This window comes from Lonchura striata, chromosome 2 (assembly GCF_046129695.1).
Source record: "Lonchura striata isolate bLonStr1 chromosome 2, bLonStr1.mat, whole genome shotgun sequence".
Classification (NCBI taxonomy): Eukaryota; Metazoa; Chordata; class Aves; order Passeriformes; family Estrildidae; genus Lonchura; species Lonchura striata.
The window spans coordinates 72,537,159-72,681,337 of record NC_134604.1 but is presented as its reverse complement, the minus strand read 5'-3'; the positions used below and the strand labels follow the sequence as shown (position 1 = coordinate 72,681,337).

Genomic DNA, 144,179 nt, shown 5'->3' with positions numbered 1-144,179 from the left:
TCCTAGTCTGTGGCAAATTGGACACGAGTCAGCAGTGGCCTGGCAGCCAAGAGGGCCAGTGTTGTCCTGAGGGGCATCAGGCACAGCACGGCCAGCCTGGAGGGGATTGTCCCACTCTACTCTGCACTGAGGCAGCCTCACCTCCAGAGCTGGGGGCACTTCTGGGTGCCACATCACTGGTCACTCATCGTCACTCCTTTGGTTTCTTCCCTTGCCTACATGTAAACATGGTAATTCTTTGCTCTTAACTTGCAGGTACTTGCTTACAGGCACTTACAGACCATTAGAGATCCAGGACTTCCAGCTGTGGAATGCTGAGTTCAACTACACAGATGCTGTTCCTCCTATGAGGAAAATGAGAAGTGCACCTGGGAGCTGGCTTGTCTGAAACCCACCAGCAAGAATCAAATCCCTCTAAGGCAGATAATTAATTATGGCTCATTCCCAAAGGCAGGGCATCTTTGTCATATTCTAGAGTTACAGTTGTAGCTTAATCACCTTTTCTGCTGAAGATGTGGGGAATCTGTGTGCAATAACCACTTTCAGAAACTATTTGTTTCAGGTTAAAGCAATGAATGCTCAAAACACTGGTACTGAGCTGTTTATGAACAGACAGAAAGGCACAAGAGACATTATAATAAATATTCAGCAGTTGTCTGTAGAATAGAAGTGTAAGTACACAGAAATGCTCCATTTTATGGTTCTATTAGAAGGCACAAGCAAGTGCAAATCCTTTTTTTTTAATATTGCTTCTGAGGGGCTTTCTTCTTTAAAATTCAGTTATTTTGTTTCTTCTCCAGTTTTCAGTTTGGTATTTCACAGGGGAAGCAGGACTATGGCCCACGTGGCAACAGGTCCAGCTCTGCCATTGGCACTGGGAACCAGGCACCAGTCTCACACCAGCTCCTTCCCGACCCCCTTTGCAGGGCTGCTCTGCCCTGGGGGGCACACAGGGGCATATGACACTCCAGAGAAAATCCAGCCACTGGAGATCGGGTAGAGCCAGCAGGGCTAGAAGTCTGCTGTGGTTCTGCCTTGATACTTGGTGTGGCTTCAGATCTGGGCACCTGCCATGCCCCACATCACACAGATCTCTGCAGAGCTCACCTATTTCTTCCTAAGCATTAATCATGTGGAAACTACTGAAGGGCAAACGAGCTTTTAGTGAGTAGGGAGTGCCATGGCTGTGTAATGCTGCAGACAGCTCCAGACGTGGATTTCCTTTCCCTCTCCCAGCCTCTTATGCCTTGGTTATGCAGAATAATCACAACAGTTTATTTTCCTGATGCCCCTATGAACTTAAGCATAGGCATCTATTCCAAGTTCTGCTGTGAAATGGGGGGGAAGTGGTAAATCCCATACCCACTGTGTGCACAGGGGAGGAGAGTGGGACTGGGCAGGGCACAGGTGCAACACGACCCAGCCCTGTTGCAATTCACTCTCGTGTCCCTGCACTGCTCACCCCGAACCCCAGGGAGCAAAATGTCTGGCAGGACCACTTTTTCAGCAGGCTGGGGGCACAAACGATGCCACCTGCACTTTGGTCATTCAAGTTCACTGATCTAAAAAATTAACTAAGCCTTTCCTCTACCTGTTGCTTGTGCTAACATAAGGCACTAACTGACCTTGCGACTTTTTTTCCTCTCCTCTCCCTCTCCTCTCCCCTCCCTGAGCTAGGCACAGTCTCAGGCTGCTCTCAGCACTGCTCTCACGCCCCGCTAGACGGTGCCGTCCTAAAGGCAAAAATCCCCTCTCTGTTGGAATCCAGCTCAGCATTTCTCTGCATGTCCTCCGTGTGCCCAGGGGACCGGCGCTGTGCTGCGGGAGCAGCGCCCGGGGCCGCAGGAAGATCCCCTTTGCCGGCCCTCATCCCGGAGATGCCCGAATCCCGAATCCCACCCTGAGACCTGTCCATCACAGGCAGCGCTACAGGAATGCCCCAGCAGGCCCGGGGATCCCGGGGTGCCCCAGTCAGTCCCGAATGGATGCAGCCAGGCACGTGTCCTTGCAGAGTGGCAAATCACGACAGAAAAAAAAAAAGCCCACACCAGAGTGGCAAGTCACACCAGATGAGCAAAACTTCCGAGGAAGTGCTGGTGTATTTCCTCACCCATGTGCACCTGCATGCCGTGGCCAGGAGCCACGGAGCCACAATCACTCCCAAAGCTGGCAGAGGACAAACCCCTTGGGGCGCGCAGAGCTCAGCCCTTTGTGCAGTACAGCCCTCGACCCAGGAAATACCCAGCATTTCCACCTGTTATGCACCTCTTGGTGTCTTATCCCATCTTCCCTTGACTGGTGAAATGAAGGGCTCTCCTTCCTCACAGAGTGCCAGGCTCCAGGGTAAGGAGAGAGTTTCACATCATCCCGACAGCATCTCAGAGCTGCAAGCACATGAAACTTTGTTATCAAAGTGGTTATCACTTCATGCCAGGTATTTCCCACTTTGCACCAAATGAGCAAGCTGAGAGGTACCACAGCTGTGCCCAAATTAAGGCACTTTGCTCCCTTTTCCCTGTACCTGACTGTTTGGAGGGGCTGTTTCCTGGGATATCTCCTTTTCACTGGCAACTGGCTGCCACTAGAGAGGTGCTGCCCTAGAAAAGCATCACCAAGGCAGAGAGAACACCCTAGGAGGAAAACACAAAGGTTAGTCACCCAAATTGCTACTCCCACGAGGCACAGGTAATTTCTAGACCCTCAGAAGAGGCACCAGCATCACTGCCAGTGAGATCTGAAGAAGAAATTAGGGAGTAAATTCCAAGAAAATGCTGCCATTTACTCATTGGATTATCTCTTTTTGCTCATATTTGTCACTGTGAGAAAATACGTACTGTTCACAGAAAGCTTCAAGTTACATTACATTTGTATGCTTTTATGTGATGTGAAGGTACTGTCTTGCATTTCTACAACCATGCAATTCACAGAAAAAACTGTTATGCTCTATACCACCACCCCAGTTGAAGTGACTTGCTCTCTTGTCCAAATCTTCAAGGTGTTTGATTGCTTATTTTTAACATGGCACAAGCAAACAGATGAAAACACAATGAACCAATGAGTTAGAACATGGGGTTTAATCTCAACATCAGATCTTCACAGTAGTTTCAAGAGAAAATTCCTTTTATATCTCTTCCACTCCAGATGAAAATGTCACCTTGTGCCTAAGGAGGAGCCAGCACAGCCCACAGCTTTTTCTCAGACAAGGCAGTCACCCTAACATGGTTCCCAGATGGGGCACCAACAAGGCTGTGTTTCCTTACTTCAGCCAAAATGTTCCTCTTGCTTTCCCATTCTTTCTCTCTAGTTTTCCTTAGTCTAGGAGCAGCCACAACCAAGATACTCCAAGGTTCTCTGTGAACCAACCCTACAAGAAATGGCATAGCAGGACACACAGCTCTCAAGGCAGAGGAAAAAGAAGATCTTTTTGCTCAGGAACTATCAGTTCACATCCCCTTGGGCAGATGATTCAAAGTGAACTTGAGTCTTACCCAGAGGAGCTCAGAGACTGTAGAGAGACCACCTCATCATCAGCCACAAAACTGCTTTTCAGGGAAACCATTTTGCAAACTGGGTCATATTCACTAATAGCCTGGTGATGACCAACAGTGTGCTGTTGCAAATGAAGCATTCACCAGGAGCAGTTCACCCAGTGCTACTAACAGGTCCAAACGGAATATCAGGGCCTGAGGCTTTGTCTGAAATCAAAACTTTCTGTAGTTTAATGGAGTTCAATTAACAAAGCAAATTAATTAAACCGGTGCAAATGCCTGGGCAGGCTATCTAAATCCACTGTGCCTTAAGGCTTATTTACAAACAGTTTTGTGCTGCATTGACCACTCCTGTATAGCTTCTTTATATCAGTGTAACTCATCTGTGGAGAGACCTCATTATATCACACCAGGGGATGCCCTGATTTAGCTAGAGTAATTTCCAAACAGCTTTAGTGAAGACAATACAAGCATTGTGTGTGTGAATTCAAACAACTACCCAATTGATTTAAGATAAACTGAGTTTCAATAAAGTTAAGCTGTCCCTACAATATTGTGTTAGTTGTAAACCACTGCATATGCTTTCACTTTCTCCAGAGAAACAAATGGTCTCATTAGTAAGTGAGACTGTAGGACAAGACATGCTCTAAGCTGCCATGAGCAGGCTCTGAATGCAGCTGATGTGTTAGCTGAAGATGAGTGTCATCAGCACAGCATGCTCACAGCACAAATGTACTGAGAACATGGCCAGTCCTGCATGGCTCCTGACTTTAAATCATCCTCATACTCAAACCACTTGCAGTTCATTGCTGAGAGGCATTATCATCAAGCAGCAGCACCTCTTATCTTCCCTTCTCTGGGGTATTGCTCCACCATCACATGCTAATAGCCATAATCCACTTTTCATCCAGCACAACCAGTAGCAAGATTAATGCAGAATCTTCTCTGCTTTAATGTTCTCATCTTCTCCCAGTACAGCCACAAGCTAAATGTGCCTGAGTGGTTTTGGCACCAGAGATATGAGATTGTCTTCTTAACCATCACAAGACTGCAATTCCCAGGGAGAGACCTGCCTACAGTGAAGGGCTGCATAGCTGCATTGCTTCTGGAGAAATTGAGAACTACATAAAAGCAGTGTTGGTGAAACAGTTTGTTGACTTCTCTTGACTTAGCTTGGGTAGCAGAGATCAGGCCTTTGCTCCTGGCTCAGTCACCAGCCCTCTGTATGGTCCTAACCCTTTCTGTGACTTGGTTCCTCTTCTGCCTCTGTCTCTCCTGTATGTGAAAGTCACAAATGTTTTGGGGCAGGAACCAACACTCCATCCTAAAAGGCTTTCAAGGCTCAACTGGATGAATCCCTTAGCAGCCTGGGCTCATCTTAGAGCCAACCTGCTGTGAGCAGGAGGTTGCAGCAGAGACCTCCTGAACTCCCTTCCAGCATGAGCTATCCTGTGGTGCTGTGATTCACAGCAAATAGCACATAGAATTGGTGTGAGTTTGGGAGAAAGGGTATGGAAAATGCCTCCAAAATTAATATTTTTGGTTGTCACATCATCCCTACTACAAGAGGAAAGATATATTTTATCCATTCTTAAATATATGGAATTCATCAAATTAAAAGGGAAAGTCTACCTGAACATTCAACAAAGTATTTATCTCATGGAGTGCTTTGGGAAGCAATAGTAAATGAAAAATAAATTCTGTCCATCTTGGAGTCCAGGCCAAAACTTTCAGCCTTGTTTATAAGAGCTTTAACTTTTTGGTACAAAACCAGAAATATTAAACTACAGCTACTTTGGCTAAGTGTAGATTAGGCCATGGAAGTTTGAAATGAAACCAATGTAAATGAAATCATTGTGAAGGTCCAAGGTTAGCTCCTGTATACAGCCCCTTTTTAACACATCCAATTCATTTCCTCTGAAGACTCAGAAGAATAGTATCAGTAACCACAGCAACACTGAAACGTAAGTATCATTTTTAGCTCCATGATGTAGGCAGCAAAAAATAAGAGAACACATTTTGAAAGTTTTTATCACAACCTACTGTATTTTTTCAGGGATTTATATTAATAACAAAACATGTATCTGGGATTTTTTAATAATTCTTAAAATTTGCATTGGCAGATGGTTAGTTTACATTGATTGTAGTTCACAGTGAGGAAGTCAATGAAAGCTCAGCTTTTCTGCCTCCCATGGCATTCTTATCAGCACTGAGGTCACCCTCCCTCAGGCTTTCTGGACCCAAAGCAGAGTTTGAAACCCCTGTTGCAAACCACGGAAGAGACCCAAATGTTCATTTTCAGCCCAATGGATCTCAAATATCCAAATCAGTGGTTTCCCTCCTGCAGCTGGAGGACAACCTATGCTCATGCATGAGAGCTTGTCCTGTGGGCCCTGCAGCATCAGGATATGTTCAGTCAGCCCTCAGCACTGGGGGCCTCTGCACCATGTCCCCATACTGCCTGGGGCATGCCCAAGACAGCACCCACCTGACAGGAGCCTTCACAGCAGGATGCTCATCCCAGACACCTCTACACCCCAGGTGCACCAACACATTGCACACGCCAACTCTGGGAGGTCAACATGAGCCTTGAGAGGCATCATTCAGAGGGGTACAGGCCACCCGAGAAGGTTGCAGCACAAACCTCCTTCTTGAGAGGAGCTGCAGAGGTGATGGAGTGCTACAGTTCGAGAGGCACCCCTGCAGGGCACTTCTCTGTCTTGAGATGTGGGATTTATCAATATACACTTCTTATTGAGACATCTGGACAGATCACCTTTTAGAATTGCTGCATTAACCTTCAGGAGCCTAAATAGAAGCCAAATAATTTATCAGCAGTTCTGGCTAACTAGAGAGGTCCCAGGAGACTGGTGGTGAATGTGACACCCGTCAATGTGGAGGATCAAAAGGAGGATCTAGGGAACTATAAGCCTATTAGCCTGGCCTTGGTACTGTGGAAGGTCATGGAACATATTGTCCCAATTGCCATCACATGTCACATTCAGGACAACAAGAGGATCAGGACCAGAGAGCACGGGTTTGTGAAAGGCAAGTTCTCCTCTAGCAAACTTCTACTGCAAAGTGACTTCTACTGCTTAGTGGGTAAGGGAAAATCAATGGCTGTTGTCTACCCTGACTTCAGTAAAGCCTTTGAAACTGTTTCCATCAGCAGTCTCCTGGAGAAGCTGGCAGCTCATGACTTAGATGCTTGCACTTTTCACTGGGTAAAAAACTACCTGGATGTCCAAATCCAGAGAGTGGTGCTGAATGGAGTTACATCCTGCTGGGGGCTGATCACTAGTGGTATTCCCCAGGGATCAGTTTTACAGATAGCTCTGTGAAACTTCTTCATTGATGACATGAATTGAGACCCCCCCTCAGTCAGTTCACAGATGACACCAAGTTGGGTGAGAGTGTTGATTTGCTGGATGGGAGGAAGGCCCTCCAGAGGGATCTGGACATGCTGGATGTCAAGACCAATTGCAGATGTTCAGCAAGGCCAAGTGCCAGGTCCTGCCCTGGGGTCACAACAACCACAGGCAGAACTGCAGGCTGGGGGCAGTGGCTGGGAAGATGCCTGGTGGAAAAGGACCTGGGGGTGCTGGACAACAGCAGCTGAACATGAGCCAGGGTGTGCCCAGGTGGCCAAGAAGGCCGATGGCATCCTGGCCTGGGTCAGCTCTGGTGTGGCCAGCAGGAGCAGGGCAGTGACCGTCCCCCTGTGCTCAGCACTGCTGAGGCCACACCTCCAACCCTGTGTTCAGTTCTGGGCCCCTCACTGCAAGAAAGACATTGAGGGGCTGGAGCGTGTCCAGAGAGGGGCAGCGGAGCTGGGGAAGGGTCTGGAGCACCAGTGTCATTAGGAACAGCTGAGGGAGCTGGGGGTGTTCAGCCTGGAGAAAAGGAGGCTCAGGGGAGACCTCATCACTCTCTGCAACTGCCTGAAAGGAGGGTGTAGCCATGTGGGGATCAGCCTCTCCTCCCAGGCAACAAGTGATAGGAGGAGAGGAAATGCTCTCAACTTGTACCAGGGGAGATTTAGATTGGATAATAGGTAAAATTCCTTCATGAGAAGGATTGTTGAGCTCTGGAATAGGCTGCCCAGGGAACCAGTGGTATCACCATCCCTGGAGGTATTTAAAAGATACATAGATGTGGCACTTAGGGACAGGCTGGACTTGGCAGTGTTAGTTTTATGGTTGGACTTGATGATCTTAAAGGTCTTTTCAAACCTAAATAGTTATATTATTCTGTGGATTCTATGGAAAGTTTCTTTTTTTAGCCAGATACATTAAAAGGAAAAAATAGAAACACCAGTCTTCATAGTGCAGAATCACTTTCATTGAAAGAATTGACAGGAAAAGAAGATACTGAATGAAATCCTGTGAGGTCCTGACATGCTGCTGCTTTTATGCAACTAAGAGTCATTTGTTTCATTTATCACATGTCATTCTAGAAGGAAAGGCTGTTACATAAAAGCTATGAACTTCCTCAAAATACTTGTCTGATACCTTCCCACCTCCAGCAAGAGATTCAATAACTCCCACAAAGATTCAAAAGTCTTTGAATACTTCTGTATCCATGTCTTCATTTTTGCCTAGTTTTAAATGAGTTATTCATCCATGAGCAAATGTGTTCTTTGATCCTTGGCAACTTATTATGTTTGAAGAGTCTTTAGTGTTGCTTGTTGTTCCTGGAAGCCTTCTGGAAACCCAAGTATATGAACTAGATTGCCTTAGATCCCATTATATTTTTTTTTAAATGGCCTTACCTCAGTCTTGAACCACAGTAGTTTGATGGTGGGCTTTTTTGTTGGTCTTCCCACTATTGAGTGATCATGCATTTGTTAAAATCTGTGGTATTTTCAGACAATTCTTACGTCACTTGTGAACACTTCACTCTCTCATTTGTTTGCTTTCAAATCTAATATTCATATTGTTGTTTGTTGCTTTAGGGTTTTTTTTAATTGACCATTGTGCTTTGACAGTAGGATTTTAACCCCAGGCCTGTGCATAGCTCAATTTTCAGTGGAAAGCTTCTGTTCTACATGCCTTTTCTCTGACTGCCTCCTCTGTGGTACATATATATAATATATACCAATATATTGTAATATATACAAATATATTTTTATTGATGTGTATATATGTATAGATATACCTATATATATAGATATATAAAAAATTATTGTATACATATTAGTATCTATATGTAAATATATACCATAGATATATGCATGTATTATATATGTACAAATATATGTATGTATACACAATATACAATCAAACTGCACCTACTTCATTTATATACAGAAGCTTATGTATCTCATTCTTATTGGGTTTCCTGCATTTGTCATCACTGTAGTCATCCTATCTATCCATCCTGGGTAAATGTATAGTCATAAAACTGCATTTTCGGTATTTAGATCTGGAGCATTTATTCATGGCTACTGCATTTTGAGTCAATCATTTAAACTAATTACCTGATTATACTGCATGTCTTCTTTAATATACAGATGCACTGTTAGAGCTGGGCAGCCACTCTTTCCTTTTTTTAATAATAATGTTTTTTTCCCTAATTGTTACAATATCCCAATAATTATTGTTTTCCTTTCCAGTTCTGGGGTGTCTGCTATGTGAACTTCCAAATTTAAAAGCAAACAAGCCTGTTCCATAACTTCAGCTTTTGGACTTATATTATTTCAGGGAAGCACACACCCCTTGATACAGTTACCTCTGTGTCTGTGTGTGTGTCTGTGTGTGTGTGTGGTGTCACATGCACATCCTTGCATTTCTAGTGTTTCTTAATGTAGAACCCACATTTTCAAAAGCTTCCTGTGTGGGTCAACTCTGCATAATTTCTTTTTCTCATTTCCTAAATCACAACCTGAAACTGATTTTCAAGCTTTCTGTGCTGACATGTGGCACTGGGAGCATTTCAGCAAAGAAAGCCATGGGAAAAGGCAGACCACTGTGCAGCTATTCCTTAAAGTTTAGGTAGAGATCTACAAGATCTCCCACTGTTGCATCTAGCTGGGATCAAAAATACAGTTATATACATGCTGGACAACTAAAGCATCTTCCATTTTAATTTGCCTCTTTCCATCCATGAGGAGAAATTTCCCATGGCACTCCCAAACGGAATATCTCTGGTGCAGTCCTCACAGGGCAGAAGTGGTCTACCAATGGAATTTCTGCCATTAATGTGTTTTCTCTGCCAGTCTCTGTAGCTGGCCTAGAGGTAAGATTTTTTTTTATTATTTGTATCAAGGTCTTGATTATTAACTTTTTTTTTTTTAATTTCCAGCTTAATTTTCTTTTTTTTCCCTCTTGACCTCACTAGAGAGTAGTTTGTACTGAATTAAGCCAATTTTCCCAAATGGAAGACTTCTCTCCTCTGATAAACTAGAATGCTCCAGAGGCATTTAAATCTGCAATACAGTGAAAATCAAACTATATAAATTATGTGTTATCCTACAGAAGACTGTTCATGTACCTGAACAAAGGGAGTATGACAAAGCCCTAGAAGTGTTTATCAGATTTGAGAGATTGTGTAACAGCAAGAGGTGGTGAACAGTAGGTAGGTAGCATTTATACATGTCTTGTGAATCATAAGCTTCTTCAAAGTAGGGTTTGACACAGGAAAGTTATACCAAAACTACATTCTGCTTGTCTTCTGAAGCAGGGAAAGCATTTTCTTCAAACAGACAGCTACAGACCCTTTTATTTCACCAAAGAAATGTCAAGGGAAAGAAGGCAAGGGGCACAATTACTGAAAAACATTTTGAAAATTAATAACAAAAACATATTTTGAACATAACAGGCAGGCAGATGCAGTATTTTGTCAACATACTGTTAGGATGTGTTGGGTTTGGGAAGTTCACCCCCACGACCAAAGTCTCTGATAACAAAAAAGATGCAGGAGTGTCTCTGGTGTGTGCAGACTGGTGGGCACTTGTCAGCCCCATGCCATGCTGTGGCTCATGTGTCAGTGCAGGACATGAGACTCAGAGGGAGGCTTCGCTCTGACTTTGGCTCTGGCTCCTAATCAGCCTGTGCAAAGGGGATGCCTACAAACAACTTAGTCTCTCTTTGTGATACTGGCTCCTTGGTGATTAAAAAAAAAAAATTCCAGTGTTACAAATTCAAAATTATATGGGAACAGCAATTACACTCCCCTCACTGTAGCCAAAGGCAGGGAGGAAAGTTATTTCATTTTTCTCCAGGAGTTCCTGTCTGCAATTCTGGGCAAATGTTGAAGCTCTGGACTGTTTTGATCAAAGCCTTCCTACACTGTCAAACTTGCAAATAATTCATGAAGTGTAAGGGACAGAAACCTGTCATAAAGTATGCTGTAATGGTACACTTCTTAAAATATGTTGGCTATATTCTTTATAGCAGCACTTGGAAATAGTCATATCCTTTAATTGCTTAGCAGCTGCCAGTTTAACACTTAAAACATGATTTAATTCACTGAATCAATGAATCAATTCCTTGTGCTTCCAAGGGATATGCTGATTGAAATGTCTGGCAAAATATTTCTGTGACCTCTTCATTCACATCACGATGAAAATTCCACAAGTAAGCTGACACTTTAGGTTCACTTAAGTGGTGAACTGAGTAACAGCAGACAAATCCACTAAATCATCTCCTAGTCTCTTAATATTCATGTCTGTTCCACTGACTCTCAATTGTGCATACTCTGATCTCAATGTGAAACATTTGGGATTAATGTCCACATTTTAAAAAGCAAATGCTAGTTCTGGTGACCTTATTATCTGAGGATCAGCTTGAGAAATTTGACCTGAAGCTGGATAGAGGATCTGATTTGCACATGGCACAGAACCTCCTACTCTAACAATCAGACAAATTCTTCTTGACTTTTCTGATCCAAGTCTAATCCTAGAGTAGTTGTTTCTGATTGATTGCTCTGCATTGTCACTTTTATTGCTGGATGGGTTATAGGCAGTGGGAAAAGGAAAGCTCAAGAGAAGAAAGCAGCGTGTTTTTACCTACCAGCTCATAAAGTCACAAAATCTTCCAAATCACATCACCCCTCTCAATTTCTGTTCACTCGGGAGAGAGCAGTCTCTTCATATCTAAGGGTAAGGACACTACCACATCTGCCCTCTCCTCCAAGGTGTTCTGCACCAAACAGACCCATCAGCCATGACCTGAGGTATGCAAGGGAATGCCATCTCATGAGAGTGCTGCCTATCTACAGGCTTTGAGACAGGCAGCTCTCTGAGGATGACACATAATCAAAGGAGAATAAAGCTCCCCCACCAAAAGCTGATGCTGGCATTGAAAAAGGTGACATTCCCATCAGCTACTAGCAGCAACAAGGAGAGAAAAAAGATGTTTTTAAAAGTATCAGTATGTGATGGAGCTCTCAGACTTACACATCAAAATAAGGCTAAATTATATGCTATATGTCTTTCTGTGTAAGATACTTTTTGGAATCATAGGTGGTGGGTTTCTTCCTGTGCTGGTTTCAGCTGGGGCAGAGTTAATTTCCTTGACAGTGGCTGGTGTGGAGATCTGTTTTTGATTTGTGCTGAACAGAGAGCTGATAATGTCAAGATAATTTTGTTATTGCTGAGCAGGACTTACAGAGAGCCAAAGCCTTTTCTGCTTTTGTACTGCCATATTGAGGAGGGAGCTGGAGTTACTTGTCAGATTGAGTGGAGGCACAGCCAGGACAGGTGACCCCTAACAAAAGGGACATTCCAGACCATCTGACATCATGCTCTGTGTATAAGCTAGGTGCAAGAAGGAGAAAGGGATGTTTGGAGTGATGGCTTTTGTCTTCCCAAGTCACCATTACATGTGGTGGGTCCCTGCTCTCATGGGGATGGCTGAACACTGCCTGCCCATGGGAAGCAGTGAATTAATCCCTTGTTCTGCTTTGCTTGTGTGCATGGCTTTTGCTTTCTCTTTTAAACTGTCTTAACCTCAACCCACAAGTTCTTTATCTTTTACCATTCCAATTTTCTCCTCAATCTCACCAGTACGGGCATGAGCAAGAGGCTGCATGGGACTTGGCTGCTGGCTGGGGTTAAACCATAATACTTCTTCATCTCATTAAAGAAAATCTTAAGTCTTGAACATGAAATTGTATCATAGGCAGCCTTTATAATCTTAATATCACAACTCTCTTCTCTGATCTTGATAAGACATAGTTTGTAAATACAAGCCCCCTGTTTCTTTTGTTTTGAGATAATCAGATTTCTCAGCAAGACATTTGGAAAACTGAATTACTTTTGTTGTTGATCATAACTGCAAATTTATATAGTTCAAATTCAGTAGAACTGGGATATGAGGAGGAAGTGCACAAAAACATTGCAAACTTACCTATCAAAAGGGAGATAATTTTCTGCCATAGTTTGAATTTTACATATTCATTGAAAAAAAGCAAAGAAATAATTCTGTAATAAAACACTTTTTGGCACAAGATAAAGGGGACAAATATAAAAACAAACCTTGAAATTCCAAGTCTATATATTTAAATTCTGACTGGTGTTGCCGGTCAGAGCCAAATTTAATATTCAAGGTCAAAAGAAAATTTGTACAGAAAATACTTTCTAAGCCAAGATAGCTCATGAATCTGATTGATTGAAAAAATAGCTTGGAAAGTGAGATGTGCCTTTTGCTCCTAAACTTAAGATCAGTACATTTAGCAGTCAATGTTTCTGGGGTTTTAGTTTGACTGAATGAAAAGAATTGATTTTCAGAGGTTGGGACATTTTGTCAAATGCAGCAATTTTTGTCAAGGTGTTTACTTAGGAAATAAAATGTCGTAAGTGATTTGCCAGCTCTGAATGGTACTAGCCAAAATCTGCATTTTAAAATGTGTTAATTTCAATGACTCCTAAAATAATTTGTAACCATAGTGAAACTTAGGGTACAGTTGGTATCAATCGCCCATTTTTTGGTATTTCTGTTATGGTTTCTTATTTAAAACAGTAACCCTGGATTTGTAAATGTCAACTCAGGAAAATCAAGGTTCTTGGTGCTATCATAAAGAAACCATAGGTTCCTATGATAGAAAATTAACGTCCTTTTAAGAGATTCAAACCTCACTCTAAAATCAAAGCTGATGATACAAAATCCATTTCAATTTCATTGAAATGGAAAATAAGTGTTAAAATCACACTTAGAGAAAAACTAATATCAAGTAGAAGAAAGAATTGTAAGCTTTCTGTCTTTTGGCAAACATTTCACTGTCAAACAGTCTTCAGAGATGCCTTCAACCTTTCCACTAGCACCTTTAACACTAAGATAATTTTATTTAAAGTCTTGGAATGCAAGAGACAGGTACAAGTAATAAAGCACAATTAAGGCAACTGCAGAAATGAGTGGCAGTGATTGATAATATTATTTGCAGTGGTATTTGTCAGTCTCAGATTCTGGTCTGGATGAAATGAGTAAGATAATAGGCTGAGTAACCTGCTATACCATGCAGAAATTAGTAACCAAACCAGCATTAGTTACTCAGTACACAGATAGAAAGACATAGAACTTTAAATGGTCTTTCCAGGTCTCTCTATTCATTAAGACAAATTTAAATTGAGGCTTGAGTGCCGCTGGAGCACTCAAGCCTCAATTTTACTGACAAAAGACCTTTACTTAAAATCATAGCAGATGCAGCAATTTTCTAAGTACAGACCAAAAGGTTCCAGAGTAATACTCCTACAGATTTTGGACTTTGGAGGTATTCATGTCACATAACTTCAGCTGTGATCTTAATCTCAGTTAGAGATTAAGTTCCCTCTCTAGTCAAGGAGGAAGTGAATCACCTTTTGAAATGCCTTCTCTGCCTCTCTGGCCATTGATGGAGACTATTCAAACACTTAGCCTGGACCTTACTTTTGGATGACTGGAGTTAGTCTGCCATGGCTTCAGGGCTCCACTGGTATAGACCCCACACAGAGGGTCTTTGTGGTGTGAAGAAAATGTTTCAGGTGATTTGGTGTTCTTGTGACACTGGTTTCTCAAGCATGTTAGCAGTATATGAAGGGTGTCTGTCACTAATCTGTCAGCATTTTGGGGTACTTCATCTCCTGTATTTGGCATTTCATATAACACCATGTTGCCAGTTCTGACTTTTCAGCTGTTAGCAGTACATGCACAAAAAACAGATAGAAATATATGTGTAATGGAAAAACTGAATTCAGAATAACTCTTCGTTGGAAGAAACCAAGACTCAGAGTTAATAATATGGAGGGAAATCAACCTAATTAGATAGATGAGGTATATAATCAGTGAAATTGTGTTGCCCAAAACAGTGCTTTGAAAACTTCTACTTTTTAAATATTGTCACAAGCAAATCAATAGATGTTAGTCAATTTATAATTCTCTGTGGTTAGAGATTACACTGTGTGCTGGCACCCAAACAGGTGTGCCTGGCCACTGAGCAGCTCCCTCCACCCTAGGGATATCTCAGCTGGCATGCCACGACCTGTAATGTGTCCCTTGGCACAAGAGCTCTTAGTCCCCTACACTGAGGTTTTGTAATCTCAAACTGAGACCTACCGTAAATGCTGGGCAATTATGTCTTGTCTTTTACTCTCTTGCCAAAGAAGCTGGAGTGGCCTCTAGAGACTTCTAATTCTCAGGGGTTTAGCAATACTCATGTGTCCAAAAGGCCTGGAGAAATTATCTTTTCCACCCTTTTCACAGGTGCAGGGAACTCTTGAAGCAGATAGTGCCTGCAGGTCTCAAGCAGAAGACTCTTAGGTAAGCTTTCCCTTGTGCCAGCTTTTCTCCGCTGACCTACTCTCCTTTCCCATATCATATTAATCAGGTGAGTCTTCTATACCCCAACCCAGTTTGGCCTGAAAGGCATCTGTCTCTTACTCCACGTGCTGCAAAACTGAGCTGCAAAGGAGGAACAGCAAAATACAAGGAGAGAAAGGGGAGGCATGTTGAGGAGTTGAGAGATTGACGACTCCACTAAATTCACTCTTGCTGTAATCCCACACCTGTAATAAACCTTAGAGACAAACTCACTCCAAAGCCCTTGGGCTCTCATAAATTTTCTTCTATGGGTCCAAACCAAAGGCTATGGAAATGAATGAATCTCCTCTTCATGACTTTAATAATCTTCAAATGACCTTGGCATAATTTCTTCTGCTTCTCATCTTTTCTTCTCTATTTTCCTTCTGCTGCAAAATTTTACAGGCTCAAATATGCTGTGAATCATGGCAACCAGCTACAGAAATATAATTCTTCAAGTGTCTCTATTATGTTCTGCCAGATAATTTGTCTGTAAAAACCAGCCTCAAAACAGAAAGGAACTACCTCTTGAAATGTAGGTCTGCTATTGAATTTTTAAAAGATCAGGCCATTATCTTGGTTAGTCTGTTCCATCTGTGACACTCTCCTATAAATTATACTGTTCTCTCTGGGTGTGCATGTCTTCATAAATCTGCAAGTTGACGGTGTCAATTTTAGCTACAAATATTAAAATTCTTTATTCATCTATTGAACCAGCCACAAGTGCTGCTTTCTCTTATTATTTCAGACTTAGGGTGTCTGGACCAGGCTTATACCTGAGTAAAAAGCTAAGCTGCTTTCCGTGTTCCTCCTGCCTTGGGGGGACATGATAGTTGATGCATCCACAATGCATCCAGCTGATTTGTAATATCCAGGCAACCAAGAGGCATGGTAATGGCTTAGACCTAGTACAGCTGGGAACTTTGCTATGAATTAACCAAACCAAGATAAGAAGTACTGCCTTTTTTCCCAATCTCCTGTGTGGAAAAACAAAAGAAAAAAATCTTCTGTTTTTCTTTGCATAATATTTAAACTTCCATCATTCCCATTTACAGATGCTAGATGCAGGCAGAAAGACAAAGGACTGCTCAGGACAGGGTGAAGCTAGAGAGAAGCATGGGATAAAGAAAAGTTGAATTATTTCAAAGAGACATTAATCACCTCATGGGTGAACACACTGAAGGTGAACCAGCAGGAAACCTGAGGAAGATATTCACAATCAGCTCAGAGCAGGTGAGGTCTCCGCTGAGGCCTGCTCATCCCCATCATCCATAAGAACTTACTGGATAAACATGTTTCAGAGATGGTATAGTTCCAGTTCATTTCCCTTAGGTAAAAGGATAAGTAGGTGACCTGCAAGGAGCCGTCCAGCCCTGTTTTTTTTCCAGCTGTAATTCTTAGTCACATAGGAAACTGGCACAAGAAAAGGGGCCAGGGTGTCCAATATTGCACCTGGGCTCCCAAATGGTAATTGGGAGTACAGCATCCCCAGTTTTGACACTGCTAGAAAAATATCTCCTTAAAAGGGTACTGATTTTGATTCCATTTAAAACAAACAGCACCTGGTTTCCTATGCTATTTAACCTTAAAAATAATTGTTAAAGTGGCTTCTTCAATACAGTGTGAAAGATTTCTCTGGCTGAAAGCTGTTAAATACTGCAGCTGATTTACAATGAAAGGCATGAGTAGAAAGCAAGCTCTGTTGCACTGATTTCTAAGCACAGAGTAAGGCAAGGCTGAGAGTTTGTAGCCTTGAGACCTAAGGTTCGCTGCAGAAATAACCTACTGGATTTCCTGCTCTGCTATACCCAAGTAAATATTTAGAAATTGCACTGAGTACAACAGAGATTGAAGTTAACCTAAATAATCCATAATAGAACATTTTCTGCAATGGATGGAAGTTCACTTCAGTAATTTACTTGTTTTTGAAGGACCATTGGATCAGGCCTTTGTACTCTTCCAGAGTCAGGAGCTGGTCAGGAGAGTTAAACTCAGATTTTATGTTCAGGATGTTGCACACAGGAAATGTACAGCACTCCAGACATCTGGAATACAAATCTTATTCTCTTAACAGCAGAAATCTGAACTTTCACTGCCTTCTGTAAGAAAAATGGTGGCTCATTTATTAAATGATTGTTATTAGGGTTGTCAAACAGGTAACAGTAAATGACAGAGAACTGGCTTTTTTCAGCTTTGCATTCTATTTTATTCCAGCTATGCAGCATGTGCCCTTGCATACCAATTGAATGAGGAACTGTTGCATGGTGCAGCAGTGAAATGTTGATTTGTTTAAGGGACAATATACCCTCTGGAGGGACAAGATAGTGTCTTGTGCTTAATGACCTTCCTTTACTTTAAGTCCTCAGATTTTCCTGATTGGCTTGGCAAGACAGGGAACTGGCCAGTGAGTGTTTCTTTGCTTCATTTCAACAACAACCTAGGTTGATTCACTGGGAGGCTTTAATAAAGGGGTTGAGGACCTTTTGTCCTCCAAGGTAGCCCATTTATCTCAGTTCTCTCAGGCTGAAGAAATCACTAAGTTTCTGATCCTTGTTTCACTATTATGGGAATTTATCTGCACCCCTAAAGCTGCCAGCTTCAGTCAGCAGGCTGGCATGAAGGGCAAATGGGAAGCACGAGCCAAGCATCACTGCTATGCTGTTACCAGCACCTGAGAAAGCTGCCTAAAGCTAGCCCATATTTAGCCCTGTATGGTCCTTACAGCTGAGGCTGCTTGATAGAGAGTTGTTCAGACATATCAAAATCATGGCAGCCCCTCAAGAAGGGACTCTGTGAAATAAAACTTACATGCTATGCATAATCTTTTGGACTACAAATTTACACTGTTTAGGCTTTGTAAGCAAACAGAGAATATCAGCCACTTAGTTATGATTCTCCATTACCTCCTGAGCACAGTGCTTTACAGATTACCACTCAGTAGGTGATACAATATTGTTCACTAAGTTTGGTGGGAAATGATGCTACATTTTTCACAGTGCTTGCATGTGATTTGTTCACAGCACAAGTACATGGTGAACACTGCAACTGCTATTTCTTACTAATTATGTGGGAAAAGCCTTGCAATATCTTTTTAGCTAATAGGATGAGCACATTAAAGGCAAATGCATATTTCCATAAATAGAATATTTTCTCCATCCTTATAAAAGCAGAACTATTACCATAAAATAATTTTTTGCCCTCAATGTCTTTGAAGAAAGAAAAGGAAGGTTACATTCAGGGTGAAGTACAAGGTACTGAGTCAGGGCACAGAGCATGGGGAATCATTCCCAAGGCATTGCCACTGAGGCAAAGCTGCTGGTACATAAGCTTGATTAAACAGGACAACAAACAAGGGTATGCTCAGGTGCTCTGGTTCCTACAATATGGGGTACATGGGCGAAGGCTGTTATGGGTTTGTGTCCAGGAGATTACACCAGAGATGTCAGTAGTTCTGCTTCAGAAAGAAGATTAAAAATAATATTAATTAGGCTTTTAGCTATGTTATTAACTTTTTCCTGTAATTTCAAGGACAAAATGTTCAGTTCCCCTCTCTTGCTATTGTTTCTACAAATTAGTTCTGGGTATCACTACAAGTAATGACCACAGGAGCATTCAGAGGTGATAAATGCAAGTAGCGTTTGGCCCTGCTGCTGGAACTGACCCACCAGGAGAGGAGTGCAGCTAATGGGAAGTTATGTTTCATAACAGGGACAAAAATTAGTTGTATTCTGTTATTAGGGCTCACCAATTTTACATTTATTTTTTACAATCCTCTTGACCAAAGAAATCTAAACACATAATGAATGATAGCTTGATTTTTAAATATTTTATTTTATGTACTAATTTTTGGCATCTTTAAGGGATATGTTTTGCAGAAGATGCATGATGAGCACTGGTTTTATGTACTAATAGTTAATGGAAAATAAACACCCTGACATCTTTGGCTCTAACCACCAGTGTCCCTTTCAAAGCTCAGAACTCTCCTAAATTATTTTTGAGTTTATCCTAATGGTCTTTTAGGTCTAGATAGCAGGATGCAGTATAAAATGGACTCAGAGCAAGCCCATGCAGCAAACCAACTAACAGCGGATCTAATCTTGACATATCCAGGCCAAAATGTCTGCAACAGGCTGACAGCAGTCATCACCAAAGACACGAGGAAAGCCATATTTTTCTATGTATTTTAATTACTCTCAGGAAAGAAGATCTCAGTCATGGACCAATTTTAAAGTAAGGTAAGCACTTGCCATAGGCAATCCTACTAGTGAGTCGGGAAGGCAGAGATCTCACAAACACTTTGATGCTGCTCCTTAATGCCCTTTTCTTTTGCACAGAACTACAAAACTGCTCCTTGAGTCCCTCATTCTCAGCCCTGCTCCTCTGACCCTGTTAAAATACATTGTCCTGCATTTGTTTTGCCTTTTCCTTTTGCCCTTTGAATTTGCCTAAGGTCTGGGAGTGCAGTGTCCATTCTCAGCTTTGGCTGAATTCTATGGTTTCAGCTGCCAGGCTGTTACCTGAACTCCTGCCCATTTCCAGCTCAAAGCCTGTGCCAGCAGTCACATGAGGAGCTTGGCCTTTAGGACAAATTAATCCCATTTCTAACTCTTACTGTACAGGAATAAAATACGGGGACACTAGCAGGCAGTGGGAAGGGAGGGCCAGAAGAAAAAATAAGTTTTTTAAAGAAAAAAGCAGCAATTTGAGTGGGGAATAGGGAAGGAGAGGGGTGATGTCGGAATCTAAGTCACAACTTTTCAAAAACTGATGTTAGTAATGTTGTGAATATCTTTCCAATCCTTAACCCTACCCTGCCTCCCTTGGGCTGCTGCCCTTCAAAATAATCACTTTACAAGGGCTAGAAGGAGCTAGTCCCTGCTGAGTATTAGGCATGGACAACCTGCTGCTCAGGGACCAAGGAATCTGGTGGGCAGTGTCCACAAGGAACACAGAGAGCAGGAGCTCAGAACCATGATATCTTGTAGGATAGGAGAGATAAGGACTTCAGATCCCTGCTCCTCCATCCCATGCTTCACCTTGGGACAAGATGCTTCAAAGATCCAATTAGTAACATCTTGTTCTGGCTCCTGCAATTAATTCTCTGCTGGCACATCTGACCTTTAATTTGGAAAGGTAAAATTCAGCCTGGCCTTCTACCTTGGAAAGGATGCTGACACCTGCTACATATTTTCACTGGGAAGACAGAGTGATTCCTAGTCTCATTAATATGGTAGATAGCTGGGGTGACCCATGGGACAAGCTAAATGGATATTTTGGGAATGATGAGTCCTAATTAAAAGCTCAGCTTGAAAGGGGTTTCCATATTTGTGAGTCTGCAGTTAGTTTGGTATTTATTTAGTTGCTAGTATGTGTTGAGTTCCTCTGGCATTAAACAAGCTCCAGCACACTCAGGGCTGTAAATACACCTCCCTCAGAGCATGGCACTGCCTTTGGCCTTGAGGAAGCTGGAGTATACCTGGCTATGGGACAAGTCCAGAATGCCCCCCAGAAGAGAACATCATTTTCCATCACACAGCACCCCAGAACGGGTGCCCAGGAGGCGCATGCTAGGGGTGTAAGGGGCTTTCAGGGGATGTTGTCCATGGGCCAGGCACTGTACTGAGAGGGCAGGCAATACAGGATAGAGCACAGTCACAAAGCAAAGACACTGTCATTTGGCACAATCAAGTGTTGCTGTCTTTAAGCTTACTGAGACTCATATAAGGGCTCTGGTGTATGGCACATCACAGCTGGGGCTGGGCTCTGGGATCAAGGACAGCCTTGGGGACAGCAGGGATAGAGCAGCATTCTTCTAGTCAGGATCTGTGTGAAAAGTACTGCAGGAGCGACCAAAAGGACACCTTGAATGCAGAAAGAGCTGGGATTTTTTGGATGGTAGCATGTAGCACACTGCCTGCTTTTTTTTTTTTCCTTTATGTCAAAGAGAGTAACAAAGAATTACAATGGGTGAGAACAACTCACTCCTACAGAAATTGAAGCTTTCACCTGCTTTGCAATAGAGTAATATGTGCCTTTGATGACAAGGCTATTTTTCTCCTATCATTTATTTTGAGCAGGAGGGCTTATACACCATCCACTTACTTCTCCATGCTTTTTGAGTGTTACTTACACTGAGCATGGAAGAACATTAAGGTAGAAAAAGAAATGGCAGGGATTCATTAAATACTGTGCTTCACTTAATCAATAGTGCTTAAGCAGTCCTGAGCCAGGTTTTCTGAGGATCTCACAGCCTTTTCTCAATATATGCTCTATCTCAAAGCACTTCTGTAATACTTTCTAAACTCACATGACAGAGAATAATTGTAGACAATGAATAAATACAGATGATGAGGCTCACATGACTGTTACAGCACACCCGTATAGTTAAATAGAACAGCTGAGTTAAATAGAACTGCAATAAGCCTGTGATAACTTTTAGTTTAATGCAATACCCATTAGCATTTGAAGTGACCAAGGCTCTTGCCATAGCCACTAGTGTGAATCCTCTGTGATCAGTCATTTTCCCCTTAAATATTAATACCATTATTCAATGCTTTCTCTGGACAGAAAAATGCAGCAGCATTTCATAAAGCCTGGCACAAAATCACCAAGCAAGGGGAAAAAATAATCCTCTATCAATATCTCTCATGGTGAAACCATATTCTTCAAATATGAAGAAAAATATGGCAAGCTAGAACAATTTTTCAAGGTGTCTATTAAGTACTGCACTTCTTGAGAATGAAAAGTAAAAACTAGCACAATCAACAGGTGCAGAACATCACATGGTATGGGTTAGTAATACAATCCTCCCTGATACTACATAGCTCTCAGAGCACAGTGAAAAAAAAAACATTTTAAAACATACGAATTTGATCACTACAATGAATAAATTAGGAGTTCAAAGATGAATCTGCAGAAAGTATTTAATCTTTTTTTTATATGTGTAAGTATATATATATGTATATATATATAAAAAGCCTCCTGCAAGCAATAGCTGGAGGTCTTAAAAGCACACAAGCACCAGATGGAGTTATCGCAGTTTGCAATAATGGAAATAAAATTTTTTAGAAAAGACAAAACTCTGAAAAGGCTTAATTTCCTCCACATCCCCTCAACAGAGCAGTGAAGTATGAGTGCCACCAGGCCAGCAATGAGCAGTGAGAAAACCGCTACAAATCTGCTCCCTCAGCTGAACCAGGCGCCTCCAAAGTAAAGACTTTGTGACAACATCTGCTCAGTGTAAAATGTTATTTCATGTGCAATGACCAGCACAGAACTGTCAGAGGTTTTATCAGCTTTCTAGCATATATCATGGTCTCCCAGTGTTAGAAAGCCAGACCTGGGGGACCACAGGGAAAGAGAAGAGTTATTTGCCACCAGTGTTATTGTTCCCAGATTAATTTTGGTATTATCATAGGTATTTTCTATAAAGCATCAGTACTCACCTTTTCCACCTTTTTTATAAACATAAACATTCAGTCTCAGATTAAAGGCTTAAATAATATGCTCACACAAAATTTCATTTTCAGTGCCTTCAGTTAGAATTTTACAGTTATAAATTGTACTCAAAAAGTCCACAAATATATTTACAGAGGTTCACCTGAGGGCTTCCTTGAATCCTTCCCTGAAGGTTTCCAGAGAAAAGCAGTGATATAAGAATAATCAGAATCCGTATCAAGACAAACAAATGTGAGGGTGAGTCACTGAAGGACTGGATCCAGTAAGCAACCTGAGAGCTTTGTAGGTGAACAAAAAAGAAAGAACCTCACATACTTCTGTATGATTTTAGGGTAACTGGAAAAGTAGAGACTAAAATACACCAGAGTTAGGAGTGATCCTGAGGACAACAGATTCCATTTCAGACCCCGTGGAAGCCTCATAGATGGTTCAGGAGTGGGATGAGAGACACATGTTAGCCTTCTTTCAAACACATAACTCTCACTCAGGCAAACAATTACTTTAGAGAAGGAAACATTTATCTACTCTCAAATAAAAAGTGTTAACCCCGAGGTATGACATAATTTCAATCAAATTTAATTAATCCTCAAAATAAGAACTGATATGGGAAGAGTTGTTGAGACATCTAAGGCAAGGACCTGGCATTTTTCCATACAGAAGATTGTCACCTGTGCAAAAATGGCAGATGGATCATACTGATCAATTACAATGCAAATATACATGCAGTAATATAGAAAGATTTTCATACAGAAAATGAGGCAAGAACAGCAAGTTTTGTTCAGGCTCGCTGCAAGCTCTCCTTGGCTAACAGGATACAAATTTAACCTTATGCAAACTATTATTGGAGTATCATTCTCCTGCAAATGTAGCCTTCAGCAACACATTTGGAGAAACATATAAAGAGGCTTCCTTCATGCAGCAATATGTCTAGAGCCAGTCCTAGTATATATTAAGCTAATTTTTTGGCAGGACACCTATAAACTGTTACAAAAATGGCCAAGCTGAGCCTGGGCTACAAGCATCTACTCTTTAGTTAGCAATGCCTCCTGCAGGAGGAGGTAAGACTCAACTCAAGGCCTGGCTGACGTCAGGCAACTATCTCTTACTTTAAAGTCTCACTGCTACCTACTAAAAGGCAGCAAATATGAGACCAAATTATTCCCTTTTGAGTAAGACCTGGATGAGGTAAAGACCTTGTGATTTCTTTGTAGTAATTGGTTCCCTCTCACATGATGAGTTTGTTCCAAGAACAAACAGCTCTATCTATAACAGGTGATGGCTCTAAGAAGCAGTCTGGCAATTTCTTTTCTCCATGGTAGGGAGTAATTCTCCTGCTCAATAAATAGGCACAGTTTGGTTGCCAATCAAAAGCCACCCAAAGATTCAAAGTGAACAAAAATCTCATGCAGGACACCTAGGTAGCAGCTCCCTGAATAAACTGCTGATGCAGGACTGTTAGCTGAGGCAAAACCCACCAACCAACATGAGCTAAAATCCAAGCTGTTTAATGTCACCATCAAGAAACTCCTCCCAACCCCAACAAGAGGATCCTCCAGAATCATGTAAATCTGGGACACCATTTCTCCCATCTATCCCAGGAACAAAGCAGCTCTGTGCTCATCCCTTCAAAAAGTATCAAGGCAGATTTACCTCCAGTAAGACAAATGCATTGAGGATTTTGCAACAGAGGCCTGTCCCAAGCTGGGCAGCATTTCATTAAAATCAGCAATACAAGTGCTGTGGTGCCAAGGCAGATACACAGCTCAGACTCCTCCTGCCTTATCAGCTCCTGCTGCTTTAGTAATTGAACCAAGGTTGTTTCATTACCTGTGTCTCTCCCTAGGATGAAGTCTGGTGTTTCTGGTATATGATGGAACCTTCACCACTAGCTGCTGAGCTCTTTAATGTATGATCAATAAACAATTGTTGAACTCCATAACCCTTTGAAGCTGTGGACATACTTGGTAGCCAGGCCGTGTTGCGTGATACATCTAAGGTGTATTGCTCCTGGGGACATTGGCACAGTGAGCAGCATGGACTCGTAGCTCTTCCCAGAATAAAACTCCTCAGAAGTGTTCATTTTCATTTGAAGGGTTGCCACAAGCTGTGAGGCAGACGCACCTTCCCCCTGCTGTGCATGTTTATGTAAAAATGTAAATCTTTCTTACCTTTCATCTGTGAAAACTGAAACTTTACCAAATGTTCTCATTTACTGAAAATCCACATGCTGGGGGTTTTCAGAGAAGCAGCTTTCCATCCAGCATTATCTACATTCCTCTAGACCTGTGCTAAATCAATCCTGTGTTTTAATAAACAATTGCACTATTATTTTTATATGAAGCATGAAGGAAATCACAATATTTGTAGCTAATGTGTTCTATGTATAGTGAAATGCAGGAATACTTTTGGAGACTTGAAGACATTTGAAAGGTTAATCATCCTTTTTTAGGGCAGGCCTAGCATGGGGCAAGTATATTTGGGTTAAGAAAGGATTTCTGAGCAGTTTTTTTACCTCTGCCTAAGATGCCACCCTTTCAAATCATGTTTGGCATAAGTAATTTTGACAAATTGTCCACAGAGCAATCAAGCTAGCCTGCCAATTCTGCAGCAGGGCATACTGAAGCATCAAACTGGAAATGATTATGCCTCTCTAAGGTGTTCAGATTTTCATACCACTATTTTTAAATAGATGGTGAGATTTCAATCCCCAACAGTGTGCCCAAACAATAACAAATCTTCTGCTAACACAGAATCAACCCTACTAAGTGTCACTCTGCCTTAAGTTCAATAGCCTGCAGTGCTCAAATTCAGACCAACTACAGATGGGACAAACATCAAGTAAAAGCAATAGTGGTATCTAAAATTATCCTGGTATTTGACAAGAAACTAAAAGAGAACCAGGGTCAGGGCCTCTTCCACATCCTACCTCTCAAATGCTAGGCGGTGAGCCATAGTTTCAGTTTGTTTCTCATGGTGCTTCTAAAGAGATGTCCTTTAACACAGATGACCTACAGCACAGTTAATTTTAAATTCTGAGAAGTACTGTTGCCATGCTTAGTAATTGCTATTATATATTACTTGGAAGTAGTCAAAACCAGGGAGATTGACTATAAAATTGCTCAATATTGATCCAAAGATGTAGAGTTTACAGTATGCAAGCTTGTGTTTGTGAAGTCTATGCTACAAGACACAAAGAGCTTTCCCTCATCCCACTGTCCTCTGGGAAAGAAGCAAATTGCAAATGATTTTCCCACCTGAAAATAATTTTCAGGAACTGAGAAAAATTCTCCACCCCAATCAGGATAAGCAGTGTTTGTATCAATTGGGAAAAAAAAAAAAAAAAAAAAAAAAAAAAAAAAAAAAAAAAAAAAAACACCGGAGTTGAAAATATATTTCAGTTCAGTTTTGATGATCTGGGGTTTTTTCATCACCAGTTTCAGTAGAAAAGTCACTTTCAAATGAGAAAAATTGAACTGTCAATGTGTAAATCTTGAAATCTCTCATTTCATACCTCCAAAACGAATGGTTGTTCAGATCACATGCCTCTGACTGTGGCACTACCTTCTCTTGTTCTAAATTAGGTATGTTATGAAGGGGACAGAGATCCTATTTTCATTCCACATACAGCATCCAGAACAAGTCCTTGATGCACTACTGCTAACAAGTGTAGCAATAATACAAACAATAAATAATAACTGAATAACTGGAAGAAACAGGTTGTCCTTTATGTCAGCAAGTCATGATAAATGTAAAGCCTTATAAAGACAAAACCCATACCCCAAAGGCCAGGGAGAAACATAGAAGCAGTTGTACATCACAATGAGGCAGCAGTGCCCTGGCACCCAGGAGGTCCAGCCCTGTCCTGGGGGGCACCAGGCACAGCATGGCCAGCTGGGCAAGGGAGGGGATTGTCCTGCTCTGCTCTGCACTGGGACGGCCTCACCTCCAGTGCTGGGGGCAGTTCTGGGCCACACCATATAAAAAAGACATTAAAGTATTAGAGAGTGCCCAAAGGAGGGCCACAGGGATGGTGAAGGGTCTGGAGGGAAAGACCCCCTCACAGCTGAGGTAATTTGGTGTGCTCAGGCTGGAGAGGAGCAGACTGAGGAGAGAGCTCAGTGCAGTCTGCAGCTTCCTTGTGAGGGGAAGAGGAGGGGCAGGCACTGATCTCTGCTCTGTGGTGAGCAGTGCCAGGACCTGAGGGAATGGCCTGAAGTTGTGTCAGGGGAGGTTCAGGTTGGACATTAGGAGAAGGTTCTTCACCCAGAGGGTGGTTGGGCACTGGGACAGGCTCCCAGGGAAGTGGTCACAGCACCAGCCTGACAGAGTTCAAGGAACATTTGGACAGTGTGCTCAGGCACATGGTGTGAGTCTTGAGGATGATGCTGTGCAGGGCCAGGAGATGGACTCAATGATTCTTTTGGGTCCCTTCCAACTTAGAAGATTCTGTGATTCTGTGCTTCTATGAATAAAATGATTCTGATTTGCCGATAATTTAATTTTAAAATTATATCAAGTAGCAGTAACAATAGTAAGACAACACTGCAGAAGAGATTTGTTAATGAATAGCAATATGAATTCAAAGCACTATGGTACCAGTGGAAAATCTTAAATATTATTAAATAATACCACTAAGCAGAAAGTATTCTATCAAGATGTTGATTCATCTTCAATTTCAGTATCACAAAACCAAAGAATTCTCAGTTTTTTTACATAAGATCTTTCAGTCCATCTGTCAGATCCTGCAGCTGTGACCCATCCAGGGTCTGCATCAAAACAACTGATCAAAAAAACTTATTCCAGTAAGTTCTGCCCTAGGGATCTGAAGGTGCAAGGACAGTTTATATGTGAAAAATTAATTCATCTCTGTCTTCACAAAGACAAGTATGTCCTATCTTTCCTCTCAGATGACTTTGAACCCAGAATATTAAAGTAGCAGGAGCCAAATATGATGTTTCTAGATGAACAAAGACTGGAAACAGCACATTAAATAATTTTTCTATCTTCAGTCTCAGTTTCTGTCCTTGAAATGTTCATGTCAGTCCAATTTAAGAAAACCAATGATAATCCTGTGAAATTCAAAATCCCAGGTTACATATGCCTTATGTTCATTATTAGTATCATAATGCTATTAAACTTAGGGTATGATCAAAGTAGCATGGATTTATCCCAAATGCTCTTTGCAGATACCCATGCATTCTCCCACAGTCCTAACATCAGCCTGGTTATTTGTATTTCATTTTGCTTTGTATTTCCTTTGGCTTCAGACAATTCACTCTACTTGAAGTTTGTTCTGTAATTCCCACAAAGCTGTTCTGAGTTTCATATGGATTGATTGACAGATGAAAAAGTAGAAGATTCAGTAGCAATTATCCTCCATCATAGGATGTACTATAGTAATAAGGATGTTTTTTAAGGAACTATTATTTAAGCTGTTTATAAAAATAGAACTGAAAAGAGTAATATTTCTGAACACTTAACTAAATGGACCATATTTTTAAATCAACTTCCTTTTCAGATACAGGAAAAAAATCCTCTCAGTACTCCCCCCTCACATGTTAATTTAAAAATTTACTCCACAACTTCAAGAATGAAGATGATACCTTCTTAAACCTGCAATAAAGACAATAAAAAGCACTTCTGGCATCTTGCTTTTGCATGCATCTTTTTTAAAGTATTGTAGGCATAAAAAAATCAAGAAAGAGTCAGCACTCTTTTGCTGCTGTGGCACCTGCTGATTTTGATATTCTCCCACCAGGCCTTGTGGCTCACTGGGATGCAGCACTCGGCTTCACAGCAAGTACAGCCTGAAGTAAGCAATGCAGAGCTGCATGTGCTGCTTTTGCTTCAGTGGTGATGTAATGGAGAGGGCTTTTCCTCTGATCAAGTTCTCCACCTGCCCTCCTAAAAGATAAGGTGAGTTTCTTGCAGAGGACGTTTAATGTCATGCAGTCTCTCATCCAACACGTGCTTCGTTTCAAGTTCCTTATTATGAGAACTGTGTGAACCAGCTGAAAGGATCAAAAGAGGAACAAAAAGGATGAGTTGGAAGTAAACAGTGTTTAAAGAAATAGCAACTGGTTTAGACTTTAGAAGATGAGAAGCAACATGAAAAAAATAAGAAAAAAGGGCACAACAAGGAGGAAAGGAATAAATTGCACTCCATCCTTGTCCTATGGATGAGACAGAGTGGAATGGTTTTCAATACAGATTAGAGATTAGGAGTGTTCTTTCCATATCAGACAGGTCTAAAGGCCCATCTGTAGAAAAATGAAGAATAATCCATATCTCTACTTCTTCTAGCAGAAACTTAGAAGGTTACAGTATTTGTAGATATGTACCAATAGACACGTACAATGAGATAATTAATCCTATGATGATTATTTGAAAGGTATTTCCCAGGGAAACTATGAAAACAGTGCAGACCAGTCAGTACTACAGAATTTTGCCTACAGAGTATATGGTGTCTCCATCAACACACATTATCTAGAAGTAGGACAAACGCCTTCATCACTAATTTACATGGAGACGATCCTGCTGTGGAGTATAATGATGAGCCAAATAACATCTCTCCTCATACTAGTTTCTATGATTTCTATGATTCTGCTTACAATCACAAAATCATAGAATGGTTTGGGTGGGAAGGGACCTTAAACACCATTCACTTCTAATCCCTCTGCTGTGGGAGGGACACCTTCCACTAGACCAGGTTCCATCAAACCTTGCCTTGAACACTTCCAAGGATGGGGCATCCACAACATCTCTGAGCAACATGTGCCAGTCTCTTACTACTATCACAGTAAAGGACACACAAAGGCAACCAGGAATGGGGGGGGAAAGGCTTGAAGAGACTCAGAAGGTGAGTAGAGTGAAGGTAAGTGTCTAAAGTCAATATTGCCTCCCAACTAAAATACAGACACTGGAAACTGTTTTCCTGGTTCAAAAATTGTTAAAGAATTCAAAATGAAACAAAGTCTGACAACACGGATGCTCAGTCTCAGCTATCATAGCATTTCTATCTCAAATATAATTAATTAATAAATACTAAGAATTCAATTGTCTTGAATTTGCTTGCTTTCAGGTCTTCATTCAAAACAAGAGGGCAGAAAATTATATAAATGGAGGGAATAAAGAAAGTAGAGATTCTCATCTCCAAGGAGATGAGGTATAAAGAACAGCAATCATTAGGAGTAAAGATATTACTGCTTTCTCATTAATGATATGCAAAACCACTAAGAAAATGGTAGCATGTTGTTAGCAGCTTTTGGGCAAATTGCACATTTCCTGAAGAAAACGTATTTTCACTGCAATCAAAGGCCATTTTGTTCATTTATGGTAACTGTTACATTCATTTCTGAGCCATTATGAAACAGAACTCTATAGGAAATAACACTAACCCCCTTCCAGCAAGAAAAAAAAGCACAAGCACTGGTGTCTGGGGGGTGGGTTTTGCATCAGTAAGACCAGATTTCACCAGAATGAAGGAAACAAAATGGTATCACTTCACCTTAAAGAAACACCAACTTCTCACAATACTGAGGTAAAAAAACTTATAGTAAAAATACTATCTAGTGAAACAGCAGAATGTGACTAAGACTCATATTGGTTGCAGAAGAACAGAAAAGAGTTTGTTCCTCTGTAATTCTCTGTGAACTTTTGCCAGCTGAAAATAAAACATCTGAGTATGTGAAAATTGTCTCCCAAGTGCTCTTTCATTTGACTTTTCAGCATTTAAAATATTTTCAGATAAACTAACACAAATTTTAGTGTAAATTTATTCCTAATCAAGGAGTCAAAACCCCAACCAAAGATGGAAACACAAATTTTTTACTTAACAAAAATTCTGTAAAATGCATGAATGCAAAACTGCTAAATGTTTTAAGGTTTTTGTTTCAAAATTTGAAATGTTGTAGCAACTACTTTTGCTTGAATTTTCATTGCTTCCAAATACAAATAACCAATACTAAATACATGGTATGAGGTCATTTTACACTCCTATAACCTTCTCTCCTTATTACTAAAACACAGCATGACAGTCACAATAGATGAATATACGGGGTAAATAAGGACCTTCTTATACTGTTTTTTCACTGCTGGGTTACTCCACTGACCTCTACCAGTGCTCTCCACAGCCTAGAGGATTACCCTAGATGTAACCCTAACCCTAGGCAGAGCAGTAAAATCAGCCTTGGGCTAAGGCTGGTTCAAAAAAGAACGCCATAGCAAAAAATGCAGCAAACCCCAGCTCAGGGAGGAAATTATGCTGTCTGGCTCAGGATCAGGATAGCATTATTACAAGTATACTATATTACATTTATATACTATTTAAAGAGATACTATACTATTCTACATACTCACTTCTAACTAACCTAAGAACTCCTGATATTCCACTCAGAGTCTCAGACACAGCTGGATCTGATTGATCATTGAAAACAAAGAACCTTCACCAGAATCCAATCAAGCAATCAGTTCAGGTAAACAATCTCCATACCACATTCCACATGGGGAAAACAAAGGAGCAGACATAAAGGTTGTGTTCTCTTCTTCTCTCTGTGCTTCTCCTGAGAGACAGAATGATGTCTCTCTGTCCAGAGAATATGAATGTCATAGAAAGCTGTGGAGGAAGCCATGTTTTGGCAGAGAAGACACTCACTCCATGAATATGTGGAACTCTGAAAAGAAACCCTGCCTCAGGCAGAATAGACTGTATGAGAACTGCTTGGACAGGACAGTCAGTGTGAACATAGGAGACCCTATGCTGTCCTGGGCTTGGCACTGTCCTTTTGACTGTGGCTATCTTAGACCAAATCTTGGTATTGAAATAAAAATCTATTTTATTAATTATTAATTTGGCTTGATCATTTTTACCTATAACACCCTTGGCATGCCTTTTGCTGCTGCAATGTGCCTGGAGCTCTGGGTTTTGTGGTAATTCAAAACCCTAACCCTAGGTGGAACCCTAACCTTAGGTAGAGCAGTAAAAAAGCTTTGGATAAGGCTGGTTCAAAGGAGAAAGCTGTGGAGGAAGCCACGTTTTGGCAGTTCTGTGTTCCCTTTGGCATGCCTTTTGCAGCTGCAGTGTGCCTGGAGCTCTGGGCTTTGTGGTTTTCAAAACCCTAACCCTTTTCCTCCTTCATGCAATTTAATTCCATTACATCTTACCCTACCTACCGAGAATCAATGGTTCCCCTTCTCTTTGCAATGGCTTTTTAAGTATATGAAGAGTCTTAGCATGTCTGTCTTCTGCCTTCTTTTCTCTATCCTTAGCAACTCCAGCTTCCTCCGCCTTCTCAGTCCTCTGTCCACCCTGTATTGACTCCTGTTGGCTCATATAGTTATTGAGCTGTGGTGCACAAAATTAGTCCTCCCATTGATGTCCTACCAATATTGCATAGAGCCCACAGATTTCTCCCCATATCTATATCTTTCCAGAATGTTTACTGTTTTTGCCAGGAAAACACATTGCTGAATCATACTCGGCTTGTGACTTATCATAGACTCCAGATTCCTTTCCAGAAGATTACTTTTTCACCCCTTGTTCATTTCCTGAATTTGTGCAATTTTTTATACCTGTCTCAGCTCACTGCTTTTGTTCCCCCACCCTGTGTCTTATGTTTTCTAGACCAGTTTTCTGCATGTCAAGATCCTAAACCCCTCTTCCAGCATGCCTCTAATTCCTAAAAAAACTGAACAGAACTGGATTTAGATAACTACAGGATGCTAGCTGGTACGCCCATTTTGACAGTAGCTATTGATACCTACTGGATAGGCAAGGTTATCTATCTAGTTAAGACCCAGCTCCATAACAGCTGCATACAGGCTACATACCCGTAGCTTTGTATCAGATGCCAAAGTGCAATACCAAACAATGAAACACTACATTTTTGCATGACTCAGTTGCTGTGGCAACATAAATTAACAAAATGTACATTGTTGTAGCAGCTTTGTCATATAAGTACGTAGGCTTTTCCACACAAATAATGGCAGAAGCAGCACGAGATTCTCTGATGAAAAATATCTGAATAAAATGTGATGGCTAAAAAAGGTAAAAAAATGCCAGGTGAAGGCTTAACAAAGAGCTGACATCTGGATATTTCAAGGATGTCAGTTTGGAATCAGGGACCATAAATTGTGGTTACATGGAAGGAAAGCGTACGTGTCTACCTGCCAAAGGTAGACACAACCAGTGTCAAACAACCATTGCAGAAAGCCAACAAGAAATACACTTAGTTCAGGATCTTCAAGTAAAGCAGCAGTTCTTTAAGAAGACAAAATCAACAAGCACTGATACTGATGACATTATGCTGAAATCAGTTATCTGCTCTGGCATATATGATGGTCTCAAGCACAAGGTGGATCAAGAGAGTTTAGGGGGTTACCTTAGAAGCAAGTTGTTGTGGATAGAAGAACAAAACACAGGCTTCCCAAGCCAAGAGGGTGAGAAGTAGGTTCAATGAAGTAGGTTCAATTAGATGGGCTGGCCAGGGCATTGGACAACCAAAGGAATGAAAGAGCCATTCCCTGTCTGAGGCAGAAAATATTCAAGTAATGCAAAACAGCTAAAGTGCACAACATAATTGAGAAGGTACAGAAATTCTGAAAATATGAATGTGCATTTCTTACACTAAAAAGAGAGACAACTCATGTAGAGCTGTTAATGAAAGTTTGACTTGACAGAGATTGATAAAGAAGACAAGGGAAATCAGAGTTAACACATACAGGAGATCAGTTTTACAGAAAAAGTATTGTTTATAAACTTTTGCTGTTCTATATTATGTAGTTATGCCAATACAGATTCTGGAAACAAAGGATGTTCTGGTTTCTAAAGAGGGCAGCTGCTCCTGCTTTCTCTTTTTTTGCTTTTAAATACTGATCAATCCTGCAAGTACATTCTCATTTATTAACAACTTTTTCTTTCATTAGCTGACTAGGAAAGTGGTGTGAAAGTCCCAAAGAAGCAATGGAAATCCTGAGCTTCAGCAAAACCTGAAGAACAGTGATGTAGGAATGAGTGGGGACATACAATGGGGAAGAAAGAAAGAGATGCGGGAAGTTCTGAAGGCATATAAATCCCCAGCCTTTGACTGTCCTACTCCGAGAAAGTCCTTAAACACAACCCCTCCTTCGAAAGTACTATTACAATATCGTGGGTGTGTGGTTACAGAACAGAAAAATCCTGGTTTCTGACTCCCAAGTCAGAATCCTGTTTCTGTTTTAATTGAGAAATAAGTTGTTTCCTAAGGCAATAAGAGGAAATGAGGTTTTACCAACGAGCAGTGCAGTGACATCAAGAAGCTCTCTTCATTTTGAATAGCCCTCCCAATTTGAGCAAACGTAACTCATGCCTATGAGTGGCATGTTTTAATCACTCACAATGTACTGTAGGCTTATAGAATCACAAGATCTTCTAAACAGATGAGGTCAAAAAAAACCACTTTAGACAAACTCAGGATGAGCTATAGTATACTAAAAAAAAGAAGTTAATGTGAAATTCTCATGATTTTAAGTAGTTTCAAATTCAATTACATATTGCTCTGTTCTCTCTTATTCTGATAATTGAGAATCATTTTCTCCAGCATTGCAGTGCTTTTAACTGACTCATATGCTTCTCAATCACCAGCAAAGGCTTCCATAATAAGCAGCAAAGTAGCACTACAAGTGTCTCATTCTTTTGTTTTGCTTTGACCAATTTCCCCTATTAAATTAATATTCATAATCACATTTGGACACCACTCTGGCTCTGAAACAGCATCAGCATATGAGACTGAGGGAACAAGCACTTTAATTTCTTAAGTAGAGGCCTCAAATTCCTTCCATACAGCTAAGCAAGGGAGAGAGGTGGCTTTTGCATCATGAACTGAACTCTCTAAATTTATGCCTAGGATGAAGGTGAAATCTACTGAGAAATTCAACACTTTGTCATGAATGACTCAAACGAACAAAATCATTACGTCATTCTACAGGTTATGTCAGCTCTAAAAGAGGTTTGTGGAAACATAGAAGAAAGCAACAGCCCTGTGCCTTCGCAGTCTTTTGTTGAGGCAAATCTATCACATTTTATTGAAAAGCATAATCCCTTCAAAGTGGCACGTTGGGCTCACATTTCTGTGTAGAATTTGTGTAAATTGGATGCAATTTTTTTTTAAATTGGCTCATTTTCTGGTGAGTACCAAAAGGTTTTTATAAATTCCACTAGTAGAATAGCAGTGGGTGACAATTATACACACACACACAGACAGACACATTTGCAGCCTGTGAGTAGCAATGGCAGTATGTCTTATCTTGTATACGATATGCTCCATCAGCTGCAAGCTGTAATCACACCACCAGACTTTCATTCATATCTTCTAAGCAGCTTCCTGGCGCTCAGCCGCCTCGGCATAAGCACAGAAGGCTGGGTGGGATGGTGAGAGGTAGATTACTTCAACTGCATAAAAGTAACTGCGGGGTGGGAGGAAATACCTCGTAATTAGAACACGGGACGGAAATTAAGGTCTCTACCAACTCTGTCACAAAGGGAGTTCGTGATCCTCGGCGGAAAGCTTTCCGACCGCCCTCTCTCCACCTGCACAGCCGGGGCGGCGGGGCACAGGGACACTTGCACAGCGAGCGCCCGTGAGCGCCCGGCGGCTTTCTCCGATGGCGGCAGGACCCGCGCCGGGCCGGAGGATCAGCTGCCCAGGCCGCGCCGCCCGGGCCCGCCCCGCCGGCCCCAGCCGGTAACGTAGCGGCGATCAGGGAGGGGGGCACCGCGGCAACCTTCGGGAATTCACGGCGGGGGGGGTGAGCCCTGTCCCTTGTCCGCCCGCCACCCACCGAGGTCCGGCCGGGCGGTTCCCCCGCCGGGTTTCGCGGCACCGTGTGCCCCCGGTCCGTCCGCCCCGGCCGTGCCCGGCGAGGGGCGGCGAGGGGCGGCCCGCAGCACCGCGGGGATGCGGGCGAGGTGAAAGCGACCTTGCGGCCGCTCCTGCCGCCCGCAGCGGCGCCTGCCGGCGGGCCGCAGGTGGGTGGCGGCTGCGGGACCGCGGGGCTCGGCGGCCCCGGGCGGGCCCCGGCGATGGCGGCGAGGGAGCGCCGGGCCGAGGCTGCCGCGCTCCCACCCCGGCGCCGCCCATCGCCGGGGCCGGGCCGGCGTCGCGGCCCCGTGTTGACACACGCGCCGGCCCTGCCCCCGGCGCCTCCCCGAGGTCGCCCGGTGGAGGTCGCCCGGGCGGCGGAGGCCGCGGCGCGGCGGCGCTTCCCGGTGAGGGAGGAGACGGCCCCGGCCCTCTGCCCCGACGGGCCGGCGGGGTCGCCCCGCGCCTCGGCAGGCCCCGTCCCTGCGGAAAGTTTTCCCCGAGCTGTTGGCTGCCGACCCCGAGCCGTGGGCCCAGGCGGCGGGGGCGACCGTGCCCCCCGGCCAGCGCCGGGCTGGCCCGCCCGCCGCGCCGCGCCCCGCCCGCGGCCGTGCCCAGCTGCGGCCGGCCCGGGCACACGCGCACCCGCGCGCTCCGGGAGCTTGACAAGGAATTTAGAACTTGTTCCAGGTACTCTCCCTACCCTGCCGTTCCCCTGCTTCTAACTTTTGAGGTTGTTTCTGTGGCTGTTTTGTTTTTAATAATTCTGTGAGGAAAGTGTAGATTTATTCCCTCCGCTTTGTGAGAGAGGACGGGCTGCATAATTTGGCTTGCTCTATTTAACCGAACCGCAATACGTGTTGGTTTCACCGTTCTCAGATCTGGTTGTGGATTCTAAGCAGTAATTTCTCGTAAAAATTAATTTTCAATCACCTGTGTGTTTTGGGCGTAATTCTGCAGGCATGTCTGAGTAGCGCCGGGTATGTAGGGTTGTATTTGTGGAGCGGTGACGCTATTTTCTAATGCCTCGGGGGAGGAAACTCCGCCGGGCTGTGCTTGTGCAGCACCTTCTGCAGCCGGACCTGGCCCTGTCTCACGCTCCCCTGCCTGGCTCTGGTTTGGTGCGTCTGACAGGGCGAAATAGCCCTTAAGCGATGGTGTTGCCAAAAGTTGACTTAAGTAAATGTATCCCACTGAACGGCAGGCTACATTTCTTGAACAACAGATGTATTGAAATGTCGTGTTTACTGTGTCTTGTCCTCTTGATCTGTGTTTGCAAAGCGGAGACATAACTCATAGTTGCAGCCTCTTAGGGTTATGCAATTAACAGCATACTTAAGATAGCAGTAGCACAGTCTTTTGATCTGGAAGGAAAATAAACCATACAAGTATGTCTGGGTTTTCAAACTGGCAGGGTACTTCCTCTTCCACTGTCTCCTTACCATGTAGCATTTGCCTATATAGCAAGGCAGTGAGCTGACAATACACCTTCTTCAAGGATTACATTAGATATGTCTTAGTGAACTGAATTTTCTAACTGGCAATGCTCCAGGGTGATACTACACTTCAACAGAGTGTAATCTATCATTAATGAATCTGAACTCAAGCATGTTGGCATTTTAAAGAGAATCTGTTTTGTCAGTGTAAAACACATTTACAGCAATTTTAGGGAATTCAGGGTAAAATTTTGTTTTCTCTCTCCCTGCTCCCTCTTCTTTATTAATTAGACCACTTAATATTGAAAATTTGAAAACTTAATTTTTATCTTTTCCTAATGGATGTAGTTGAACCAGTTCGAAGTACTTCATCTCTCTACAAATCTTACCTTGGTTATTACACCTTTATTGCTACACCAGACTTCTGGGCAGCAGTCACCCAGTGGTGCTGCAATTACCATTACCATTTGCAGTCCTTTTTAAAAGGCAGTTATTACTTATAAGATCCTGATAGAACTCCACTAACAGTATTTTTACACATCTGCAAATCAAAACACACATTCAAAAATATTGTCTTAAAATGTGAATGCAGAGAAGTGGAGTTTATTGAAGGTATGCAATTTAAAAACAAACCTCATACTCTCAACCTGACAGAGCATGAAGAGATTATCCAGACTTGACTCATCTGTGCAGATTGTGCATTTCATGCTGACTGCTGTGCTGAACAACATTGCTGCAGTGATTTCACTGACTGCTTCTCTGGGTTGTACAAACCTTTAAAAACACTGTTGGTGTTCCAGAGCTGTTGGTACTTTTGAAGAAAACTAGGCTTGTAGTTGGTGAGACTTGAAAAGATTGGAGATGTAGTTAGATATTTGATGAAACCTATTGACTATATATTTACTGTTCCTTTTTACATGGGTAAGTCAAAAACCTTATGAAATTTTATTTTATGAGATCTTATACATGCTACGTGCAGTTGAAAGTACTCTTTAACCAAGCAAGCTGGAGAAAGAAAAAGCAGTTCAAAGTCAGTGTGAAATAAAATGAGGAACTTGTTTGGCTCGGGTCAGTTTTTGTTGTACTTGGAAATGGCTGCAGCTAGGCAACTCCATTTGGTGAAAAAGAGATGTGTGATTTAGTTTGACTTCTTTCATTACAGGAGTCATAAAATCTTGTTTAGTATTTTCTGCATCATCTCCTTAACTTCTGTCTTGAACCAGTTATTAAAAAAAAAAAATCTGCCCTTGAGAACTAAAAAGTCTGTTTCTTCCCCCCCCCCCCCCCAATTGTCCTTTATTTTTAAATTAAAACAGATCATAATCTGGATTTTTCTAGCTTCAGCCTCCAATGATCAATATCTTCATAATCTGTATTTTAAATAATTCTTAGAAACTGAAATGATTATGAGTAGTAAAAAAGGGAAAGGTTTATAGTTACTGGGAGGAAGGGTAGAAAATGTATGATGTAAAACTGCTTTTCCTCTTCTATAAATATTACTCTGCTGCTGTTGCTGTTCTCTGAAGCAATGTCTCACATGTAGCTAGGTAGTAATAGATAAGAGTTTTTCTAAGTTATTCAAGAGATATTTCACCATTCAGTCATTTCCATAGTATTTGTTGCCATGGGAGCTAACCAGTGGCCTTATTAATGATTTAGGTGATTGCACCTTGTTTTTTGACTTGGGGTACTGAAAACTGTGTCTGAGCTACTGTAAGAAACAGATATTGTACGAAGACTGCAGTGAGTTGTTTCTGTGAAGAGACTGAACTGTTTCTGTCCTAGGACTGAAGTTGTAGAACGATGCTTTATATCTCTTATCATGCATAGTTTTGTGTAAAATGCTTCATGTCTCCAAGCTTGCTAAATATTTGCAATAAATGTACTACTTCTACCATATGTTTGAATCAAGAAACCCATTAATTGAACAAGCCCATATTTTTATGCTTGAAAGAATTGACACTTCATTTTAATTGTTAAATTATATGTTAAAAGTAGACTATAAAAAAAGCAAAGGTGAGATGGTGTAATAAGAAACAGCGTAATTTTTCTCACTTCCTGGCCTCAAACTGTAGTTATTTTCAGTTAGAAAATAGATAGAAAATCAATTGTAATCTGCTCATAATTGCCTTTCTGGTAGAGTTATGAGGCATTTCACTCCCTCTTCTTTCCCCTTTGCCCCATTCCTTTTTTTTCATAATTTTTTTCCCTCACTGTGTGTATTTTTTCTTCTGTATGTCTTGTGGAGTAGGCAGATCTCCAGACCTAGAGGAGATTTTTCATTGAAAAGCTCTTAATCTTTAAATGTTTTTGTGTAACAGCCTGAGGCTCTGTCAAAAAGCATGTTCCTTACCAAGTTGTTTAGTGATGAGCAGAAATTGACGGAGGTTTTTGTAACCTTGGGGCTTTCTGCTTAGATGAACCAGGCATTTCTCTTTTACCTATCAGGATTGATTACTTCAGGTTAGATCACATGTCTTATGTAAAAAGCTTAGCTTGCACTGCCAAAAATCCAAATTGCTTTTTCCTTAGCATGAAGTGCTGGGTTTGACATTTGACACTGACTTTTCACATTCTGCTAGGGTGTTGTACTGCTCATTAAAGAATTATTTTAGGGCTTTGGTCAACTCAAGATCCATTCATTCTTGAGTTATAGCTGCAGAATGAGAATGCTTTGAGAGCATACCTGAATTTTATGAGTTGTACCTCTGCTCTCCTGACTTGAAAGGTCCAGACGAGATGTTTTCAAGGTTTCCCCTGGGGAGTAACGTAGCTTACCCTCTGCAACTGTGAGATTCATCGTTCTTCCAGGTTTATGTCACAGCAAGCACCAGACTACCTCTCCTGATGTCTTGACCATTTTAAGGTAATATGTGCTTGATTTATGATACCAGTGTAACACTTTAAAATTTGACATACGTCATCCTACTTCCTGAAAGAGTGGGTGTCTATTTATGTATTTATATGTACATATGTGTGTGTACAGATAGAGGGATACAGAATAGAATTCTAGACCATCCCAGGTTCTGCTGTCCTTTAAATATAGAAACCTTCTCTGTGCTCATAAATGTAGCTCTCAATACCTCTGTTTTAGACCAGAGTGATTTAATTCTAAATTCTTTCAGGATAAAGATGTTCTTTGCATAAAATTTCTGCAGTATTATACAAAGTATTTAAAATGTATTCTTCAGAGTGAATAATGAGGAAACTAAAGCTTTATTCAGAAGGAAGGATTTTACTTTATGAGAAGTTGGTATTTTGAGAAAAGAGTGGGTAGAGAGGAGGGAGGGGCAAGACATTCAGTGGATAGGAGTACAGAAAAGTTTAATGGATGTTATTAATCCTCCCAGTGGAAGAAATAGAGTCGCTTCTTTTGGTATGAAAGGAATGTTTTGGGAGGTGGTTGAAAGTTGCAGAAGAGTGCCAGAGAATGGAGAATCGGTGAAGCTGGAGGTGTTCAGTAAATGTGACACAGGTTATTGCAAATACCTGAAAAGCATTTTGCTTGCTCTGAGTAGGTAAAGCTCAGAGTCTGGGGAGCATCTTAAAGAGTAAAATCCTTGAGCCCTTTACTGCTTGACATGATAATTCCTAAATGTCCATTTGTATGAACCATGCTCCCGTATGAGCTGTAAAAAGTAATGTGCTAAGTTGTGAAATCAATGAATCAGTCCCATGAAGCTTTGAAGTTGTGTGATGTACTGAAAATTTCAGTGTTGCTATGACTTAGACCTTTTATTTTAGGATTAATGAAATTTGGTGGTTTGGCAGAGGTTGTCTGGAAAAGGGGCAGATTGCATTTCCTTTAGCAGAAGCTACTTTCCTAGTCTACTTTTGTTCTTTAAGCTGTTAACACAAGTAGCTGGTACCTCATTCTTCATCTCTGTGCTCTCATAGTTGCCGTTATAGTTAGTGCCTTGACTCTCAACAGGTCTCTTCAATCCTTTGTCATCTGTAAAGCTAATGTTTGAATTGCTGAGTTATCTGTCTTTCCAGATTCAATACATGGCTTCATTATTGATGAGACACAGTTCTCTTATAAGAATGCCATAAACACTTACGTGGAGATCTCAAACTTTGTCTTAGTGGAGAGCCTTAGAGCCTCATAGCTTGCAGAACATCCCCTAAGGCTTTTCCACCTTAAAACATTCAACTAATGTGGAAATCTCAGATGATTTTTCCTTCAGCAGAAACTCCAATACATGCTATTTGTAATGCCACATACACCTCTGGAAATGGCTTGTTCTGGCTAGGGAAGGACTGTGATGTGCAAGTGCCCAGGGCTGTGCACCTGGGTTCACAAGTCTCTGTAGCAGCTGCTTCTGGGGTTCGTGCTGCCATTCTTGCTGGGTTGCCAACTAGGTTTTTGCCATCCTTGCTGAGCTGTGAGTTGGACTTGTTAGTGCTGGAACTGTCACTGTTGGGATTAGTCTGGGTTTCTTGAAGTTGTTGAGCTATAGCACATGCTTTCTGGTGAAAGATTAAAATCAGAGTTTTCTACTTCAGCTGCTGTTTCCCAGCCACTTGTTCGCTTCTCTTTTAGTTTTTTATTGTAGCTGTTATTTTCTTCTGTGGAAGAAAATAACATCTGCTATCATGCATACATTGATGGGACTTTCATCTGGTTCCAGCAAAAGACTGTGGAGCTAAAGGTGTTTAGGTAATGTTTACTTCCTGGAGCTTGACCTTGCTGCCAGAACTCATTCAAAGTCACGATTTTTGTCTGAGCTCTTTGCCCGCTTCTCTGAATTGAGCATTGCTTATAAATGAAACTTGGTAAACCACCCTTGCCTGATCATTTAGGAGAAACTAAACTACATATCTCACAGGGATTTAGGGTGTGTTTGCATTGTGAAATTATGCAGGCAGTTTTTTTCAGGAGTGAGAATAATTGTTCTTTGATAAGTTTAATGGTATTGGTAGAGTGCATGGTCTCTCCCTGAGGTTTTGTTCAGTATTTGGTGATAATCTGCCATCTGATTTGTTTGTAAAACTGGCTGCTCCAAAGTTTTATAAGGCTGTGGTAGGACTCTATAATTCACATGTAACGCCTTAATAAATTTTGGACATTAGTATGTTACAAATCAGTTTGCTATTGATATATACATATGTTGCAAGAGAGACCTCAGATAAGCAAACTCATTAGTGTGAAATAAGCATCATCATCTTAAAGTTGATCTTTGTTGCTACTTCTGTGAGCAGTTTGAATTGTTCATCTACAGCTTGAATACACTCATCATTATGCCTATGAGATCTCCGATGAGAAAATGTTTGTAGTGGGCAGACTGAAAACAGATGCCTCCAGTGGGCATTGTAAATAGGGTTTAGTTCATCTGCTGACATGGAATCCTTTTGTGGACCGTAAAGCCTCATCCCTTGATGAGTGTAAGGTGATGTTGCAGAAATAGAGAATAAGGCTAAAGAGGGTATATTAGCAAGATGATTGCCATCGGGCCAAGTGGAGTGATCATTTACCTGGTTTTGGCACTGGTGAGATTGTATTTGGAGTACTGAGTTCAGTTTTGGTCTCTAAAAGATGGGAGAAGACACTGCCTTACAGGGGCCAGTCTAGTGGATGGCTACCAGGTTGATAAGGGGGATGGAGTACATTGTGTAACAAGGAGAGACACCAGGAAAACTGAATTTGTTCAGCCTTGTTTAAGAAAAGACAAAGTGGGATCTTATTGCTGTCTTCAGCTCTGTAACTTATTTGGAGAAGGCAAAGTACTCTATTTGGAGGCATATAACAAAAGGACAAGAGGCAGCAGTTGGCAAGGTATAGTGAGAAATTCTGGATGAAGATGAAGAAAAATGTCACCATGAGAATACTTACACACTGGGCCAGGTGTTTGGGGAAGTTGTGGAGTCTCCAGTTTTGGAAATGCTCAAAAGGAAAAGACACAGTAATACTAGGTCTCTTTGAGCCGGGTCTTACAAGCTCTCAGAGACAAGTATTGTACCCTTGATAGCTCAGCTACTTCAAGTGGCATAAAAGTAGCAGGATGGTTCCTGTGACAGTATTGGAAACAAAAAGTTTTAATAAAAGAAAAAATAACAAAGCTCTTTACAGAGAAAACCTGAACCAGGGCAAGAGGTTCTTGCTCCTGCTAAAACACTTCACAAAAGCAATTTACTTCTTTTGTTCTCTTCTTATTCTAGTGAATTGCTTAGGCTGGACTTTTTGGCTTCTGTCCAATTTGCTATCCTTAAGTTTGAGGTGAAGTCTCCAAGGTCCTATGGGGTGCCTTTTAACCAAACGGAGGAGAGAAACTTCTGGGCTTTTTTCCTTTTTAAGGAGACAAAGGGTAACTTTTTTACTCCATCAACAGGGGGCACATTTGTACGTCACAGAGCAACCTAGTGTAGCTGAACCTGTACTAAGTGAGGGTTGTTGGACTAGTTCACCTCCAGAGATTCTGAATGAAGTATTCCCATTTGCATGTCTTTATCAGATCTAACTTCATGACAAGGATTCTGAAGAGCAAAGTATGAGCTCTGAGGGCTCAGAAGGGCTCAAATGTTAGCCTAATTAAATACATGTGTGCATGAATTCATAGGTCTAAAATCTATCTGGCTTTTCAACTAAATACAAGAAAATTTGGTCAGCAGTATTAATTACTACTTTAAAAGCTGCAGGCTTCTGAGCCCAGAATGACTCTGAGACTGCAAATAGCTGGAAAAATTACGTTAAATAACTAACACGGTTTGTCTCTTTCTGATGTATTAGGTTATTAAACATGAGTAAGCTGTTTTATTAATGTATAAAATACTAGGATTTCAAAGCCTGTATGTAGCTGAGTGTGGAGACTTGTGTCTTTTGCTGTGTTCAGGAGTACAGTAACGGTGAAGAAAAGCTACACTTAAAAGACAGGTAGTAAGATAGACTTCTGTGCAGCTATTTTCTTTCATTCCAAGAATTCAAGTTCATTTGGAACTTTAATTTGCAGCTACAGTAACCCACTTTGAGTAAGATCTGGCTATTGTTACCACTTGTCAGATCTATTGAAAGCTTCCTCAGAAAGTAAGAAACAGTTATGTGCTAAGTGTGTCTCGACAAACTACATGATCATCTCTGTTTTCTCTGATTCTTATCTTACTAAATCTAGGTAAAAATTTGAACCTTAACATGTTCTCTGACTCTCATCCCAGTAGAGAGTAAATGGCAAGGCCGAAAGTCGTGCAGAAAATCCACTGCTGGCAGCTCTCTCGCAGAAGGCTCTAGGCCAAAAAGACAACTGTAGCCGTGTGGTACAGGCATAGGAATTGTGTCTCAAATAAGCATAACACTGTGATGCCATTTAGGGCAACAGAGAGTCCAACCAACACCTTGAACTGTGTCCAGGAACCCTGGAGATTATGGGGTTCTATTGCCAGCAACATGGCCTGAAACACAACCTGATCATGTCTCTAGACAGTTTGAGAGGCCTATTTTCCTCTGACTAACCTTTCAAACTCTTAACAATAGTCTGTGGCACAGATAAAAGATATTAAGTTGACTAGCTAAGTGTATTAAAGTGAATACTTTTTTTCCACATAACCGTGTTAGTTTTGTAAGAGGATTTTCTTCTGACAGAACAAATTTGAATAAATGTACTTTGCTAAGCATGATAGTGTACACTTTGTACAGTTGTAGGCATTGTCTGGCCACCCCGTATTGTCACAGAGAAGGTTAATTAGTTCAAATTTTCATGCTCAGAAAGTGACCAGAAAACGTGAAGTGGGAGTGAACGTCTTTCTGGAAGGGAGGAGATTGAATCTAACATATATATATTGGTGGAAACATTTTTTTTCCCTTGAATGCTTTGTAGCTCAGTGTCTCATTCAATTCATAAATAATAAAACTAAAAATAAATTAAACAGTTACAATCTTAAAGTAAACACTATTCCCCCATTTGTTGCAAAAATGGACAGTGTGTTTCACACTTAAAGTTTATGAGATGGTGTTGATGAGAGCAGTTGCCCAACAGCCACCTTAGTGCATAGAAGGGGATTTCAGTGCTTTCTTGGCTTGTAAACCCCTGAATACTTTCCCATAGAGCTTTTGTCTATTCCCCCCCAAAAAAAACAGGAATTTCTGGCATTGTGACTTACTGCCCTCAGAAGCAAGACTTCTGGGATTGTCCATCTGTGTGCATGCCCTGCTGTGCTTGTGTGGGTGTGGTTACAGTGCCTTGTATGTTTATGCTGGGGTTTAACCACATTTGAGTTGGAGCATCCACTTAAAGATTGGAAATCCTTGAGCCTGCTGTATGTCATTGTGCTGGAAGCAGTCCTGGTTGTGGCCCAGCAGTGGCCTGGCTGTGTTAGAAGGGGTTGGGTAGCAGGACAAGGGAGGTGATCCTTTGCTTGGCACTGGTGAGATAAATCTGAGCCTTCCAGTAGAAGAGAGACATGGAGTTACTGGAGTGAGTCTAATAAAGGGCCAGAAAGATGATGAAGGGACTGGAGCATTTCCTCTAGGAGGGAAGGCTGAGAAAGCTGGGGCTGTTCTGCCTGGAGAAGAGGCAGAGAAGACTTGTGGGGTTTTTATCAGTGTGTATAAATACCTGAAGGGTGTGTGCAAAGCAGACAGAGCCAGCCTCTTTTCAGTGGTGCCCATGGACAGGACCAGAAGCAGTGGGCACAGACTATTCCTTCTGAACATTAGGAAATGCACTTTTTCTGTGAGGATGACCAAGCACTGACAGCTGCCCAGAGAGGTTGTGGAGTGTCCATTCTTGGAGGTGTTCAGATGCTATCTGGACAGGGTCCATCATCTGGCCCTTGGTAGCCCTGCTGGAGCAGGGGAATTGGACCTGATGTCCTACAGAGATCTCTTCCCACTTCAGCAATTCTGTGATGCTGTGGAAGGAGCACAGCTTAAGAATCCATGCCTACAGTGAGTATCTGTAAATTACAGTACTGAGGAAATCATCATCATCTTAGGTAAACAGTGGAGGGTTTATGATCAAAACTATTTAATTTTAAAATTAAAATCTGCTTCAGAAAATGTATTTCATTTCAGGTGCTACATCTCAGTGTGGTAGTGAGGGGTTATGCCAGTGTTTTTTGGTGTCACAGAATGCTGTTTTTATGCTTTCTGTATAGTTGGCTGGTGTGGCTCAAACCTCTTGGGCTCGTGATGTAGGCAAACTGTGGAGCTGCAGGTGGGTGTCTTGTCATGTTGTGATGAGCATGGTCACTGGCATTGTCTACCAACAGAAAAGTGAAGACTGGATCTGTTTTACCCGTGCTTAGCAAAATAGTAGTCACTATTTATAATAACACTTGGGGTTTTCGCTTCTATTCAAAACCTCAGAGGACATCATGATAAATGTTGCAATGGTTTGCTCAGGTCTTGCATGCATCCAATATACTGATGATCTAATGGGATTATACCAGAAACTTAGACATTTTGACCTTCTTTTCAGATTATGCCCTGTTGGAAAATGCGTCTCTGCTTTTTTAATTTTAAGGATAACTAGAGATAGATGAGTATTTTTTCAAAGAGTGAAAGAACTCTTCACCACTTTGTTTTAATGCATTTGAGAGTGCATATTTTTCTACAGAGCAATTGCACTGCATTTGAAAATACAGTTGAACCTTATTTTAAAACATGGTGGTTTTGAAAGGTTAGTTATTCTCTAGGCAAAACATTACTAATCTTTATCATAATATCGGTTCTTTTTCTGAATTCCAGGCACTCCTTACTGATCATTTAATTCCTTTGTATGGCTGTAGAGTGGTGGTTTTTGTCTGGTTTTGACTGTGAGTAGATCCAGTCTAGAGCACCACTTAGCACTCCTCAAAACTAGGTGAACTTCTTTCAAGTATTCTACTTAAGATAGTCTATCTCTTAGTATAACTTGAAAAGAATATTTTTTTTATTGCCACCTTGTAATTTTAAAGATAAGCATCTCCCTTGCAGTTCCCAAGTCCAACAGTAAACATAAGTTTTTCACCCTTTTTTGGGCTGAGTTTTGTCTGTAGCTTATAACCTTAATTTCTATAATTTCTATTTTATAAATGCAGTGGTATGTGATTGATTTTACTTTTGCAGTGTGTTCTTGCAAAGGCATCATTTAATAATGGAGGCTTAGAACAAAATTGTAAAATAAAAGGTAATTAAACACATCAATGGGACACATTGTCTTTCTAATTGCTGTAATAATACCACTGGAGTGACAGCCAATTTTATGTATGCTTATATATTTTATGTATGCTTGCATAAAACAATTCCTTTTTAAATAAGTTTTTTTTTTTTTATTGTTTTCAATGTGTTTGAAACAACAAGATTTGTCTGGAACTAGCAGATTGTTGGGGGTTTTTTTAAGGGTTATTTTTCTGCCTTATAGTAGTGCTTCCCTAATATCTTCAGCTTCTGCTGTCTGAATTTCCCAGCTGCTCCAACTCTCCCCCCTTTGGTCTCTCTGGTCCTTCCATGCGTGCTTTTCACACCACACTGGGCAGTGGTGGGGGGAGGATAAAGGGGATGCTTCCTTTCCCACCCCTTGCCCAAACCAAGAGACACCCTGGTCTGTGTCTCTCTGCAGCATCCCATCACCTCCAGGCAATTCAGGATTTTATGCTGACCTGCTGTTTAATCAAGTGGCACTAAGGACCTGATAAGCACTGTACAAAATGTCCCATACCTAGCAGCCACAAATACAGGATTTTATAGCTTACTCATCTTGCAAGACCAAAAATTTGAAGGAGCCGTTGCATTTGCTATGTCTGGATTTAATTTACTACCTCTTTGTATTTTGAGTGTTCCAATAGGGAGCTGTTGAACTCGTTATTGGATTTGGAGGTTTTAGCACAAGAAGTAGAACTTGCTTTGTCCTTTTGTGCTGTGTGCCTTGTGCTTGCTTTGTACTTTCTGGTGATGCTCTTACAGCCTTTCACAGATGTGATGGCAGAGCCCCACTGTTTCCTACTAAGGTGTCTTTTGTGAGCTCATCATTCTCACAAAGAAGCCTCATGTGCTTGATAAACCTTAATATGAATGCTTTTCTGTCATCACAAGCATGATTTAATAGGATGATCTGACACCTTGTAAACCTTCAACAACACAACTTCTTTGAGGGAGGAGCTGAGAAGATACTTCCAGAAGAGGAAGCTGGTTTAAGTAACCAATGTTGTGCACAAGATAGAATTAGAAAATGTCTTCTTAATTCACCCAACTATAGCTTGCTAGAGTATTTTCTGTAAATATAACAATATAATGTAAGTCTTCAGATTGTATCCATTCTCATTTTGGTCATAGTGCTGCAGCATGCTTGTTTGCATGAATTTTAATCTGCAACTAAAGTTCCCTGGTTCCCTGAAGACCTACACTTGGTATGTGGAGAGTTTGGATGTACACAAAGCAGGATAATGTTGTTAACTGTAGAAGACGTAGAGCGGGCAGGTCTTTGCAAGTGAACTTCTTGCAGTGTTATTTTTAAGGCAGTTTTCTAAACTGGGTAATACACTTGCACTAGTTGTAGTTGTAGAACCGTAAGTACAGCAGTTCTCTGCCACAGAGTACTCTTTTATGGATGTATATAAAGGGTATATATGTGTATATATGTGTCTCTGCAAAGTAAGCATCTCTGTATTGCAAAGCAAATGCCTGGCTCTAATCAGAGAGATAACAAGTGACTAGCCAAGTGATCCTGCTTGCATTTAAGTGCAGTTCTTGGACATAGGTAAACTGGACTGGCTTCCAGTTTTGCCTACAGAAGTTTTAATATGCTTAACGTTATCCAATACCAGCAACTGAGGTAGTCTAAATACCACAGCAGGGACTGATTAGCTTTTTCAGATCACTGCTTTTATTTGCTGTTGGCAAAGAGGCTTAATCCAGTGCTGGGGATCAGGCATCCCACTGTGCTCGTGGGTAGCTTTCTCTCAGTCTTTGTGTTCACAGTGGCAGAAATTAGTGTGGAGTCTCCTCCTGTCTTTGACTAAAAAGGTCCAAAATTGCGGTGTTAGTAGCTGTTTTTAGGAGTGTTTAATGGACAGTGTGGAGAAACTATGGTTGGAGTTTTTTCTTTGAAGTTTAATATCTGGGCACCTGATAAGTGTGTCAGTGTAATAGCATGACAGTATGTAATTTCATTTACTGTGTTAATTACATTCATATCTGCATAAAGCTTGGAAAGTTGCTCAAAACAGTTCTAACAAAACCTATTCTCATTCTTTTCTTCTATTAAATCACAGTAGATATTTTTCAGCAGTTTGCCTGTCCTCACAAGCAGAGGAGGACAGCTGCCTCTGTGTCTCTCATTATTGCTTTTAGTCATGTAATGATGCTGAAGTTTAGTAAATATGCTTTTCTAGTAGTCATTCAGATGAACATTTGCAAATGCACAATCTCTTCCTCCTTTATTTTGACTTGTCTTCAGTTCAAGTTACCAGCAGTGGCAAATTATTATTTGAAAGTCCACAGTACACCACCTTTTTTTACCAAGCATCAAACCTTGCTACAATTATGTTGCTAAATGTCTGTGTTGGGCAGTGGAAATGTGGGCAGTGAGGGGAGATGTGGACTGGAGTTTGTGTTTCTATGTCAATTACTTCAATTGAAAATAAAAACAATAAAGATCTGGCCTAGCTCCAGACTTCTGTTCAAATATTCTGTCATCAAGAAGAGATGGAAAGATCTTGGCATCTAGAACAGATCTGTGAAAAAGTAAAAGAGGAAAGCAGTTGTGTTGCAAACAAATATGAGGGACTCCAGAACAATAGAGTGGTTTGTAATTCCTTTCTATCAAGTGCTGTAATGTTTCAACTGCTTAAAAATATCCATTATCCCATATATTAATATTATGTGTTTTTAGTTTAAACGCTTTCACCCCCTCCATTGAAATTACTCACAAGTACTCTTACAGTTGTGTGTAAATGCAAGCTTGTTGCAATTATTGACTAATGTAGAAAAGTGTCAGAAAATTCAGAAAGCAGTTTCTAAATGCATTTCAGTGTTTAGTGTGGGTTCCTTTCATACCTCCTTGTGCTTTATATCACTATGATTAATTTTGCTAACAAGAAAAGGGGACTACAATAGCTACTGATAGATTTATTTGTCTTTAATATTTTTCTTGACAAAGAACATTTTGTTTCCATAATATAGGGGTTTATATTCCTTCAGACTGATACATTTTAATAGAAACTCACAATTTTTACTACTTAAAAAATAATTCTTTTCTTTGTTTCATGAATTAGAAACAATGAGGAGAAGCTGAAGTCTGCCCAAGCCAGGTGTTTCTTGTTGGCAGCCTGCTCCCTAATGACTCTGGCTCTCATACAGCAGCTGCCTGCTAGTCTCTTTTGTATGGCCTATTGTTGCTGCACACCCCTCGTTAATACACATGCTGCCCGGGGCAGACCCTGAGAATGACATCAACTTGCTTATCTTAGAAACCTCCGAACCTGATGCAGGATGGGGAGGTTGCCTTGCATCTGCCCAGCCAACTAATTGTGAGCTCTGCCGGCCGTGATTGGCTCCACAGCCGCTCGGTAGTAGGTTAAGCAAAGACATCGCGGGTCCATCTGTTCATCCATTCATTGTTCTGCTTGCTTGCCTGAAGTCTGCAGCTGAAATCGTGTTAAGGAGTTGCTTCTGGAACAGCTAAGAGAAACCAATGTCTGTGTGTTTTCCAGCCAACGTAAGTATAGGGGCTTCTCTCTGCACAAACGGGATGGTTCACCTTTCTGGTGTTGCAGCGTTATCAGTTTGCATTTGGACAACGAGCTAGCCTGTGTGTCAGCTGAGATTTGCACACTTTGGGTGTCTCTTGGAAAAAGAGGGATAGAAAAACAGTTATGTACTAAGATTAAGTATATTAAAGAGCATTGACTCACACTGCACTCTATTAAGGAACTTTTGAAAGCATCAGTAATGGTGCATTTCCTAGAAATTGAAAATGATAGGAGTCGCCATCAGCAGAACAAATTCTGTAGCCCAGTGGGGAAAAGGAGAGGTTTCAACTTCTAAGTTACAGGTATTTACCTTCTTTTGCAAATAAGCTGTTACTTAAATTATGACTAGTAGAAAAAGCTCTTAAAGAAAAACATGAATAGACACCTTTTCCATTATACTACACCTTGGGTGAAATTTACCACATTTGTGGAAGCAGGAAGAGCTCCATTATAGGCTATCTGAAGATACTGACGTGTAAGATTGAGCATTAGGTTGGTCTCAGGTAGGAATGCGTTACAGTCAAAGGTTTTTAGTTTTTAAAACCAGTTATCAGTGTGTCAGATGTAGTCCGGCTGTTTTTATAAAGTTTCTAATCTGTTTTGTTTTATATTTTGAGTTAAGATGTTAGGCTGAAGAACAAACACTGTGTACTCCATGAGCCTATGTTTCAAGGATCCTGTAAAAAAAAAAAAGTCCAAAACAAAGACCTTCATATATCAGTTGAGAGGGAAAGAGAGCATATAAAAGGGTTAAAAAGAGGTTTGCATTTCTACCACATGCCCTATTGTGTGAACATATGCATGAGTCTATTGAAAGTTTTCAGAAGATGGGCAGGCCACCAGTTGCTGGTCTCCTGCAGTTCCAGTAGACATCTGTTGCCCCAGAGCATTAACCAATCTGTTCAATGGGACATCCCTCCTTTGTTGGATAGAATGATGCAGACAACAGCACTCGCTCAAATACAATGGTAATTAAATACATAGAAACTACAGCAGTAGGTATTTATTACATATTCATTATTTTATTTGCATTGTTGCAGTATCTTTATCATTTGGATAACGGATACATTCTTCTTTTTTCTTTTCTGATCAGATCTGCACTCCTGTTTGTGACGAGCAGTGAGTGTTTCAACAAAATTATTTCAATATTTTACATTTTGTGTTTAGGAGACTTAGAAAAGGTCTACCTCTGTGAAAACATGTTGAACTCTTTCCTTGTAGACTGTATCTTCCAAAACTTGTTGATGGTCTTTTGAAAATACACATTTTCTGTTATATTGTGCCACGTGACACTACTTTACTTTCTTATTTTCCTCTGTGAACTAAATTTGCATTAAATTATTTATTTTATGCTCAACTGTAAGTGGAAAATATTCTGAATACACAGTAAAATATTAGGTGATTAGCCCACATCCCTTTGAGAAATATGTGTGGAGGTGAATTGAGGGGCTGATTGTTGTTAATGGTTAGCTGAAAATAATGGCAACTTCTAAGAAATGGTGAAAGATTATACTTCTGTAATGAAGTGCTCATCTGGATTATTGTATTTATACCTGATAAATATATGTACAGTACTTTAAACCTTTAACAGTGAACACAGTGTGGGGTACTGTAGTTTCAAATAGGCTACAGTATAAAACTTTTGTTATCATAGGTATGTCCAAATTGGGAGTTACCCATTTTATTAACCTTTTCATAAATACAAGTCTTTTACTGAGCTGTGGTGAGCATAACCAAAAGGTGAAGATTTTCATGAATGAATTTTTTTTATGATTTTTGTTTATCTTTCATTTGACTCAGAATTCAAGTAGATGCTTTTCTTAGCTATATTGCTTTGTATCAGTCAGCATACTTTAAAACCATATGTGTGTAATAAAAGGTCCTTGTGAATAAAGGAATTCTTAGCTGCTGTTGCTCCTTAGATAAATCTGACCTTTTCTGGTTTTCATGAGCTTCATTGTCCTGTATATAGGTACACTAGTGTTTATTTGGAATACAAATTCATTCAAATTGACTGCCTGGCATGTTGCTCTTCACTAAACAAACCCAGACAAAATAATCAGCAGCATTCAACAGTGACATCTGATTTTCATGGTTCTAGTCAATGAGTCTCATAAAGGACATCATGATTGGAGCTCCAAAGTGTAATGTTTCTAAGACATGGTACTGACCACAAATAAGACATGCAAAGTTTCCAGGCATTGTAAAAATTTGTCTGAAAATAAATGCATTTTGCATGCAGGGTTTAGGCCAAATGCCAGGAATAGTGTACTGCTTATGCAAAACTATTTCAGAAATATTTAGCTTTGGGTTTACAGTACAAGTACAATTTTAACTACCCTTTTAAAGCAATAATATAATAACTATATATTATCTGTGGGATATGTTAAAGCAGCTGCTTTTATTATTCTGTTCTTTAAATAGTTTCTGAAAAACAGTGGAGTTCTTTGCAAAACAAGCAATTATATATTGAAGCATGATGTAGATTGACAGGAAAATTAAAGCAGATAGATGTGAGGTTGATTATGTATATATTCCTAACAATGGACCAAGCTCAGGCTACAGTCATTTTTCATATGCAGTTGATGTGCAAATCATCTAAAGTACGTTTCATATGATGCCTGATCTACAGACACATTCATATGCTAGTGACTTCTTTGAATCACACTGGAGGGTGTTATGATTGTAGTTGCTGTAAAGCACTTAAACTTCAAGAAAGAAGTGATTGAAGAATGACTTAAGTATTATTTCAACTAACACGAAAAAAAAATCCTCTTTCTAATCTATGCACTTCAGGCTTTTGGTATTTGATGCTGTTAATATGCAAACTCTTCTTCCCCCCCTTCTAAAAAAACCCTCCCTTCACTTTTAGTTCAATACTAAAATGACATTTCACAGTACACGGATTTAGGCAGTGACCCATTATCTCCCTGTATTCTGCAGCAGCAGTACATGAGCCAGCTCAACTTTTCAGTCCAGCTTAAAAGTATTGCCCATTAACTAGACTTCCTCGAGTCAGAGCAGATTGTGGGGTTGGTGGAACAATGATGTCGGGGCTTCCAGATTGGTTTGGCAGCTGCATTGTTCTCCGAGGGGAAACCAGACGCACTTAAGTCCCGCTCTCTTTCATGGGCTTTTGTTCATACCAAATTATTCTTTGGCTGTGCTAGTATTCATGATGGTATGTTAAAGAAGCGCATCCTAGCAACTAGAGGCTGGTTGCTAGGCAGCCTGGCTTCCAATAGGGGCTGCTTGTTTGCGATTTGTTTTAATTTTTGTGTGTGTGTGTGTGTGTCAGTTCTGTGAAGGCCACGGTGTTGGTTTTTTAACTGTATCTTTTTATTGGAATATTGTGATTTGTTACTACCTCTGTGCTATCAAAGTGTATTATCTTAGTTAATAAATCACCGTGTGAAATGGTTCATTTCCTAAATTCTTGTTGTGTTTAATCTCTGGGTTGCTTGAAATCCTAAAGATTTGCCTTCAGAGAAGGCAATATTCATTAATTCATTAATGCATGAGAATTAGAGCTCTACTGCCATGTAGTAAGATAAGATCTAAATTAAACTTTGTTTTCTTCCTTATCAGTCTTGCTGGGATTAAAGTGTTGGAGATGAAAGCACTGATGATAGATGAGATTTATTTATGTTAACTAGAACTGTTTGGGTAAAGTAAGATTTTTGTGCTCCATAACCAGAACACTCTGCCACAATGGTGATGTCTTGGCACTCCCTGCCTATAGAATCTACTTTTACTGAGCCATGGATTGGATTGTATGTTTGATTCTCTCTAATCTTAAACCTGGATTAATTTCTCTGGTTCATACTCTCAAATCTTTATCACAAGTACACTATATTTTAAAAATACTGCATCAGTCTTAAATGCTCACCTGTAAGGATATGGGAGAGTTAATGTATTTGGTGACAGAAATTTTAAGTTCAAGTGAAGTCCTTTGTCTCTATATCTTGCTTTATATTCTGCCTTACAAGATGGAAGTGTGAAAGAACTCTTTGTTTCATAGTCTTTCCTTAATTTAAATTCTTCTTTTTCATGGTAACCTTGCAGTACAATTGGTCCATATGGTCCATTTTTATTTATGAGAAATAATTTATGTTTTATTTTCTTTATTGAAGCATTTAGCAAAGATTGCTGTTTCAAAGAACAAAGTAAGGGAAGGAGGTAGCAATCTGCCTTTAAGTGCAGGTTGTTGAAGTAATGTTTGTGATGAAATGGGTAACTAACTTCTGTATATAACTAACTTCTGTAACTAACGACTATGCAAAATTCCTCAAGAAGATCTGATAATGGCGAGTATATGGTCCTGGAAATGGCAACTTTTTTCTTACATTCTTCCTAATTGGCTCATATCTATACCCGTATAGTTTTGATTTATCTAAAGGCTTGCACAAATCTAGTGCAGGAGCTGAAAGCAGCTTTTAATTTTGTTGGCTTGATGAATGGTCTGTTGGAGTTAGTGCAAGAACTTCCATTTGCTTTATTGGCCATTAGATCAATCCATGTCCCTAAATGCTGTATATGTTAGTAATACAACACTCTGTTGAGAACAATTAGTCTTTCTAGACTTAATTATCACTTTATAAGGGAATTCAGAAATAGTTTCAGTGTATTCCATTGAGCTGATAGTGTCTTTCAGGACCAATAAGTTTTTATTTAATCATGTTTTCTGTTACTAATAAGAGCACTATGCTAATTTCTTTCTGTTCAACATACTGTTAGGCATTTCATTTGAAAACCTTTTCCAGTGTATTTTATAGTCACTTTGTTTTATTGTTGCAGCACAGTCTTATGCTAGAAGAAATATCTCATTGTTTTTAAATAATTACTTTAGTCCTGTCTCTACATTACAGTAGGTAAACTTGGAGTCTTTGGTTTCATATTTTTTCATAAATCCATTTCTAGAAATGTGTAAGTAAAAACATGTGATACATTCAGAAGACAGGTAGTTATTTATCCACTTAGCTATAGATATTCCTCAGGAGGAGTCTTTTCCACAAAAAGCCTTCCATGTTTAAAAAGAGAAATAAATTCTATTTCTCGGCTGCAAGAGAATAAATGCAGTTCTGAGGAAGCAGCAAGAAAATAGAAAACAAGTAATGCGTGTAACCAGTTGCAACATTTTTGTTTTCTCTTTAGGAATACGGAACACTTTATATTCAGGAATACAAGAAAAACAGCAAAGTGGAGTCAAGTGCATGCAGCAGCTTCATGGGCTTGAAGGATCATCTGGGGCATGACTTAGGCCACCTTTATGTGGGGAGCACTGGCACAGAGATAAATGCAATTGTACCTTGGTCGATGGCGGAGAAGCCAACCATGGATAAGGTTAATTCTAGGAAAGAAGACAGAGAAAAGGAGACATCTGAAGAGACTTCTGGAAGCTCCAGCTGTGACTCTGAAGAAAGCACAAATTCTGATAATGAGTCAGAGAGACTGAATAATTCTGCATCGGAGTCACATTTATTGCCTAAGACTCATCGACAGCTGTGTCGATCTCCTTGCTTAGAGCCTCATATACTAAAAAGAAATGAAATCTTGCAAGACTTTAGGATAGAAGAGGCTCAGATAGTACCTAAGGAAGTCAAAAAGCCTCCTGATGTGGTGAAAGAATATCAAACCAAACTGGAGTTTGCACTTAAGTTGGGTTACTCTGAAGAGCAGGTTCAACTTGTACTAAATAAACTTGGTACTGATGCTTTAATAAATGATATTTTGGGAGAACTTGTCAAACTTGGGAATAAAACTGAGACTGATCAGACTGTAACTAATGCTAACACTAGTGTAATGCGTGAAGCGTCTTCCATAGAGTCTCAGAGGTCAGAGTCTCCACTGCAGGAGGATGTGACAGAGGATGGAGACAACCTGAGGCCAATAGTTATTGATGGCAGCAATGTTGCAATGAGGTATGTGACTATGAAGGTTTTGCTTTTCTATTTAAATGGAAACAGAAGGTTCTTGCCCACAGTTCAAGCACTGATGTTTGGTGTGACTGCCTTAAACTGTATGCAGGGTCTCTTTCAAGTATCTTTGTCAACCACACAGTGTGCTGATACTGGAATCAGGCTACAGGTCTATACGACTTCAGTGGTGTGCTACTCACTGTTAGAACAACCAGAAGTTAGTGCCATTGTCCCTTTATAGACAGATATTAAATCTCTCCTCACTACCACTCCAGTCCTTAAGTTTTGGTAGCCACCATTGCTACAGGCAATTGCTGGATGGAGTTATGTACAGAAAGTTACAGCAAATGTAAGATTCCTTAAGATTATAAAAGAGTGATGTAGAATTAAGCAGCTTAAGGGATACTTCTTAGTTGAGTACTCTGTGAGAACTGATCCGCCCATAGCATTGGTCTTGGTTTATCAGTCTTGGAGTTAGGTTTTATTGACATTAATTGTTGAGATTAGTGTGTGAAAGACGACTTTCACTTACATACCCATGGATAGCACATTTACCTACAGTGTTCACTGATCCTGACCCAGACATCTGGGTGCAGAACAAGAAACTTGCCTGTGAAGGCGAGAGGGTCATGCTTCATCAGTGATTAAATAGAGAAGGAAATGGCAGAGAGACGTGCTGAGAGATTAGGTTTCTATGGCAATATAAATTACTAAATTATAAATCAATTGGTAATTGTTTCAGTAAGTCATAAGGATTATCTGATTACTAACAGCAAAGTTTAGGAGGTGAGTTTTAGTTTTCTGATTATTTGATGTGGTTTTCATTACCTTAGGAATAAAAGTTAATGCAAGACTTTCCTTGGCTAAAAAAACCCCCGGCATTTCCATGGGACTTTTTTTTTTAGCTTCTAATCAAGTCAATTATCTTTAAATGAAGCTTTTTAAAATGAAACTTAAATATACCACTTATTTATGCCAATATGATGGGTTTTGTTTTTTTAAGTAGAGGAGTTAGCACATAAGGCAAAGTACTTTTTTAATATGGTATATTCCTGTGAGTTTTTTCTGCTGGATGTGTCATTCCTTATCTTTTGGTTCAACTTGAGCTGTAGAGGAGGCACGTCCAGTTGAACAAACATGATTGTGGCACTCAACCAAGAAGTTGTCCAGTGACTTCTAAAATGGTTTTTAGAAGTTTTGTTTTTTATTGTACTTCGCTTAAATCCAAAATGGTTGTGTGTTAGCTAGTTAGCATGGCTCAGACTTGGTGCGTGGACTTAGGTTCAACTTCTCCTAAAATTGTACTGAACACATTCCAGAATTACTCCAGATCTGTAATTTTTCCTTAATGTTTATTCAGCTATTAACATACATATTTAGGATCTGCCTTCCTATGTTAAATTTACTTTCTTGACCACCTGCATCAAATGAACCAACTATGATACATGCTGCAGGACCTTAATAAATAGATTAAATATATTCACAAAATGGATGTTCTGTATCCAAGAATCAAATTAACAGGTCTTTACTTGTTTTCCACCAAATGTATTCACAGAATCATTCCATTTGGAAGGGGCCTTTGGAGATCCATACACAGAACTGTGTCATTTCAAGGCCATGCCCAATTGTTTTTTAAATGTCTCTGAGGATTTGGAGACTCAATGTATTCTCTGGGCCAGTGTTTGAGTGCCCTTATTGTAAGAAAGTTTTCCTTATTTTATGTTAAAGCAACATTTCTTATATTGTATTTTGTGCCCATTGACTCTTCTTCTATCACTGAACACCAGTGAGAAATCAGTTTCTGTTCCCTTTATTTTTTCCCATCAGGTATTTAGACACATGAGTAAGATCTTTCCAAGCCTTCTCCTCTCTAGGCTACAGTCCTAGATCTCTCAGCTCCTCTTCCTCATCTGAAACATGCTCCAGTCCCTTGATTAATTTTGTTGTGCCTCACTGGCCTTTCTCCAGTGTTGTCTATGTCTTCTCGTATAGGGGAGCCCAGAAATGAGCCCAGCACTCCGTATGCATGAGTAGAGAAGGATCCCCTCCCTCAACCTGCTGGCAGTACTTTTTCTAATGCAGCCTAGGAGGCTATTGGCCTTCTGTGCTGCAAATGCACATTGGTACCTCATTATCAGCTTGGTGTTCCCAGAGCCCCAATGTCCTTCACTTCAGAGTTGCTTTCCAGGTGATCAGCTCCCAGCCTGTAGTGATGATTAGTGTTAGACTTATGCAGCTGGAGGATTGGCATTTCCCTCTGTTGGATTTGCTGAGGTACATGTTGGCCTCTGTTGCTCTACCCTGATCAGGGTCCCTCTGAATGAGAGTACACCCATCTGGTGTTCTCCTCCCAGCTCAGCATCCTCTGTAAATGTGCTGAGCATGGATTCTGTTCTATTATCTAAGTCATTATGAAGATGTTAAGAAATGCATTCCCCTGTGTCAGCCCCTGGAGTACACAGATACTGATTGACCTTCAACTGGACTTTATGCTACTAATCACCTTTGAGTGCAGCGGTTCAGTCAGATTTCAGTCCATCTCTGCTCTAGCTCTGCCCTTACTTCCCTATTTTGTCAGTGAGGCTGTGATAAGAGAAGGCTGCTACAAGAACAAAGCTGTCAGAAGCTTTGTTAAAGCCACAATAAACAGTGTGTCCACTCTGCTCTCCTCATCCACTGAACAAGTCACCTCACCATAAAAGGCTGTAAGGCTGCTCAAGCATATTTCTTCATAAATCTATGCTGACTGTCCCCAGTCATCTTCATCCAGTCTACATACAGAAATGGTTTACAGGATGATTTGCTCCATCACCTTTGCAGGGTTCAGGGCGAGGCTGACCAGCTTTATAGGTCCCTAAATTACCATTCTTTCCCCCTTTTAAAATGGAAGGGATATTTTCCCTTTTCTAGACATTAGGAATATCCCCAGTTACCACAACCTTTCAAAATTGCCAAGAGAGGCCATACAGTGTCATTAGCCAGCTCCCTTAACACCCATCTGGGCTCAGCAGCCTGGCAATATCCTGGCAATATTTCAGTGTTTCCAAAAGTCATCTGAGGGAAAGTCTTATCCTGTTACTTTTGCCCAACTTCCTGCATGTTGCTGTGGGCCAATCTTGAGCTTGGCATGGGTGATCCTTGAAAAATCCACTCTCTCCTGTTCACTCTTCTCTGCATAGGATTCTCCTCAGAGCCAAAATCTGCTCTCCAGTAATTCTGATCTCATAATTCTGCTTTTTGCCTTGCTCTTTCTTCACAGGATCTGCCTCTCATGGTCACTGAAGTGAGGGCAGCCCCTGACCTTCCCATCTCAGTCTCCTTCTCCCTTGTTTCTGAGTCCCAGCTGGTGCACTTGTTAGCTACTCAGTCACCCATGTTAAGAAGTTACTGCAAAAGCACTCCAGAAACTTCATGGATTACTGATGCCATGTTGTGTTGGTCAGAACAAAAGCATCTTTGCCAAATGGCTGGTTGGTCCAGTCCATCCTGCCTTTTTCTAGAAATCAGTCCTTGATTAGGAAAGCCAGTCCCATGTATGTAAAAGATGAGTCTCAGCTGCTGATGCCTGTTGTGCAAACAGGATCTGTTATCTCCCCTTAGAGAAAATAGGCACTAGTAACTAAGCATATTAAATACTGGAAAGATTTCAGCTTTTACATGCAGGAGAGACTTGGAGTCTCTTGAACTTTTGGAGACTAGGAGTTCACTTGCAGTTCAATCTTCTTCAGATTTCTGTATGTAAATATCCAGGGTCCTGTTATGGGTAGCTATAAATTGTCACAGTTTTGTCTTTCCTCTTTGCTCTTCCGAGTTGTGGCCAATGAGTTCACTCTGAAATTGCTAAAGGGAAATGGGCCTGTGCCCTAAACAAGAGTGTAGATAGTCTTTTGAGAGGTGTTCTTGGAAGCTTTCTCACACATTATCACAGGAATGGTTAAAAACTATAATCTGTATTCTTATTCCCATGTTGTTGTAATTCACATACTTGATGATAACATTTAGTATTAGAATTATTCTAGATAAGAGTTACTAATTTTCATTTAAAGGATGTATTTGACAGGGTGGGAAAATTTTATGGAGAATGTTGAGATGACTGATATCCAGTAATTCAAGTAGGATGAGATGGCTGTCCCCTTCTGGAAGGATCAAACACTGTGCTACTCTGTGTCTCCATTCCATGGCTAATTAAAGATGTAGTTTCACAAAACATCCAGTGAGTGACACAGAGTGATTTACTTTTAGGCTTACCTCTATCCCACTGCCAGGGATGCTTTCCTATCTGCATCTCATCTAGTGACTGGGTGGCTGTAAAATGAGTTGATTCACCTTCCTAATTCAGAGAGCAGGGGTAATCAGAAAGTATTCTTTTTCCATTAGATATGTTAACATAACCTGATATTTTTGTCATTGGGAGAACAACTTGGTCTGACACAAAGGAGGAAGGATATATCTGGTTATGTGACTGGATATTCATATTTGTGGAACTGGTAGTATCTAGTGAACTGATGGATTAATGAACTTCTTTAGAGCAGCACAGAAAAAGGCTTGGGTCGGAACAACTTACTCTGGCAAACCAGAGCCTGCGTGTATGCCAGTTGTCTGGTGACTACTCCTGTTACAGACAAGCTGTTTTAGCAAGCTGTAGATTCAGGAAAACCCAGCAGTCATTTTTTCTGCTTTTTGGTAACATTTGGAAAACTTCCCTTAAACTTTCATGTGACACTGCTTGTCATTTGTGCATTAAACTGTAAATGAGTCATCAAATGCATCTTGTGTATATCAAATTTAAACCTACAATATGGTCTAAATAATGTGAATTGGCTGAAGTTTTAAAAACAAAGAAAGCATCCTCTTTCAAACTGAATAAAGCTATGACTTGAAGAATTGCTGTTTAGCTTCCTATAGGATACTTCAAGTCTGGTCTTGTTTTGTTATTCTACCTGTCTTAGAGTTGAGTTAATCTTTATTCAGAAGAGGAAAGATGCCCACAGTTTAAGCCTTAAACATCAAGGTTTTTTGTTAGAATGCTCTTACAGATGAGTCTGATTTTTCTGTGTATATAAACTTAAAATCAGAGCTGAACAGCAAATTAGATAATCCCCTAGAGCTGTTGTGGACCTTGATAGTTTTCGCTAGGTGTCCTAGGTGCCTTCAGAATTTCTTTGCTGACTGTGAAAATAATGTTTCAAATATATATAAAACTTTATGCTGAAAATTTATTGGCAGAAGAAAAGTTTGCTTTGCTTACAGAGAGTGCAACATGAAGATAACACTGATGTAAAATTATATGATTACTTTACTTGCTTTATTATTAGTTTTAGACAACAACTTTCAGAAGTTTATGGGCAAAGGAATCAAAGTATTTTGGCAATGTTGTTTTCATTTTCAGATTGAAATCAATTGTTCTTGTTTTGGTCAATTAGATTCCTCTGAAAACTTTGCCCTTGGGATTCTCAGGCCATGGAGGTGATGCATGTCAGCTTCCCTTTCTGGAAAACCTTGGCCTCTGTATTGAAGTAGTCCTTGATTGTGCATCATTGCACAAGGGAAAACACAGCATGAGATAAATGGTGTACTAAGTTTTGTTTGGGAAGAGGAAGATGCTGATCTGGGGAGTTGGTTTTAGTTAAGCACATTCCCACTTTTAAGACAGATATTTTACAATTTTTTTCTAGCTTTCATGCCCAGGCATCCCACCAGATGTGGATGTTGTAGGGGCTTGGTGGGACCAGAAACATACACCCAGGCCTGACAGTCATGGGCAGAGTCCCCAGTGCCATTCAGGAGTGTCATCCAGCTGGAGAAAGTGTCACTGGGGTGTCTAACCAGTGTTAGACATCTCTGCTCAGACAAGTGAGCCTTGGTCCTGTGTGTTAACCCTGAGGCAGGTTGGGCTGTAGTAAAAGGTTCACTGATACCCTACTGACACAGAAGGTTCTCCACAACTGCACATTGTGTTAGCCAAAGTTGTCTTTTCTATGCCACATGGAGTTTTCATGTGACAATTTAATTGCTCATTTATTTTAACAAACTAACAATGTAGCTGCATTAGCTTCTCCTCAGATTGTGTTGCTGAGTTTGGTAGACATGGTTGTATCTTGGTACCTTGATTCAGACATTCATTTTTCAGTACCACTATCTATTTTTTTAGTTTATTTTGAGATGTCACTATAAGGAATAGATAAAAATATTTTTTCCAGCAAGTGACGATCATATGGATAAGAGCTTGTCACTGGCAGCTTTGAGTGTAGCTTCTCTTTGCCTGTTTTGACATTGAGTGCTGCGTGTATGGCTCTGACAGAGATCCACATGCAGTTCTGGCTGGAGACAGCACCTGCTGCACTTGCAGAGTGCTCCAGCATTGGAAGCCCTACAAGCAAAAGGTGTATTGAAATATGTGACAGCTTCCAAGGCTTTTTTCTTTAAAACACCTCAAAGTATTGAAGTAATTTGGGCTAATGGAAAAAAGCCCCAAACATTTGGCTCCTGTTCTATCTGCTTCATGTCAGCATCAAAATATACATATATAGAGGGGAAAAAATGCAGGACTGATAGAAGGCTGAGGTTAATGAGAAATAGTTTAGGACAAATGATTTCTGTGATTATGGAATTAGTAGAGCTTAAAAAAAGTAATTTAAAAGGGATGAGGCTAGTTACAAAACCAGGCTGCCAGGGTTACGAGTCACTGATATGATACAGGGTAGAAATTCTTCTCTGTCTGTGCTATGGAGTGAACACTCTTCCTCCCATGATATGACAGAAGAAAATTATTTGGTAACTCTGTAATAATTTGTAATAGGCAGGTATGTGTTTTAGTGTTTTCTTGCTTTTAGTCAATATGCTTTTATATGATAGGTGTGTGGATGTGTGCAGATTTCAGTTGTTAAAAAACTGTGTGCAACAGATGTTATTGTAGACCTCACCTCTTGTCATCAATACGCATGTTTTCTGTAGCTTTCAGAATCTGAGTGTTGGTTTGGATATTGTATTAGAGCACACTAGAAGTCTTGCAAGTATTCTAAATAGTCTTTTAAGTGTGTGTACCACAAGTCTTTCCAAGACGGTCACTAGGAAATCTAATTTGGGGTCTAGGAGGGTAACAGAGAAAATGAAAAGTGTTCTCATCAGAAGTTTTACACTTTTTACTAATTCTCCTAGTGTAAAAAAATGCTTGTTGATTTTTTGCTCAGGAAACGTGCTACTTTATTTTCTTTAATTTAAAAATAAAATCAGAACTATCAACAGACCATATATAAAAGTGATGGTAAAAGGAATCGTTCATACATGATATGAAAAAGAAATAGGTATTTCTAAAGGAATATAATTTATCTTGCAACTGAGAGTGGTAGATGAAACATAGTCAGCAGACAGAACCAAAGTACTATTAAGCCAGTGTCTCACCCAGGGCTACAGCTGTCAACCTGACACATCTGAGCTTTCTCATATTCCTAATAATTGGAAAGAGATTTTTAAAAGGAAGTTTCTTGACAAAGAAGTACAAACATTTCTCATCTTTTTCACAACTAAGGAGAAGGAAGTCAGAAGCAGTAGCATGATTTCAGTCTTTTCACCATATGACATCATAAAGCTGATGAAGCACAAAAATCACAAAATGAAGAGCATCAGATCTGCACAACAACAAAACAAAAGAACAAATTTTAATTACACATCTCTTTTACAGACTCTCTCACTAATGATTTCAATTCCTTGGAATTTGTATCCACTCATATCCAAGCTTAGGCATGTATCTGAAAAGGAGTGGAAAAAAGAGTGAAGATTTATACAAGTTACAAATTCACTTGCTCAGCAGTGCAGAATAGCTGGTATTGCATTTGCCACTTCTGTTTCATACAGTTTAAGTATATTTAAAATTTATATTCTGGATAAAAGAATTTTGATAGTCTGCACTGTGCAATAGAAAATGAAGGAGCTGAACTGTGTGGTCCTCCCTCTGCCTTTAAAAGCATGGCCTGAACTACAACCTGATGGAAAGCAATAGACAAGAATGTCCATTTTTTTTCCAAGAGTCCTGTATTTTTTTCATTAAATTATTTCTCAGATTTGCAGAAAGAAACATAGTGCTGCTAATATGTAGTCTAACACATCACTTTTTCATTGTCAGGAGTTCAAAGTGGGTTTATCCACTTGAAACCATGGAGATTGTTTAGAGTAATCACAGTACAGTGATTCCACTGGAATTTAATAGCTGGAACAAGAAATTCCTGACTGTTTTAAAATGGATTACAATATGTTTATGGTTGCATCCAGCTTGCTGATAGCATGAGCAGTACCCTCTTGTCTCAGGCTCTGCAAAAGAGGCCTTATGACTGCCCCCGGGCACTGAATTTGCACCAAGTGTCCCAATCATGTCTTGTCAAGGGAAGATGAAATTAGACCATAGATGAAATACTGTTGGCCATTTTTGCTGTGCATGTGCACTTCGTGTCACATCTGTGTGTGGCTTGGTTTTCTATTCCTGGTAAGTTTTGAAATACACAGAGATACCACTCTTGCAGCCAAACAAGCACAGGAGTAGTTGTGTAGTATAAAACAATGCCAAAAAAAAAAAAAATATACTGCTCTGTGTTTTATTATTACAGTGTTATTATTATGTAATACAATATTGTGTGGTATGATCATAGAAAACAGGGAATTCATTACTGCAAAGGACTATAGCTAAAGCTGAATAGGATGTTGAGGTACATAGATATTTTTTTCCTGACAGTGTTCCTAGTGTAGCCCTAAATACACAGAAGATGGGCTTAGAGTATCCTTTGAGTACCCCAGGGCAGCTAAAATCTACAAGCTTTGATCATTATGGCTGGCAACAATTGTAATATCAGAGTATATGCTTGTGTTTACAGGTACTGTCTGCAGTTTCATTACAAGAGGAAGTAGGACATTTCCTCACTTAAATCCAGTTAATGGTAGTGGGTTCTTATTTTCCTTTTTCCTTTTCTTTTTTTTTTCTTCCTTTTGTTTGTGATCTGTAATGTTCAACACAGCTTTTGCTGAGAATGATGCTTTGTAAGATGTGTTAGCCATGACTCATTATTCTCTCTTGACTGAGGTGCAAGTGTACGCCACCTCCTTCAAAGGCTTCTGAAACCAGAATATTTTTGCAAAAGTTTCCTCACTTTTTCTTTGGCACTTTGTCTAGTGCACAATTACTCAAGCTCTCACAGTGTCAAGAAAGACACAGCAGTGCTATGTTTTAGAAGGTGGGAAAAGTAGGTACATACTTTCCTATTGAGGGGGAAAAATTTTTTAAATAATTTTCTGGTGTTTTATTTACCCCAAAACATGCAAGGAGAAAGGTACTTCTAAAATCCCTGTGGCTATCTGTCATTATATTGTCCCCCTCACTAACCACAGACAAAGAATTTTCTTTTACCCTTCTGGAAAGCAGATTGTGGCATACCTGCTATACATGACAAGCCAGCCAAGTGAAAGGTGATGCCTTCTTTCCATGCCCCTGTGTTTCTTCTGCTACACAGAGCTGCAGTGCTGGAAGGGGTGTCACAAAAGTTGCTTGTCTCTTGTGCACAGAGAACCTCAGACAGGCCTCAGAGGAGCTGTTTTTCTTGTTCTGCAAAGTGTCCAGTCAGGAGATCCCAAAATCCATGGCAAGACTGTCCCACAGATCAGGGAGAAAGCTTTCACTAACATAGTGTTTAACTATGTTACTTAAGGACTTCTCTAGCTCCAGTTAAGGACTCATCCAGTGGGACTCTAGTGGGTTGGCTGTGGCTCACCTCCTCCCAGCAGAATGGGAAGGAAAACTGGAGGAGCAGAAGCAAGAAAACCCATGGCTCAAAATAATGACAGGGAGATCACTCATCATATAATTTTTTATGTCAGGCAGACTCAGCCTAGGGAATTCAATTTAATTTATACCCAGTTAATATAAATATTTAATTCCAAATCAAGTATTGGGAAACAAAAAAGACAAATATTAAAATACTTAGGGGAAAGACTGTTTCCCCTCTTCCAGGCTTGCTTCACTCCAAACATGTGTCCTCCTCACTACCTCACCACAGCATCATTCTTACACCTTGTCATAGCTGCAGGTGCAGTCAGTCCTTTCAGAGCAGCTGTGAGCAGTGCAGGGGACTGGGGTCAGAATGTCACAGTTTTTCTCCGCTGCTTCTTTCTTCTTGCACTTTTCCTGTTCTCTAGTGTCCAAGTCCCTCTGGGCATGTACCTGCTTCTCATGAAGCAGCTCCTCATCCTCATACCATGCTGTTCCCTCATTCCCATCTCCTGCACTGTGGAGCTGGCTAGATCTGGGTGTGCCCATCATGGCGCAATCCCAAATTTTTCTCACAGCAACCATGTCACAATCTATGGATACCTATTGGTTGATTGCTGTCCTCCATTTCAGTTACATTCTATACATGGGTGATTGGTTTGTTCTTCAACAAGCTGGTTTTTTTTCCAGATTAGCTAAATGTGCTTCCTTCAGCCTTTCCTCATAGGTCGTCTTTCACTTTCTTTTGTATTCTTTCCATTTCATCTCTGTCTTTTATAATGTCATGCCTGAAACTGGATGTAGAAGCAGGGCAAAGACTTGTCTGCCTTTAGAAAATTACATCATTGCGTCTCTTGCCTTACCCCAGACAGTTATTGCACAACAGACACATATTTTGTTTTGCTTTTGTCTGATCACAATTAATTGTCTCTACACAGCATTTTAAATGCACATTAATTTCTCCTTCTGAAGTACGTACTAAGCACATTCTTAGTTTTGCCATGTTGATTTTGGACAGTCTCCTCAGTTTGTCTAATTTGTCCTCTTGAATTCCTGCCATCCCCTTAAGCTTGGAGGCCTTCTCCTCCCTCATTCCCTCTTCACACAGGACCTTGAGGAGCTCCTGCAGCAGCTGGCTCTTCTGTGCCTTCCCCTGCTGCTGTGCACACCTATGCTCATCTGCTACCATTTCCTAAGCACAGTGCACTCTCATGTTGGTATTTTGGACCTCCTGCTTTCCCACACCAAGTCTTTGAGCTGCCTGTTATACCCCATATTTTGGTTAGGCTATGAAGATTTCTAAAACCCCCTACTTATATTTTTCTTTGCTTGTCAAATTTGTGTACAGGTGGTAATAAATGTGTTTGGAAGATTTAGCAGCCCTCTCCCTCACCATTTTAGAAATGATAGCTGTGTTTGGGCATGGCTCAGACAGACTCCCAGGTGCCTTTAGAAACCATGGAGCAAGTGAAGAGCATGGCTCATCTGCATTTTACTGAGCTCCATTTATGGTCATAGAGAAAGTAATCTAATAAAGAATTTTAATGTGTGTGTTTCAGCCATGGGAACAAAGAAGTATTTTCTTGTCGAGGAATCAAACTGGCAGTAGATTGGTTTTTGGAGAGAGGCCACAAGGATGTTACTGTGTTTGTGCCAGCATGGAGGAAAGAACAGTCAAGACCAGATGCACTTATAACAGGTAAGCTCCCTCTTTGCTTGTTTGTTCAGTGCTTTTCCCAGCAGGAGTGCTACTGCTCAAATGAACAAACTTTCAGCAATGAAAGGCTGTAACAGAAAGTATCTTCAGTGCAGTAATTTCATTGTAATCTATAGGCAGGAAAAAGACAAAGCAATGCCCTCTCCAAGTCCTCCTGTTCTGTTCTGATCATCTGCTTAAGTTTCCATACCATTGTTACTTACTTCCTGAAGGACGTAATGGCCTTTTTTAAAATCTGCTATGTCCATGCAGTATTTAGTAGCAAAGAGGTTTGAAGTTGCTCATTTTTTGGGTATTATTTCTTGTGGTGAACAGATTCTGCCAGGCTGGCCTGTCCCTGCCCATGCTTTGGGATATGGTAATTATCCAGACAGAAAGGGAATGAATGGCTCTCCTCTTTGTCGTTACTATTAGCAAATAGACAACTTTTGAAAATTTAAATTTTGAATGTAATGATATAGGAAAAAATGTGGTGTAAAGGTATTTATTCCTTCATCAAACTAACAGGTTCTTTGTGAAGGCTGGAGAGACATCCTCTAACTGCCCTAAAGTTGGAATAGAAAGTAGTTGGGTGTTAAAAAAACCCTAGAAGTTGGAAAGGAGGAAGGGTTGTTGGTTTTTTTGATGGGGAGGGGGGTAGCACAGCTACCATTAAATGAGGGGAAGCTTTTGAGACCAATAGCTGTAGCTTCTAAAAGAATACAGAAGCATGTTTTGATTGCCATGTGCATCTTCAAATCTCTGGAAAGATCCTCTGAACGCTTCATTCAATTTGCTTGATTGCTACTAGAATATAGCATGTTAACACAAGCAAACATTTGTAAAACTGCTGTTACCCTGTTGGCAGTGTGGAGCCTTCTTCTTGAAGCCATTCTCTTTTGTTGTACTAGTGTTTGGGGTGTGAGAAGAGCATTAGCTAAATAATAAAAATTTGGCCACTTAGAATTAAATTGTGATGTCTGCTTGAAGTGTGCATAGGGCTAAAACCCCCAAAAGGTTCTTCAAGAAAGCAGCAAGGCTGGAATTGACCTAGCAATGGTCAATTCTCTAGCAATGAGAAATCAGTTTTCCATGTGTCATCATGGACCCTGAAAATGGGAGGAAGATCAGAGCAGGTTATTGTATCTTTTGTAAAAATACTGCATCTTCTGTTTTCCTCTAAGGATGCAGGAAGCCCGTGTGCTACCAGGCATGTAAAATACCTGGTGCTGACACTTGTTTCCAGAGATATGCACCTGAAGTACATGACCAGCTGGAGTTTTGAAAAACTTCTAGATGACTAACATGGGGATGGTTCTAGACTGTCAGCATTCGTGAGAAGCCTCTTGGACAAAAGAACAGCCACATCTTTCTTACCAGTACCTGCCAGTCATCACATGGCAGATTTTTTTTATTCTTTCCTAGCAGGGAAAAAAAAATCACCCTCATCTCACTCTTACTCAACATCTAGCACATTGTGGGGGGTTGAATACAAAAAGGTTGTATTTCATTTAAAATCTTGTGCTTTTTCTACTAAGCAAATAAATGCTTGTATCAAATATATTGCTTATATGTTATATTACTGCTGTATTTCTCCCTGTTGGAATATGTTTTTTTTTTTTTTACCCAGATGGAACATGTTCCCTATCAAGTTTCTTATGCTACAAAACAGTTGAGTTATTTGAGATCTTAACCATTGCTAATAGCCATGACTCATTTTCACTATGCAAGCATCTTCTGCTGTTTTAGATGTTGCCTAGTTTTTTTGTGTATTTTTCTTTCATAGCTTGTCTGCTCCAAGGAGAGTGATAGGTAGGAGAATCAACATAAAGGGTAGGTGCTGCAGTACTAAGGTACAACTTCCTTTGTAGCTTGAGGTCTGTCTTTCAAAGCTCCTTGGGATCTTCAGGTTTTACACAGGAAAAGGGAAAATAAAATGCTTTTGGGATATGTGAGTGACAGATTCTGTAGAACAAGAAGGAACTACATAAAATGCTAAGTATGCCTATTTAGAAGAATTGAAGGGAAATCTGTCTGGCTTTCATAAGAACTTATACATAAATGGGTAAACCATTCAAGGAAAGATACACTCTAAAATATTACCAGTGTTAACAAAAAAAACCAAACCAAATCACCACCATTTTTGCTGTTGCTTGCAAAATTACGTCAGATGCCTTTCTGGGGAATACTTGTTAATATCTGTGGAGAACCTGAGTGCTTGTACAGAATATGGATTTTCTAGTCCTTGTGAGTACCCCTTCTGTTGACGGACAGAGACTTTCATGAGACAGTCCCATTAATATGAGTTACTGGAATTCTTTCAGAAGATATTTCTTGCTGGGTTCTATGAAGAGATGGAAAAGATCTGTCTTTACCAAGGACAAGTTATGAGAAAACCATGGCTATACTAGGGTATAGTCTTCATATTTAGTGGTGATAAAAATGGCCCCTTCGCCAGAGGGATGATAAAATGGTTTTTCTTTTGAGCCGCAGGAACATGAACAAGGTCCCCTGTGTCAGTCATAGAGAAATAGTGTGGAGCAGGAGGTTTATATTTGTTTTTAGGGTTTTTTGAAAGTATTGCCAGCTGACTGCTGACTATAAGTTCAGATATCATATGTGGACTATAACATATAAGACATTTTTAGTCCTAAATGCTTGGATTTTCTTCCTCAAGCCTAATTATCTTTAGAGGTTAAACAAACTTTTTTCTTTTCTTTCTTGTTTGACTTTTGATTCTTATTCCTTGTAGATCAAGAAATCTTACGAAAATTGGAAAAGGAGAAGATTCTCGTGTTCACACCATCCCGGCGCGTGCAAGGGAGAAGGGTGGTGTGCTATGATGACCGATTCATAGTGAAGTTGGCCTTCGAGTCAGATGGTATCATTGTCTCTAATGATAACTACAGGGATCTAGCTAATGAAAAGCCAGAATGGAAGAAGTTCATAGATGAACGCTTGTTGATGTATTCGTTTGTTAATGACAAGTAAGTCATTCTGTCTTTACGTGTGCCACTAAAATAATTGAGGAAAGGACAATTGGAAGATTTGTACAAGTTTTTCATCTTACATCCAAATCATTAGGTATATGTAGGAAAACAAGAGGAATAGTCAATCATAAATTTGGTCTTCTGATTAGAAGTACTTGAAACTGTTTTTGAAGCAATTTTTAGGTCTTTTTATCCTATTTTTTTCTCTTTGGTGTTTGCCAATGTATATTTTATGTATGTTATGGTATAATATTCCAGTTCCATTGATATACTGAGCAAACATTTTGGAGTGCCTGTGGTTAGACTACTAAGTCCTATAGTCATAGAAAAACCCAGACTGAAATGAACTTCAGGGAGTTCGTAGTTCAACTGTCTGATTAGATCCATCTATTGTGACTGTACCCCAGCCTACAGATCAACTGCAGTTACTGCTGGTGGTTTCTTGTAGTGGGAGGAACTCAGTGCTCCCCTAAGCAGGCACTTGTGTTGAGGTGCCTGAATGCTGATGCAAGAATCTAAGGCCATCACCACAGTTTTGCAAAGCTAGTAGTGGTCTTTTAAGAAATGGCTGCCTGTATTGCAGCCCTTACTTTTGATTTTGGGATGGGTTATTTGCAGCCCCACTTTGCCACAAAGCATCAGCTGAGCTGGACCAAAGGTGTCTGAAGCAGTCTAGAGGTGTCCACACAGTCTGTTCCTGTGACCTACCTCTAAGGCAGCAGAAAGATGGCCTTTCAAAACTGCTCTTGAGGTTCCCGGAATTAAAAACTACAGGATGGCAGTTATGGTGTAGCATAGTCATATATGTTCTTGGTCATTGCATGAGAAGTATGAAAGGGCTTGTTTGCTTCCATAATACTTTGTTCTTTCTTTGTAGATTTATGCCTCCTGATGATCCTCTTGGCCGCCATGGTCCAAGTCTGGACAATTTCCTTAGGAAGAAGCCTATTGTGCCAGAGCATAAGAAGCAACCATGTCCATATGGTAATTTGATTTAACCCATGAATCTTTATGTACTGGGACTGGGGACCAAGATCCTGCTTTATTTTAACATTGACAAAACTGTTTAAAACTCTTTAACATTGGTTTTAACGTTGTTGTTGTAGCCTGACATGGGTTGAAATGCTGAGTTGATGGTGGAAACTGAAGCAATGTTTTTATGTGCTACTTAAAAAACATTCCTGTGAAACATTTCTGCCTACTAGTTGAACTAAAGGAGCAGCTTAATTAAACATTCACTGGAATAAATCCAAATCAACACTTGCAGGTTCAGAAGCCTGTCATGAGATACTGAGGTTTTCTTTCAGAGAATTAATTGAGCTATCTGAAGTTTAGCTACTGAGCATTCTTACAAGCATCTTGGCTGAGCTGAAACCTGCTGGCCATATGGCTGTGGGACTTCTCTATTAAGTTTTCTGTCTGTATATTGCCTTGGCCCAACACAGCAGGTGTGTACAGCCTCCCTGGCAGTGCCACATCCAGCTCAAAATGTGGCTGGTAGTGTTGGTCTGCATTCCCAGAGCACCAGCTGCAGGACACTACCAGCACCTCTTTTTTCCCCACAAAACAGGAGATGTTCTTAAAGCACACCCTGTGTTGCACAAAACCAATCTTGTTTGCAAGATCTTTCAAAACAACAGTAGAACTTCATATGAGGAGCTTTTCTGTTATTTGATGTCAAACATATTTGTTTGAAGTTTTTTTAAATCTGATTCTGTTTGCATTAATAGGGAAGAAATGTACCTATGGACACAAATGCAAATACTACCATCCAGAAAGAGGAAATCAGCCTCAGCGATCTGTAGCTGATGAACTTCGTGCCATGTCTAGAAGCACAGCTGCCAAAACTACAAGTGAAGGAGGACTGGTAAAAAGCAATAGCGTTCCCTGTAGCACTAAAAGTGATGGCACTTCAGAGCTGAAGCGTGCTGCTCCAAAGAGGCAATCGGATCCTAGTATAAGGACTCAAGTCTACCAAGACTTGGAGGAAAAGCTTCCCACCAAAAACAAATTGGAAACCAGGTCTGTACCTTCTTTAGTTAGTATACCAAGTTCCTCTGCTGGAAAACCCCAAAGTACTGCACCTTTAACTAACGGCCTTCCATCCGGAGTTCACTTCCCACCTCAGGATCAAAGACCACAGGGACAGTATCCTACAGTGATGATGGCAACCAAAAATCATGGAACACCAATGCCTTATGACCAGTATCCAAAATGTGAATCTCCGGTGGATGTAGGCTATTACTCTATGCTGAGTGCATATTCAAACCTCAGCATGTCTGGACCACGTAGTCCTGAGAGGCGCTTCTCCTTGGACACAGATTATCGGATTAGCTCTGTAGCCTCCGACTGCAGCAGCGAGGGGAGCATCAGCTGTGGCAGCAGCGATTCCTACGTGGGTTACAGCGACCGCTCTTACATGAGTTCACCTGACCCACAGCTGGAGGAGAACTTGAAGTGCCAGCACATGCACCCCCACGGCCGCCTTAACGCTCAGCCCTTCCTGCAGAGCTACCACGAGCCCCTCGCTCGAGTGCAGAGCTATAGTCACGAAGAACCAAAGCATCACCACAAATCTCCCATTCCGTATATGGCTGTGCATCTGCAGCATCCAGCAGTCGGTGCTCGTTCCAGCTGTCCGAACGACTACTCTGCACCTCAGAGCTCATCTCATTCGAAGACCCTGCATCTGGGGAGAGCCCTGGTGTCCACAAGAATAGACAGCATTTCAGACTCGCGTTTGTATGAAAACTCTCCGTTAAGACACAGGAAGCCTTACTCTGGCCAGGAAGGGCTGGGAGGTTGGGATAGGCAGAGTTACGGGATGGATGCCTACGGCTACCGCCAGACGTACTCCTTGCCCAGCAACCCCACGCAGCCATGCTACGAGCAGTTTGCCTTCCAAAGCCTTCCCGAGCAGCAGGACCAGCCCTGGCGCGTACCTTACTGTGGAATCCCGCAAGACCCCCCAAGGCTCCAAGACACCCGGGAGAAGGTTTACGTTAACCTCTGCAACATCTTCCCCCCCGATCTCGTGAGGATGGTGATGAAGAAGAACCCTCACGTGACGGACGCTCAGCAGCTCGCTGCTGCCATCTTAGTGGAGAAATCTCAGCTAGGTTATTGAGAGATGACGCATCTTTGTGGTGTCTCGTAGTTTTCAGCTCAGCTCTACCGCTGAGGGAGGTTTGCTACAATAGCATTTGGGATCTCCTTCTCAGCAAGGAGGTTATATAGTAATCCGTTTATGTGAAATAGTGTATCATGGAGTCTGTATGTATAGCCCCATGCATTGAAAGTACCAGATAAGTTTTGTGTTCTAGTTTGAAAATTTTTAAATGGCTATTTTCACATCTGGAGGATGTTCCAGTTTAAATTAATATATATATATATATATTAAAAAAAAAAAAATCTGTGGTCTCTGGTTATAATCTTTGGTGCATCAGGGGTTTATATGCAGCACTTTCTTATCACTGTTACATTTTGTTGGGATTTTTGGTTTCGTTTTTTAACTTGCTGGATGCTTATCCTTGAGCTGTGAGATATTAAACTACAGAATGAGGATTTTGCTGTTTCTGGCAGGCAATTTTCAAGCCAATTTTCAAGCCAAGTTTCTGAACTTTTTAAACCACCATGAGTATGTCTGATGTATGTTTGTTTTTGTGAGCTTTTTCGTGCTGTAATCACCTGTTTGTAGAAAACAAAGATTTCCTACAGCACTGACTTCATTTTTTGAAACAAATAATTAAGTTACCAGTTAACAGTGAAATGGGTAACAATATATTGGTAATTTATAGTATGGCACTTTTTGTTGCTTTCTTTCTTTTGCTTAAATAGTTACATGTTTTTGTTAGTGCAGTCAATTAGTAAGATCAGATGCAAACAGAAGAGGAAAAAATTTTTTATTTTTTACTAATTTATGGATATGTTAAAAGCCTTATTGCCTGATTTTCAGAGGTACTGAGAATTTGCAGCCCCTTTGGAAGCTAAGAGAAACTGCAAATGCTCAGAACCACTCCAAACCAGGCCACCCTGTTTCAGTGCCCGTGTGTTTTTACCCAGCTGTGTGTATCTCTGGTCAGTAGACGGGGACCTGAAATCGTAGGGCCCTGTTTAGTTGTTTTATATGTTTTTCCTTTGTATTGCTGCACAACTGTACTGGATAAAATATGCTTTTTATAAAGTATTTACCTGTTTTTAAATGAATTTAATTATCTCAATGCAAGTTTTGTATTTAAAATACTGTTTGATTTTTCTTGCTATTTATCAAGGCTGGCCTGAAAAGGTTTTGTGTGTTCAGGATATGCAACATTTATTATCTGCACTATGGTAATGATATTGTAGCTCAAAATAATATCTTAAACTTTTTTTTTTTCTTTTTTGGCAGGGGAGGGTTGTGGGGAGAGAAGATACCATATGTGTTCCTGGAGTTAGTTTTTTTGCTTTTTGCATTGTGTAGGCCTGATTCTTGCCACAAATAGTGTAGGTTTAGAAACAGACAAGCCAAGTCTGTTTTAGCATTAGTAAGGGATATTTCTGGTTTAAAGTCATGGGTTTTACTAGCACCTCTTAAGCTTGTGTATATATATATATATATATATATATATATATATATATATATGAAAAATAGTTTTTGCAATTGATGTCAGATGTACTTCCATGACATGATCAGTTGCCGATAGTTTTAGGCTTCCATCTATTGTAATGATGTTCAGTGTTAAAAAAATGTCACTCGTTTACACTATTACAGCTGATAATTTTGGTACATTTGCTGGAGTTTTAAGTAAGGCCCTGAAGAACCAGAAAGTACCTTTTACTGTTGATACAAATTGTATCTTTTTAACTGAGAACTATTTTGATTTGTAGATTAGAAATACAAATGTAAAATTATAACTAGTCTTTTGGGCAACATTTTATCCCTTATTTAAAAATTAGAGATTTCAGACATAGAATAGATTTAGGCAAGTAAAAGTAGGTATTTATTTAGGTGTCTCTCTCAATTTCACATACTAAAACGAAGAAATAGACTATTGGCATCTTCTTACTTCTAAAATCTTTGTAGTGGAAACTCACTAAAATAAAGGTAAAATGCTGCCTGAAAATGATGTCCAAGCACCTTTGAATACGAAGACGTTTTCACTACTTGTGTGACACCATGTGTTGCAGCAAGTAGGGTTTGGGTATACAGTAAATGCTTCTAAAGAGCATTGTGCTATAGACTTATCCAATAATCTGAACCATGTTCAGCAAACCAATTCAGGACATGGTGCTCCTGCAGCTTCCACTGCCAGAGCACTGCAGGTTCTGCCATTGCCTGTTCCCGTGGCATGGCCAGAGGGGCTCTACACCATCTGTCCTGCATTGTCTGTTTAGGGAGAAGACCTCTTCACCTGTGGCAACAGTTTTTCCCTGGATTTGGTTGGTCGCCATCCGTAGAGCAGCCTTGAATGTAGAGATTGGTGCAGTGCTAACGCTGAGGTTTGGAGTGGGAAATGGGTCTCATCTTAGTTGTACGCTGAGATTTGGTTAAATTGAATTACACTGAAGTACTACACCATAGTGTAGATGCAGCTGTTTTAATAATGCAATTATTGTGTTTGTGGTTTTAATAGGTTTCTACATTTATTTTTATGTAGGTATTTACTTCTGCCAAAAGTTCAATTCCTTTAAGCATGAACTGAAATGTGTATGTTCCTTTAAGCATGAACTGAAATGTGTTATTTCCTGTGATGTGGGCACCAGGATGCTCCTGCCATGCACATGTAACAGTCTGGCCTAGAGCAGGGGCTCAGCAACTGAGATACCAGTGTGAGGAGCTGCACTGCCCAGGCCTGAGTTACCTGTGTCCATTGCCTCCACATACAGCCAGGGCAGTACTGAATCCCCAAAGGGTGGTGGTCGCTAGGGAATTCTTGTGATAGGTTCTGTGCTATGCACCCAAGCACTGAAAATGCTTTAAAAATACAAGAGCAGGAGTAATTTGGTGGATATTAATGTTGTGCAATGATGTGCTAGTTCCCCTTAGACTCACTTTTGTTCAGTAAAGGAAATTTATTGTGGACAAAATGTTTGCCTTGATACTTCCTTTTGTTTTGCTGTGGTAACAGATGGAGGAATTGTGTGTGAACATCTCCATGATGAGATCAGTCTGTATATTTAACAGCTCCTAAAGAGTACATCAATAACAAACATGGATGCAGTGCTATTACCTTTATCTATGTAATTGCATTGATGCAAATAACTGAGCTGTAACCTGCCATGATCCTTAAATAGCAGAGGTAATTCAGTGATACTGTCTTGGCCCCAGCTGAGTGCCAGAGATGCAATGAAGGATATAGTACCTTCAAATTAGAGCTGTCCCTCAACTAAGAAGAGGGCAAAACTTCCCTTTGTCTTCATTACTTGAGAGTTGTTTTGATACCTAGCAGAAACTCTGTATTTTTAGATAAAATTCCAAGCTGTTATAACTGCATCAGTAATAGTATATAGCTATACAGTATTTTTCATGCACATACATTACACATCTCCCCACAACTGTTTTCAATACATGTCACAAATACTTAAGAGTTTTTAAGTATGTCCTGTAGATAACTAACTTTGAGCTAAATATACCCAGCCTATGACAGTATTAATCACTTTGTTGTTTTTTTTTCAAATATGTGGGTTTCATATATATATATATGTACGTATATGTATATATATGTACGTATATGTATATGTATATATTTGTATATATACACACATATATTTGACAAGTGGGTTTAAGATACTGCTAATGGTCTGAGGTAAGATCATACCTTCCCAGGTGTCCCATTTTCTTTGGTATGTCTGAATTGTAGCTTGGTCCTCCATTGCAGAGTAGCTCTGGGGAGAGCCCAAAGCCTGATGTGTCGGTGTGATGCCCTGAAAAGAGAAGGCATACCAGGCTGGGGGGAAACCTCAAAGGAGACTCCTGCAGTCTCAGCGGGTGCGGACTGTAGCTGAGATGTCGATGAACTTCTGCTGTGAAAGTTGTAGCTGATGGTGGACACCTTCCCAAAAATATCAAAGCTGCCAGTGTAAACCAGAGTACCTCATGTGGAAGGGAACACTGAGGGTATTTGCCCCAGCAGGGTGAGCGCCGGAGGACTGAATGCCTTGGGTGAGAGATGCTGCACCATCTTGCCACAGTAAGAGACTACCAAAACATTCACCAGTTTTATCAGTTGATGGTTCAACCAAGGTATTTTCAATGTGTGAAGTTTGAAAAATGAGACAGAATGCTTTCCTGCTCTGTGGAGCATTTAGGAAAATACCCAACTGACTTTCCATTGCTACTGAAAATTTAAAATACTGTGCAATTAAAAAGACCATTAAAAAAAAAACCTTAGAAATTATTTATTTTTATTTACAGTGTGACTTGCTAATTTATTCCTTGCATTATAAGGCCATGGTGGAATGCTGTTTGTTGAACTTTTTTTATCATAGGAACTAAAACTGCTGAGAAGAAAAACCAGTAGACTTAAAATTCTATGGCCTTGTTTTGTTTTCTGTAAAAGGGCTGAGGTTTTATAAGTGTCAAATCACATGTTTTATATATTTTGTAAATTCTAGAGAGGCATTGTTTAAGAATTTTGTGCAAATTAAATATGTTTGGGCACATTGTTTAGACTAATCATAGACTAAACCTAGAATCACCTGTATTAAATGGTTTTTCCAGCTAACCTTTTGCTCAGTAACACGAGAGATGTTCAAATTTCATCTTTAGATGTTCTAGAATACATTTCTCAAGGTTTTGTGAGAAGCTGCTGGCCTAGGCACCCAATCACACGGGAAATGCACATTTGCAAGGGAAGCATCCTGCAGAGTGCTGGGTTTTCCTTGCCATGCAGCCCAGGGAAATGTGCTGGTGCACATCAGGTCTCTCACAGATGTTTATAGAGGCATTACCAAATACTATGTGTGGTTCATAGTTATCAGTGTTCTTGAAATAATTTTCCATCTTCCGGTCTTAAAGGGTTGTCATAACTTGTGCTTGGAGTGTTTATTACTCTGTCTACCCTTTAAGCTAAATGACTGCAATAGTTCTCATTCCCTCTCACACTCAATAGCCGTGGGAGGGCATCAACACTTACACCTGACTTCAGCAGAGGCAGAGGTGTGGGCTGGTTTAGTGGTGTGAGGGAATACCTGGGTCAGACTGGCGTGTGTGTAAGTGCAGCTGGGCTGGGACCTTGAGGAACACAGAGCCACCTCCTCCCAAGCACAGGGGAGATCTCACTGGTGCTGACAGGTCTGCAGGGTTTGGCCAGGATTGCCCTTTGCAGGCTTTGGGAACACCTACAAACCAAATTTACTTAGATATTGAAGCACATCCATCCTCTCTTTTTCAAAGTATAACAATCTACTGTTTGCCTTATAAAACAAAACCTCTCTGCTTTTTTTTTTTTTTTTTTTTCTTTGTAGAACAACCCATTTTCTTTTGGTGTCAGATAAATTAACCATGTGAGATTGGCTGGTTCGTTACTTTTTATTTATCTAAATGAAACTGAAATTCAAGAACTGCTTTCCCAGCATACAATAGAGTATCCTGCAAGGAAGCAATGCAGATACAAAAGCAATAATTGTATTTTGTAGCTCTTTTCCCAGTTGTTATCTCTGTATTTGTGTTGAGTAGGTAAGATTTTAATATTGTCCTGAAGTCCACTGTGGCAAAGCCATTAGCTAAAAATAATGTTTGGGCTACTTGATAAAGCAGTTGTCAAACTAGCTCTTCATTCCTTCATTGGTTGTTCTGTATTGTTTCTGTGATGTGACTATTCACATCTTAAAACCACCACTAAACCATATAAAAAACCATGTACATGGATACTGCTTTTAGAGAAAAAAAATAAAGATTCGTTTTCCTCATTGATGGGCTGGTTTTGTTTCATAAAAAAAAAATCTCTAGAGCAGTTACCAGTGAGTTATAGACAGCTTTGTGTTCCCACCTGCACAAAACCTGCAACAAAACTGCTCACTTTGATTAAACTGGAACAGTTTCAAAAATAGAATGATAAAAAGGTTTGGTTTAGAAGGGACCTCAGGGATCATGCAGTCCCAACCCCCTTGCCATGGGCAAAGATACCTTTCACGGGACCTGCTCAGCCTGGCCTTGGACATCACCAGGGATGGGCCATCCGTAGCTTCCCTGGGCAACCTGTTCTAGTGCCTCACCACTGTCACAGTGAAGAATTTCTTCCTAACATCTAATATAAACCTATTTTCTTTTAGTTCAAAACCATTTCCCCTTGTCCTGTCTGCCCATACAAAGAGTCCAATTCCCTCCTTTCTGTAATCCTTCTTAAGATTCCAGAAGCTGCTGTAAGGCCTCCTGGGACCCTCTCTTCTCCAGACTGAACAAACCCAAGTCTCTCAGGCTGTCTTCACAGAGAGGTGCTCCAGTCCTCTGATCATCTCTGTGACCCTCTGGACCTGCTCATACAGGTCAACACCTTTCTTGAGCTGAGGACCCCAGAGCTGGATGCAACAGCACTGCAGGTGGGTTCTCACAAGGGCAGGATCCCCTCCCTCGCCCTCCTGGCCACAGGCAGGATACAAGTGGCTTTCTGGGCCTGTGACCTCACGTTGTTGACTCGTGTCCAGCTTTTCATCCGCAAGCAAGCCCCGATCTCCACAGGGCTTCTTTCAGTAAGTTCTCCTGGTCTGTGCTCATGTCTAGGGTTGCCTTGACCCAGGTGTAGCACCTTGCACCTGGACTTGTTGAACTTCCCTCTGGATGGCATCCTCTCCTCCAGGTGTGTCAGCTGCCGCATGCAGACTTGCTGAGGGTGCTGTCAAGACGTTGAAGAGCACCAGCCCCAGGACAGAGCCATGAGGGACACCACCCATCACCAGCCTCCACCTGGACATTAAGGCATTGACCACAAACCTCTGCACCAATCCACCAATTCCTTAACCCCTGAACAGTCCAGCCATCAAACAACACCTCTCTAATTGAGAGAGAAGGGTGTCATGAGGGACCGTACATAAAAATGTATGATTATCAGTTCATTTTTAATGTAGTAATTTGTTCTTACTTGGCTCTTCCCCTTCATTTTGCTTACCAAGAAAAAAAGCCTCTGGGGTTAAGAAGACACATCAGTCACTTACAGTAGCAAATTTTGGCCAGTGGACCTAGTTTCCTATTAAGTACTCCTGCATATTTATTTGTCTTCCATTGCATAATTGTTAGTGTGACCTGGCTCTGGATGCTGCAGGGGTAAATAGAACAGAATAGAATTTAGAATAGAATAGTTGTGAACTATTATGATGCATGCAAAGATTCAACAGAAGGTGCTAAAAATTGTGATAAAATGAGTCCTCAAAATACATGGAGCTGTTGAGTTGTAATTTTTCCAAACAGCATTTTCCTGGCTAGGCCTGGCAGTCCAAACTTGCTGGGACCCTCTTACTTCCCTCTCCAGTTGTGGTCACAGGAGCATCTTGACAGTCCTGCAATGAGGAATGAAGTGGGGTGACATGAATGCAGATAAAATGAGTGGTTGTCCTAAGAAAAGAAGCAACAACGTAGTGCTGCTCTTAATTAGTTGTGACCACTCTCAGTGTCCTTAATGCAAATGTGCACAGCTGTGAAGGTGCTGTTCCACTGCATCCAGCCTGAGTGCATCATCTGGCTGTGCCTCCTCTCAGGGCAAACAGCCACTGGAGTGAGACCTAAAGGTCCCTCCCCAGTAGGTTGATGGAAAAGCTGCAGCAATGCACCTCTGGGAATGCTGATCCAGACTCATCATGGTGAGCACAAACCAGACTGATCACAACGGCAGCAGAGCAGAGGAGCAGTGGGAAGCTGTATGTGTAATGTGAGGGGTGGGAAGTGTTTCCCTGGCTCCCTGGGTGAGGTGGGCCCAGCCCAGGAGATATCACTGATATGCTGATTAGCTTGAGGTGCTGTTTCCTCTGCAAGCTCTGGTGTGAGGCTGCTTGGCCTCTGACATACCAGTCTGTGTTTGCTTTGCATTTTTCTGATCTGCTGCTGGTCACTGAGCACCTCTGTTGCCTTGTCAGAATTCAGGCTGGGGCAGTGCTGGCCCAGATGCTCCCATTGCCTCCAGGTCAGCTCAGCCCTTATATCTCCACATGGAGATACTTATTTTTTTCTGAATTACACTGTTTGAACTGTCATTGATACTTTTCATTAAATCAGTGCTTGAAGCTTCTGCAGAAGGGAATCGGAGTGGATGATCACATCTCTGGTGGTTGATGATCCAATGGATTGATGGTCCAAGGTGAGGTTTCCTTGGCTGCTGATCTGCATAACCCAAAGCTGCTGGTTTCTTTGGCCAGGTGCTTAAAGTCTCTCAAGTATTTTTGTTGTGTCTCCACATGATGGATCCAGAAACCTTCTATTTTCAGTAGATGATAAAATCAAATAACATCTCCTGTGTAATTTCCTTTATTATTTTTAAAAGTCCTATTATTCACCTGGCAAGAAAATGCAATTTCAGAGGGCAAAAATCCCTTAAAACACAAGTAAAGAAAGGGTTCAGTCTATAGGCTCAGGGCTATGAATCACTTCTACTGCATTTCCAGGCTGAACAGAGCTGTCCCAAGGCCCTACACATATCTCATGATGCTCTGTCCTGCTCCACTTGCTCTGCAGCCTCCACTCCAGCATGTTGTGTTGCTTTCCCTGCAAATCCCTATTCTCTCAAAGGCATTGCTTAGAGCAAAAGAAAAGGAAAAACCACACCATCATTTCCAGTTGCAGAAAAAACTGACAGTGCTGCTGACACTGTGCTGTTCAAAACCTGTAACTCCTGACAGCTGAGGAGCAGATGGTGGAGTTGGGTGGATGACCAACCACAGCCATCAGCTCATTGTCCCTGCAAAGAGTGAGAGCTAACAGGGCCTGGGGCACGTCCATAATTTGGACTGTAAGACCAGTACAAGACAAAATGAACAGATTATAACCTTTCTCTGTTACTTGTTTGGCACACTGAAGTTATTTTCTAAAAAATAGCAGCCACTTCCCTGCTGGCACCATTCACTTCCCTGACTCTCAGCTGTAGGATGCTCCAGCTCTTGAGCTGTGGGATGCTGGCTGACCATCACGCTCCTCTCTCCTGCAAGGGGCCAAGCACCCCAGAGCCCAGCTCCCACCCACAGGTGGTTGTAAAGATCCACCCACTCTGTTCCATACAGGGTGTTCAGCAGCAGCAGCAGTGTTAAACACTAAGGGAAGGGCAGAAGTGCTGTGGCTGATCTTGACTGATGAACTGCTTTAAACATCTGTATTCCAGCTGTAACTCTTGTTTTCAGTGAGGCCTCACAGCCACTACCACGCTTACACTCATTCCCCATTTTGGAAGAAACTGGTATGCTGGATAATTAAGAATTAAAAAGCCACAATTGTGTTTTGTCATGTCCCTGAACACGCTAGTTTCTGCATAGGTGATTTGCTGGCACAGGCTGGGTTTCAGTTTTTCAGATTGCTTCAAGAATGCCAAATACAGCTTTTTTTTTTTTTGCTTTTTTTTTTTTTTTTTTTTCCAAAACAACATCAAGCTGCTAATATTTATATAATCTGATTTGGTCTCTTTGGATGGTGTTCCCACCACCACCTGAGGCTTCTCCTCCACAGCTCTGCTTTCTCCCTTGGGCTGATCAAGTACCATGAGTTTCCCTAGTTCAGTCAATTCTCTAAATCCCATGTCTACATCACCTGCAGGACAGGCCTAGAGATCCTGTCATGAGTTTACAAATTTCTCCTGCAAAAGCTGTAACAAAATGCCCATGAGCTGTTGTGACACTGGAGATGAAAGGGCTCTGTCACTCATCCTGGAGCTGAAACCTGAACTTGACAACCTGCATGACCTTGTCTGGAGAAGCTAAGGAGAGGCTGCTGTACAAACACACAGGGATGCTCCTTGCAAGACATTTCCAAGCAGGACAAAGTGTCACTTGGGTTACTCTGGGCAGCATCCTCCAGCCTCACAGGATCTTTGAGCTCATTCTGTGCTGAAGAAATGGAAGGGACATTTAGAGATTTGGTGTCCTGGTGCATAAAGTGCCCCCTGTGCTGCAATTGGAAAGAAAAAGCTGGCACAGAACTGGGCCCGTTATAAGCACATGCATGAAACACCACCAGCATCCTGCTCCTCAGTGTCATAGCAGAGGACCTGTGTTCAGTAACCTCAGCACCTACTCCTGGCATGGCAGAGCCAGCAGCACAAGTGCTGGAAAAGGTTGAAGCTGCCTCCACCAACCAGCTTTGTCACACACCCTGTTCCACTCAGCCTTCCCAGCAGGCTCCCACAGTCCTACAACCAGCACCCTGCATTTCCCTGCCCATCCCTGGGGACATGTCCAACCCACAAGTCTGTTCAAGGAGAGGCTGGGAGAAGCTTCACGCTGAGGAAGACCTGCATAAATCCAGCTTGTAGGAGACCCAGATCAGTCCTCCCTGGGGTGCTGCAGAGCAGGACAGGGGTGGCTCAAGGAGCAGGGGTGTCCCAGTCCCAGCACAGCCACCAGTCAGGTGCTGGGACACAGCTGAGCACTCGGTGGCAGTGGTGCAGAAGATGTTCTGGTGCTGCTCCATCTGATGGTCTCTATAGCAACAGGCTTTTTCTTTCCCAGCTGAACTGCCAGGAGCAGCAGGTAGATATGACAGAAATTCAACGCTGCAATTAATTTACATGAGCTGGGTGAAGCGTAAGCAAGAGGAGTGTGGGGGATAAGGAGCTGGCAATGTTCTCCAGGCAGGTTCCTTACACCAGCCAGGCTCACCTTACAGAGATCCCCAACTGCATCCTGGAACCAGAGCTGCAGCAGAGCTTTGGGTCACCCAACATTCCAACCCTCAGGAAGTGGCCTGAAAGGGGGAAAATTGCATTGAGGTCTGGCCAGGGTGCCTGGGAGAAGGAATTTTTGGGTTTCATCCAGCTCTACAAAACTTTCAGGCGTACACAAAACCTGGATTTAAACTTATGTTTTACCAATTTCAGGAATAGAAAGTCTATGTTCCCTGGTGGGGGGAAAAAAAGTGAACTGAATTCAGTGACAGAACTGCCTGTCTCAGGCAGTGTTTTGCTACCTGCTCTCCCACTGCAGCCACCTGCAGCAGTTATTGGGGACTCTGGCACGAGTCACATGTTTGCAGAGTGCCTATAAGCACAGAGCTGCTGGGGCTCAAACCCAGTTAAACATCTTGGGTGGTGCAGACCATGGTGGTGATCCTCAATATTGGGCTGCCCCCAGTGTTCTGCCCCAATCTCATCATGGCCACGACGGCAAGGAGCAGCAGATGCTCCAGGAACTGCAGAGAGGAATGATGTTGTTTGTTTTTTCGTTTATTTAATACCTGATTAAATGAGCTTCCCTTGGTTCCTCTGCGACAAAGTGATTTAATTAATGCTGAAACTGCGCACACGGGATGCGGCAAAGCTGTTCGTGGTTGGCATGGGCTACATCTATAGAATTATTTTGGAAAAAAGAAAACGTCAGCATGATAAAAATGGAAAGTGTTAACGTGCCATGTGCTGCTAGGAAATGGGGCTGGTACCCTATTCTAAACCTGGATCACACTTTTAATGAAAGTTAACTTGTTCACCCCACCTTTTACCATTTAAAACTAATTTAATGGAAAACCCGCCCCCAGCTGAGGGCCAGCAAGTGCTGCCGTAGGAGGCAGGTAGGCTTCCACTCACTAACTCATCAGTGCACATCAACTACGGAAAGCCAAGCGGCAGCAGACCTTCAGTCAGACCATGACAAAAACTAGGAAGAAACTCTCAGATGGCTGCAGGTTTAGGACATTGCCCTGTGCAGTCACCTCTGCAGTGAGGTGGCTCAGCTGTGAGACTCAGGGTGTCTGCACTCCATCGACTGCTTACCCACCTGGCCAGGGCCATCTGCAGCCTGGCTGCTTCCAAATCTACAGCCTGCTGCAGGCACAGATGCGAAGACCACTGGTGAATTTAGAGGAAAGACCCAGGAGAAGCAAAGCTGCTGGCCAGCCATCAAGTGTGGAAATAGCACGGAGGAGAGAGGGACAAGGAAGGACACCACCGTTTCAATTGGCAATCGAGCTGCTTCCTGCCTTACAGACCAGGCACCGCTCTTTCATGCCAGCCATTCACAGGCACGATTGAATTCACTCTCTCCTGCCCTGCAGGACAGCATTTTTAACCCGTACAACTCTCCTACAACACTTCAGACAGACCTTTACCGACAGGTAAGTACCAATCTGCAATTCCAGCAACATCCTCACCAGGGCAAAATCCTGACTGCTGCGGAGGTGACTGAGAAGGCTCCTGTGTCTGACCAGAGGCAGGACCGCGCCCCATCCCCTTCCCTCGCAGGGCAGACTGTGACCATTTCCGGCCACTCAGGCTCGCCCGAAGCAGCTGCTGCAGCAGGACAAGCGCTGCTCCCAGCCTGGGTCCGCCGGCAGCTGCCACCCCTTTCCAGACCGGCTCCTGCTGGCTACTGGCGGCAGGTGAGCCTGCATGTCCAGCTAATGAGCTGCCAAACCCGACCCGCCAGAGCCAGACCAGGCCGGCTTTGAGCAACACTACAATCAACAGTGAGAGGAAGCCCAGAGCTTTCCTTGGAGCAGAAACTATTTTCATGTTTCTGTTTTTAAGCCTGGTGCTAAGGTACGCTTCATCCTGCCCGATTCCCCCTCTGCAAGGCATCCACCAGAGAACAACACTGACTATAAAAGCTAAAAAGCATCCTAGGCAGCCAGGGAATCACTAGACAAAATCCTCGGGAACATTTGGTGGTGGTACTAAGGAAATACTTGCACAAAGGGTTTTACTACCTTTAACTGTTGGTACCTGAAGTAAGCACAGTCCTAACGAAGGCTGCTCCAAGCAGCAGCTACTGCAGAAACACTTGTAGACATAAAACTCAGGGAGGCCACTGTGCCTTGGTCCCCTGAGCAGCAGGAACATCTCTAAGCCCCCACATGGGTCATGCAGGGAGAGGGAGGCTACAGAAACAATTTAAAATAATAATTCAAGTGTTGAGCAAGACAGTCCCAAGACACCAGTGCTGGCTGGCCTACGTGTGCAAATCAGACCCTGAAACTCCACAGCTTCGGATTTTATGTTCCTCTTGGCATCCTAAATCAAAACTTCATCTTCCGAGGGCTGAGCCAGGGTCTTGTTTCAGCTGGTGGTGTGCTGGTGTGCCAGTCAGAGGCAGGGGAGGTTTCCTTCTCAACAGCCCCTGTCTCTGCAAGGGTTTCAGCAGGAGCCTGGCCACGACCCACTGCCCACCCTACCCACCTGCAGCCCTGAGGTGTGGGGGATGTGGCTCCCAACCCTGCCAGGATAAAGAGTCCAGGGCAAACAGCCCCTCCTTCCTCAGCCAAGCTGGAGGCACAGCAGCAGCTCCAAGGCAAGTCCCAGGTCTGTGGGATGCTTGTAGAGCCCAGGGGCAGCTTCTTCCTTGGGCAGTTATCACCCCATGATTTTGGGCACATGCCGGAGGCTTTGGCAGCTGCTGCTTCAGATCCAAGTCCTCTGATGGATCTACTGGCACAGTTCCCAGTGCAGGAGGCCATTGTGCAAGAAGGCACTGCCAGGAACACAAAGCTCACTCTGAGGAATATACCAAGGTTTAGTATATTCCCACGGCTGCTAGCTGGATTTGAGAATAATTCGAGTATCTCCTCAGTTAGCAGCTTCCTTAATTACCAGCTGTCTTCTCCTTCAAGAGCAATCCATTCTTTGTAACTAAAGCCTCTCATTGGCTTACCTGGTCACAGCACCAGATATTCACCTGGAAACTCCACTTTGGATTGGTGCTACAAAATGAAGTAAAACTTCTCAGAGAAGTGAAAGAAAATCCCCTAACATCACTGATCATCAAATGAATAGTGATTCTTTGGATGAATGTTAAAACCCATTTATTCAGGCTTTTGTGCAGGGTGCACAGTTCAGCAATTACGTATACACAGTATGCACATCCTGACAGCATACAAAAAAGAAAGGAGCAACGGGTGTTTACACTGGGAATGTATATACAGACATATTAAACTGGGATTTTTACATTAGAAAATTATCTGACACTGTTCAGGTATCATCAAGGCTATTAGAAATTGTGTAGAAAACCAATAAAACTTGGAAAGTATCTACTGTCATTTTACTTTACCCAGGCTGGATATAAATCAGGCTTCCCACACTATATCCCTTGTGGACAAAGCCTACAGGATGCCTCAAGCACTTTGGAGGGTCACATTACTCTAGCACATCCCATTACAAGTTAAAGAATAACACATTAGCATTATTTCCTGTTTTCCTGGAAAGAACAACAGCTTAAATATTTCAAATAGCTAATTTTCTCCTGGGAAAAGACAACAAAGGAAAGATTTAGAGACCATGAGAGAATCAAACACTAATGAAATGTTGTAACAGCACTTCCTGGTCCTTCCAAAAACTCTTCACAGACCAGGAACCTAATTTAAAACACTGTACACTGTCCAGATTTACAGAAGTGCAATAGCAGGCCTTGGCAGACCCCAGGTCTTCTGCAGATCTTTACCTTGCTCCTATCCTAAGGGTTGCAAGAGATCGTACTTTTGTAACCTGCACAGAAAGACACAGAGAGATCAAATAGATTTAGCAAAAGGATACTAAACAATAGACAGAAATATGCAGCAATATCATACGAGCCATACTTCACTTCCTGTAGCTATTCCTTATTTAATTTCTGACTGAACTTTTTTCCTAAGGTGTCAGCAGAATGAGGGAGCATCAGAAACACAGTGGTTTCAGAACACATGATTCTTGTGGCCAAGGCACCCAGGGACACCCACAACCCATCTTCACAGGCTTTCAGCTTGAAGAGCAGGTCCAACTCTCTATATACTCTTCTATGCCAATTTTTTGCACATAGCAGTCCAGTTTTGGTATAAAATTCTAGCATTACAAAGAACCTAACTGAAAATCCACCCATGGGGTAGTTTTAAAGGACCAATCCACTCTTGCAGGTAACAGAAACCACATATGAGTGCAACACAGAGTGTGTTAAAACTGCTCCTAAAGATGGCTGAAATAAAATGCCTTGTGCACAAATACACCAAATATAGGACATATTTGTAGAACGTTCAATCACAGCCAGTATGATTTCAGACACATTTTCCTTTTAGCACAGCACATGTGCTATTTGCTATGTAAACTCTGGCGTTCAATTAATTCCATTTGCTGTTCTGCATGAGCCTTTTGGAGAAAAAGGTGAGGACAGCATGAAGAATCTCTCTCAAATTTATTTCTCTCCTTAAGTTTAAAGTTCTCTGGTGGAAATCGTTACAATGAGTCTAAACTTACTTGAGTGGAGACATTTCAAAAATTTATATTTTCCATGTAGAGTTTTACAAAAAAGCATTGTTGAAGTGGCTTGAAAATTGCTTTCCTTTTGCAGAATGACCCCCTTAAATATATTATGACTAGGCAAAGGATAACTAGTATTTTATACTCAACCTCCCTATGTAAACCTTCCTTTGTTGTGAACAACTCATTTTGATTGTTTAAAGAAAAAAACATTTCAGCTGTAAGTAGCAATATATCATAATACTCTTCAAAATTAATCAGGAAAAACAGTAAACAACCAAATTCTCTTTTCTCTTTGATACTAGTAAGCATGAGGAATAAGCAGCTATTCAAAACAAAGAAGCCTTCAATAGCTTTTTTTTTCTTCATTTATGACTGCAGGTACAGCATGTAACATGTAGGAACTTCAAAATTCTATACCACAGCCTGTTTCCCTCACAGATCATTTCCTGGCACAGAAAGTCAGAAAGAACTTCTAGGGCTTGACCATAAGCAAATAAGGCATGTGGTTAATAGTGATGCTTCAAAAGTCTGACAGCAATTCCTGGACATGGGTGGGGAGAAGAAACAGGTTTATGTCAGTGGGTGAAACTGTAGGCTGGGGAAGGCACTACTGAAACCAGTGAAATGTTTCCTGGTACCAAGAGATCCCCAGGAACAGCTGGCTTTCACAGGTGGCTAAAATCAAACATGCAGACAAGTAGATTTGATTTTAAGATCAAGAACAAAACTGAACCATACTCACTCTGCCTGCTGTGATTTTTTTTAAATTGTATTTTAAACACAGTTTTTAAAGGTCACATTTTTAAAACTAAGCTCTAATTCAAGATCTAAGTTCCTATAAGTGGCAACTTGTACATTTCACTTTAATGCAGCCATTACAAGGCCTGATGCCACATGCTGTGTTAGAATTTAACCATGCTATCTATATATTTTTTAAATATATGCATATATATACATACATATAAATCAGAGCTCAGTTAAACATAAAACAAACACCTTTCCCTCAGAAAATAGTTTCTTCCATTAAATTCCAGATTGCAAAGATAATTTCAGTATCATAGGCAAAACATAATTTTACAAAATTGCTGGAGATGGAAAAAAAAAAAATTTTACTCTTAAATAGGTGGAATAAGTCACAACAGAAGTAATTAAGGGAAATATGATTGAAGAATGATTCAATATTTTCTTCTCCAGTGTTCTCAAAATAATCCAGCAAGTGCAAATAAATAAAAAGTCACGTGAGTTTTACCAAAGTACTTTTCTTTCATGAATTTAGGTTGAGAAGTCCACCTTGCCATACCTAGCCGCCTGCTTCCATTTTTCACCTTGAATCTAAGGTCTCATTAGTTAACCAAGTGCACCATATTTTTTTGCTAGGACTTCAGGCTTAAACTTGCCCCCACAATGTATTTAAACTAATAACTATGCAACATCTTCCTTCCCTGTCTTAATTTACGTTCTCATATTGAAACAAAGTTATTTAATTGCATTGAAACTGTCAGTGATGTAAACTGAAATCTGTTCTTCAGATTAAATAAAAGGCATGACACATTAGCAAGAAGAAAAAAAGATAACAACAAAACAAAGACAAGCCCAAACCAAGCAGTAAAGCAGCAAAGAGAAGTGAGATGTAAGAACCAGCTCAAAGAATGGGAGAAGCACATATGATAGGACCATCCCAAAGCATACAGAAGCCACTGCTAGTAAGAAGCAGAATTCCAGAATTTATTTTCACGGCCTTCTGTTAAAATGAACAGAGACAGGTATTTTTTCCCCACACCTGCCACTGCTTTTTACAGACAAGTGTCCTGGGGTGACTTTATGATGCTCATATCCCCATTTGTCTGTTTAGCCCAGAAAAAAGCTTTGCACCTTTGAGACTGGTTCCTAGACCAAAGCAGGGGAGACAAGAAGCACACAGTTAGTTTCCTTTCCAGAAATTGCACTCACTCCTCCACATTCTTGCTCCTGGACTGGGTTGTCTGTGGATGGATGGGCAGACAGTGGGACAGAGCTCTCCTTTGCTTTTAGTTCGTTTTGGCTAGGTGAGGTAGAGAAGCTCCCTGGACTGTGGGTTTTCTTTTTCTTGGACCTGTTCAAACCTGCTCTGGACTGAACACCCAGAGGAGCACCGGCAGCTTGCACCTGTGGCCCATCAGGCTGGGCTTGGGCTGCAGCACTCCCAGCACCGGAGGGACTGGTAGAGACTGAGTGAGCTGAGCTACAGCCCATGAAGGAGACCTTTCTGAGTTTGTCATCTCTTTGGAGTGGCAAGAGGTTTTATTGTTTAATATTGTTATTTAATATTGTTATTTTTTGTGTGTTTGTGCTGGTGAATGCTCTGCCTGTTAAATAAACAGTTTTTTCCACTTTTCTCCAAGGAAATATTTTCCCAAACCAGTTGAGGAAGGGACCACTTGAATTTGCTTTCTAGAGGAACACCTTTGGAGGTTTTCTCCCAAATTTGCCCTAAACCAGGACAACAGGGCAGGCTGAAGAACCATGGGATACCTGACTCCTGTTCTCAGGTATCTGTGCTTATGCTACAGATGAGTTCAGTTTTTACACAAGTGACCTGCAGAGAAGGTTCAAGCCAGACAGGAATATAACAATAAATAAGCCTTATTTAGGACTCCATGGGAAAAGCCACCTATTTAATGGCTGCCTTTTTTTTTTTTTTTAATTTTTATTTTTACATCCAGGACACCTGTTGTGCAGGAAAGCAAAGCTGCAGCACCATGCAGTTGTGCTGACAGCTCTGCTGTTTGAGCGGGAATAACCATCCTGCTCCAGTGCTCTCTCCTGCCTAGTCCAGCCAGCCAACCTACACAATGAAAGCACAGAATTTCTCTGTCTCCCACATGCTCCCTTGTGCATGTTAGCAGAGCTAGGCTCAAAGCTGAACCCCATGGGTATAAACACCATGATTCAGATTCTACATTAACATATTTGTTTTATAACATTTTCTCCAGAAAGCTATCAGCAATTATTAACTAGTCAATACAATTATTTATGCTATAAGGTGGCATATGCCATGCATGTCTGGTAAGAGAACATGCACACAAAATTAATCCAAAGACTATTTTAAGAAGCAGCAGTAATAGTTCTAAATTTGAAGATGAGTTCACTCGCTTTGCTGAAAACAACACTAAGATCCCAAATGCAAAAGAAGAAAGAGCTGTGTTTCCAAATGGTATGGAAAAGTACAACCAGCACTGAGCAGCAAGACAGATGCCCAAAACATTCTTCACAAGAGATCCAAGAATTCAAAAGGTGAATTAAACTGAAGAAACACTATCAAGGACATGAAACAAACAGTGGAGTGCTGATTAATGGTGTGAAGACTTCTTAATTTTTTTTTAGTTTTTTCAGGTGTGTGAAAAAGGTTGCCTGAGTCTCAAACACTGAATCTGCTTACTTGGATGTAAATGAATTTGTTCCCAGCAATAAAGGCAGCATCAGGATTGACTCATCTGTCTATTCTGGATGTTATTTCTCATCTTCACTGAAGACTGAAATGGACTTGGCAGAAAAGTTTTGAGCCTCCATCTCAATGCAAATGAATCTCTTTCTGGCAACACAACTGCAATTACCATACTCACAGAGATTATTAATTAATCAAAAGTGCTATTTGAATAAAAGTGTGGCTCATTGCTATATTTTAAGAAAGCATTTGACACAGTAATCAACCATTCACCCTAAACTTAGTTTAGCAGAATGTTACTGAAGCCACAGATTAAGAAGTTAAATACTGTATCAAATTCAAAGAAGAAATCAAGGGTGAATAAAAGGTGTGAAAGCTGAGGCTGTAGGCAGCTGTGGATACAAGATCCCACTGAGCCGGGTGCAGGCAGCTGCAGGGCTGTGGAGCTATTACTGTTTCACAGGGGCACACATGGGTTTCCTGTTGCTGGAGCATGCAGTGGGGCAGCAGAACCCTGCATGTGCACAGCTCTTGGCCCTGCAGAAACATCCTGGGGCAAAATTACCACACTGCAGAGGAAGTTATAACTATAACACAGCAGCCAGGCTGGGAGCATGTGGCTGTGAGAACTTGAAGACCTTTAAGTGCTGGGCAGAAGTTTTCTAAAAGCCTTCAAATAATGGCAACTCCTCCTCTGCAAATAAGGTAGCTTAGAAGCAAATAAAGAAACAAATAAAAAAAAACAAAAACAAATAAGCAGAAAAAGCAGTGCAATTGTCCTACCTCTGAGCTTGATCTCTTTTCACCTGATCCACTTATCCAGAGCACAGGAAACATTAACTCTTATGCACACATGTATTAGGAACACTTGCACCAACCAGGTCGCCTCCTTTGATGTGCATTTCCATCACCCCTCGTTTCTTCTGCTGCCTAAAGCCTACTGCTGTGAACAGAAACACTCTTGACATATTATTTACAAAAGCCAATATAAACACCTCAGGGAATACCAGCAATTCAAAATGCTTCTGTTTCCTCCTGCTAACTTTGTCATTACCTAAACTATGAGCTATGTGAGCATAATCCGTCTCTTCCTGAGGCACTGCTGCAAGTATTGTGGTCCCTTCTGAAGAAATTTGATAGCATGGTGAAAAAGTCTTTTGGGCTTGGTGAGTCCACTTCATTCACACTGAACAAAACATATACATTTGATATGACAGCAATCTCTTGGGTGGAAGGAAGGAAAAAAAGGCAAAGCAAAGCACTTTAACAGCACTCCGAAGTGGCACTTTATCAGCTCAGACAATAAAGTGAACACAAATGACAAACTCCATGAATCAAAACAAAATCAGGCAACTGGCCTATGCTTATGGATCAAGACTCAGCTCAGTGCAATGAAAAGTGAAACTTGCTCCAGAAAATTGGCTGCTAAATTTGCTAAACAGTTTACTGGTCACACACCTGCCACAGGGTGATAATGAAAAGGAATCCTCCACACAAGTAAATAAATGAGCCAGTAAGGGAATCTAGTGCACATCTGCATTTGGGGTTTTCTCTCCTCTCTGGGCCCTCTACCATCACACCAGCCCTTCAGCTTTAAGTTGCCCCTTGCTGCTGACTGGGTCCCCGGACTGGGAAAAGGAGCAGCCAGGCAGAACTCTCCGACCTGCAAACCAATTTTGTGGGGAGGAAAGGACTGTGCTGCTTGGGAACGGAGCAGTGGGACATGGTGCTTGATGTCTTGGGCAGAACAACTTTTTAGATTATCCATATGTAGACAGACACAGAAAATGCTTGCATAAAAGTTCCTCTTCAAAAACCAAAGGTTTTAATTATTTTAATCGCTATATTTTCTTTAAAAATGTAGAGAAAATATTTGAGGTACTTTTTATTCAGAAGTTTGAAATACTTAACTCAGAGGTGCTCAAAGCAAATAATTTGAAAAACCCTAGAGAACACATTCTAAGAAAAATGCAAAAGCACTATAATGCTTTCCAAACTGGTACAAGTGACAGAGAATTGCAGGTTTGGATGTGTACAATGGACTATTTCAAGAAGACAGAATATCTTCTTGCACAATAAGGCATTCTGTTTGATTGTAATAGTCTGTAAATAGTGGCTCTATTTTGCATCTTTTTCTCTCCAACACAAGAGCATATTTTTGAAAAAACAATCTTTCAAAGCACTTGCCTCCCCTTTCAACCACACTATTGGGAAGCTACATACCTATGTAGAAGCTCTCTAACAAGTGAGAAACCTCAGAGCTAAGGCTTCAGCAGGAGGGGCTCCGACAAGAGGGAAGCATCAAGCTAGAAATATGCACATTTACAAGTACTAAGTTTTAATTCCTCGTGGCAATTCTGCCCTATGGAGCAACAGATAGGGTCACATGCTTGTACTGAGTGAAAGGCCAAACAAATTCAAGAGAGAACAGAATGGCCTGAGAGGCAGGATAATTTATGTGAGAACATTTTAGCAGGTTATTTGTACACCTATTTACATGGACTGTTCCTGTCTTTTTCAACTGTATTAGAAAATTAAAAAGCCCATTAACTTGCCATTGTTTAAAACACATGGTGGCCATGCATGTGTTTGACAGCACTGTCTACTATAAGGTACAGTATAAAAAAAAAACTATCAAGGTTTCACAATAATTAAGATATAGACCCATTAAACTAAATTTCACTTAACCTGGGACTAAGCAATATGTAGGCAGTGATTGAAAGTTCTTACATTACCCACAGAGCTCTTATATGGCCAAATTACCCTATGTTCTCAAGAGACCAAATTTGCTGGGATGATTCAAATCCTGTTTTGAATCAACAAACACCAGTGCTTCCTCCTAACTGTATGTGGTAATTTCTTAAGCAAAATACCATTCTCCAGGGATACAATTTGATTGTTTTTTAAATTTCATTCTGACCAGAGTGTGTAACAAAAAGATGATCAAGATCTCTACACTGCTCTGGAAAGAGAGTCTATTAAACTGTGCTCAATAAAGTTGTCAGAAAAAAAGGGCATTAAATAACAACAATGGACCTCAGAGAAATTAACTGTATCTCTTTATTGTTAACCAATGAATGTTATCCAAAATAGTAGATGTAATTGTAGCTTAATTGTACAACACAAAACATGATGCTAAAGGAAAAAGCATGTGGAAAATTACTTCACTGAGTAATCATTAGATGTATTCTTAGTATTTCTGCACCAGTAAGTGTTCCCAACTGCTGGTGACAGCAGCTATTACCACTTTGTTCACTGTGAAAATTTGTATTACAAAATGGTTGTTCTTGGTTGTTTGAATTAAAAAAAAAAAAAAAAATCACACAGCTTTATAAATGGATCTAATCCATCCAGCCCTACTCTATATGTTGTAGATTTAAGAACAACAATCTTTACTGGTGTTTTTTCCCAACACTGAAACTGATAGATCAGTGTTAGTGCACACTTTTCAGGGAAAAATGAAAACTCACTGGAAGCACAGCATTTCACCTGCCATGGCCAACTGCTCAAATACTTCAGAAATTTGCTTACGCTTCGGTGTATGAAGCCTGTGAAACAAAAACTGTTCTTACAATGCACTGCAAGTTGAAACACCAACTTCCACCAAGCAGCATTTTGATGCATGTGCACACTATCTGCACATCAATCTTCAAGGTCAAGCAGATATGTTTAGCCCACAAACTAAAAATATATTAATGTATCTTTATTTAATTTTCATGATGTCACCCCACATAGCCAAACTTTTACTCCGCAAAATAAAAAGAAACAAACTTAGTTGGATTGTTCATGAGAAATTTAGACCTACTGTGCATGAAAAAATGTTTAATAAAATGGCAAATTTTAATAGATAAGTGTAAATTTATGAGTGCATAATATCAAACAGAAAAAAAGCTGAACCATCCTCAGAGAAACCTAGGTTCTTCTACTGTTGATATTTATTAGGGTACTCTAACATAGGGAGTAACTGAAATCCACATTAACTGTAAAGTTATTACTTAAGTTCAATTTCTAAGCAAATTTCTCAAAAGAGCAGGTTTCCTTTTCAAGAGGGAAATAACTTAATAATCTGACATTAGATATGACAATTACAATACTGGCTTCACTGAAACACTTTTACTCCAATTCTGGGAAGTTTCATTTTGTATCTGAAACCCAAACTGACTGACAAACACATTCTACACACCCCTCCCAGAATACAGTATACCAGTGACAGTTACAGCTTTAAAACACACCAGATGCTTTCACAATTTAAACTCAACAGAAGGCAGTTAGACAGTACTTAGCACTGTAAATCCATAATAAAGTAAAATAAAATCCTAGGAGTAAGGGCTCCTAGCAATCTTTAATGTTACTGTGTAGTGACAGTCAATTTAAACAGTTTTATTCATGGTGTTTGAAGGACCAGTCATCATGTACATAGTAGTGAGGTAGGATACTGTCCCCTCCCTGGGACTGATGTTTTCATATGCTCCCTTGCCAGAAAGGTCCAGGTTTTCCTACTGCAAATAAAATAATTACAAGCAAAGAGCACATTAAGCTTTGTTTCCTTTTTTCCCCTCTTTGTTGCATTGGAACATTTTGCACATCTAAAGAATCAGCTAGGAAAAGCAATATTTACTCAAGCCTATTAGCAGCCATGTGCTGCCCACAGGTAGTGTTCCATTTAAAAACATTTCCTGGAACTACCACCTGTCATCTAGACCTTTGTGAACAGGTAGGCAAAGAAAACCATCAATGATGACAGGACATGAAACACCACAGAATTTCACTTGGGGAAAAAAAAAAGACACAGAACTCCCCAAAACAAAACAAGAAAAAAACAAGCAAAACTGAAAGTGAGCAGAGCAGTATTAAACTCTTTATAGAGTAGCTACATTGAAAGCTAATTTCAAACTTCATATTGAAATAGTACCTATCCAGTTTAGGTACCTATACAGTTTAGGTACATTCTTTCTATTTTTTAATGTTTAAGCAATATATACACTTGTCAGTCATTATATACTTCACATCTGTTTCCAAAGGGGGAAATAAACCCAAACAAACAATGAAACTGAAAACACAATGGGGAAAAACCTGCTATTAACCCCTACACCCTCCCCCCACCCAAACCCTAGTGTTAACAGACTGCCTTACTGTTGAATAGCTTCCCCTAAATTTGTCTTCTAGTCACTGTAGTCAACCTGGTATTAAGTGCTTTGGCAAAGTGGGGTGCAATCCATCAAATCTGCAAAGGCCTGCTTTTTTTCTCTGTTGGTGGTTCAGCTTTACGAGGAACATATATGCAAAATACCAGCTCTCACATTGCTTCAAACTCATCAATACGCTGCTTTGTATTGCCTTGTCGGATTTGCCGGAGAGTCTTGTACTTATCGCGGCCTGCTTTAACATTCTCAGCATGAAGGACATCGTTTTGTGTTTTCTTGGTTTCATCTCTGGCTTGAGCCAACTCTGAACTTAACGCCTGTTGAATAAAATATTTGAATTTAAGTGCTTTGACTAATCCTTTAACAGTTCTGGAGTTTCTGATAACAACTATTCTGCAATCTGGATAAGAATTTCTTGAATGCCAATCTATGGAATGCTTGTTGTGCTCCTCAGTAACTCAACAAGTTGTGAGGTCTATTAGGAGGAATGCAGAAGGAAAGATAAGGACAGCATAGGATTTCTTCCTCACATGAGTGTAAACATCAAGCTGTATTAAAAAAAGCCTCATCCACCATAAAATCCAAGCAGAAAGGGACAAGCAAGCTAAGAGGAAAACCACCTTCTTTTCCAATTTTTCTGTAACTAAAGACTTAACTCCCTCATCTGGTCAGTGACAGACAAATCAAGAATACAACACATACAGGCTAGTAAGACAATGCTGTCAGACAAAGTAGCAGCTTTCCTTTTCTTGTTTTCTTCCCAAATAAACATTTTGTAACCAGGAAAAAGGTTAGATACTATAGATTATTATGCTTAGAGGGGTAAGACATTGCCTGGGACGAATTGCTCCGTTTTAGGGAAATAAGAACAATCCAAAACGAGTGCAATTTGAATTTTTGCATTTACAACACTTATGAGTGACTACAAACTAACATAAATACTACCAAGCAAGCATCTGTTCCTACCACTTAATTAGTTTTGGTATTGAAAAAGGAAAGCATTATGTTTTAACATGCAGAGTTCTGGAAATCATATAATTATTAGAAACATTTACTGGCCAATGCAACAGCATACTTACACTTTAAAGCTATATAAAGCACAATCTTACATCTTGCAATTTTGCTATATATTCCATTTCTAGAACACTATGAACGATATTGGTTGGTAAACTGCTATTAAAACAAATAAATTATAAAGAAGCTGTTTCCTTAGCAGACCATAACATCACTGAAGTTTCTTACAAAAGAAGGATGAAAACCCAAAGCCTGAATTGTGTTGATACAACTATGAATCTTCATTACCTGGAGCTGTTTCTTAACACGTTCATTTTTCTGTGTTTCTGTTACCCGTTCTTCCTCACTCCTGTGATTCATGACACCATCAGAAGACAGTTCTGCACTGGCTTCAGCATTGTTCTCATCATGTTCATCGTGTTCATTCTCTGTTGGAGGAATAACTGGTGGGGGTGGGGGTGGAGGAGGAGCAGACATTACAGATTTCAGTTCTTCTTTGGTCTTTTCCAAGTCCTCTTGGGCTGCAAAAGCCTAAATACAGTAAACAGTACTTAGCATCTTTTTAAATGATTTATCAAGAGTCAGAAAAATAAAAATCTGAGATGTTCTCAGACACATGAAACTGCTGACATGACTAGCTTACACACTGAAAATTGTCAGAGACACAGAGTAAAAACCAGATATGGCTCAAAATAAGCTGTACTAGTGTCCAGCAACTTCCAGCAGTACACAAAAGAGTGAAGGCATAGGGCAATCATACCGACTGTTTTCCAACTTTCCTAGCCTCCTTTTAGGGAGGCCAATTTAAGGCTCAAAGATTTCCTAGATCAAAGGTGATGAGAATTCAAATTTCATACTTAACCAGAACTTACGAAAATTTGTTCAAACCCTTTTTGAACCCATGCACAGTAACTATTCACACTCCATAGCTAATTACAGATTTTATGAAGAAATACAATTTTGCTTTAAATTTTTACCCAGCTGCACTTCACGTGCCTTTGTTAACCGTTTTGGTTCAGCTTTCCATCAAATCTCTTGATTTTATACACCTTCCTCCTGAGGTGTTTTCCTCTCTGAACACAAAGTTCCAATCTACTGCACCATCACACAAAAGGAAGCAATTTCTAATCTTTGACCATACCTTTGTGATGAGAATGTCCCCCCCTCCATGACTATGTAATATCAAGAAATGAGTTAAACAGAAGCATAGGCTGGTTTCAGTAGTCTGGAGGACAAAAACCTTTAAGAAAGACTTTTCTGAAGCCTAACGGAAAGAGAGAGATTTGACCCCATGGACTTCTAGTGAGATTTCCGCACTCATTTCCCTCAGCCTCTTTGAAGTTCTGACTTCACACAGCATGGGCTCATTACTTTGTGCTGCCATTCTGAAGCTTCCTCTTCTTTCTTTTTCTTGGCCTCCTCTAGAAGTGCAATCTTGGCTGTGAATTCAGCAATTTCTGCTGCCTGAAACAAACAAAAGAACAAAGAAGTTTTAATTTGGTATCAGTCTGGCTTTGCAGTGGAAGAAAGCAGAGACTTTGCTATGATCCAGCTTGAAAAGTTAGTTACCATCGACCACCTCTCTGTGAAAAATAGAAATTTTAAGCATACATGACAGAGGGAATGAATCAGAGTACTCTTGCCTAACAGAAATAAAAAAAATCTTCTGCATTTCCAAAGCTGCCTGGGAAACAGCTAGCTGTCATTACAAACTAGTCATTACATTTCAGGCTGTTTCAGTCTAATACAATTTTGATGGTCCCACCATTAAGATTATGATTCTGGATCATAATCTCAGTACTATTAAGCCAAATTTTGCCATCAAAATTATGTGCCAAGTTTACAGAAGATCAAAAACTCATTTACAGTTGAGAAATCATCTCTTCTATTTTCATGCCTTTCTCAATTATTATGCACAAATCTTGAATTAGAAGTAGTCTAACACAATGTAAAAAGATACTGCAAATACTGGCAACAGAAGAGGTAAAGTAACAAAAATACCCCAACAAAGCCCAGTGTCACCAATTCCCCACCACCATCAAGCTTCAGAACAAACCTGCCTCAGAGAGCAGGCTTCCCGGTGGGCTGCAGAAGGAAGCTACGCTTGTTCTCAACTGGATAAGCCTGAGACTATTAGAAAGAGAATGTAATGAGTGTTGTCAGTCTGAAGGATGGTGGTTGTCTTTTAATCTCCTACAGACACATAGTTCTATTTATGCCTTGCAAAGTAGAGGCAAATCTAACGCAGTTTTCTAAAACAGTTCCCACAACACTCTGTAAAGTATTTCAAGTATTTTTGTGTTTCAATGTACTTCTTCATTTGAAGAAAAAGGAAAAAGGCTAAATTTTCAACTGTATTTTCCAATTTTAACCCTATTTTGAGGTAAAAAATAAAGTTTCTTACTAGCTGCTCCTGGTTCTTCATTTGATCAGCTGCCTGCTTGGCTAGAGCAGCTTTGGCTACTTCAGCTGCTCGACGCTCTTTTTCCAGGCGTTCTGCTTCCTCTTTTGCACGCTTCCGTTCTTGATCCAGTTCTAGAGCTCTCCGAGTCTGCTCCTCTAGCTCTGCCAAGAGGAAAGTTTTCAGACAAGGTATCACTACCTAGCTCTTCCTCATATGTATCACAGATACCAGCAGCAATATGCCCAAAATAAAGTAACATAGAACACCAACCAAGAATAACAAGACCACCTCAAGCTAAGAAAAGCTGTTTGAGTATGCTACCCAGAGCTCTGTTCCATGTCTGGTTTCCCTCCCACTTTAAGATATTCTTTGGATATACTTCATTTCACCTGACATTTCTGACAGCCTTGTGTTTCAGAAAAGTGTCACCTCACTCATAAAACTATACACCCAAATACATGTACATATACATGCACATACTCCTACCATAAGGATATTTCATGTACCTTAAATCACACTCTTAAAGAAAGCAAAAAAAAAAAAATCTTCTTACTGAAATGCCTGACAGATTCCTTAATCACAGCTGAAAATTTAGGCATATGCCTCCAATAAAATGACTTAATATCCACTGAAAGGGTCAGAAAAATTCTTTGTATGTGAGAGGAGGAAAATTTTAAATCAAGGGAGAGATAATAGCTGTTCAGCTGCCTGCATAGCAAAATATTGAAATCTAAAGGGCAGAACCCTAGTGAAACAGGAAGAAGTAATAGTCTAGGAGTAATGCAAGGTTAGGTTTACACAGACAAAATTTTACTCCTCCCCTGATGAGAAAAACTAGATGACTATGAAAAAAGTCTTTCTAAAGCTCTTCACTGGTTCTAATGATAAAATTTCTGCCATGATCTTGGCTAGGCACAGCTCTCAGACTCCTTCAAGAGAAAACCTAAACAACTACTCATTTTTTTCAACAATCCATTTGCCTTCACCACAAGCTTTAATACTATAAAAGCACCTCCCCAGATATGCTGACACACGCTTCATCTTTGTACTTTTAGTTTTAAGTAGTAATGCAACCTTTATTCTTCAGCTGGTTTCCCAGGCCTACTACTATTCCTTCAGTTATAAAATTAAATGAACAGCACCACGAGTATGTGAGGTTCTACAAATGCAGTACCTAGAAATTAAATTAAACAAAACTATTTAAAAACACTACTCAAACAAATCTTCCTATGAAGTTGGAGGACACAAAACTAACACAGACCACTTATAAAAAGACTTTTCCATGTGTGCATAGAAAGCTAAAAAGTCCAGCAACACATAACATTTCGTACTGCACTAGAAATTAGGTGACATTGCTCACAAAGTTGTGAGAAAATGTGTATTGTTAAACCTCCAGAATTACTCCGACACTGTTTTGTCCTGGGCCAAATAGCTCGTCTTAAACAATGCCACAGCATTGTTAGTGTGTTACCTGTCTGGATGTGTCCAACCTGTTCTGCATTGAAAGACAGAAAAATGCACAGGTAGAGCTGAAGAGCAGTGCCATGCATATGTAATTTATTTGCATAGAGTTAATCAGTGATTCTCTTTATGATGCTTGAAGCCAAGAGTTAGGAAAAGAAAGGAGAGACAAAACTTTTATGAATGTGAACCAAACCTGAAGTAGGGAAAAAAAAAATAGAACCCGGAGAGGAGGGGCAGGGAAGTCATGGAGGCAGAGACTCTACAGGGTGATTAAACACAAAGAACTGTGAGTGCTGAAACTACATGTTTTGTCACTCATGTCTGACAAATTCTCAAATCTTACAAGGGAACAGGAACAAAGGAAGGAACAAGGAATTTCCAAATTAAAAGCTAAATTCAACAAAATCCTAGAGAAAGTACTTTGAATCTTTCCCTCTAATTTCCCAGCTCCCTTCAACTTCAATTGTTCAGCATTTTAAGCATTTCATAATTCTGAGTTGAACTGTGTATGCATTTTCTTTTTACTAAATCAAAACTTTTGCTACATTAAAAATTGGTTTTATATTAAAAACATACAGACAAAAGTATGCACACCATCATTTAAACACTGAAAAAAAATATCTCTCATATCAAATAAAACACTACTAAATTCTTGCCACTATTAGTAAAACAAACTTACCCCCCACCCAAAGTAACAAAACACAGACATACAAAAAGAACTGTGGAACTGAACTTCCCAGCTAAACTAAACACTGTCACTAGATTTAAGAAATCTATGACCTCACCTTTCTGAGCTTTCATTGTTTGCTCCTCAATTTGTCTCAAGCGCTCCATTAATTCCTCCTTTTCACGCTCTATTCTTTCCTTTTCCTTTTCTGCTATCTCCCTTTTTTTCTTCTCATTTTCTAATTGTGCTCTGAAAAAAAATAGTGAAAAGTTTTTTTTTAAATCTCCAACATATTAAATTATATTGTTTGGATGCAGGTAGCAAATTTTTCAGTCTACTCAGCTACCAGGAAAGGATAATTTTAAATGCTTATAATCCTGTTTCTGCTTCAAAATACTGTAGAGAAGAATAATTTATGAACAGAAGTGATAATCAACTTTGGTTGTGGTTCAGCCAGGTATATCCACAATTATATCTGTATTTTAGGCATGATATTTCATCTGGGCTAAAATGGCAACAGGATTTTTTAAAGTTAAAGGTAAACCAGGACATGCTTCACTGAATTTGCTTTAAGCGTTCACCTATAGAGTATAAAATTCCCTAAGAATCAAGCAACAGAGAGGTAAGACTTGCATAAAAAATATAACAGGGAACAACAGTACTGTGTTGAAAGCTCAAAAAACATACGTTTATATATTAAGACAGGGGAGCCATGCCAATTCACAAACCTGCTTACACAGTGCAGAAAGAAAAGCAGTTCTCTCTTTTCTAGAATTCCAAGATACACGATATCATATGACTTCTTAAAAAGCTAGAATTTTTTTATGTTTCATGGCAGTTTGTTAATTACCTTTCCAATTGTTTCTGATGTTTCTCTTCTCTAGCTTGGGCCTTCATCTGTTGCACTTCAATTGTATCAGGTTTCCTCCGCCTCATGTACAATTCATGATTTCCCATACACAGTGCCAAAATTCGCTTGTTAATTCTCAGACGGGGTGCATAAAAAACAAAATCCTAGGAAAAAAGTAATTCCAGCATATCTATTAACCTAAAACAATACACTTAGGATTCAAAGCATTACTGCATGCTTGCATTGGTTAAATGAAAACTCACAAGTATTTTCATATTTTGAGCAGCTGAACACCATAATCTATATATCTAGTCACTGTCAAAGACTTGTAAAATAAATTCAAAACTGCACCTGGAATACTCCAGAAATTATCTTGCTTATATATTTTTTTTTTAATGAGACTATTCTCTACTCTATTCTGAAGTTACTTGACCTAAAAAGTCTCATGAAATGTCCTGTTGTAATAAAAAAAATGAAAAATAAAAACAGAGGAGGAAAGAGGTCAAGAATTTAGCGTCTTATGCTGTCTTTCCAACACATCACAAAGTATTGGTTGACCTAAAACCCTACAACAATTTGGGAGTATCAAAGAGAATGAAAAGAGAGAAAACAAATATACCATATTTCAAAATGAACATTTTGTTTTGATTACTGTCTATTATATCAGTAAAAGTAATAAATGTCACCAATATTTACTCATGCCTTAATGCCAGAGCAAGTCCCTGCAGGCTTAAATCTCTTCATATAGCAAGTGATACTATTGTACACACTACTTACAGGGGCCTTTTTGTCAATCGGCTTTATGACAAATTTTTTGTCATTAAAAGAGATGTTTCTTATTTCACTCCAAGGAAAACCAATCTTGGGTGTCAGCCTTCAAAGAGAGAAAGTTCTCATTAAAAGCAGCAAGGATGTGCACTTTGTATATATATGAATTCAGTAAGGCTTATGTCTGTACCGTTCTCACTATTACACTTAGCTACATATAGAATATTACATTTACAACATGTTTTAATGTAAACATTAACAACATTTTAAGCATATTTTGGTAGATTTTTCTTTTTACAAATATTCCATCAAATTAATTACATTTTTATAAATTAAATGGCATTGTAAAAATAGGAATTTTGATTTGTGACTACTATTACCTAGATGCTAAACATCACGACAATGTACTCATTCCTTATAGGGCATTGGCAACTGTATTTTCACTTCAAAGAGTAACTATTTAAATGTGAGAAATTGACATTTCAAATACTGAAATTAAAGTAACTTTCAGCCATACTGTACTTCTGTTTAGCTCAGATTTGCGTTCTTATGTTTTCAGAATTCAAGTTAAATTTCAAGTTAAGTTTCCTTGTGTCTTAAGCAAAATACATTAAATTCAGAAATTGTTACAATGTTAATGTATCAACTGCATAACAGTAAATATTTTTCTGTCAGCACAGAAGTTTCTTCAGTTCATAGTATCTTAATTATAAATAGCAGATAATATTTAAGTAATTGATTGCTTATTATCAGAAGACAGGAAATACCAAAAAATTGCATCATAGCTCAATCTGATCCAATAATTTTGAATATTTCCTGATTTCAGGAGTTATATTGCCATCTAATGGCAATTAAGGCTTACAGAATTTTGTTAGAGAGTATATACATCTAAAGTTCACTGCTCCCATTCTGTAATTTGACATATCATGTGTAACTTCAAACAACTGTGAATGGTCTGTTGACATCAGATACTACTAACAAGTGCTTGGAAAGAAAGAAAAGAGCAACTCAATTCTGTTTTCAAATTCTTCATATTTCCTACATTTCTGCTCTTCCCTCTTCAAGTAGAAGAGATTATTTGATCTCTTTATCAGGACACATGAATGAGCTATTTTCTTCGATGTCTAAAAGGTTTCACTTTTAAACATCTATGTTTATCATGCTCCAACATCTATAATCCTTGTCATAACTCTTACAAATGTTTCTCATTAAATAAATTGCTCAGCTTTAAAATGTCCTTTTCATCCTGACCCAAGGGAATGTTTTGACTGAAAGGTACAGGAAGAAACCACATAAAGATAGCCTAGCGGTAGTAATCCATATAAAGCAATGTAAATTTAAACTTCATAGAACTGCTCTCCCTTTCCCTTCTTTTGCATCCCCAATCTTTAAAATTCAAGCTTTCCAGCAGTTAACTTCTCTCTCTCTTTTTCTATCTCTTACATAGATTAGAAGGAGAACCTGTTTTGCCAGATCTTACTGAACACACAGTAAGGTGGAGGTTGTACAATCTCAGATAGCAACTCCTAGGACAGAACTGCAAAATGAGTATTTCCCACTTACTTATCATCGTGCTCATAAATATTCAGACCCAAAGCATCAACTCCTAGCCACAATTCAGTTCCTTTTTTATTCTTTATTTCAAAATAGTTGACTCCATACATTTCCAAGTCTTGTGCTATCTTAAGGTATTCCATCATAGAATCTTCCCTGATGAAGAAGAAAAATTGGTATAGTTTAGACAACAAATCATAAGTACATTGTAAGAATAAGGGAACTACAGAATAAACATCTAGGGTAAAACTAATTATTAATTAAATCTCTTTCTAAAATAGTTTGACTCGGATATTTTTAAGAGCTCTACACTCTAATATCCATTAGATATTAGAGTCCAATCATTGCACTTTGTCTTTTTGCCCCATGAGCTAAGCAAATACTGAATTTATTTTCAAGGCAGGCAACTGTGGACAAAGGTAATTGACAGCCTTACCAGAATCATGTAGGTAAACCAACAACCTAGCTGGAAACTCAACTCTCATGGAAGTCTTTCATAACTACCTACCTTGGTCAAAATATAAGAAAGCCACTTTCCAAACAAATACCTCCCAAAATACATCCTAATAATAATGAAAGGTATCATGAACATTTTTTATGTAATTACCTTAACATTCCCCTGTGCTCTTCATGCCAGTTCTGTATTCTTTCTTCCCACTGTTCTTTTGTCAGTTTGTGCTGTTCTAACACGCTGTGAATAGAAATTGTTGCTCTTAAATGACACTGACAACAAACTTAACCTCTTTTGTTGCACAGCAAAACATATGCTTTAACTGAATAAAAGATGACTTAAAAGATGACTTCCTATACACTGCCTATAGTTTCAGCACAGAAGCAGTAGCTTTGTATTTCAACAAACACCCTTCTAATTTGTATTTCCAAATTCCCACACTAACAGAGTAAAAGTCACCTCTTTTTTCTTGGTATGCTATAGTCTTTGTAATATAAAAGTCACACCATTGCATACCTCAGCTAAGTCATATAATGTAATGTTTATGACAGCTGAAAACACACATCTATAGGATCCTCTGGCAACAATGCTGCAAATTATCTCTAGGTGTGCAAAGACACTCAAGCTTTCATTCTGCTCTCATTTGAGAGAAAAGGTGAGACGTTACAACAAGTTAGGAGACAACATTGTTGAGGGCTTTTTTGTGATTTTGGGTTTATTTTTCCTTTATGAATAAAATCAATAGGGAAGCAGCTTCAGAAAGCTACTTAATGCTTAAACTATAAGAGGCTGCAATGATGGAATTATATTTTGGCCTACTAGAACTTTCAGTGTAGTACTGCACTAAGAAATCAAATGCATATGATAACTTTATTACGCTTTCATCCCATGCACCCAGCATTTCAGGCATTTCTGGAGAAGCTGTTTAAAAGAACAATTAAAAGATCATTCTGAGCATTTGTCTACTGAAAAGAACACCTTAAGTATATGAACTTGCAATATATTTTATTTGCGGTACACTTACTTTCAGGAAATTATTTTCATGTTTTTGCACACTTAAATGACAACTAAAGAAAAGGAGTGAGTATCAAATTAATTTTAGTTACTTCTGTATTGGAGTATTTTGATTTTAATTTAGCAGAAGCAGGCCTCCATTAACATTAAATTATTTCAGAGTACTTTGGAAATGTGTAAAATTAAATCTGTGCAGATGTTTATGGACAGAACAGAAAATCCATCTCAAGAAACATGTGGCTGTGATGTTTCTTCACTGAAGTCTAAATTAGGATCTCTAAATTTTACTAGCAAAAAGAGGAACTTTAAGAAAACCACCATTAAACGCATATATTGCTTAATATTTTATTTATAAAATATGTGCTATAGTTAAGTTTATGTGCAGCATTTGGTGCAAAATCCATCTCACTCACCGCTGGGGGAGAAGCCTGTCATTGGCTAGGTAGCCCAGTTTATGGATCTCCTTACTGTAATCTCCATACTTGGATTGGACAGCATAAGAAGCCAGAAGAACTGCAGTTTCTGGTGGGCAATATATTTCATCATTTAAGATCGACTCTTTGACTTGCAGAAAGAAAAGTCTCTGAGTTATTTCCTGAATTAATTCTTCAGATACATCCTCTGGAAAAAACTTGGCCCTGAACTTAAACTGCAAAGGATTTTCTTTCCGTACATCTTGCTGTGTTACCTGAGGGAGAGGAATAAAGAGAAAAATAAAAAGAGCACTAAATGGTAAATTAAATGAGATTTAAGAGTACTTAATTCTTTAGGTCCTCTACACTGAAAGCCAGAGCTTCCAGACAAGCCCACAATGGAACTCACTGAAAGGTTCACATGGCACAAACAAGTTTGTTTATTTGAATGAACCAGATAATTTTGAAATACTACTTAAAGGATGATTAAAAGATTTATTTTTTATTGTCTTGTGTAAATTTTTTATTTATCACTATTAAGACCTGGAAACAAAGAAGCTGCAAGACATTAAAAAGACCAAAACTATATCAAACGATGATTTGCAGGACGTAATAAATTAGGGTCTAACAATGGTTCTTTATCAAAAACTACAGCACATTTCTTCAATGTGAGTATGAAGTTGATTCTTTTAGAAGTCTATGAACTATTGAAATAAATATATATGCTTTCTCCCTGTGCAAATAGCTCAATTCCTTTAATCATGTTATTTTTCTATAATGGATAAGCTTTAAAACTCTAATTTCTGCAAAAAAATCAGATATAGTCTGAAAACTTCCTCTACTTCTGATTTCAACAGTTACTCATTTTTATGCAGAATTCGATTTCATTTGTGCTCAGCTTGCAGCACCAATTATGGCCAAAGTTTTGGACTCACGCGGGAGCTTCTCTAAGCTCCCCCGGGATCCAAGGAGAAGTTCCTTCCCTCTGCCCAACTGCCCAGCTGGCCGGGGTCCACAGGGGATCTGTTCCCATGGATTTGAGGGGGAGATGCACCAGGCTTGGCGCTCCGGCAAGCCTCATTTGCGTTCTGCCGCGCGATCACAGTAATTATTCCACGCCAGAGCATCTCATCTGGCACTTGTGCATCTATCACCCAATGTAGCCAATCTACAAAACTTACAAAAGATTCTAAAGGCTCCTGCTTAATAGAAAAATAGTTAACAACAGGGCCACTGGGTTTCAGTTTAAAAAATGCTGTCTCTGCTGCTTTTGCACTCAGAAGCAAAGCTTCCCTTGGTAACTTTTCTGCCGGCTTTTGACCTGAATCCCAATCCTCATTCCCGCGTAAGTGGCTTACTGATATCATTGCCTAGCTCAGTTGGTAGAGCATGAGACCCTTAATCTCAGGGTCATGGGTTCGAACCGCACATTGGGCGCCAAGCCTGCTGCGTCTCCCCCTCGAGTCCATGGGAACAGATCCCCGGTGTACCCTGGCCAGCTGGGCAAGTCGGGCAGAGGGAAGGAACTTCTCCTTGGATCCTGGGGAGCTTGGAGAAGCTCCCGCGTGAGTCCAAAGACGAGCTGGTCCCACAAGCAAAGGAAAGAGGCACCCTCCCTCAGGATTAGTTCCAAAGTTCAATGGGGGCCTGGAGAGATCCCAGGCCACATCTGACCCCAAAGGACATCCAGAGCAAGAGAGAGGGTGTCCCTGCCTGGAGCAGCCAGATATAGGGGGGCGGGGAAACCCGAGCAGGCAATGGGGGAAGGACATGGGAGCGGCTCTCGGGGGGCAAGGCCTCAGAGTGACCCCTGAGGAGGGTCGGGGAGGAGTCCCAGCCAGGGTCCAGTCACCTGGTGACCCTGGGAGAAGGACCTGGACAAAGGGGAAGGGTCACCAGGTGATGGACACATCCTCTGGGAGGAGACAGGGGGATGGGTTGGGGTTTGATGGAAATACAGGCGCTGATGGGAAAGCTGGGATGAACCAAACAGGTACAAAGAGGGGATATGGAGGGACAAACCATTATGAGGGGATATACAGTGCAAACACAACTCTACACAAAGCAAAACCAATCAAAACTAAACTAATTTTAACATAAAATAGTAATTGTTAAAATGTACATTCAGAGTAAAATAATTCTCATACATCCCAGTTCAAGTACTTTATTACACATTTAGTTTTATGTGCACTATTAGTCCCACTAAAACCTCTTTGTTTCACATGAAATTATGTATCTGTTAGCTTGACTTCTAGGAAGTCTCAAAAACTGTGACTATAAACACAGCCTTTTAAACACCAAAGATAGCCTAAGTACATATATATTCAACATTTGAGATGTCAGTTTTAAAACTGCTTTAGTCAAAGTTTAAAAAGGAGCATGCCCTCAGCTGCTTCTGAACTGTACCAGAAACTTAACTTGCTAAAGAATTTCATAGACTAATGTCTTCTGTATTTTTCACACCTGATGCAATAAATCCCATAGTCTCCGACCACTTGAGACAAGCCATTACAGTTAACAAAGTATCTGTAGCACTGCAAGACACAATGAAATTCTAGGAGACAGATTTGGTGGTTAGCAGGCTTAACTCACTGGATTTACCACAGAGGAGGAGAAGCAAAGATTACATAAGTGCAGACAGTGGGACTTGCTCCTAAAACCCTCCAGTCTGCCTCCTAATATTGAAGATAAAAAAGGCATTCTTGATTAGGTTCTAAAAAAACTAAAAAACAAGTATCTCCATTCTAAACAGTGATATTAACATATAATCTGACAGCCAGATGTGACCATTCAAATTCATAAATAGAATTTAAAGTAAAATAACTTAGTTCCCAGTAACTGGGAGATACAAGGTACTCAATGCTATTGGAAAAGAAAAATTATTATCCTACAATCTACCTATCAGATATTTAAAGTTTAGAAGTCGATTATTTAATGATTCATAGCTGTATGTGCACAAATTCCTGAAGCTCAAATACTTCCCGTACACACGCCCAAACTGTAAAACAATAAGTCTATTATGTTTTGCTACATGAAAATGGGACAATCATATGAATTCAAGTTTTCCTAATGTATGCATGCATACATTCCACAGTACTGGAAACTATCTCCTCAAATTAAATATTGATGCAGCTTTGCATATTCTTTATAACTTATCTAACTTAACACTATTTTGTTATTTAAAGCACATGAAAAGTAAGTTTTCAGCTAAATTTGAAGCCAGCTGTACCTCACTTTAAATATCTTTTGTAAGCTTTTCTTATTCAATATCTTAACTGTACACTTGGCTAAATATGAGGGAATTGTTACCTTTTTATTTAGCTTCAGCCAAGTTGAGTAGCCTTTGCTGTCCACATACTGCAGTCCAAAAAACCAGACTTCACGAAGACCAACAGTTTTCACCACCTAAAGATAAATGAGCCAAAATCATCAGTAATCACTACAATACATTTTTTAACTCGCATTGTGTAGCTTAATAACACTACATGAACAATTTCAAACTGAAATGTAATCAAGTCTTAAAAGAATGAAAGAAGATGAAATAGTGGCAAAACATCAAGTTCAGAGAACCCCAGAGTTCTAAATAAACTCAAATACTCCAAGCTATCAATTGGAGTGGACAGCCCACTGTGTAGATCAGCACCTGAGGAACAGAAGGTAGTAACAGGACCCTGAGGTTATAAAGCACATCTGGGAAGTGACCTGCAGCCCTATGGAGAACTGACTACACTTCAACAGAAGACAACTGGTAAAACGATAATAAAGAGTAATATTAGTGGATAAGTATGACATAATGAGGATGAACTGCCTTCTTCAAATAGTTCTGCCATCTTCAAAGAGTTAATGATAAAAGGGGTAAGGATGATCTACCTAATTTAACATACATGACCCTGTAAGATTTCAGACCAATTCTATCACCAAAAGCTACTAAAGAAGCAAAATTGTCCTTGACTAGAGAAAACGCTGTTTTATGCATACACTGCTTAAAAAGACAGATGAAAAACATAAGCTGTTTTCATAATAGAACTGTAGTGTAACCACTAGGGAAGTCCCCCAGGACTTCAAAAAAGGATGGAAGTGATGTAAAAAAACCTTCCATGAAGATTTGCAAATAATAGTGAAAAAAGATGAACCTCAATAAAAGATCATATTTAATAGAAGCAAAACACTGTACATAAAAGACAATTTAAATTATGTGAACAAAGTTCTAGTTGTAAAGCAAAAAGGCAAGAAAGCTATTACATTACTATACACATGTATGGTATTCACAAATCTCTAATGCTACATAAGGACTGGTCACATCAACTTATAAAAAAGGATGTTGCAGCATTGGAAATGTTTCAGAAATGTTGAAAAGAATGACTTGGAACATTTTCTGCATAGCTAAGATGAACTACAGCTATTGACAGATAAATAAGGAAGGCTATGATACAGGTCTATAAAATTTGCATGGCATGTAGAAAGAAAATAGGGAATGATTGTTCATTATTTCTTATAATGCAAGAATTAAGAGAATCAACAGAAATCATGACATAGCAGGCTCAAAGCAAACAAAAAGAAGCACTTTTACTACAGAGTATAATGAAACTGTAGAACTGTTTTACAAGTCTTTTGCACAGCAAAAGCATATGTGGATTTAATAAGCAATTAATCAGAAAGGTCCAGCAAAGATTATTAAATGACTGTAAACTCTGGCTCCAAGTATGGTAGTACTTACGTATGTCCTCAGGTTGGACCATGGTGCCAAGCTGCTTTACTGAAGGCTGTTTTATGGAAGCATTCAGATGCATGTGAAGTAAATAGAATTTTACACATAGATCCTCCTCCATTTTAAAGTAGTACTATCGGGTTGCAAAATTAAGATTTTGAAAATTAGAAAATGTCATAAGATAACTATGCAAACTTACTTCTGCTGCCTTGCATATTTGAATAATCACTTAACAACCATTCGAGTGCGCACTTTCTTCCCCCTTTATCATTTCACCTTCAAACTCCAAAGCACAAAATGGACAATGTTTGTGGATCCAACCTGATTGATGCCTTGAGTGAGCACAATTATTTCCTCTAGAATTCCCACATAATTTACTTTAGACCATAAGAAATGCTTAGAACAGGTGTATGTTAATAGTATCGTCTCAAGCAGCACTAAATTTTGTGCCCCAATTCAGAAATTTCAGACCTGCTGTTTCTTTTGGCACAGATCTCCTATACAACACTGATCAAACTACTTACGGCTTTATCAGATGACTGAGAATGCTCTTTACTTAGCAGCTGTCCAAGCTGAGCCCTTGTACCTTATCAGCTCTCTGAGCTGCAAAGAACTGCAGATGCTCAACAGCTCTGCCCATAAGGCATAAGGAGACAAGTGCTTATGCTCATGTCAAAACATTTTGCTCTCAACCCACTGACTATGGCCGCTGAGATGCACGTGATTTAAATACAGACAACCTGAGTACACCAATGCAGAGCTACACAAGTTTGCAAAATCAACACTAAAACTAGCAGAATCCACAAATAAGGAAAAAGCATTGCCAACTTTGTACCAAGATAATAACATGCATTTATGAACTGCAGTAGCATGTTAATGAAAAGTAAGTGGAGAATGAAGAACTTGGTTTGATTCTGGCACAAAACTTTTATTAAGTAGCTTCAGGCAAGTGTTCGTCCCATCTGTAAAACAGATTTATCCACCATCACATCCTACAACTTGACTATTAATAGGCAATAAAAGCTTCTTGGAGAAGAAAAGCAACCTGAACAATGTATGTTTGGGCAAATCACAACATGCACATAAGACAACCTAACAAGGATTTCATATGGTCACCTTCCACAAGACTGTAAAGAAGGCTTTGGAGAAATCTGGAAAGGACAATGGAAAAAGGACAAAGGAAAATTACAATATGAAATAAAGAAGACAACCCTCACATTTCTTCTGAATGGCAGCTACAGTGAACCAAAAGCTACTAATGCACAGTACTATCAAAACAAAACAATTCCCGCATTATTACCACCAGTGTGTGGAAATATCTCTCACAGGGTTCTTCCGCTCTCACGAAAGCTACAGATGCTTAACTGGTTGACTAGAGGAGGACAGATCCCCTCTTTACTGGTCTGACTACTGACAGGATAGACAGAGGGACCAGTGATAAGTATGTTAGTACACCTTCTGAAATGCAAATAATTAAAAAAAAAATCTTTTGCAATAAATAAGAAGTTTACTGAGTTTGACAATGGAAGAGAAAAGAGAAAGCCACAGATTTCAAATGCTGCATTCTTGCCTGCTAGCAGATGAAGATGGTGAGAACACTCATGTGGAATGGCAAACAAATCAACAACTCCAGAAAATGCCAATTAAAAGCCTAAAAGAACACTGGCTGGTAAAAGGGTGAAAGGTTGCTCACCAAAAACGTAGGGGAGCACTAGATAACAGCTGAATCCATGGAGAGGTTATTTTCTGCAAACAATAACCAACCTGCTTGTCATGTTCACCACTTCTGCATAAACTTTGAAAGCCAATCCGTTCAGTAACAGTGCTATTCAATTTTCTATCTATAGAGAACAGGATAACTTTTTATCTGAAAATTTCATGCTGGTTTCACAATACAGTTCAGCTCTTGATGTTACACAGTGGAACTCACACATGAATTTAAGATCAGGCTAAAAAGTGTTTCTCACGCACAACTATTCTGGTTGATTTTTTTGCCCTACTTTTTTTTCAATTTAAAACTCCAGAGGTAAGAGTTGGTGAGATGTCAAACACCACACAGAGAACTGAGGAACAAAGAAGAGAGCATGACAACAAATTCAGAACTGTATCTTTAATCCCTGTTTGCAAATGCTCCAATTTGGATGAGCCTGATTACCTGGGCACAAGACATTACACACCAGAATGCCACCCCACCCAACAGTGCACGGCATAAGATAGCAAAGGCTGGCAAAAGACAAGAAACAGCTTGAGCCTTCTATGCCACAGAATACCATACTGCTATTTGATGATGATGATAATGATGGTTAGACAAAAAGCAAGACAGCCTCTTTTTTCAAGAAATCATTTTAAGTCATGAAGTTTATTCCTATGTAGGGGCTGAAGACTTACTTCACAGGTATACCCATATACTGCTACTGATGTTAGAGAAATGGGCAGGCAATAAGTGTTAAGAGTCAGTCACTTCAAACAAAAACTGCAAAGGTGATTTCATCCATCTAGAAGTTCAGTATTAAAACAATAAACATTCTCTTATTTTCAATTTATATAATAAGACATTTAATTGACTCTAAAAGGTCAACTAAAAGTTTAAAGAACTTTTTTTATGTATTATTTTCTCTTAGTACTCATGATTACATACTTCAAGCATCTATAGTGAAATGGACAGAAACAACTATTAGACATAACTGTTGATCTACTTAAACTATTTTTGAAGAGTAATTTCAGATATTTCCACATTTCCTAAATAAAGGCATACATCTTGGATCTGGATAATAAAACGTATTTATTGGTATCTTGCTAGAAAACAACACAACACATTGGTAGGTTGTGACTATTCTTAAGGTTTCCTCTCACACTCCACAACACAGGTCAAAAACTTGTTTCAAGATTCTGATGGCTAACATCACATGAGCGCAAGAACGTCACTGTTTAAGAAATCATTCACTTAGCTGATGTACAACACACACCATCAAGTAACAGTGTGCAGTTCTGATAGGTGTGCAATCCATTAGGATATTAAGGTCATACTTTTAAACTATTCCTTTTTATTTTTTTTTCTTTTTAACATAAATTCAAACTGGTTCATAGGACAACAGTATTTAGTTCTAACATATGGGAAGTGGAAAACCATCCTTCAGCATCTATTGCTGGAAAGCAATTGTGTTAGCTTTCATTAATGAACTTACTGTTACATACATATTTCTAAAACTTGCAATTCTAACTATATTGCAGTAGCAACTATAATATTATCAGACATAAAAACCAGAATTAATTTCAAAGCAGTTCCATACATTATTTATCTGAAGCCTCACTGGTAACATACTTAGAGTTGTCTTTGAATTCAATATGTTCCATAAGAAATAATGAGGAAATTCAGACTAGCTCAGGGCATAGCTTAGATAACATAAGGGAAAACAATCAGTACATGAGAACGCTACCACTTTTTTAGACTATGCCTTAATAACAACAATACTTTTATGTGCTTGCAGTCATATATACATAGAGACATTAAGTTACCTGATCAAAGAGCTGCTTGCCTGTCGTATTGGGCTGGATGGCAAATTCCAACTCTGCATCCATTGTGGTTACTCTGACATTGATCTACAGAACATATGGAAATATTTAAATCATACTGTAACAGTGTAATACTTCTATATCCTGTGATTAGCCTGTAAGAAACAATATATTCAACAGTTTTAATGGCTTTGTGTATACACAGAATGTAGCAGTAAGAAAAACAGAAAATTTGAATCTGAAATAATTCTCATCTTTCTTTATTTATTTGTTTATTCCTCTTTAGTGCACAGGAATATAAAGTATTGAAGGTCAAATATACCTTCCTATAAATGCAGAAAAACCAAACTCACAAAGATCTACTGTAATTTCTATCTTCTGTAAAAAAAGGCACAGGAATAAATTAGGACTTGTATTACAGGCTCTTACACTACTTTATGCATGTGCAAACCATTTCCTTTAACTATTTCCCTATTTTTGCCACCAGGTGGAATACTTTGAGAAGTGATTGTCTAGAAAAGAAGGAAAGACAAAACATGGAAGGGAGATCTGAGGTGAGGAAAAGAAAACTGCAGAGCAACTTGTCTTCATGCAACAGATGAAGCTTGATCACTGCTCTCTTCAGCATTAAGCTAAACAACGAGGGGGATACACAAGACAAGAATAGCAGGAGCCTGAGGACCTGTAGGTTATAGACTTGTAAACAAGAATGATCAAAGGGGCTTAGCCAACTTTACTGAGTGTGCAAACACTGATAAAGAACAAGAGTTGAAGACTTTGGAGTAAAAGATAGTTTCTTTTTATTGGAAAAAAAATTAAATAAATGGTGTGTGTCAGGAAAAGGGAAAAATATGTAGCTTTTCTGTAGATTCTCTCAGTCTGCCCACTTAAGGAAAAAAAACCCTCATAAAAAATAACTGAAGTAACAAAATAATTTTAAATGGCAGTTCCAACTCACTGGAAGTTGCACTAGTTTAAGCATGAGGGATTGCCCCTTAATTACAAAAAATTAACTTTTAAAAACAGCTTTTCTATTTAAAAAATGAAGCCTTCTTTAGGGCAGCCATAAGTAAGCAAGTTATAAAGAATAAGGCCAAAAAATAATTTTATTAAAGGCCAAAAAATTCTGTTATATAACAGCACCATTGCCAAAACAAGAAGCATCACAGATCTACAAAGCACAGCAAGTTCAAACCTAATTGCAGCAGTAGAAACTTGTTATATAAATATAATTACAACAAATGTCATCTACAAATGCAAGAAATACTACATGCGAGTTCTTCACAAGAACTAGAATACTCAAACAGTAAAATAATAGCTGTAATACAGAGACAAACTCAATACAGTTCTAAATTCTGGCTACTTCTGGATGTTACTGTCCCAAAAAATCTGAGTGCTCTAAGAGTACAGAGCTTCTATACCTGCAGTAGGTACAAACAGACAATAAGAACACCTGGCCATTTATACACATTACAGTAACTGCTTAAGCCTGCAGCATTTTGTTTATCTTTGTACTTCCAATTAACAGATCACTCAGCTGCTAATCAATATTTACACATTCAGTTCTAATAAGAAAGTTGCAAATTAAATTATACCAATGTTAAAACATTACCTTTTGTGATATCACTTATTTAAAGAGAGACAAAGTAAACGCTACAGTTTATTTTCTTTCTGAAGGAATATGGACTGACTTTGATTTTTGGCATACAAATAACAGGCTTCTACAAACTTGTAACACTGTTTCACACCTTCAATTATTTCTGGGCATGGAACATAAGAAAGTTACTTTTGTCAAAACCTGAAGAGCCCTAAAGGTCAACTCATCTAATTCAAACCTTAATAACAAAGCATTCTCTCAACAAAACTCAAACATCTGGAATCAGCTGTACTGCCTGTAAAATAAAGCTAGCAAACTACATTAACAAGAGTCATTGGGGAAGTTTCCACATCATAAATATGGCAGGGAATTGAGAAAACACAGGCAGAGAAAGAAGGTCCAGGAACTTCAGCAATTATCTATCATTCATGTAACCTCTGCTGGGCACCCGGCCACTTTGAAGCAATGCTCTTTACGTGGGGAAATTATCTGAACCACAAATTAGGAGGACAGGCACTAATCTGAACCAACTTTACCACACAAATATAGAAACAGGAAGGAGCTCATGCAATGGTGACAAGAGAAACACAAAGGCTTCCTGTAGCAAGTATTGGAATGCTACCACTACACATACCACAAGATCCATTCAAGCACCTGCTTTTCAAACTCGCTCTCACCAGCATCCCACATCTTTGTAACAGAATATGACAGCTCCCTTCTTCACATAGTTCAGCCAATTACTATCTCAAGTTTGGATATTAAATAGAATCACAGAATAGTTTGTCTTGGAAGGGACCTTTAGAGGTCATCTAGTTTAACTCCTCTGCAATGAGCACAGACACCTTCCCCTACACATCAGGTTGCCCAGAGACCCATCCAACCTGACCCTGAACATTTCGAAAGATGGGACAGCTACCATCTCTCTTGGCAATTGTTAGTTTCACCTCCTACATCATAAAAAATTCCTTACTTATATGTAGTTCTAATCTATATCCTTTTAGTTTGAAACCATTAGCCTTGTCCAATTACAACAGGCACTGTTTGTCCATACCTTTCTTATAAGCTCCCTTTAAGTACCGAAAGGTCACAATAAGGTCTCCCTGCACCTTTCTCTCCCCCAGGCAGAACAACCCCAACTCTCAGCTTTTCCTCATAAGGAGGGATGCTCCATTGTGCAAATCATTTTTGTGATCCTCCTCTAGACTTGCTTCAACAACACCATGTCCTCCCTGCACTGTGACCCCAGAGCTGATGCAGCCCTGCAGGAGGGGTCTGAGCAGAGCAGAGGGGCAGAATCCCCTCCCTGGCCCTGCTGCCCACCTGTGGATGCAGCCCGGGACACATTTGAGCTTTCTGTGGGTGTGAGAGCTCACTGATAGCTCATGGCCAGCCTCTCATCCTCCAGCACCCCCAAGTCCTTCTCAGCAGGGCTGCTCTCCATCTGTTCATCCCCAGCCTGTGTTGACACCAGGGGATGCCCAACCCAGGCGCAGTATCTTTTACTTGGCGTTGTTGAACCTTAGGAGGCTTACACTGTCCCACTTCTCGAGCTTGTCCAGGTCCTTGGCATCAGCAGCAGGCTGAGTTAATCTGTATTTTACCAGACTTGCTTCAGAATAATTAAACATGGCCAAAGGAAAGGGAAGGACACACACTAAAGAATTACACACTGATTATTCTTCGCCAAGGGAGCAACTGATGTTTTAATAACAAATGTTGCTAATGGGTTATAAGGATATATGCCACAGCTCACAAAATACTATTTATAGAAAAATATTCTATAGCAATTTATTTATTAAATCATTTATCTAAGCCAATGAAGAGAACAGATATTGAAAATTTATGGAACAACAAACATTGATGTGCACTTAATAAAATAAATAAATTCATAAAATAAAATAAATTCATTAGGGAATTATATTTTTATTGCATTCTTTCACCTTTAAGGACTTGAAAAAGTATGTCTACATTTTCTTATAGTACCTAACTTCAACCCTTCACAATTTATGGGAATATTACATTGTCACCACATTAACCTTTGAACCTCTCCTCAAACAAATACAGTCCATGAAACATGCACAAAACCTGGCTGTAAGCTTAATAATCTAAAACTTTCTATTACTGTACTTCAGCCATCCTTTGCAAATAGTAGTTATCGCACTTGAGCTTTCATCATGAACTCCAAAACTGAGTAGGTACCAATACTGAGAAAAAAAAGACATTTAAAATAACATGGAAATGGTTCCCAAAAGTTTTGCTTTGGTTTAATAAATGCAATACAAATTAGTCATTTGTAAAAGCCACAAAAAACAGTCCGACTCACAAGAAAATTGCATATGGCAAAAAAAGTTTGTTCAAAGAGCTTCCTGACACTGGTTCAGCCATTTACAATCTCAAGTTTGCATACTAAATTGTGTTAAGAGTAGCAGTGTATTGGTCCCGTTGCTTTACAGACTCACAGCCCTCTCTCCAAACCAACATCAAAGTAGATAAAGGAAGAGAAGAAAAAAAAACTTTGTGAAGAAGATAAGGAAAAAAGGTAAGAATTAAAAAGCATTAGGAACGAAGGCTACAGAATAATACAAAAGAGATTTTACTAATGAATGAATCAAGAAAGCAGTCCTCCAAGCTGACATCAGTTGTCTATTTATACTACAGAAATAAATCATAAATTCAAACCACAATTCAAATACTGCATTACAGAGACTCAAAGGTTTTCCTGTGTAACAGCAGCACTGTAGTAAAAAAATTATGTACCATTTCAGTTCAACCACCTTACAGAAATGAGTTTGATATTGCAAATATTAGAACTTTAATTAATATTATAATTAATATTCCAGAATTTGTTATTTACTCCTTCTGAATACACAGTATCATAAAATGGTGAATAAACCTAAAAAAAAATCCTTTTTAGTATTAGTAACTTTGACATCTATCTCTGTTATTCCTCAGTGTAATGCTTGCTTTGTTTCATGCCTTGCAGTCTTGTACAAAAATGCTGGAAATTACCACAAAAACTAGATGATAATTTAACTCCTTCTACACCCTATAAATACAAAATTTCAGTCAATTAAATCTAATCTTCTTAGCCTATGAAATGATTAACAGTTATGTAACCCATGATGTCTAATTTTAGCTTCTATGTTTCTATTTTTGGTGCAGATCTGTGAGAATGCCATGCAGCTGAGAAACATTTTGTATCTATTCTTTCAGGGAGAAAGCACTGAAAATAAAGAGCCAACAAATATTCTGTTCTTCAGCAAGCTGAGAACTAAGCATACTGAGAACAGCACTTGCAGCAGCTCCAATTTTGATTACAGCAGCAAAGATGTAATTAAACAAAGAAGTCATCAGTTTTATTCAGATGGTTCCCAACATGCTACATGAAACTAAAATTCCACACTGCTAGGTAGAACTGAGAACAGTTAAGTCTCTTTTAAAAACAAAGTATTTGGTTGTAAAATTAGAGTAGATGCTGAGTAACAGCTTGAAAAACTGGAAAGCCACTTTGTCATATACCCAGGCAAAGGGAAGGAACAGACCTTTTACTAAAGCAATCAAAAATGAAAATGTTTCAATTATGTATACTTTTTAGTCACATATTAGCTTAGTATCCCAAGACAATATACTAAAGTTACTTTTACCCTTTCAAAACAGCCTTTTCACCCAAACTACTTAACCTACTGGTTCTAAGAAAGAAAATCTGAAACACATGACCTTTTACTACCTTGTAAAAGAATCATTCACAGTGGCATGAAACTTATTTCAGACTGAGACTTCCAGGAAAAATGAAAGATGTTTCCTATAAAATACACCAAGACTTCTAATTTTGTCTGGAATACTACATAAATTTTGAATGTGAAAAAAAAAAGTGAAACCAAAATCTATTTAAATGCCTTTTCTGTGGTTCAGTGGGTACTGATTTCATTTAGATTGATCTATGGTTATTTATTTGTTATTTTCCCAACAAAAAAAAAAAATTAATCCCAGAAGCCCATGAAGTATTTATAGTTGTACTGCACAGGTTTACATATTTACAAGACTATCAGACTTCTCTGAAAACTATCAATTGGATCATCACAGCAGAGTCTGAAAAAATAAAACCTAAATAGGTCACAGTAATACAGAAGAGAGATAAAATAACACTGTCAAAAATCTCACCACTTATGTTAACTGGGTTTCTTAGCTCTTACCCATGATTATTTCATTAGTTTTCAGGTTAAATGATTACCAGCAATAAAGCTACAGAACACTATCTTATCACAACAGCTGTCAAAAATAAGCAACAAGGAGTTAAAGCATAAATAGTTTCTGGACTAGAAGTACATTTGGTTATTGTGGATTGTACATAAAGACAGCTCCCAAGAGCTTCAGTAAATATCCATAGCAAGAGACCTCCTACTGTCCAGTACTATCAAATCTGAACAGAACAGCAAGACTCTTCAAAGAACAACATCGGATTCATTAAATGTAACCGTGGCTACGCTCTTACAGTCTCTGAAGAAGAAAGAAGGAAAAAAAAAGAGAAAGAGGGAGGAAGAGAGCTCCAAAGCCATCTATCATTTAAGAAGCAACCAGAACAAAATCTGAGGTTTGATTTTTATAGGTAATACTACTTAACCTTTGGCAAGCGTGTTCTTCATTCACTGATTACCAACTATAATTGCAGCAACTTGCAATTTACAGGAAGACACTGAGAAATGTAATCAATTTTATTTTATTTATAATGGCTCTTTTCACTTGGCTTCCTTCTAGTATTTCACATGCACCTACATCATCAGAAAACACATGAACTCTTCATAAAAAGTCCCTTATAAAAGAAAAAAATTATCTTTGGCAGAAGGCCAGCTTCTTTGCCAAGATCTGGCAGCTAATATCCATTATTAGGGTGGATTGTGCACCCTTTCAACACCACTGCAATCTCAGTTCTAAGGATATTGCTTTCCTCATGAATAACCCTAACATTCTTATTTCCTTCAATTTTCTCTGGTCCTTAAAATAGAGAGAACCCTGCCTACCTAAATTTCATGGTTCCAATCCCAGAATTTAAAAAAGAAGTTACCTCACCCAGGCTTTTTTTTCTCCTAGTCACCACCTCTGTGTCTCCATGGGTCTCCAGCTGCATGGAGCCAAAAGCCTCAGAAACTGCATGAGCTCACAATGACTTTCTGCCTCCTTAAAACACAGTTTTCCAGTTGAGAAGCTCCATCGAAAGTAGTACTCAATCCTCATAGCTAGCACTCAAACAGGTCAGAAAACAGTATGCTTCTAATTCATTTTCCTGCACGTTATGGTGCAGCTTTCTCTCACCAATGAGCAGGATACAGCAACTTCCAGCTGGAGAAAGTAGGTACTGCCCCTAATCCACTGGCAGGAAAAGAACAAATTACAGAAACAAGGTGGCCAGTTGGTCATGAGACCAACTGCAAAGCTCAGAACAGGACTTCAAGCCCTTAGTCCATGCTTGCAATATTCATCGAGCTGTACTGGTTCCAAATATTGGCACACAGCACTGATTATTTATAGGGGCAATTTCTTATTCATAGCAAAAACCGTTTATATATCTACATATCAGGATGTATGTGTGTTACACATGCACATAGACACATCTTTTCTTAGCAATAGACCTGCCCTGCTGCTAATCTGCTACCAAAGTGAAACATCAGTAAACAAAGAAAACCCAAAGGCTATTACATAAACCAACCAAGTTGAGTAGAAATAACCTGACAATTCATTTCCCTTTCTGAATGCTTTTCTCACCGGACAAAACTGGAAGAGACAAGCAAAAGTCATTTAACACATGGCAGGTGAAATCCTAAGCTGGCACTATAACATTAACAGAAAAAAAATCAACATACTGAATAAGTATCTCCTCGAACACTTCTAGAATTATTATCAAAACAGAAGATGGAGATCTTTTTTGCCCCCTGGCTAGAGAGTGGATGAACCCTCATCTTAGCTGAAATGAGTGGAACAAGACAGCATAAACACTGCTTATTTCCTCCATTCAAACTTACTTTCTATGCGATACCCTCTACCATGGTAGAACAAATTACTTAGTGCAGACAATTTACACATTGTAGAGTTGTGTTTGCACTGTATATCCCCTCATAATGGTTTGTCCCTCCATATCCCCTCTTTGTACCTGTTCAGTTCATCCCAGCTTTCCCATCAGCACCTGTATGTCCATCAAACCCCAACCCATCCCCCTGTCTCCTCCCAGGGGATGTGTCCATCACCTGGTGACCCTTCCCCTTTGTCCAGATCCTTCTCCCAGGGTCACCAGGTAACTGGACCCTGGCTGGGACTCCTCCCTGACCCTCCTCAGTGGTCACTCTGAGGCCTTGCCCCCCGAGAGCCGCTCCCATGTCCTTCCCCCATTGCCTGCTCGGGTTTCCCCGCCCCCCTATATCTGGCTGCTCCGGGCAGGGACACCCTCTCTCTTGCTCTGGATGTCCTTTGGGGTCAGATGCGGCCTGGGATCTCTCCAGGCTCTCATTAAACTTTGGAACTAATCCTGAGGGAGAGCGCCTCTTTGCTTTGCTTGTGGGACCAGCTCGTCTTTGGACTCACGCGGGAGCTTCTCCAAGCCCCCCGGGATCCAAGGAGAAGTTCCTTCCCTCTGCCCGCCTCACCCCACTGCCCAGCTGGCCGGGCTCCACAGGGGACTGATCCCTGTGGATTCAAGGGGGAGACGCTGCAACACATGTTCCATCTTCCCTTGCCAAATCCTGCAGCAAACCCTTCTACCAATTCTACACATACTGAGTCAGGCTCAAATTATTCCTCCAATAACTACTGTAAGTCAGCTCATCTCACAGTCAACAATTCCTGAAAAGTCATTCCTCCTGCCAGCCAAATGGGCTCCAAGTACTCTTCCCATTTCCAATTATCCTCCATGCAATTTGCAGCACCAAGCTTTCTTGATCTTTTTTTCCCACATATTGGTACTAAACTTTCAATTGTACAAGATCAAATCTTAGGAAATCTAGAAAGGACAGTCAAAACAACTAGAACAGTTACAGGATTATCTCTCTAAAATGTTAAAAAACTTCCTAAATTTTAGATTAATATAAATCTGCTACTTACTGGTTTCGGCATTTTTCTTGTTTTCTGTAGTCTCCTGTCCACTTAAATCTTCCAAAAACTCTTTGCCCCCTTCTGCCAAAAATAAAATTAAAAGGGTTGTTTTTAAATTAATCAAAATTTGATCACAGTAAATAGTACAAATTCCTATACATGTACACAAGTGCTCTACACGTACAAAATACATTTTTCAGTAGGCAATTATGTAGTAATGTTACAATAGAGAGACAAGAGTTCTTCAAGTGCTACAAATTCTTTTAAAGGTTCATTATCATACATCATCTACTATTAAAAATCTCTAACATTATTTACAATAAACATCATGAGAAAAAAACCCACTCTAATAATTTTAAAGCTTCAAAACTTTTAATTCCTGGCTATAAAATAATTTGCTTCTCTCAGCAAAGAAATTACATTAATTTTTCCCAAATGAAAAGAAATGCAAGTACACCAACAGTAAAAAAAGGAAGAGATTCTGCTATGCTTAAAATAATATTTTTTTCTTTTTAAGCAGAAGGCTATAAGTTATGCCTATGTGGTGATGAAAGTACTTCCTATTGTTTTCTGTACCAAAAAAAGTTTTTATGCCTTGAAAAAATATGTTTGCAAAGGTATTGGTAGATATCATCCTACCTCCTTTTCAACTCCTTCTAACTCAGAGCAAGCAGCTAGTCATCTTCCTGCAGACATTTATAGAAATGACATCCACAAATCAGACTGTTGCTGGTTTGCAAGGAGCATCAAAGACTGCACTGCCTTCTAAAATAATATTAACTGGAATTACATGTATTCTAAAAAAAATGACTGTGACATGCTAGTCAGAATAATCTGAGATTTCAGTATTATAACTCCACAGCTGCAACAGATGAATAAAATCTTCAGAAATGCTTGAGAGAGAAACAGAATACATGAGAGCAATCCATTTATCAAAAACAAGCTTTTGTGTAACTGATCTTTCATTCATAAAGAAAGATGAAAAAATAAAGTATTTTTAACAAAAAATTACAGAAGAAAATTTTCCTTTCTTCTTGGCAATAAAAATATAGTAAATATTAGAAACATTTGCACAGCAATTTAAGGTGCACTAGCCCTTTATTTTTATTTCTTCTTCTAATCTGTAAAGATATGTTTGAAAATACTAAAAAGAACAGATAAAGGATGAAAACAGAATTTAAGAAGCATAAATGTTGTTGGCTGGTAAAGAAATGTTAAGACTGAAGATTACAGAAACAGATCTAATGGCATAATTCAGATATGGAACAAAACTATGTTTAATGAAAAATCAGCCAGAAAACATTAACACACTATTTTGAAGTTACATTCATTACGATATAACTAATCCAGCCCAACTCTAAAGGTATAATAATACACTGTTTGCCTAGCATAAAGACAATTACATTCCAGTAGTTTTTTAATTACAGAAGATACTCTAGAGAACTGGGCAATATCAGTCATGTCCCAAATGCAGGCTCACTGCCTGATGTGCAGTGCCAGTTTACGCACTGAGCCAAGGTATTTCCATTTCTTTATTCTAATCTGCTCAGAGCAGGGAGCTGGGCAGGAACCCACCAAAGGCTGGCACCCCAATCACCCAAACTTTACACCTTTCATACATTTTAGCAAGCAAAGAAATCACATTTTATTGGCTACAAGTCACACAGCTCTCTTCTTGATCAATATTCAACCTTCTACTGGTTCAATGATTCTCTCACTTCTCCTGCCAGTCACACCACATGCTCAGCCATTCCCCTCTGGAGTCATGGGTTAGGGAGTCAATGGGCCCCGAGTTGTGGTGACAGTCACCCCCTGCCAGAATTACCTTTTCTCCACTTGGAGCTGATTCAGCACAGTTGCTGAGTTGGCTTTGTTTGTTTCTCCCTTATCTTGGAAGTTCTGCCAAATGTCCTTGTGGTTCATGAATTCTGCATTCCCTGTGCCCACTATCAATGGAACATCCTTCTTCCAAACTTTGCTAACTTTTCCCTGGATCTGAAATGGTTGAAGAGTGTCAAGCCCCAAACCTTAATAAGGCAACTCTACTGACAAGTAATTTATCTTTCTAACACCTGGACATCAGCAGTAAGACTATAGTTCTAAGATACTGTTAAATATATTCTTGACCTTTATGAATACACAATTCCTCTATCCCTCTCCCCGCCTTTTAACTACAAAAGCTTCCTGGGGAGGAGGGAAAAAAAAATATCTTTTGATAAACTGCAGCTTTTGATAAAAATTCAATAGCATGTTTCCCTTTCAGAGAAGAGACTGCCTCCTCTTCTCCCTTCTCTCCCTAATGTATGCCTTGGAAAAATTCAAGAGAATAGCAGAAACCAAAACAAGCTTGGCTCTAATATCTGCTAACAGTTAGCAGGATTCCAAGCTGTAGTAATCCCTGTGCTCACCTCTGACAGCAGCAGCTCAATGCTTGAAAAACTGAAGGCAGATTGAAGCCCTAGAGTTACACTCCGTTAATTAAGGATGCAAAAGCTAAATTAGATTCTCATCCACCATTTTGTAAGCGTGCCAACTCAACAGCACCAAAAGGAACAGAAAGTAGCACAGCTACCTTCCTGTGCCTTTAGTTACACAGCACTGAAAAGAAGGGGTATGGTAAGATGACTGATAAGGGAGTCCAGTCTCCAGGAGAGCAGTGACAGCACATGGCACAGGACCAAGATCTGTGTTATCAAATGATTCCTTTCTAAGGTCTTTCTAAGAGACAACGCATCTAGCAATTTCTACAATGACTATCATACCCTCATACATTTTATCACCACAAATTCATTCATAAACATGTCCCAGATTTTTGCTTTGGGATTTACTCAAACACTTTGCTATAATACTACCAACAAACCATAAATTATTTACTTGAAAACTTAATTTAAAACCTTAAGGTTACTTTTAAAATCAGAAATGTGACTAGGGAGTTTTACAGGTTAGTCCTATGTCATCAAACTACAATTGGGAGACATGTTTTCCCATGCAAGAGAACAAAGTTATCAGCAAAATGCAAGAATCCTCTTAAGTAAAAATCAATAAAAATGAAGTCTCACTGTTAGTCCCACAGATCTCATGGGCCTGAGAAATCATCACAGTATATGAGCAATAGAAAAAAAAAAATCTATGCAAAACAAACAGCATGCCATGTATTTTTTTTGTTGAAGTGTTTGCTTGAAGTATCTTTAATGAATATAAGAAATAAAATCTATAATTTCTTTTTAAAAAGTTAGCCAAATATAAATTTATAGCCAACTATGTTGAACTTACTTCCATTGTTTTCATTTTATATATAATACAAAAAACCAGCTTGTGTCAGTCTTATTATATATAATACAAAAAAATAGCCTGAGTCAGCCTGAATATGCTTTCATGTTCAAAACGTTGTGCAATTTTAAAACAGTACATTCACACAAATGCATTGTAACTACTATATGTATATATAAATCAAGAAGTTCACAGGTCTTAAAACTGCAAACACTGACGTCAAACAAGCACTGAATAAAAACCAAAAATCACCTTATCTTTCCCAGTTATTGGCACCAGCTAACATTAAAAACAAAACAAACATGAGGGAAACACTGGGCCAAAAGAAACCAAAAATTGCAGCCAGGCAAAATATTGTGTATCTCCGCTGTTATTACTGGAGTGGCAGTTCACTTTTGCTACTAATGCCAGTTCAGATAAATTTCTATTTAGCAGATACAAAATTTTTAAGTTTGAAGCAATTATTTACTTACACTTACTTTAATCTTAACACTCATGGGAAATGGCATTGCAAATAGTGAAAAAAAAAACCTAACAGCAAAAAAAAAAAAACCCTGTCAGCTAGGACTGGGAATGATATTCCTTTTGATTCCTGCATTCTGAAACCAGCTTCTGACCTACAAGGTATAAAGGCTCATCATTTCAGCATTTAAAATCCTAAAGGTCCCTCTTCCAAGTCAGGATTAACAGGGTTTGACTTTGCTGACTTCTTACTGCTACAACACTCAGGACCTTCAGAAGTGTGTGCAGTAATCTGGACTCTGGACCAAAACAACAAAAGTATCATCAGCCTCCACATCACAAACAGATAAAAAAAGTCATCCAGAACATCAAGAACGCTCTTGAAATGAAAAGCTGTGATTTCAATTAGTTTCACTACAAGGCAGTTAGGATTTTTAAATCAGTATCATCCAAGTTTCTAGTTATGCCACAGAAAGCAACAAATAAAGCAATTGTTGAAAGATGACAATGAAAGCTTTCTTCGGAAAATGATGGTGCATAAAATGCCTCATGCCAAAATTCTGTCAAATAATTTATGCAGCAGCTGTTTTCAAAAGAAACATTCATACACACAGCCATGGGTCTGAGGTCAGGTGAGGATGGGAGAGCAAACAGAAAGCTCAAGCAGGATGCTTGGCTGGTAAAGAAGTAACACTCAAAAGTAGGATCCCTATCTGATAGCTTAGGGCCTTTTCTCAGAAGCAGTCTCTCCAGAAGCATCCCTCCTAAGCTTGAGCAAGAGGTTTATAATCTGTTTCGCTAAATACAGATAGATGTCAGAGACCACAAAGCTTTACCCACAGCAATATAACTTACTCACTTATTAACAGAAACTTATTTAAAATTAATATACTTTTTCTTTTCAAAGTCTTATCCCATTCCATTTTTTGTGGTACCTAGAAGATTTAGTTCTTTGTGGGGGAAGCAATAGGCAACTCACAGGCCACTGGACCTGACTAACTGGTCTCAGATTTCTACAAAAATGTCTCTCTACTCCAAAGCAGTCTGTGAATGTCTGCAGGGCAATCATCTTTCACACTAACAGCTCCCTAATGACACACTTGCTGCAATCCAATAAAGAAGTTCATTTGCCACAGACTACTTCTGCATACATCTTTTTCAGACGGACAGAGAGACCGCCTACACAGTTGTCTGCAATATAAGCAAACCAGGGCGGGAACTAAAATAAGCCTTCTATCTCACAAAAAAAAAAAAAAAAAAAAAAACCTTTTAAAAACCCACCCTGAATTGTACACCTAATACATAAAAATTCAGATTTGACCAGTGCAGACATCACATGCAGTTTTACTTGCTAACTTTTTTTATATATACTGTATTTTTCCCTTCTTAAAACCATCATTTTCCCCAACCCTCCATTCTCTGAAACACCCAAAATAGGCTTGCTGTATATGAAAAATAATTGCAATAGTACTAGTACAACTTATGTGTTTAACATATCGATAGGAAAATATATTTTGAAGAGTTAAGTATTTCTTCTAAACTAGACTTCCTGCAAACTTCAGAAGTAAAATGAAAACCTGGCAGTGGCCAACACAGTATTCAATTAAAAGCAACTTGACAGCAGTTGAAGAATATTTGTGCACTACTTGCAGTTTTGCCAGTTTTTAAACTGGTATGTTTCAGACGTGCTACATGATTTACATACACTTAATATTTATTGAGTTTAGTAACCTTAACTTCAAGTACCCATAAATCCAATACAGGAAATAATTCAAAGATTCTAAAGAGTCCAACAACAATAGAATGGCCAATCTTACCATTTACACTGGCTACCCCATCAAAAATGGAAACCATTAATATAAACTGATAGAAGTACTGTTGCTTCCTAGTGCAATAATCCTTTCTCTAAACATATAGTTAGCAAAGAAATAGGACACACACCCAGAATTTTGGGTATATCTCATCTCAAAGTCAAGTATGATATTTTCTGAATGATGCTATTAAGTCTCTTACAACTAGCTCCATGAAATAAAGGAAATGTATGAACTGGCCACTCATCATTCTTCATATAAACTAGCTAGAGTTCTTAAACTGCAATGTTCTAGTGTAAAGATTAACTGCCTTTTTGGGCCAACGTCATATTTCTTTTTCTTTGCACTACATGACTTGCAGGTTTCACTTCAGAGAGTGATTAATAAATATCTAAAGCAGAAAGGAAAAAAATGTTTTTTATATCCAAAGTACAGATTTTTTATATCCAAAGTACAGCTATTTTATATCCAAAGAACAGTATTAGCCTATTGGTGCAGTTAGCCAACAAATGCAGTTATTCAGTATTGAAAGGAAAGAGTTTACCTAGGCTCCTTCAGCTCTGGAATAAACTTGCTGAGCATGCAGGATACACTGGGTGCTGCTTTAATGGATCAGTATCTTTCCACAACCAGTTCTTTCTCCAGAAGTTTGTATAAATCTTTGTTTACATTTACAAACTTGAAAATCCTCTCTTTCCCCTACTCCCACAGACATCTAATGCAATATAAAGCGATAGGATGGCTTTGATGTATTTAACACATCCAACAGAAAGACGTAGTGCCTAAAACAACTTTCCTCTTCACCTCCGGCAACAGAGGCAGCCCTTCTCAAAAAGCAGAGCAAGACTGCTGAAGAAGAAAGGCTGTTCACCTATCCTGACAAAGGCCAAAGGAACTCTGCCAGGAACTGCCTTTGCACGTCATAACATCTACATGTCTTACCCTCCTGGTTTTGCAGCACGTAGGTGGATCTAAATCTTCACTTTCTTTATGGATTTACCCAATTTTCTGTGAAACAACCTTTTTCTGGCAGTACTATTACCATAGCCCTGATATGGCAGAAACAGATCAGAACTCTTCGTCATCTCTACACACACTTTCACCTCTTTTCACTGAGTCAGCACTCAACAAAAACTCTCTGGACAGCTCCAGACATGTCACACCATGTCCTTTTTTCATGCATTTTCTAAAGATGTTTCGCTTTTGTTCTACAACCTACTAGAACAACTGTGTCACTTCTGTACAGAGCTTGGAAATACGCCACTGCCTTGCAATTGCCATTTGCTGGGAGGCTGCTTATCTGGGAACATTGCACTGACTCACAGTTTATTTTTCTCACAGTCCCTCTTATGCTAAATCAATAGATCAATAGAGGTTAAGTCCTATAATCCAACAAACAGTTACTACTTGTGCCATTTTTAACGAATAAAAAACAACTTCATCACAGCAGCCATAATGTTACTGTACAACTCCACATCTTCCCTGGGAGCACAGGTTGCCCAGCAGCGCTGTGCCAACGCGCTGAGAGCCGACAGCAAGAACCGCATCTCCACAACCTTCTCCGTGTGCGAGGTGCTGCGCAGGCACACGCACCCCCAAAAACGCTCTCGTGGCGCAGACACGGCGACAGGCATCTCCAGTGGAAACAAACCGGAGCGACATACAGCGATTCTGACACAAACCAGCCGCAGGGACAGAACTACTTAAAACTCAGAAAATGCCACTCCCGTAACTCAGTTTGAAAAATGGAATCTTTTTAAAAGTCTGTACTAGAAAGAGGAACACGAAATACTTGTCTAGGGTGTTACACAGACTGGAAAAGACAGCTTAACAGCACCTTACAACCAAAGTGATTAGTTGTGTTGGCATGGAGTCCAAAGAGGTTTTTTTTTTTTTTTTTTCCGCGTTCAGATTAAGAAACTGACAAAAGATAAGTATACCACAATACCACAAAGTAAAAACTAAAACCTCTTATCCGCGCTAAACTTTAAGCGACAAGGTTAATTACAAATGCCCACGACTCGTACAAAACATTAATCCATTCAAAAAAACAATGCACAAAGGCTCATTCAGGGCCGCTGCGCCCATTACGTCGGTCAGTACTTAAGGACTCTTAAAAACGCGCATTTGTCGAAAACAATAGACAGCAACAGATGCTCCACAGCACTTGTTTATGAAGTAATTCCTTATTATTCTCCCACACCGCCGCACTCAGCTGGCCCGACCCGACTGCCACATGTCTACTACGGTGTGCCTCCCGAGCCGCGCCGCTCGGGGACATGAATAATGCAGCGCAGGCTGCGCGGGCACGCCGGGCGCGCTCCCGGGGCGCCCGACAGAGCGGGGCGAGCCGGGCTCGGCGAGCCGGGTCCCGGTCCCGGGCGGGGGCGGTGTCCCGCACACGAGCGGCGCGGAGCCGCGCTCCCGCCGCCGCAACAAGTCGCTGCTGCCCCCCGCCCACCGGGGGCTGCGGGCGGGCTCACGCCTCGGGTTGCTGCCCCCGCGCTGCCCGCAGAGCCCCGCCGGCGGCCGCCCGCGCACCCCTCGCCTCAGCGCCCCCGCCTCACCTGGGACTCCGCTCCCTCCGCGGCGCCGAGCGGAGGGGGGCAACGAGCCGGCGGGGCAGGATGCTCGGGGCGCGGCGCTCTCCGCTCCTGGCGGGGCGGTGTGTCCCCCCGCCGCCCCCTCGCAGCGGGGCAGGAGGCGCTGCGGGGCCGCCCCGCGCTGCTCGCCGGGGATGCGGCGCCGAGCGCGGCGGGCGCTGTGACAGCTCCGCAATATGGCGGCCGCCGCCGCCGTTCGGATTTTCCCCCCTATCAGATGTGGCTCCTGCGCACGCACTGCGCACGCGCGGAGCGGGAGGGCGCGCATGCGCGGCGCGCGGCGCGAAGCCGCTGCCCGGAGGGGCGCGGGGGCGGCGGCCACGAGCGGCTCCCGTGAGGGGACGACTCGGGGAGCGCGGCTCCTGCAGCGCGGCTCCTGGCGCGGAGGGGGACGGAGCCTCCGTGAGGGGACGGCGGCGAGCTATCGCCTTCTGAGACGGCCGGCCCTCCGCGCGGAGTTCCGCGCGTTCCTTGGGGGCCCCAGGCGAGCGCAGCCCTGCCCGTGTGGTGTGAGCCCGGGGCAGCTGCTCCAGCGGCAGAGCTGCCCCCGGGAGCCCCTGCTCGCCTGAGTGAGGAGCGGAGCAGGAGAAGCAGCTCTCCCGTTAGCGCGCCGGGCGGGAGAGGAAAACCCCGAAAAAGGCTCGAGCCCGGGAGGGGGAGTTGGCGGCGTGGTTTGGTTTATTTTCCGCCCAAAGCCCCGGCAGGCGCACTGCCGCCTTTTTGGCAGGCGTGTGCTGCGGGGCGCGGCGCGAGGCCGGGTGTCCTGGCAGATAGGGTGGCTGGGAGCTGGCGATGCCACCGGCCCCAGGGTGCGGCGGGCGGGAGCCAGGGCTGGAAGGGTCGAGCTGTGTCGGCTCATGAGAACAGCGATGCCTTCAGGGAAAGAGCACGGAATGCAGTTTGAGTGGAGAGCACTGACCCTCTTCTCTCCTCCATATCATCGCAGTGATGGGCGTTCTCTCTTTTTTCATCACTCAGTCGTGTGAGACAGTCACGCTGGTGCATGGGATCATGAATTTTTTTAAATTTTTTTTATATATACAGCCGCAATGGGAATGTAGAATAAAATAGCAGTAAGGAGAATCCTTCTGAAGGACAGAGAGGTTGAGGCAATCCCAGCCCCCACTATGCTTTCACAGTTTATTTTTGTATGCAAGGAAGTGAAGGTGCTCCCTGAGCACTGTGGCAACCCAAGCAGGGAGGCCAAACAGCAAAGCTCAGTGCAAAGGGATCCACTTGAGCTACCAACTCTGAGTCATGCAGCTGCTATTAATACACCTTGCCCTCTGGCTGTCTGATAAAGAGAGGCTGGGGGAAGAACTATGAGGAATTTTCAATTAAAAGCTGCTTTAAAAAAAAAAAAAAAGAACATTCTATGGTGAATTCGAGATGGGGAGAAGAGGAAGAAGAGGAAAATAGCCTGACAAACGGAATAATCTCCAAGAGAATTTGTGGGAGCCTCACTGACTAAATATTTTTAAAAGAACATTCTGATAAGGCGAGTGGCCACATTATACAAACTACTATAAAATTAAATTTAATTATTGATATAAACTTGAATGTAATTACTTTTTTGGGAGACAGTTTAATTTGTGATATTTTTATGCATTTTGTTGTATATTTCAAACCAGCATTTATCTTAAGTCATCATCACAGAATCTGAACATCTCAGTCTATTAAAGGTATATTCAATTTCCTCACATGGACTAAAATTTCATTTGCAGCTTTGTTTGTGCCATATTGATCCAAGGAAGAAGTGATGGTGGCTAATTCCTTCTTGTCTCTGTTGTTCTTCACGGTGAAGAACACCCTCATGTGAAAGAGTATTTTGCAGTAGGTTAAACTTCTAAGGCATCTTGCAGTGTCTGCAGATACACAGTTTCACAGATCAGCCACGGTTAGTGTGCACTGTACTGTTCCCCATTCAGATGGCCTTTACCTGCAGGTCAGAGCAAGGGAAATTAAACAAACAAAAAAATGCAGGAAAAAAACTGTTTCATTCAGCCACTTAAATAAATTGGCTATGATTCACTGCAGTGCACAGATAAAAAGTGTTTACTTTAGTTGACCGAATTAAAGGCTTGCTTTCTTCTCAAATAGTCCATTCTGAACCGGCTCAAATATAGGATTATTGCACTAGGGCTCAGTTTCGTTACTGGTGTTGATAGCATGTGGAAGCCAGTTCCTTTCAGTTTGTGCATTATCACTGCAGGATATGCTTTATCTCTTATCCTGTTACATGAAGAATATTATTGCTCAGAAATGTCAGGGTAAATAATAGTCTTATCTTCCTTGTCAACAGTATAATGTGGTTTTCTTCTCACCTTGCTTCCTTAACAAGGTGTAAAATTGCAGTTTGTCTGATAAAACAGGGCAGTAAAAACAGAAGTGTAGTTAGAGATCATATTCTTTGTAGCCATGAAACTGAAACTACAGAAAGAACTACAGGCAATAAAGAGAGCTTTCAGATGCCCCTATCAACTTAAATTACACAGTTCTTTAAGAGGTAGGTTATAAAGATAAAGCTGATGATAAGAATGCCGTAAGTGCAAGACATAAAAGTTTGTCTTTCACCAGTAATGACAAAACCCAGGTCTTCATTAAAAACCAGATTTTAAATTTCTATTGCCTGATCTGAGAAATCAATCCTATAATCCTTTTAGAACGTAATGATTGTTGGGCCAAGGTTTCTCTTCTTCAGTACACCTGCAAAAGCATAAAGCATCAGTCAGTGAATACCCAGTTTGTGTTAGAATCCACTTTTATTAAAGCCAAATGTACAGTTCAAGGGGCATTTACTTGGTGAGGCATTTTGGAAAGGAGAACTAAGAAAAACAAACCATGAAAAATTTCTGATTTTCTGCTTTTATTTTCAAATGGTATGAAAACACCTCGACCTTACCTAATTCAATTATGATTTATGCCACCAGCCTGGATATAAGTGTAGTGCTGCCCATACCATGCCCCTAACGTGAAGAGTTATACATGGACTCAGCCGACACGCCTGGAAGGCAGCCATTCTGGGGATAATTATACATATGACTCAACACATACTCAGCTATTAATATGTTTACAGAAGCAGACCTGACATTGTCTAAAATTATTGCAAGGGTAATTTTACTCTTAGTAATTGCATGGTCTAAAACCAAATTGCTTTTTCTTTTGTTAGTTTTTGAATAACAATAAAAGTATACGTTACCTTAATGGATATTAATAGTAATTATTTTTCCAAAAAGTATGTTAGATTGCCCTTTAAAGTCTTTGCTAGAAACAAATGGAATTTAAAGTATTCTGTGGTCATCAGATGAATTCAATTCACAGGTACTTCAAATATTTGGTGAAATTACAATAAATGTCTAAAGTAATAGTTTTTATGTCTCTTGTTAAATTTGTCTGTCATTTGAAACTAAATGTATCTAATTCCAAAAAATATTTTTCATGCGTGGTATTAACATATCAGATTTCAATAAATATAAAAGGGTTCCAGTAGCAACACTGAGAATTCCAATTTACCTTTGTTACATTTGTATGTACAGTCTTAGCTTTGATCAAGTTCAAAAGGCAAAATATGGTATGATCCTGGGGAATTTGGGTTTTCCCTCTCTGAAATACCATGGGTGTGTGAAGCTTATTTAGGTGTCCTCCAAGATCCTGCTCTTGCACCTCCAGAATCCTCCGCTCCAGTGAAAAAGTCTAGAAGTCCATGTCCAGGATAATCCCCTGCACGAGTGTTGTAATGAGGGAGGACTGAGCTAGCGTGCAAAAAGCTGTATGGAAGGGGGATCCTCCCTCTTCAGAGACACAGTGAACAGAAAGGATAAATCAGCACCTGAAAGCCTGGACAAAACATCTGAACAACAGTGGGCGGGGTAGTCTGCCACTGAGCGGCGGTGCTGGCAGCTGCCTCCGTGTCAGGCTGTTCTTTCACCCACTGATTTGACCACCCGGCTGGGGAAACTTCGCCTCTAATATCGACGGTGAAGCTTGGCTAGCCAGCTCACACCTTTCCCACTGAAATTCCAAAGGGCTGTTTGAAAAGCTTTTCCTGCAGCCCAATCAATTCCTGCCAGTGTAAGATTTAAGAACGTTGTTCCTCTTGCTGACTGTGCTCACCGGAGACCTGAGACCAGGGTGAGTAAGAAGCCCGAAGGCTTTATCACTGATGGTGAGTCACACGTGGTGACTTCTTCCAGTGACAGATTTTGGCATTTCCCTGGTATTTAGTCTCTGGTACTACAGCAAAGATACCATAGTGATGTCCGCCTATCACAGAGTCAAATATTAATATATTTTCTACTCAAGATAGGGAGTAACAGAATAACTTGCAGAGGACTGTGTTTAAGTGCCAAATATGGATCTATGGATCTCAGCAATTCATTCTAAGTGAATTAGCATTTGCATCTCTTGGTAATAACTTGCTCATTTACCTTTTGTACACCAAGTGTGTATTATGCAGCACTTACATTCAGTCTATTATTTCAATCACCTTTATAGTGTTATGATTTTTTTTTTGTTTTTGTTTTGCAACTCAGTAATTGCACAAGAGAAAGATTAATAAATAAAGCTGCTTGCAGTTAAGGTTGGGGCTAGCTGATTTCTTGTATATCACTGCTCTAGTATTGTGTCACCCACACATGCCTTCACTGATACATAAGGTTGTCATCCAACAGCTGACACTTAGCTGCAGTTCCTGTTTATGTCCACTTAATATTTTTATCTCATTCATAGTTATAATTATTATGACAAGTACAAGTTGTTCTGCAGTGACAGCACTGGTTTTTTAGTGATGGTGTTTATTTAGATTGTGACAGTAGCTGTGTCATGTCCATAGCACTGAAAATCAAAGTCATTGATAACCATATTCACTTCAGCAAAATAATGTTATATCAAAATAAAATAGTATGTAAGGTACTAAGCAGTTAAAGGCAACAATCCAGACAACTTTTTTGAAGAATCTATTTCTGCAGGCAAAAAAACCCAAAAAATTAATACGATTACCAGGGAATTGGATTCAAGTGTTTGAAACCTTGAAAAATGTATACACCTGTTACAGCCAAAGCAAATGCTTTTGGGGGCTGTGTTATTGTTGAGTTTGTGTTTTTTGGGCTTTTTTGTTTGTTTCTTCTAAGGTGGATATACACTGTTCTGAGAGACAGACATAAACTTTGTGAATAGGTAAAATCTTAACAGAAAGTAGAGTTTTTTACTAGAAATCCATCACTGGACTATGTTTAGGTCCTAGTCCCTTCTAATTTTACTGCATTTACTTGCTTCTTTATTAACAAGTAGAAATAAGCAAAACCATAGAAGGAGTGTTACAACTTTTCAGGCAAAATATATTCTCAACATTCTGTCATTTCCCAGCTTTACAAAAATATAACTGTCAAAACTTCAAAATAGGAGTACATTTTTTTTTTCAGCCTCTTTTAAGTATGAGAATTTTTTTAATTACTTATATATATTGAGGGGGGAGGGAAGAGGAAGAGTGAAAATTGAAATAGGTTTGTGTTTTGATGGCATTCCAGTAGCATCACAAAAGATTAAAAAATGTCTGGAGGAAACACCCTGTTGCCTCTTTAAAGGGGATGTTCCACAACAGTCTCCTCAACACATTTATGCCACAGTTGTTTTCAGCTAAACCTTAATCATGAAACTGCTTTTAAAAATAGCAAAAAAACCCAAAAAGGTCTCAGCATTAACATTATGTAAAGAGGTAGCAAGAGACTGAATACAATTCCTCTCTTATTTTAAATGTTCCATGCCTCCACTGAAATCACTGGCTTATTTCAGAGTTAATCTACCAGTACTGAGTACAAGGTTTTAACTCCACAGACATTCTAAACTTCTGAGGGAATTTAGGAACAAGAAGGCTGAGCTGATATTAGCAAAAGCATGTGTCATTAAAACCAGGTAGAGTTCTATTGCTGAAGCAGATATCCACACAGATTAATTTTTTCCACCTCACAAGCATAAAAATGATGAATGTATCAAGGCACTTCATTTACTGAACCAGAATACCACAAAGCTTTACTATCAGCACACCTACAAAGATGTAATTTGGAGGCATGAAGGCAATTTAGCCCTAAGAGGGCACATGCTTTTGCAACTGAATTTATCAGATCAAATCACCCTTCACTGAAATTCATCAAATAGAAACAAGGCAGGAAAAGGAGAAAGGTAAGATAATGCTAGGGTGCTAAGATCTTCAGTATGCTGTGTCTCCCAGTATGTTTTTAAAGGCTGCTTCTTTTTCATTTCACTGTGTATGAAGAAGGTCTGAAAGATTTCAGAGTATTTGTTTGCCTTAGGAAATAAATACTAAAAGATGCAGTCTTTGGCTACCCTTAATGTTACCTCAAAGGCAGTTAAGAACCAGGTGGGCTACAATATAACAAGTACCAAAACCATGACATTATTTAACAGAAACAGGAAATTAGTGAGCTTAAGAATTTGAATCCTGCTAATGGTTTGCCGTTACCTGGTGAATGAGATATGGTACATAAGGGCAGAATTGATACTGCAGATGCTGCTGAAGTTGAAATTACAAAATAGTGAAGTTTCTCCACAAAACTTCATTGACATAGGTTGTGCATGCTTGGAAACAGCGCCCTGTGACTGACTGACTTGGAGTAGCTGTGATTCTGTCCTGTGGCTGAGGCAAACTTGAGAGCTCTGCCTGGAGTGGATTCCCTCTGGGCCAAGAAGTTACTAGATTGCTCAGTCAACCCTTCCCAGCTGGCCACACCTCAGTTGTATTTTTCTTCTTTCCTGATGGATATTTACATAAAATTTCTAGGATACTATTTTTTAACAGGGTTCCTACCTTTGTTGCATTTGGTTACATTTGGCAAGCAGGTTTTAAAGTTATCAAGTAAACTTGCAGAGAAGCCTACTTTGATGACAAAAGCTGAGCTGAAAAATAAAGTTATAAACTGAGATCCCCTATGAAGGCAGAAGAAATAGCAATCCCAGCTATTTACCCTATTAAACAATGAACAGGTTTTTTTTCCTATATCCTGAACTAATGTGCAGATTAGACTGTAGATAACACATTATTAAGTCTGATATTGGGCAATAAATGCTACTTGTAGCCTACATTGTTTGGGTACAAACTTTTCCATCTGAAAAGTCAAAATTTTGTTACATCCTGACCTTGAATTCTGGGAATAGGTTGAACATCTGTCTGGTGCATGCATCTCTGCAGCCCAACTGTTCATCTTTTGAGTTTAATTAGATGTGATGGAGCATTCCTCCTGCAAAGATGTCTGGTTTGCTCACTTTTTGTTTCTTTTAAAATGAAATATGTTCCTTGCACTCATTTAACAGATCAAAGGAGAGTTACTCTAGTTGCCCTGCTGATTGCTCATCATCTTCTATATGGAGTTTCTTCTGCACAGAGCCAGTCAAAATAATTGAGGCTTTGCATGAAAATAAAGGTTTAGTACCTTGAGGATCTGCCCTTTCTTGTTCCTTTACATAATCCCCTATGATTTAAGTACAGCTAAGATTGTTCTTCCTTTGTTGCTTCAGTGATGCCAGCAAACTTCATTTCTGTTGTCAGTCTACACAAAAATGGGGACATTTCCTCAGTGTTTGTGTAGAGGGAGCACAGTGACAAGTTTGCACAAGGTAGAGAAGACAAAAATCTAATTGTGCACATTATACGTTAAAAATATTGTTTCTAGAAAAAGGCAGAGCTATCAATGTAGACAGTACAGTACTTGTTATGATCAAGAAAATGTTTAAGACTCATATATGTACAAATGATACAATCTGGGCTGAAATCTGTACAGCTCTGGTTGTTGCAGTCTAGGAGGCTACAGAATTAGGAAGCATTTGGATATAGAATTGGCATGGAAAAAAAAGACCTGTAGCTGAATTAGAACATTTTGCCTAAGAAATGAAACAAATAAGAAGATATTCAAATATGCAGGCCTGAGGCTTAGGAGAGGACAAAAAAACAAACAAAAAAAACCCTTGAAAAAACAAAGCCAACCCTTTTCTAAGCACTGTAGAGGAATGGAAAATCAAGAGGGGATGAGTGCTCCATTTGCATCCTGTGGATACAATAGGAGTTGAGCAGAAAAGAACAGGCTTGAAACCTTCTTTTGGAAGGATATGTTTTATTGTATTTCTGTTAACAATTCAGACACTGCAAGAGAACATTATATAAATTTGCAATTGTGATGTAATTGCAGTAATGTGTGAAAATCCTGGGCAAACTAACTCAGTGTAAATCTGCTCAGGGCTAGCAGTCATCTGACTCTAAAAGTTCCCTTTAGGCCTGGGGTTGCAGCAGCTCCTAGAAGGGAAGACTGTAAAAAGCAATCTTCCTGGAGCAACAAGGATTTATTTGTGTCTTAATGTGTTATCTCCTATGAAAAAGCACAAAATCACTAGCAAGTCACTAACAAAAAGCAACAGACATCAGGATGGTGAGTAGTAAAGGACAGCAGAGGACTGGGATCAATCAACCCAAATTACATGGTGTTACTTTAACACACAATAGCCTGGATTGAGGCTGGTGGTATAATGCCAATGAACAAAGTATTACCTAAGGGGGTAAGTAGCTGTCACCTGCTCTAAGTAATCAGGGGACCACTCTAAGTTATGACTAATAACTTTTAGGGAAAGTGTAATTACTGTCCCATTTCCCTTCCTTTACTATCCTCCTTTCTAAGTTCTGTTTAATTAGGTAATACAGTACTTTAAAGTCACTTTGTAGTCAATATTCCCTTATGGATTCTTCTTCAAGGTCTAGCAAACGGATTGCAAACACAAAAATAGCATAGAGAACGTAGTTTGAGAGCTTTCATCTTATCAATCTTGTAGTACAAGAGGAGGCAGGCTGCATAGCTGACAACTGTGTGTTGTCTTTTCATCAAATAACAAAACAGACTGTGAAACTTGCCGCTCCAGGATGTTATTAAAGTCCAAACATAAAGCAGGATTATAAGAGGGAGGACAATATTATCTTGTCCTGAATTACTGTATATTTGGATATTCTTGTTATTTACATAAGAGGTACAAAAAGAAAAAAGCAGCTTGAAACACAAAGTTTAAACAAGTAAGTACTTAGAATGAAATCGCCATCATCCCAATTCTGTCAAAAATATGTTTGAGTTTGCTTTGGTTTTGCATCTTCTCAAAAGCACTGGGAATCAACAACAGTTACAGATACACAGCTGGGCTAAATGAACATAATGCTGTATGGCAAGTTATATGCTTCAGTGAGCTCAACATTTTCTTAGAAATAAAACTAGGTTTAGCCCACAGAGAGAGCATGTCAGTGATCAAACCATACATGCCTCAAAGAAAAACAGAGGAAGGAATCTCTAAGGTTTAATTCTGTAAAGCAAAATTTCAAAGAGACTGCTGAAGAGCAAGTAATTGCTCCAAACTCTCTTCTTGTGAAAGGTCATTTTTTAGTTCCCTTTAGAAGCACATGCCCTTTAGGGGAATGTAAGAAATACATTTTACACAACTGTTCAGAAAATCCTTCATACTGTAGGAAGTCAGTTCTTTTAGGCTACTTAGGCTTTTGGGAAATTTATTTATGCAGAGATCCATTTCAGATGTTACTGTACAGCTATTGGGGCTTGGAAAAACTTGTTCACAAATGCAACAGACCATGAAAATGGTGAGATGGATTTCTGTTTATAGCTCTTCTAAGGAAGTTAAACTTTCAAGTTAAACTGCAATAGCTAACTAGTAAGATCCTCAAAAGTGCTACCATGCCCTGTGGAAGGGTTTGTCATGGTTCCACCCAAGATTCTTTTTAGTATTTGCAAAGGCTCATTTTGATATTCATTCTCCCACATGTCCAAAATCCAATGGCAGTAGTCCTGCTTTATAAATGTGCCGCGCTCCCGCCCCAGACCCTCGATCTCTCTAGCCCCGGCTAGCTCTCCTTGGGGCGAGAGTGGGCAGAGGAGGCACCCCCCGCTGCTCCTTAACCGGGTTTGGAGGGTGCCTTTGTGGGTTCACGGGAAGGCGCTGGCAAGCCTCGTCAGTTTGAAGGAAAGGCGGATCCAGTTGGGGGCTGAATCTTCTTTATTGAAGGCCAACGGGGCCAAACGCAGGGAAGAGGTGCCAGCCAACTGGAACCCTGGGCTGGGCTTAACATGAACCTTTTATGGGTTGTGGGCGGGGTGGATCATGAGGGGAGAACCAATGGGGGACAGGGAAGGGAGTGGCTCCGGGATGAGGTGATCCGTCCTGGTCCAATGGGGAAGGAGCATGGGAGTGGCCCCAGGCCCTCGCCCAATCACTCGGTGCCCTGAGGAGAAGTTTCTGGATAGAGGGGAAGGAACACCGAGTGATGGACAAGGCACCTGGGAGGGGATAGGGGAGTGACTCAGCACTTTCCAGGTTGATGGATGGGTACTGGAAAGGCGGGAAGGGAGGACCAGGCGGGAAAACAGAACAAAAGGATGTACCAACTGGGTAATAGGGGGAAACAGGAACAAACCATTAGGGAGGTACAATTATGTAAAACCGTACATAAAATATATAAAGAAAACGCACTACCACATCTCCCCCTTTTTTGTTTAAAAAGAAAAGAACGGGGAGAAGAGTAAAGATGAGTCTTTAACTGGTGGTTCCACAGTTCCCGGGCTCGTCTTCAAACCAT

The 144,179-nt window shown here is 40.2% G+C and overlaps 2 protein-coding genes across 2 annotated transcripts; one reads left to right on the top strand and one right to left on the bottom strand.

Moving 5' to 3' along the window:
* The first annotated feature begins 36,154 nt into the window (after positions 1 to 36,154).
* ZC3H12C (zinc finger CCCH-type containing 12C) lies at positions 36,155 to 78,382 on the top strand. The gene is made up of 6 exons (XM_021525700.2): positions 36,155 to 36,246; positions 55,809 to 56,575; positions 67,883 to 68,022; positions 70,772 to 71,006; positions 71,887 to 71,993; positions 72,740 to 78,382. The coding sequence occupies exons 2-6, from the start codon at positions 55,881 to 55,883 to the stop codon at positions 74,134 to 74,136; spliced, it is 2,574 nt and encodes an 857-aa protein (XP_021381375.2). The 5' UTR covers positions 36,155 to 36,246; positions 55,809 to 55,880; the 3' UTR covers positions 74,137 to 78,382.
* A 9,510-nt stretch (positions 78,383 to 87,892) lies between these two features.
* Positions 87,893 to 133,743, bottom strand: RDX (radixin). The gene is made up of 14 exons (XM_021525702.3): positions 133,511 to 133,743; positions 125,410 to 125,481; positions 116,727 to 116,810; positions 111,812 to 111,907; positions 108,503 to 108,777; positions 107,232 to 107,315; positions 106,634 to 106,780; positions 105,080 to 105,176; positions 104,303 to 104,466; positions 103,571 to 103,701; positions 101,322 to 101,482; positions 100,289 to 100,381; positions 99,206 to 99,448; positions 87,893 to 98,220 (listed from the first exon to the last, which is right to left on the bottom strand). The coding sequence occupies exons 2-14, from the start codon at positions 125,419 to 125,421 to the stop codon at positions 98,056 to 98,058; spliced, it is 1,752 nt and encodes a 583-aa protein (XP_021381377.1). The 5' UTR covers positions 125,422 to 125,481; positions 133,511 to 133,743; the 3' UTR covers positions 87,893 to 98,055.
* Between the last annotated feature and the right edge of the window lie 10,436 nt (positions 133,744 to 144,179).

Coding starts and splice junctions, on each gene's coding strand:
- RDX (XM_021525702.3), bottom strand. Junction 107,316..108,502: donor GACAGGCTTCTCCCCCAGCG/GTGAGTGAGATG, acceptor TTCTATTCACAG/CGTGTTAGAACAGCACAAAC. Junction 100,382..101,321: donor TGAAGAACCAGGAGCAGCTA/GTAAGAAACTTT, acceptor TGTTTGTTTCAG/GCAGCAGAAATTGCTGAATT.
- ZC3H12C (XM_021525700.2), top strand. CDS start 55,881: ATGGGCTTGAAGGATCATCTGGGGCATGACTTAGGCCACCTTTATGTG. Junction 68,023..70,771: donor ACCAGATGCACTTATAACAG/GTAAGCTCCCTC, acceptor TATTCCTTGTAG/ATCAAGAAATCTTACGAAAA. Junction 71,007..71,886: donor TATTCGTTTGTTAATGACAA/GTAAGTCATTCT, acceptor CTTTCTTTGTAG/ATTTATGCCTCCTGATGATC.